The sequence below is a fragment of the Platalea leucorodia genome (genome assembly GCF_965183815.1).
Source record: "Platalea leucorodia genome assembly, chromosome: 3".
In the NCBI taxonomy this organism is placed as follows: Eukaryota; Metazoa; Chordata; class Aves; order Pelecaniformes; family Threskiornithidae; genus Platalea; species Platalea leucorodia.
In genome coordinates, this window is record NC_138825.1 from 117282056 (window position 1) to 117426234 (window position 144179).

The 144179-nt window shown below is 41.7% G+C and overlaps 3 protein-coding genes across 13 annotated transcripts; 1 reads left to right on the forward strand and 2 right to left on the reverse strand.

The window, feature by feature from the left end:
- Positions 1 to 2968: 2968 nt before the first annotated feature.
- Positions 2969 to 29204, reverse strand: SDC1 (syndecan 1). Its single transcript, XM_082306192.1, has 5 exons — positions 28934 to 29204; positions 7555 to 7636; positions 6074 to 6567; positions 5724 to 5853; positions 2969 to 5158 (listed from the first exon to the last, which is right to left on the reverse strand). Exons 1-5 carry the CDS (start codon positions 28988 to 28990, stop codon positions 4992 to 4994), a joined length of 930 nt encoding a protein of 309 aa, XP_082162318.1. The 5' UTR covers positions 28991 to 29204; the 3' UTR covers positions 2969 to 4991.
- Positions 29205 to 42067: 12863 nt separating this feature from the next.
- PUM2 (pumilio RNA binding family member 2) lies at positions 42068 to 113420 on the reverse strand. 11 transcript variants are annotated; one of them, XM_082306779.1, is made up of 21 exons: positions 113157 to 113420; positions 90252 to 90320; positions 84506 to 84611; positions 84012 to 84199; positions 83204 to 83376; positions 79603 to 79873; positions 79219 to 79312; positions 77140 to 77265; positions 75815 to 75954; positions 73966 to 74104; positions 66553 to 66696; positions 65216 to 65497; positions 60043 to 60279; positions 53222 to 53489; positions 52539 to 52668; positions 50418 to 50552; positions 50030 to 50167; positions 48233 to 48358; positions 47173 to 47294; positions 45698 to 45890; positions 42069 to 44978 (listed from the first exon to the last, which is right to left on the reverse strand). In XM_082306779.1, the coding sequence occupies exons 2-21, from the start codon at positions 90300 to 90302 to the stop codon at positions 44847 to 44849; spliced, it is 3195 nt and encodes a 1064-aa protein (XP_082162905.1). In that variant the 5' UTR covers positions 90303 to 90320; positions 113157 to 113420; the 3' UTR covers positions 42069 to 44846. The 11 variants fall into 11 exon arrangements, with proteins under 11 accessions (XP_082162899.1, XP_082162905.1, XP_082162900.1 ...); XM_082306774.1 differs by lacking the exon at positions 113157 to 113420 and adding an exon at positions 103511 to 103590 and having other exon boundaries at positions 77140 to 77262; XM_082306771.1 differs by lacking the exon at positions 113157 to 113420 and adding an exon at positions 103511 to 103589.
- A 12968-nt stretch (positions 113421 to 126388) lies between these two features.
- LOC309587505 (b(0,+)-type amino acid transporter 1-like) lies at positions 126389 to 138340 on the forward strand (the record flags this gene model as incomplete). Its single annotated transcript, XM_082305692.1, has 7 exons — positions 126389 to 126499; positions 127514 to 128266; positions 129850 to 129983; positions 132851 to 132980; positions 135027 to 135151; positions 135585 to 135672; positions 138107 to 138340. Exons 2-7 carry the CDS (start codon positions 127523 to 127525, stop codon positions 138338 to 138340), a joined length of 1455 nt encoding a protein of 484 aa, XP_082161818.1. The 5' UTR covers positions 126389 to 126499; positions 127514 to 127522.
- Between the last annotated feature and the right edge of the window lie 5839 nt (positions 138341 to 144179).

Sequence of the window (144179 nt, forward strand, 5' to 3'; positions counted from 1 at the left end):
TCCTTTCTTACAGCTGCATCACACAGATAATTATTCTAAAACTGACTAATTCACCTAGCCCTTTCTTCCCCTCTCTTATTCCCAGGTCAGAGCAGAAATTCCTGTTGTTACCCCCTCCAATGCCTGACCTTGTCCTATTGAAGTTGATCCTAATTGCAACTTGTCAGAACATTAAAATATTCTACTCTCTATATTCCACACTGTTGAGGCTGCCCAAATTCCTAACAGCAAATATAATTCCATGTATTCCCTTCCATTTCAGCTTAATGACAATATTTAGAAAGATGTCCCCAAAATGAGGTCTTTTCTTCCTACTAACTCCCTGTCTTGCAGAGCCTGCTACAGGCTCCTCCTTAGCCCATTCCTCACCACTTTACAATTCTCCCACTAATCCTCAGCTTCCTCCTTTTGATTATCCATTTTCTGTGTGGCACTGATAAATTGCTTTACTGAAGTTCTATTAGATTAGATCCCCTTTGAAAAAACTGCTGTCAAAAAGCAAGAGATCTGATTAGTCTGGCTCAATCTACTTTTGGCGAACCTATTTTATATTTTACCTCATGTATCAGCATCCTGTCTTTTAATTTTTCTATCATCTGTCAGATCCTTTTGTAAGATCCTGCATACTGCTGAGGCCATACCTTCTGTCCCCACTTTCCTTAGTGCCGACACTGCACTTTATTTTCTGCAGTAAAATTGCTGTCCTCTAATTTGACAAGCTTATTAAAAATGCTGTCCGTCAGACTTCCAGTTTCATGAGCTAAACACCCCCCTCAGAATGCCAAGCAACTATTTGGTTTTGAGCCTTTAGCTCATCTCCTGCATTTTTAAAGTTGTTTTTATTTTTGCTGCTAACTCAAACGGAGGAAATTTCACCCTGTACCTTTATTCCACTACTCATTTTCGTCAATATACATACTAGTCCTGATGAAGACTCAGATAAGGCATTTATGAAATGTCTGAAATAATAGCTTTTCTTCTCGGTACCCCCATAGAGTGGCCCTCTTTTTTCTTCCTGTTCTCTATTTCAATTACAAGATTACACAGCCTTTTAGATTTGCTTTAGCTTCCTTTATAGGGTCTAATGCAACCTGACAAAGTGAGAATTGTGAAAAGTCCTCCTCCTCTCATAGTTTGCCTTCCTTGACAGTCGGTGCATTTACACCCTCCAGCTCATTTTTCCAGAACAAAGAAGGGGTCAGATTTTCTGCCAGCTACATTCTTTGCATCTCACTTGTGAACAGGAGCAAACGTGATAATTGCTCCAGCATGGATGAAAAAGAAAGTCAGGAAGCACAGCGAACAGAAACGTGACTCGGGGAAACCCAGGCTACCTGGGCAGAAATAGAGGCAGGCTATCCCTTCTATAGATTATTCTCCCTTAGTACAACAAAGTTTATCTCAAGTGCACGCTGACGATCAGACACCATGTTTCATTAGTAAGGGTTTTCACATAGAAATTTCCCACTCTTCTCGGCAATTCATTTTTTCCTTCCCTGCCACCTTAACTTCCCACATTACCATTGAGTAGAAAAGTGGAAGCAAAAGTCTTCGGAAGCCCCAAGGAAGAGAATTCATAGCAGATAAGACACCGCTATGCAAAACAGTCAGCTCTGATCTTACACAAGTCTTTTACCCAGTTTAAGGGACTGGCAAAATTAGCGTGCAGTTAGAAAGCACTTTCCACCGTTGTTTAGCTATGGAAGCGAAGTCTTCTGAACTCAATCCTTCAGTCCTTTTGCCTGATCTCAAAATGTTCTGATTGATTACCAAGATTCCTCCAAACATTTTCTGATGGGAAACACACAGCCCACATGGTTCCACTGTAAGCAAGAGGGGATCATAAACTAAAAATACAGTGGCTAGTTTACAGAACAAAAAAAGTAAGTAAAAGTTCCTTACAGCTCAAAGCCTTGTAAAAGAAAATAGTTGTCTAAGCTGCAATGAGACCCACGCAGACAGGCAGCAGCTTTTGACTTCCCTCTTTGGTGAAAGACGTTTTCCTCTGCTTTTGTTTTGCTCCACCTGCAGTCCTCCCTGCTCTCAGACTCCTGGAGGCAGAAGGCAGGGAGCAAGAGGGAGCCGTGTGGAAGATTTACAACTTTTTTCACCTTTTGGGGGAGGTGACATACTGCACAAGCAAGGAGAGCTCCCAAAAATCAGAACCAGCATGAAATGCTGCAGGGCTCTGACAAACAGATTTCATTCGAGTCTCCACTAGAGCCTGTTCATACCCCACACCACTGCCTCTGGGTAGAGCATCTCACCACAACCCAGACATCCAGGGCAGGGTGAGAGGGAAGCGGGCCACACTCATGCCCTTCAAATTCTGAGCTGAACCTCTGTGTGTGTGTGCCTAAAGAAGCTGGTGAAGGGTCTGGAGCACAAGTCTTACACAGAGTGGCTGAGGGAGCTGGGGTTTAGTTTGGACAAAAGGAGGCTGAGGGGAGACCTTATTGCTCTCTACAACTACCTTAAAGGAGGCTGTAGCGAGATGGGGGTCGGTCTCTTCTCCCAAGTAACAAGCGATAGGACAAGAGGGAATGGCCTCAAGCTGCACCAGGGGAGGTTTAGGTTGGATATTAGGAAAAAAACTTCTTCACCGACCGGGCAGTCAGGCACTGGAACAGGCTGCCCAGGGAAGTGGTTGAGTCCCCATTCCCAGAGGTATTTAAAAGACAGGTAGATGTCGTGGTTAGGGACATGGTTTAGTGGTGGACTTGGCAGTGCTAAGTTAACTGATGATCTTAAAGGTCTTTTCCAACCTAAATGATTCTATGATTCTATGTTTAGCACAGAAGTTCACATTTCATACTTTGAATCCAACTTCCTTAAAGACCTGGGCAGTCTTGAAAACCACATCTACTTTGTGAAGTATTATATACAGCAATGTTCACAGATCAGACTCATTCTTGCCAAAATGCCATTTATTGCAGTATACCTTTACATGGCATACAGATAACCAAGTGTTGCATCTTCTGTTAGAACTCGTATTTCATTTGTACCACTTAAATAACACAGAATGTCATGTTTGTTTCACAAACCAAAATATACAGGTTTTTTTCCTTTCCCCCTAGCAAGGTTGTGAGGTACAACTGACTTTTACCACTTTATCTTTCTGTGCTTTACAAGAACCTTTTCATAGATAAACCTATCAAACAACATTTCTACATTCCTATACAAAGCAAAGAATTACAGCTGAAATTAACACCATCTGGTCATTGCATTAACCTATAAAAATTTATTCAGTTAAAAAAAAAAAAAAAGGATAATGGACTTTGCAGCTTTACTTAAAAACAGCCAGCTACACATATGCACAAGTTCTCCTTGTGCATAAAGAAGAGCTTGGAATCAAGAAGTGTTTTGGTTTTTTTTTTCCCTTGGGTTTGCAGAGAAGGCACCAATTTTAGCTGCGTAGCAGCTCAGGAGTGTTTTATACTTCATTTAAATTACACAGGTTTTGAAGTTTTACTGTTAATGTGCAACATTTGTACCAACTGTTGCAATATTCTCCAATCATTCCATCTGGCTCAACAGTACAAATATTTACATCAGTTGCAAACACTCCTCCACCCACCCCATACCTTCTGCACTGAGTGATGAGGAACTGAACTTGCAAGCTAACCAAAGGCAGAGTAGAAGTAAGGCTTGTGCAGAACACCACACTTCTTTTCTCACTCGGTTTGAGATACTCTGGAAAACTCCAGACCCTCAATGAGGCCTCAGTGTCTCGCACCTGACAGCACATTGACCACCAACAGCTTCAGGCATCTGGACTTTCCTCAGGAGGTGCTTTTCGGCCCTTATTAGTCTGACATCCCTGGAGTTGCTTCTCTCCAAAGTGCAGGAACCGCTTCTGAAGGGCCATTCCGGAGTCGTGAGAGTCAAGCATGCCAACTGTTGTATGTATTTAAGGCCATCTACACTTAGCCTTGATCAGGCTTATTTCATATGCTATGCTTCTCTACTCCTCAGCTGTGAAGTCATGATATGCTGCTTTCTACCTTCTGCCCCTGTGTGCCAAGGTATTCTGTGCCACAGACAGCAGACCACGTTCTGAGACAACCACTGTAAACAGCGCACAGAGAGGTAGGTGCTACAACATGCCATCGGTCACCTGGAGACCACCCAGTAGCACAGGTAAGAGTATTTGCAGCATGACAGCCCAGCCTAGATTTGGCACCTAAGAAGAGGGAATGTCCGAGATGAGACTTAGAAAAAAAATCTATTTCTTACCTAAGCCTAGAAGGAGCAAGAGGGTAGCGGGACAGTCCAATGCTATTGGTAAAATCAACTCTCCACTTAGTTTTGGGGTCTTTGGGGTGTGTTTTGTATTAGTGTATGCACCAGTTGCTTAGGAGCTGGTTCTGAGTATGGGATAATGTTTCCAAAATAAAAGTTATTTTAAGCCTCGTGACAGTCATTTGCTTACCCTGGCCCTCACACCTCATTTCACTAGAAATCATGTTCAGCTTGATGTTTCATAGGTATTAAGTGCTCCAAATACGGCAGTTAAAGAGCTAGAGGATTGCAGTGTGCCAAACATCTGCCCAGCGCAGCCATCTGTTACACTTAGAACACATCTATGAGTTAAATAGGAAGGATCCCTGCTATACAGAATTTGAGCACTGATAATTGTTTATTGTTGCTAGCCCTTTCCCTAAATATCAGGAGGTTTATACATACAGTGCTCCCTTATCTTCTCCCCACCGCCTGCCCCAGCAGTCTTTAGATAAACCAAAGTGAGTTTAGGAACTTGCAGTCCCACTTCTGTTTAAAAAAAAAAAAAAAAAGTTGTGCAAGAAAGCAGGGAATGTTCAATGAATCCAGATCTATTTTGTAGTTATAAAATTCCCAATGGCAAAGTGGTAAGGGCAAATAACCCAATGATCATATGGCTTAAGTTTAATGCAAAGCACACTAGGAGGTCCACGTGCAGGGAGAGAAGAGTCCAAGAAAGATGGAATAAGAAGTGTCCTGAAGATCAGTGTTTATGCATAGAATTCTTCTTGTTTGTGTGGTTTTTGGTATCCTCCATTAGACTGCTTTGGTTCATCCAGTGAATAGCTGCCTTCGTCTTTTTTCTTCATTCTGTACAGCATAAATGCAACTAGAAACACTGCAAACACCAAGCCTACTAGTCCTCCAGCAATAACACCTAGAAGGGGGGGAAAAAGCCACAAATTACTCCAGACGCCACACCAGATAATGCTAGCATGATTTTAAGTTCCAGATTGTTCCTTACTGCACGGTCCCCGACTTCATGACTTCCAGAAATTAGTTTGTCCTTTTGCCCCCTCCAAAACCAGTCACCCTGCCATTACCAAAAGCCTGCTCGTCTACATGAGGTAAAACCTAGAGAAACAGATCTCCCACCGTGCCATGCTGCAAAGCATGCAAGGCTACGTTGTTCAACTCTAGTGATTTGACCCAGGCAGCATTAGAGCAGTTTTACTGCTCGAATTTTTGAGAGGAGCAAAGGTTTACACATAAAATTCCAGATAACCAGCAGTGGCTGCTTTGCTATTAGCAGATTAATATTAATAACCCTGTTAGGGTTTTGTCACCACAGAATCATGAATCACCACCCTCATTTCAGAGGTCTAACGTAAAACGTTGGCTTTCACGCTCAGAGATGTACTTGCAGACCTGCAGCTTCTGCTGCCTGGAAGACTCCTACAAGAGTCTGCTTTTACCCACTAGAAATGAAGAATGTCAGGTACCTCCAAGTACTTCTTTTCTGTCCATAATTCCTGAGGCTCCTGCTGCTTTGGCATTCCTCCCAGAGTCAGCCGGTACTTCCGAGTTCCGGGTGGGGACCAAATCATCATCTTTAGTCAAGATGAAGTCTCCCTGTTGGGACACACAAGGCAGGTTATTTGTGTTTCTCATTATGTCTGTTACTGGAGACTTTTCACAGCTTTGTTTTTTCTCATCTAAAACCCTCCACCGATATAACCTATTAAATCAATCACTGTTTTTGACAAATTACCACCCTTTCCTGCAAAACCAGCTTACTACATACTACTAAAGTCATCTCCCTGGAAAGGGTGTCGAAGCTCTTAGTCCTCACCGGGTCTCCAGAGCCGTCTTCAGAAACCTCCTCATGTGTAGGAACAACGTCCTCTGGAGCTGTTGTCGTGGGGGTGGCGGTGACGTCTCCCTCATGATGGATGGTAGAGTGGGGCTCAGGCACATCTTTAGTGTCTGGCACATCAGATATAGGGTTTTTAGGTTCGAGCACATGGACTGTGCCTGAGGCTTCTGAAGGAGTTACATGAACCACTGAAGGAAAGCGAGTAGTGGGGCTTCTCACTGTTGTTGTAACTGCATCATTTGTTGGTTTCTCATCAGGTAAGCCCAGGACGGGTACTTCATCCTTCACAGCTACAACTGGCTCCTCTGTCACTACAGTACTAGTTGCAGAAGGAGATACTACATCCTTTTCAGTTTGGCTCTCAATCCTGGAAAATGGCTGCTCGTTGAAATCCATTGGTGTTGCCAGTAATGAGGAATTAGTCGATTCTCCTGGGGCTCTCCAGGTGCGAGTCTGGTCAGCCAGGGGAGCTGCAAAACAAAATAATATTATCCTTGGCCGGTTTAGAGACCTATTAATAGTATCTTCAGGATGCTGGCCTAAGGAGGATGCCTGACCTGCATAGCCAATTTTTGTAATAACAGCAGTTCAGTTTGTAATTCCTTATCCTTTTCAGTGGAATAAAGAAGGGACAGACCAATGCACTGTTCAGCAATACTTTGTTAGTCATCTGCTTCTCCCCAAGGCACAAGTGCTAGTCTGTTTGCAGACAGGCCAACAAGGGGGACATCTGCTTTCAGTACACTGGTTGCTCAGGATGGTTATCTGACCCTCTTCTCATAAATATCTTTTATGTGATTCAGAGCAGTCACCCATATACTCAACACCTTTAGTCACTGGCACGTTTGGCACTGATTTCAGGGTCTTATTCCTGCAGAATTTAATCTAAAATACAAGCATGTGGCTGGAAGGAAGCAGAAGGATACCATGCTTTAGCTTTCTCTTTCCTCAGTAGCATCTCCTCAACTTCAGCACTGAACACCAAAGGTCTCTCTCATGCAATTTAGTAACCACTCCAATAGACTTTTTTCCCCACGCTAAAACCTCTTTATGCGGCTTTTAAAAAATTATGGCCCATGGGAACTTGCACGTTTGATGACAGATAAAATTTGCACTTGATGTATGTTGGCAGGTTGGGGTTTACACACCCTCAAATGGTATCTCCTACCAGCTCGTAAGAGAGGACAAAGGCCCTTCTTACGGTCTCTCTTCCCCATGAATAAAGAATCACTCCAGTTTCATAACATTCTTCACACAATATTTCATATTAGCGGTGACATGGAGTATACCTGCTTCTGCTCCCTTTCAAGTCTCCTACAACTCATTTTCTGCTAATTGTTAGTATCTGAAGCAATACAAGATAACCAGATTAGGTTCTTTCTCTGTTGCTCATCAAGATCTCGATTGCCACATTCGGGAAGGATCAAGCACTAACAGTACAAGTGCTAATAACTCACCTATACCTGAACCTGAGAACGCGTCGTCATCATCACCAGATGAATCAAGATCTTCAGGAGGAAGGTTCAGATTTGTAGTTTGCTTTAAAGAGGAGGGGAAAAAGTGTGTTAGTGATGAGATTACTTAGTTATCGTGTTGCTTGTGCAGAGTCCTCTAAGGGCTCGTGAAGGTTACACAAACTTTCTTTGTTCATACTGCGTTTTCTCATCTTTCTTCATTTTGCCCCCCTCCCCAAAAGAGTAGTTCTGGTTAGTCTGTTCAGTGTTGGAAAGGTCAGCCTTGCTGCCTCCCTTCTCTGCGCTGCTTCCAGGCTGCACTTGCTTTGGGAAAGAAGAAAGCAAGGAATCCATTCAGAGCTGCATCCTGGTAGCAGCCGATGCTCAGTCCTTACACGACATAACCATTCTGATGCAGGTTATGACTGCTCATGTCTTCGCTATCTACCAACCACTTCATCTGTGAATTACTGCGTTACTTCTAAGGAGCAGAAAGGAAGGGGAGACAAAGTAGTGTGGCTTCTCTGCCTTTTTGAGCCCTTCCAGCACTGTTCACATATCTGAAACTACAGCATCTAACTGGAAGTAGAATGAGATTCCCTTTTTATAAGTGCGGGCACTCAGACTAAATCCTGAGATAGAAGCCAGTCTTCCATGTAGGAGAATACAGCCCTGAGCTTTCTCCTTTTGTGCTGCAAGGAGTACATCAACCAGCACAAAAGTTCAGTTGCTGAAACAAGAGGCCAAACCCCTGTTCTGCTGCGCCTGTTTGTCAGAACACACAACATCCAAAGCTGTTCAGGATAGCCAAAGAAGATAACCCTAAATAAAGCAGAGTGATTACTTCATGCATCTTGTTGCCCTCTGCTGTATATACTTACTGTTCCTATCAGTACAAAATGCTTGACACTCAGCTCACGAGTAGCCCCAGGTTTATTTCTGCAGGGCTACCATTACCTCACCAGTCATTCTCCCTTCTCAGATTTCAAACCAAAGCCCTACAAGTCACTTCTGAATTTCATCTTTCCCCATCCAACTACATTGCCTGTTTTCCAGAATTTTGACTTCTATCCTAGCCCCACGATGCCCTCGTCATCCCTTTCCAGCACTGCCCCATCTGCAAGTTTAGGAGCTATTGCATTGCATCATCCAAGCTGATCATGGTTTTATCAGAGTGTGAAATCTCATTTTACTATGTAAAAAGAACACCACACATTCTTGCCAGCTTTGCACCCAGGCCCATTGCATTTCTCTAGCTTGCATTAACACAGTGTCACTTAAAAATGATTCGTTTCATCCCAAGAAGAAATTAGCCAGCACTAGTATGATCTGTCAAACAAAGCACTTGAGCTCTCTCATTGTCACTTCATTACCTGCGTGGCTGTACTTATTGGCCCTATCTCCTTTTCATTGTTTTAAGATATCAGGTTTATCCAGTTTTCTCTTCCTTAATACCTTATCCATTCCCCACATTCCCATAGAACAACTAGTTTCCAAGGTGGTTAACTAGCCCATTGGATTTGGCCTCTCTGAAGACAAAGTAGTATCTAAGCTGCCACCAACCTAATCGGGCCCAACATCTTACCCCTTCCAGGAGATCATTGTAGTTAGATTTTTTTTTTTTAATAACAAAAAGAACAAACAAAAAACCCTCACATAAACATTACACTTTTTAGCACTTCCCTTCTCTACTGGAAAAAAAAACCAAAACAAAACGAACCACTTCTCCTCAAGCTTCTGCAAGCATATTTCTAGCGTAATTTCTAAGAAATTGCCCTTCAATCTTTTGTTTAGCTGCATGTCATGAGGTAATTTGGATTTTTAGATTTGTCCCTGCCTGTGTGCACTGTGCTTTTGCACTCATCCACGGAAAGCTGGTCAGATGAGTGCTTCCTGTGTGTTTTCCCTCTTGTGTTGCAGGTCCGTGACTCACCCAAGCTGATCTCACTACACTTCAAATATGAAAAGCTATGACCTGTTGGTGCAGAAAGAATATGGGAAGAACTGCCAGGCTTCCCAAACTCTGCTCCATTGAGCGTCCTTTGCAGTACGTTCAGAAGTGAAGTCAGACTTCAGAAATTGCACCATTTTGGTTGATGGGGAGGTCGGGGATAATTTTTCTCCCTCCTTTCTGGCACTAGCAGTGGCAAGCACAATCCTTTGTTCTCCCACTCAGCTTGCTTTTGAGTGCAAAAGGGGGATGCACCGCAAAAGGGGGGGGGAGCATTCTCCTCCCAGTGGGAACACTCTACCTTGAAGCAGTTAGAAAGCAATCTCTCCAGCTTTTTATTGAAGAAAGGGGCTGCCAATACATTTTAAGACATGTCACCATACACCTTTATCTAGGATTGAGACTAACTTCCCCCCAAATCTGAATCTTCAAGGGTAGCTAATACAGGATTTCCAAGAACAGCTGGACAGATTTGATGGTCTGCAGACCTTAACAACACTCCTGGAAGGATCACAGACTGTCAGGAAATGAAATAGCAACTCTTGATCCTGACTACCGAGCCAGCACCCCTTCCCCTTGTGGTTTTAATGGATGAGGCTTGTTCAGTTGTGCCACGCTTCCTTTCTTGTTATCCAGCACGTTCAGCCAGCCTGCCCTTAGATTTCTCCTCACACCTGAGCTTTTAGCCTCTTCCCAGGCTGCTGCATGTTCTGCTTCTCCATGGCCTTTCCCATGTACTTGTTCGAATCCTAGTCTGATTCCTGTATCTTAGCAGGGATAGCTAGGTCCTCCTCAGAGGAGGAAACTCCAGTGCAGCCCAGTCTAAACCAATGGAGACCCATGCTGTTCCAGCGTAGAGTTGCCCAGCTGCTGCTCAGCAGTCACCCTGCAAACATGAAGGCAGGCTCAGACTGATTCCCGTCCCCTGAGGTTGGCTACTGTACTTCAAGAGAACAACAGAAAACATGATTTAGGATTAATAAAGTCTGCTTTCCACACCTTTATATAAGAACGTAGTGAAGTTGCACTAAATGTGTCCTTCTACTAGTTGTCCCAAAGGGTCTTGTCCCAAGTTGCTCCGCTGGGAGTTGCGGTATCTCCCTGTGACCAGGTAGTTTGAGGTCTGGGATCTGAGAGGGACTTTCTGTCCCTCAAATACTCAAGGGATAGTACAGGATTACGCACACGTGGATACCAGTCAGAATATCCACAAAGTGATGTAACTTCATGACATCATCCAATTTCATGACATATGAGCATTAAGGAACATTTGCCTAATTTATGTAACTGCACAGTTATATAAAGACTACACTTCTTGCTCCATAGACTACAGCTTTAGTAGGCATGCAAGGCAGTAACCTTTCCTTATGGCACCACAAAATACAAGTACTGCAGAAAGGTCACGCTGCTATAACGATCTGCTGCTGAAGGATTTCAGACACAGCAAGGTTAACATGAAACACTGACTCAGGACAGCATCAGAAGGGATTGAACTAATTTGGGTTTGCATCAGGAAGACTGACCATGCTGTTCAGAAAACAAACACCTCATGGTCAAGGCTTTTCCATGACCTTTTATTGCAGCTGAGTTACACCAATGAGAAAGGTTTTGATTAGTCAAGAGGATTAGGGGTGCAGAACACAGATTGAATCACCAGGTTGTGCTATCATATGAAAGAGACGAGAATAAATTCTAGCTTAAAGCAAGATTGCTCTACCAACAACTTTGCATTACTTTCATTCAAAATTTTATCATTGTACTGTTAGATATAATCAGCTAATGTGGACATGCTTTTAGAAATCACTTCCATCATCATCCAGTTTATTTTTCAGTCCACTGAGACTATTTGTGGACCACTGACATTGTAATTGATGCCAGAGAGGCTGGATGAACGCATTTAAGTTCAGGTGGTAGATCCTTTGAAGGATCTCTGATGGTATCTCATGTATTCTAGTCAAAAAACTTCCGATTCTTCTACAACACGTTGCTTTTTTACCATTTAACATGCTCATATTTTTTAGTTGGTTTTTTTAGCAGTTCAGACAACTGATTAGAAATACTTGCCTAGCCCTTTTGACTCGGTGTCACTGAATTTGGTTGCACATGAGGGGTAAAATTTTTAACAGCATTTTTGATATGCATTAACCAGTTCCCATTAACCAGTGGAAGACCCCCTTCCCCAAGTATCGAAGCAGCCTGTTTGGGGGAAACCCTGCAGAGACTGCTAGCCTCTGCTCTTGCTGAGCGCTGCATTGTTGCGGAACAATAGTTATTCAGTTCTGCTGGGACAACCAGAAAGCTGCTTAGTGGCATCTTCAGTTTAATCAAGAACAGGCCAGGCTTTCACAACTCATTAGCAGTATTATTGGCTCCAGAAGTCTGACATACTGCAGATTTTTTTTTTTTTTTAAGGAAAAAACATAATTTCTAACTATTCTTCAGTCTTCATCTTGGTTGCAGTCTCAATACATGAATCTTTCTGTGCTTATCCCATCAGCTGCCACAGAGTTCCCTCCCGCTAGAGCACAGATCTGAAGTACTGTCTCATGATGAAGGGGAGATTTGTAGTTTATTAGTTGATCTCACCCCACCCAAACTAGGAACCACATTTCTTTAATTTGGAGCCATGGAAGAAGCTTTTTTCAAATTGCTCTTTGAGGTAAGCAAAAACAGTGGCTTTGCCACAAGCTGCTACAAGCCCTAAACTAGATTAAGGATGATTTGTATCCCACTCATTAATCCTAGTTAGTGATCAGCCTATTACAGCAGTGTCAAAAACACTTCAAATCCTCCCTTATCTGAATAATGCTGTTCAAATGTGCACATTTGTTTCTCCTAATAAATCCTTCTTATTCAGCTGAAAAGGAATGAGCTGTAATGAGCCCTCCCACCTCAAACATCTCCCTAAGCATTCTACAAGATTCTTCCAACTTTATGGGAAGCAAAACCAATGGTTTGCTCTTGTTTAAAAGGGACATATAAAAACAAGACGATCATTTGCTCTCTAGTTTGGCTACCAAATATGACACTGGAGCGCCTAGAAAAAACACTTTCACAAGGATTTGAACAGCTCTGAAATGAACTCAAACAGAAAGGTTTGTCTTTCACCTTTTTCTATATATTGAAGAGCAGAGCTAGTCCCACTAACAGAAATGCTATCTGAGGCAGAGCAGCTTGAAAAGTTTCTAACCTCAAAATACTGATATTAGTGTGTGGGAAGACAAAACTGCCTGCTGAAAGAAATGTTAGCTTTGTTAAACCTTGATATTCTGCAGCTAAATAGCCCACGCGTGATTAACTCCAACCCCAGATGTCCATAGTCTGCAGACAGCTTAAATGGTTAAGGGGAAAAAAAACCCAAACAAAACCCACCAGCATCCTCACCTATCCCCCTTCTGCAGGCATACAGGCTGCTAGCATTAAGTTGACCGTGCACACCTTCAGTTCTAACAGTCAGCTATAAATTCTGGAGTAGCTGAAACAGAACTGATGCTTTTATATGGCAAGTCAGAAGTGAAGCTTGCGTGTAAGGCTGCTACATCAGAAGTCAGTAGCAATGTGGCACCATGTCAGCTAAATGCTCTTCCAGTTGTTTCTCCTGTTGCCCCACTGCTCAAGATAAGCACCAGTGCTGCTTGGTGACCCTGAGGGTTAATAAAGTAGTTATCTTCCTAGAAGAGCCAAAGATGCAGACTAACAGCACAGGCCAAAGAGCAGAAAGACAGCTACAAACCGTCCCACGAACAGCCCATGGACTGGGTAACCTAGATTTAAGCAGTATTTTTATCCCTGGCTACTGTTCCAATCAAGGCTGTTCAAAGCATTACAACTATCTGCCCTCCCTATTCAGATGGTGTCCTTTCCCCACTCCCTCAATGAGCTTTTGCTGCGTACCAACAGGCTTCAGCATCCCCACCACTTCCATCCATCAGTTCATGTCGACTGGCGTAAGGCTGATTCGTGGCTCGCAGGGTGCCCCCTCCAAAGGGAAGCAGTCAGGCAGCTCTCAGGTGGAAAGCAAAGGATGTTCTTCTGCTCAGCAAGGCAAGCACCATTTTAGCAGCAAGAGATAAGTATGACAGTTAATCTGGCTGCTTCTCTATCAGATCATTACTAGTATAAAGAAATCTGGAAAATCTTGGTTAATTGAGTTCTTACTGGCCTCCTATTTTTGGCTGGTGACTTGAGAAGGGGACTATCTTGGAGGGAGAGGTTGTAGCTGCAACAGCAGTTGCTTTTGTTTGAAGCATGAACCACCTGATCATCACACAGTAGCTACCTTGGCACTTGGGTTCTTGAGGCAGCAAAACACTTTCCAACGCCTACTCAAAACAGGATGAGAGCTTTTAGGATCTCTTCCACTATGGGCAGAACAGATCAGACTGTAAACTCTGCCCACTGTCTGCTAGGCTTTGATCCTCCTTTTCTGTCAAGTTTTGTAGCCACAGCTGTAGAAGCATACTCTGATCCTTTGAACAAGATGCAGTGGCCAAGGAAGAAGAGCATCCAGCTACTCCATATGCACAGCAGCTACAGTCCCAACACTTCCAGAGGCTCACCTGATAAGTACCACACTACTGCCCCATCAGCATTACATTTTCTCCTTACTGTGACAGGGCAACTTTTTTAATTAAGCAGGGCTGAAACACAGCAATCAACATGCCAAGAACGAAAACGAACCAGCCTGTCACTATCAGGTTGGGTTTACTATTCTGCAGCAGGGCACTTTAAACTACCACCTCCCACGAGAGCGTGTCACTTCTTGCTTCCTGGACCATCCCCTGCATAGCTGCTCCTGCAGTCTCAGGGTGAACCAGATCAGGGAACTGGTCTGGCTAAGAAGGAAAATTAAAAAAAAAAAAAAAAAAGAGGAGGAGAAAACATCATGCAAAGGATTTTCCAGCAGGACCAGTTCTCCAGTCCTGCTCAGTGCATGAATGCGTAAGTGTTTGTATTGGCACAGGGCAGAGCGCGGCAGCCAGGGCTGCTTAAAGCAATTCATAGAGAATCACAGCCTGGGTTCCCGGGATGCTGACACACATTCACCTACCCTGCGGCAGAGGGGCAGTAAAATACCCTGCCACCGCCATGCATTATGGAAATGCACATCACCACCCTCAGACTGCAGGCAACATGCAAATCAGAGGCTGACTCAAAGGGCCACGCAGGTTTATACAAAAAGGAGCAAGGAGAGGAGTTCTCTTCTGCAGAGTTTGTTTTTCACAATGGGTAAAGTTTGTTCCTAAGTCTGACAACAGTGCTTTTAAGTCCTCCCTGATCTCCTGAACACAGTAGCACAGGCTAGATAGATGCCTTATTCAGAAACGCAGTAGGACTGCTTTTGCCTTGACCCACCTGAACTTTACAGGAGGCCCAGTGCGATTGCAGTTTAGTAGTGGACAAGGAGTACATTGCAGGTCCCTCAGCAGAGAGGGCTGAGCAAAGCCAGGGGCAGCAGGAGCCCAACAGGTTTACGGACACCACAGCCAGGGAAGCTTGCGGCCATGCAACACACACAGCATCAGTGACAACACGGCACTCATGTGCGCTGCTAGGAGTGTAGAGAGCACCACATCAGTTCGGATGCAGAAGAGCTGAGCTGCCTCCTAGGTCTCTCTCAGCCAGCTCTACTAGAAGCCTGGTCAGTCCTTCAGCAATACAGAGAAGCTACTTAAGAGCCTGTGCTCCAGCTTTTTCACCTGGAGGATATATCAAACAAGTAAGTTACTACACACTGCTTTCACTCATGCCAACCTGCTCCTTCCAGCCAAGCGATACAGCCCAGGCCAATGACTGAATCTCACTGGCAGGTCAACACATCCACAGACGTGGCACACAGCAAGCGCTTGACTTCACTCTGTATCAGTGGCAGAGGCAGGTTGTCACAACATGGCCAAAAGACCTTTTGTCTCCCACGTTCAAGGCAGCCTGTGTTTTGGAGACGCAGTCTAATGAGAAAGCTCTTTTCCCTGCAGCTAATCTCATGAGAAGCAGCCAGTTCAGTTTTACGTTATAACTGCTTTTCTTTAAAGAGCCTTCCCTGCAGCTCTTTAACATACTTGATAGTTCAGGCATTCATTTCTTCAGATAGCACAAGAAAGCCACAGTCAGTGTTCAATGTATAACCTCAAGGAGTTGTGCAAAGTAGGTGCAGCTGAGCGAGGCCATGCAGCTCCAGTTCATCCAGGGGAATTAATGTCAATCTATTTCAGCTGGCTTGAGACATGAACAGTGAGCTGCATAAGCTGAGACCAGACAAACCTAACTTGTCTTAAAACCCTCTGACTTGAAGTCACCAGCACTTCTTACTTTCTAGTGTAGCAAAACCAGCAGAGAAGATTCAGTCTTACAGCAACAGCCCATTCATCTGCTTGTTTAGAAAAGCACAGACAGGGAATTGCTTAGTTTCAGCCACAGCCAGTGGTGGGCTGCCCGTCCCAGGAACCCTGACAAAGGAAGGTTAAAAGAGGGGAGTATGCTGCAGGTCAGAAAATCTTTATGAAATGAAAACCCATCCAGCAAAGGACTCCAGTAGCCCAAAACCCACTACCCATGCACACTAGTAACTGCCACACAGATAAACATGACCCTCCTGATGGAAGAAGAAATTAAACGTTACAGGATCTAAGGTCCCTGCTGCCTCTTCCTCCCCCCGCAGTAGCACAGCCACATGCCCCCTGGCTACCATGTATTCGGACACGGCTAGTTCACAACATGTAGGACAACGGCAGCATATACACAGCCCTTGCTGTGGGGTTCAGGCAGGTGAGGTTGAGCAACTCAGCTCAGACAAGTCATCAGCAGTTACAGCCACTTAAATGGAGACCGGACTTTGTAGTTGTGCCCTCCAACACATAAAAACATAGTGACCTTGTGTCTTCAACAGCACTCCCAGCAAAACCAGTCCCTATCCTTAGCCAATTATTCCCATCCATGCGTTGACCTCTATTGCCATGAACAGTCAGTCTCGCTTGCATCTGGGTGCAAATTCCTTTCTTTGCCCCATCTCTTGTCACCCACTCGCTCTGTCTTATGGGACCAGCACTGAGGACTGTCACTGGAGTGAAACTCGCTACAGAACCACTGAGACTTCCTGGCAAGTGCAACAGTGGGCTTTAGACTGCCTGAGTGCTCCTTGACAGCATGCACGGGTTGGAGCAGCCAGTCTCCTCTCCCCATAAAGCTAAGAAACAACCCAGCTCCCAGTAAAGCAGACCAGTTAGCATTACAGCCCTGAGACTGATGAATGTAGTCCAAGACTGGGTTTGAGGGAAAAGCTGCAAAGCAGCTAGTGCCTTCATTTGCCCCATTTAAGACTGTCTTCTTCCAGTAGGCCTGTTAGTTCAAACTGGTCAGCGTGCAGCTGTAGGCCATGTGCCAGGATGCCGAGAGGCTCAACCCTGCATGCTCCTCCTGCTGAGGCCATCACTGCAGAATGGAGCGCAAGCCTGCAGGACACCAATGCCAGGACACAAGAGAGGCAGTTCAAGGACTTTGGTCCCACAGGAGCACAACTTGCTCTTTTCATCTTAGAATCACAGAATCGTTTAGGTTGGAAAGGACCTTTAAGATCATCAAGTCCAACTGTTAACTTCAGCCATTCATAGAATCATAGAATCGTTACGGTTGGAAAAGACCCTTAAGATCATCAAGTCCAACCGTTAACCTAACACTGCCAAGTCCATCTATACCATGTCTTCAAGCACAGTATCTATCCATTCTTTAAATACCTCCAGGGATGGAGACTCAACCACTTCCCTGGGCAGCCTGTTCCAATGCTTGACCACCCTCTCGGTGAAGAAATTTTTCCTAATATCCAACCTAAACCTCCCCTGGCACAACTTGAGGCCATTTCCTCTCGTCCTGTCACTCGTTACTTGGGAGAAGAGGCCAACCCCCACCTCGCTACAGCCTCCTTTCAGGTAGTTGTAGAGAGCAATAAGGTCTCCCCTCAGCCTCCTCTTCTCCAGGCTAAACAACCCCAGCTCCCTCAGCCACTCCTCATAAGACTTGTGCTCCAGACCCTTCACCAGCTTCATTGCCCTCCTCTGGACACGCTCCAGCACCTCGATGTCCTTCTTGTAGTCAGGGGCCCAACACTGAACACAGGACTCGAGGTGCAGCCTCACCAGTGCCGACTACAGGGGCACTATCACCTCCCTGGTCCTGCTGGCCACACTATTCCCGATACAAGCCAGGATGCCATTGGTCCTCTTGGCCACCTGAGCACACTGCTGGCTCATGTTCAGGCAGCGTTCATTCAGCTCAGAAATCAGAGACGTGTCTACAGGAAAGCGTGACATGGTCTATGGCATCTCAGGTCTTCAAATTAGGCTGATGGCACACTATGAATCACCGATGCCTCTCAGCAGCACCAGGAAAACATGTGTGTGCCTCTGGTCCTAGGGAAGCCTGTTTCCTGGAGGCAAATGCCATACAACTTGGCTGGTGGAACTACTACCCATTTCAAATGAGCTCCATGCCAGCTTTTGTGTGATCAGCAAACTACCACAAGCAACACTACAGCTGCACGAGTGCTCCGACCTGAGCAGATATGTTCCCACAAGTCCAAAGCGACCTCATCACCATACTACACAGTACTCTGGAGGGAAGAAGCTGCTCTGCTTCACCCGAGGAAGGGAAGCCAACATGCAGCCAGGAATACCTCCTGCCTCCAGGAATTATTATTAGGCAAGAATAAGTGCAACAGCCTTTGGTATCCAGGGTCATGGCTAGGAGAAGACCCAGGTTCTTATCTCAATCCTGGGACTTTCCCTCTTCTCCTCCTTGAACTCTAGCAATTACCTAGTGCGAGATATGCCAAGGAGCCAAAGCTGTAAGATCATGCCAAGGAGCCAAAGCTGTAAGATCTTCTTGAAGGATCACAGAAGCATTGTCACTCGATTAGTGATACATATATATGTTTCTAATTTGAGCAAACTGCTTCGCGGTTTGCAAACTGCGATGTTAAGTCAGTGAAATCCAAGTTTCACATAAAAATTCCTAGTGTATCATCAAACTAAGAGTTTACTGGCAGTACTTCTGGTTCCTAGCAGCTAGGAAGTTATTTAAACCTCAGCAGAAAGATGAACTCGCAACCCTGGAGTGCTAAAGGTCTCAGCTAAAGCAGGTTATTTGGTAAACTTAATGAGACTACTTAAACCTACAAACAGGTAGCCTTACAACAACAAAAAAGCTGACAAGGTATTCTGATTAGCTACATAAAGTTACAGTGGAACCACCCAGACTTCAGGTTTTCTAGGAGGATATATATATCATATAGGAGGATATATATATATATATCATATATACTATAGTAACTGCCTGTGCACAAGACCACAAAAATTACTTTCTGTTTGCTGACACTTCAGAGGCAGAAACACTTGCCAGCTCTAAGTCCCGCTGCTATCAGACTCTGCTTTAGCTTCCCAGCTGATCTGCTTGTAGTTTACCCTACAGGGCATACATCGAGTCCTTCATATCGTGACAACCGGCCTGAGACTCAACAATCCAAGACAAGACCTTCTTGATTGCATTTGTGAACTCCACATTTTCTCCAGCAGGAGGCACGATGAAGTCTCCAATGCTTGTGAAATTTTTTTTTTTTGCTAACAATCTGTATTTTCCATATACACATCCCAAACATCTGTTACCTTTGAATACTGTATTTCATTATAAATCTCATACCCAGCTTCTTCGTTACGGAAGCACCACCAACAACCCTTTTCAGGCGCACCCCCACATTGAAGAGCTGATTGATCAGGGAACTGGAAGCATCCAGAAAGAGCTGCCTGGCTTGAACAGACACTGTCCCAGTCTCTGTCTCACATGTGCACACCAGATGGCGGGACCGGTCACACCCCACAACCTGACCCCTTGGTGCTGTTATTTGTCAGTCTGCTACAGGACACCTTGACTATTTGCAAGGGAGCTGCAAAAGCAACTTAGACTTGGGCAGCAAAATGAGCCAAGAGTTGGCATTCAGCAGCTCCCTTCTGATTTGGTCACGCTCCCTATAGCTAAGCTCTAACCAGTTCTAAGAAACCCTGTTCTTGCACAGCAGGACTCACACCAGTCAGCCGCCGGTCTGTTCAGAAGGAACTTGCAAGTCTCAATCGGCAGCTAGTTGCTGGACTCACGCAGACCATGCAAGCAGCTTTAAATTTTGGTTTTGATCCAATGCAGAGCAGTTCCTGCGCCTTAGCAGGTCTTACACTAACGCACGCGGTTAAGCGTACTTTTTGCATTTGCTTCTATGCCTCACCGTTTCCAGTTTCAATTAAGCCAGCATGGATGTGAAGAAATCAAGTCTCTCCCTACATTAGGAGGCATGCTATCAGGTCTGTTTTGTCCACAGGATCTTACAGTGTTGACTAAGCCCAGATTGTTTATAATGCAGAAGTCATCCCTGCCAAACAGATGCAGTTACACCAGCATGACTAAGCCATGCACAAAAGGACTGAAACGTCTCCGCCAGATGCAGGAGCCACATCTCAGATCAGGAATACCTTGTTCCCCCATCCCAAGAGTCTTCTCAAAGAGGCACTTTCAGCATCACCCCTTCCTTCCACGTAGTCTTAGCAGGTCCTGAAGTGCAGGTCCTGAAGAAAAGCAGCATGTGTTTCAGGTACTACTAGTCTCCTTGCAATAAACAGCAGTAGGCCAGATGGTCTTTGGGCACAGGCTGGACCACATTTCACTGAATTACTCTACCGTAGAACACCGTTCAGACTGCATGAACTCCCTTTGAGAAATATGCATGCTCATAACCACTGGACCATACAGCAAGTGATCTACCCATACAAAATGGTGCAGAGATCAAGCTCTCTGTGCCTCTTCCTAAAACACTAATGGTCTCTGTGTTCAGGTTTACAAAAGCATTGGTAATCCTGCATGTAAGAGAATCCTGCACGTATGACAGCAGTTGCTTACTACTGCCCCATTCACAGTTAATTTATGCAACACCTCAGTGAGATTACGGAAGCTGGCTGGTGTACGTCCAAGCTGAGTCATGAGGGTGTTGAAGTATCATTTCAAAGCTGAAGCATCAAATGAAATCCTCCCATCAGAAAGTCTTAAAAAAAACCTGCTGCTGCAACTGTGCTCTGGTCACCTACAGTTCTACTCATTTCGGAAATGAACAGTAGGCATTTCTTGACCAAAGTCTGGCCTAGAGTCACTCATTTGCACTCTTAGTACCACATCTGTACAGCAGAGCCCTGAACAAGGGACTGTTACAAAGGCAGGACTAGAGAGCTTCCCTTTGATCCAAGCTGTTATCCAAGTCTCTCTGTAACAGATACTAGCTTCAGCTACCTCGTGCCTTCATTTTTGGGTATACAGCTTGTTCACCTGTTTTCCCCATGCCCTTGTTTCAGAGCAGTCACCTAATCAATTGAGGAGGCTAGAATTGAGGGGGAGATGCTACCACATTTGTGGAGTCTAGATGCTCTCCTGCCTCATATGGGCAACTGTAAAACTTCAGTTGTGATCTGGACATCCCTGCAGTTTACACACCTATACTGTGAAGAGAAAAGAGACATCACTAATGCCACCTCTGATGGACATTAAGGCATTAAGACAAGTCAATAAAACAGTACTAAAAATGGAAAGGCAAGGTGAAGTGCTTTAGTACCAAGTTACTCCTAGCACAATATGTCCCTTAGTTCAGACAAGTTTCTGGCAAGGAGTACCATCAGGATAGCTAGATGCTACGTAATAATAGATCAAACTTGTAAGACACTGTTCAAACATCACTAAGTTAAAGATATTTCATATACAAATAAACTTCTGGGCCTACTCACTGAATACCAACTCTAGTCAGCGCAACAGATCTCTAAAGGAAGCAGAGCACAAAATGCTGAAGGACCACCTTATGGGCCAATTCTAAAAGCACAGGCTGAACCAGTGGCATGTACCAGCACCATCACTACAACACTGAACACTGCTGTTCCAGGTTCGTAGCATTCACCTCGCAAACTTTGGCTCGTTGATTACACAGGATTTCTCACATAACTGTAGTTGCTCATCCTTCTGAAGCATCCAGAAAGGCTTAGTTTTCAATGAAAGACTTGCGATCTCCTATTATGAACTTTCACTTTCTTTTACTGGATACTGCAGTTTTGATGATTTCATAATATTCTGGGCCTGCTGCCAGAGACCCACTGGCTATATCCATACCAGTAAATTAAACAACATCAGGGAACATCCCCAGGCACTGGAACACAATCTATGCCATCAAATTATTAGAATGATCTCTAGCACACTTTCGAGCCTTGCCAACTGGTGTGCCCCCAAATAATGCATGGGAAGGTTCCCCAGCAGGCAATCTGGTGGTGGGGGAGTGTTAAAGGATAGGTCAGAAAATAAGATTTGCTGTGCAATTGGGACTCCAGCATTTAAGTTGGTCACAGGACAACTAGTGCCCTGCTTGGTTTACTTACTAGAATCAGTGTAAGGAGGCTCTTTTTAACCCCTTTTGGCTGCATGCTGAGGAGGTGGGGGCATACTGAGCATTTAGCACTTTTCAGCTACTACGGTAATAACTTCTAATTATTCATAATTGCATCTTCCAGCTTCTGTAGCTGGAAGAAGCTCACCACCATTGCACAGCTCAGTGCTACTACAGATGCAGACTGAGGAACTTCTTGCAGGTTAAACACGCTTCAGAGCGAAGCCGATGCTGCTAGAGGATTAAGCCAGCAGCGTTCCTCTTCGAGGCCATGAGTCAGTTGATGTCAGCGCACGATAGCAGAGCACTCCTATGCCACTGCCCAGACATGCCAGAGTCAGCCTCTTTTGTTAGGTGCTTTGTTCACTGATGGGAAAGTAGTCACGATCTAGATGATTCCTCCATTAGGACAGAATGAGATTCAGAAAGTCAAAGCTGTCTAGCTGCAGGCTGTTAGGCAAGTTTCGGTGCAAGCCTCACTACCACTGTTCCACTGCACGTAGGTGCCACTCACACCCTGTTAGGGCCAGTGAGGTGGACAAATCTCATTTGGCCATCAAATCCGCCGGTGCGAGAGTCTCTATTACAGTTTCATAAGCACAGACCACAGCAGGGGAGTGAAAAATATCACAGTATTAAGTGTTTGTGTTAGATATGAATTCAAGCAAGCTTTGTGGTTCCTCTCGTTTGGGCTTTTACTCCTCTTACCCCTCAACTTCTTGACCAAAGAAAGCCTGGACTCTGTCCGTAAAGAAGATACCTATTAGCTGATCAATGGAATAACAGGTTCTCTCTTCCACAGAGATACTCCTACCTGAGACTGATGTTTTGGTAGGTAGACAGGCTGCTCTGAGCTCCTGTGGTTGTGCAGAGCACAGGCATCAAATCTCCCAGCTCACCATCCTGGGGTCAGGGCATACAGCCTCCAAATCCTGCTGTGAGCTGGTCAACAAATAGCACAGGACAGGGGTAGATACCTCTCTCTATAAATATATACATACTTATATTTCTCCACTCTACTGGTCTCAGGTCAGGGCATACAGCCTCCAAATCCTGCTGTGAGCTGGTCAACAAATAGCACAGGACAGGGGTAGATACCTCTCTCTATAAATATATACATACTTATATTTCTCCACTCTACTGGTCTCAAAGCACACAATAAGCCAGCAATAGGGCCCTGATTTGGCACAGGAAAGAGCCAGGTAGTCTCTTCCTACAGCACTGTAGCTGCCAGCTCTGGTCCCCAAGGAACATACAAAGGCTCCCTACCAAGGCAGCCACAGCAGTACCGCTGCTACGACATGGAGCTTCACAAGAGCTCTCATCTGGAAATCGTTACGTTAATCATTGCTTGCTCTCCAGATGGCAGACTGGCTCCACTCTCCCCTGCCCACCTCTGGCTTCAATATACAGTCTGCTTGTCTAATAATCCCTAGATGCAAGGGGCTGGACTGGAGCTGCTGACTGGCTCTGACCAGGATGTGTACTGCCACCAGCATTAAAAACTAATTAGAAGAGCTTTCCTGTGTTCAGCGCAGGACAGTCATGGCCTGCAGTGCTGGCGTTCCAGTTTCCTTCCATGTGAGAGGCAATAAGCTCCTCCTCACGTGGCGCAGACAAAGAGCAACCCCCATTCTCCAGCTATGGCTTGTGCACGCGCAGGTGACGGAGCCAGGGCACGCAGGGAAGTTGTTGCATGAACTGGCTGTACTTCGCAGAAGGCTGGTTGACAGGAGCGTGTGCCTGGGACTGCCTACAGCCACAAATCGAGACTGTCAGCCTTTGTTTTCATGACTGGCATACAAGACATTGCCATTGCTGCATAAGCAGCGCAGAAAAGTTACAGGGTAGAGTATGACAAGAACACAGAGCCTCCATGAAAGGCAAGATACCCATGAGTATTTTAAGCTGGTTGGCAGGCAGTTACCTATCTTTTATCAGCGCCTCTGATTTAGTCAGGAGTCATTCTGCAAGAGCAATCCTGAAGACTTTTCAGTTATTAGAAAAGCCCTGAACACTAAGAGGCAAAAAGAGTGGACGTTGAAGAGAACCATACCGCAAAAACAAGGGCTATGAAGAAGACACTTCTGCCAGAGAGCGCAGCAGCAAGACGCATGACTGAAGTGGCAAGAGCTCTTCAACTGATCAATACCCAAGGAGTTTCAACCTAGAAGGCTTGCAGGGAAAGCCATGCTTTACACCACCTCCATGACTCAGTTGTAACTGCAGCTCCAGTGACTCAACGGGAAGTTCTATTACCAACTCCATCCAAATCCCACTAACGCACTGGTTCCCATCCAGCAAAGCAAGCCTCACTGGTATGACTGGTCTCAGCGGTGAGATACAAACATTACAGTCAAGCATGGCAAGGAGCCCAAGCTAACAGACTACGTTGGACCCATGCCGGTTCCACAAGACCCAGAACATCGACTGCAGCCAAGCACTGCTTGAGAAACTGAGAGGTTGGGAAACCACCACATTAGCAGATGTTGCTCCACAAGAGTTGCTTGTAGGAGGTCCAAATGTTATCTCACCTTGAGGTAAGGCTTCACAGTGCAGTAACTTTTCCACTAGCATCTCCACAGCAGAAAGTGCACTATCCCAGGTTTCTAGCCAGGCCAGATAAAGCTCATTTCTGCGGTACACCAGCAGCCTAGCAGAGCAGTAGTTCAAATGAAGTACGCTAGTCAACTCTAACAAAATTGACACTCAGCACTGCTAAGGAGACACCACATGCTCTCTGCATTTTAGAGTATCTTCTCAGCTCAGAAGAGAGGTGAGCCTGTATGAAACACCAGAAGTCCTTGCACTGTTGGTCAAAACAACTTCCACTTTGCAAGTTCACTGCCTGTATCGAAGTCTAGGGAGTGACAAAGGTTCCTGACTTCTAATCCACAAATACACAGTGCCTTTAAATACTAAAATGCTCTGACGCCTCCTCAACAGCTCACAATCCGCCCCCCCGCCCCAAAATACATCCACTTATGTTTCTGCTCATATTCCTCACTTCAGAACGCTGCTACAGGACCCAGCTATACTCCCTAATTTCTTCCACAGCCTTTAGCAGAGCAAGAGTACGGTATTGTTTGGAGGCACTGACCCAGCTGCACTAGAACCGGAGAGAGCTGTCGTTCTAGCTGAAAGCTGTTTCCCACTGCTTTGCTAGTTCCCTTGGCACAGAAACAGCACCTGCCCAGTCTGTTTGTTTATGGAGAGAGTTACCATAAAAGTAAAAAGACTATCACTTTGAGCTAAATTGCTCTCAGATAAAGACACTAAAGATGTCTATGCTCCCCTTACAGGCAAAATGAGATCTAGGCAACAAAGCCCCGGCAAAGCAACTCGCCTTGAAGCAGACGTGCAGAGGCTGGTCAGATAATCGCTCTCTTTGGCTCCACTGATTACATCGCCATGACTATAATGAGAGCTTAGGCACCTAATACACACATAGACACCTACATTTAGGTGCCTTAACATCAGCTGAACGTTGTCCTGAGGGACTAGTGCCATTTGAAGTACCCTGTGTCTCAGCGAGCGCATCAATCTCCCACTGTCCTGGAGCTCCGAGTTAATAAAGAGTAGGAGACATCTAAGACGGAAATACTAACACCACAATGCTGAAGCACTGCATTATCATTGACAGCAGCTCCTCAGGACTGGGGTCCTATCTTCTCTCTCTGAAGAAGCTCCCTCCTCGCTGTAGCAGGCCCTACTAAAATCCCAGCTCCCTAGATGCCAGGTGACACAAACAAGTGTGCAATGTCCCTCTTGGAGGCATTAGTATGGTTCTTGGACACAAGAGCCACTTCAAACAAGGTTAGGATGAAGTGCTACTATATAGGCCACCTGGAGACATCTATGCACCAGCAATGCAAAGCACGTACTTAAAATGGACCAATTTTGCTGCTAAAACAGCAGCCTACATTTCAGGTTAGTGCACTAGCTTAATTTTAGAAGGCTTACAGGTTTCTTGCACTTGCTGTAACTTGTCTCGGGTTGTTAGAGAGGATTGTTTGGTTTCCAGAAGTTTCAGAGTGCTGCCATTAAAAATGTTAGCTCTTCTAGCCACTTGAAACAGAGAGAAACCTGGAACAAAAGACTACAAACTTGCACCAGAGCCCCTTGACACAATACAAACCACAGCTAATTTGTCTCTGCTCTGATCAGAGTTGACCAGATACAAGAGTCACCATTTTACCGGGAGGTAGCCACCAGCAAGTGAGTGCTCAGATGGATAAGCGCTGTTTACAGTGCTTGATAAATAATGTGACGCTGCTCTGCACGTACTACAGAAGAAAGTGTTTCCTCCTTATCCACTGCCTACATGTTTAATAAGCAAGCTGGACTACCTAATTTCTTCTAATTAGTTTACATTCAGATAGGAATGATGTCACCCTTGGATAAAGGTTTTGCCTGCTCTGCTAAGCTTGTGTTAACCACCAGCATGCGCCTACACCAGGTGAAACAACCAAAACCCTGTTTTTCCCTCACGATACAGGCTGCATCATCCACTGCTCTCCTGCAGCAGGCTACGCATCCAGGCTCAGTTGGCTCCACGGCAGGGTTATACCATGTAAAAGCTTCCATTTGAGAGAGTAACGAGGTTAATCCATTAAGATGCATCAGCCTTCTTGTTTCAAGGAAATCAATGCCCCTATCATAACAAAGAGGGCAATTACTCTCATACAAGGTGTTTTGAGCACTAAAGTGTCACCTTCAAGAAGAACAGGAACCTCCTCAACCATTCCTGCGGGTAAGAGTACTCAGAAAGAAAACAGCTATCGTTCCGCCACTTTCTTGTTCCTGCTCATTACTTTTACGACAATATGCATGGACGAGTCAAGTCATGCAGCAGGAGCCAGGGGCCAAGTGACGTGCCAGCAGCAGTGGCACGCCTTCCAGTAATCCGACCACCAAGAACCCAACACAGGCGTGCCACTGCCCATAGCACCGTGACCTGGTGTATGCAAAGGAACACGTAAGGTCACTCCGCTTTCTGTGCCCAACACAAGAGGGTTTTTTTGCCACTTGATGCAAAAGCATAATTATTCCAGACGGGTGGGAAAGGCAGCTTAGTCCGTGTCGCTGACATTTCGACATGGGAAAAAGGCCACATGATCTCCAGAAGGGAAAGAGCCTCAGCGCTGAGTCACCACGGAGCGCCCCAAGGACTTCACCCAGGAAAGCCCTCCATCTGCAGCGTCATCCAGGCCTGCGCCTCTTAGGCAGGGGAAAACATCAGACAAGCATTTACTTCATGTCCTTATCACTTCTAGTAAGGAATATCTATCATCGGGGAATTTTATCCAAATGCACTACAGAGGCTGCAAATTAACTGCAGTTTTACCCCTTTATTCAGTACAAAGCTTATTCAGAAGCTATAAGCAGAGCCCTCTCCCCATGAAACACGGCTGATTACGCTCACATGGTTGTCGTTTTTAGCCATCTCATAACTACTCGCTACCACGTGGGCTAGAAGGGTACGTGTCCAGATCTACAGGTAGAGTTCACAGACAGAACGATACAGCAAAACTGGAGGTATTTTCAGCAGCTTAGATCCTGCCGTGCACTTTGTTCTGCCACTCCTTATCCAACTGCTGCTGGAGTTCATCTCCAGACAAGTTTGAAATCAATTACTCCCCTTCAGAAAGAAAAAAACGCCAGGTTTGACTTTGATGATCCTGCCTGCTCACACAAAGCCTCACGTCCCACTTTTTCACTCATCCAAAGGAGAAGCCTCCACGAGCGACACGCACACCGGTCTGGCGCACGTACGTGGGAAGCGGGGAACGAGCGTCCCTCACCACAGGAGAAAGCGATGGCGATTCGGGCTTTGTGCCCCTCGAGAGGCGGCCGCAAGGACTCGCATCCCACGCTCGCTAACCCCGCACAGAGGTGAGGGGAGGACGCAGAGCCCAGGCCCCCAGCACAGACCTGGGGCACCGGGCAAAGCACTTTTAGGAGGCGGCGGTGCCAGGTTTCTGTGGAAAGGCCCTCCGGAGGCAGGGAGCAGTGGGAAAGCCATCCTCTATTCATGGATGACATCTGGCGGCTGCTGCTGCGCGGAAGCAGGGCTTTCCAAGGCTGACGGGCTGCCCGCAGCCCTGGCGCGTCCCCAGGAGAGCTTCTCCCGAAACACCCAAGTTTGAGAGAAGTGCCAGCCTCCCTGTCGCGGCGTTACCCTCCTCCGGCGGGGCGCACGGCACCAGCGAGCCGAGGGGGGCGGCGGGGAGGGGGGCGGCCCCGCAGCCCGGCCCGGGCGGCTCCGGGGGCTGGAGGCAGCGGCGGGGCGGCCGCACGCCGCCGCCCGGGCGGGGAGAGGGGGCCGCTGTCCCAGGGCGAGGACGGGCGCCGGGGGACCGGAGGAGTCCACTCCACCGCCGGGATTTGCGCTTTCAGCGGGCAGAAATAAAAGGCATCCGGGCGTACGCTCTGCTGGCCAAAGGCTCCCCGGGCACAAAGGCGCGCACGGAGCCGGGCGGTGCCGGGGGCACGGCAGGAGCACCCCCCCCTTTTAGAAGTCGCCCGTGACCGCGGGGGAAAGCTCCCCGGCCACGACCGGGCCACAAAGGGCCACATGCGAGCGCTCGCCCAAACTCACCGGGGCTCGCCGGAGGAGGCGAACATCTCCCCCCCCCCCCCCCCCGGGCGCACCGAGGGGTCCCGCGCCCCGGCGGGGGTCACCGGGCAGCGCCGCCCGCCCCGGGGCGGAGCCGCCGGCAGGTCGGGAGCAGCCGCAGCGGGGCTGGTTTGAATTAAGGCTGCCGGGGCAGCCCGGGCTGGAGCCCGCCGCCAGCACAAAAGGCCACCGAAGCCCCGCCGGCCGGGCCGGGCCCCGCTCCCCGCGATAACCTGTCGGAGGGGGGAGCCGGGCGGCTGACGGGGCCCGGCCCGGCCCGGCTCCCGCTCGGGCCCCGCCGCCCCACGTGCGCCGCCCGCCCCCGCCCCGCTCCGCTCCGCTCCGCTCGCCGCGGGCTCACCGGGACGGCAGCCTGGAAGCAAAGGGCCACCAGCCACACGGCCACCACCTTCCTCATCCTTCCTCCGCGCCGGGCCTCGGGAGCGCGCAGCCTGCCCCTTCTTCCCGCGGTCCCCTCCGCCGCTCTCGCCCCGCTCCTCTTAGCGCTCTTTTAAGTAGCTGCGGGTCTTCCCCCTTTTCTATTATTATGTTTTCTTTTCTTTTTCCCCCCTTCGCAAGCCGCCGAACCGGCCTCCCAGCAGCGCTCTGCGGCGGCGAGGAGTTGAACTCTGTCTTTTAATGAACCCACTGCAACAACCTTCACCTCCCGGCCACCCCCCGGCCGGCTCCGGCTCCGCCTCCCTCCCTCCCCTCGCTCCCCGGCCCCGGCCCCCGCCCCGCCGCCCGCCCCCGCTTCCTGCGCCGCGCTACCTGCGCCGCCCCGCCGCCCCCTCCCCGCCCGGGCGGCCGCTTCCCTCCCGGGGCTTGCCCAGGTTTCCTCTGCGGCGGCGGCGTTCCTCCCGCCGAGCTTCCTTCCTTCTCGCTAAAAATAATAATAAATAATAATAATGTTAAAAGCCCTCCCTTCCCTTTCCAGTGTGGGAAAATCGCGGGGTTGCGCTGCCTTCTCCCCTTCCCCTGGCGCCGCTCCCCGGGCGGCCCCGCTCTCCCCGAGCGGGGGTTTCTCCCCGAAAAAACAGGAGTTTGGGAGCGGGGGTCCTCCCTCCTGCCCGCGGATCCGCGCACCCTCTGCCCGCGCCTCCCTTGCAGCCGATTTTCTGCTGCTCGGAGCAGCGTAAAAAGCTGCGAGAGGTTTGAGGCAAAAAGCGCTGCTTTGAAAGAAGCGCCCTCCTGCAAATTATCCCTTCTTCTGGAGTTAAAAGCAACTTCAGCGCTCGGCAGCGCTGCTGTGGGTTGGTCTTTGCACATCTCACCGTAGACAGCAAAAACGAGGCAGGCAACCATCCTGCAAAATATATACCACGGGCTGAATTTATTACCCTGCTTACAGGGTCAGGGCTGGAGTTCCTGTTTGCTTCCACTCAATTCAATTGTCTTTTTTTTTTTCTCGTGTGTGTGTGCCAGCTCATGTTGAAGTGTTGGCTATAAACAATGCAACTGAATGTGTGTGCAAACTTTATTAAAAAAAAAAAAAAAAGGCAGTTATAACAATTAATAGCGCTGCTGGGAGCTGCAGGAGCGCACATAGCTGTGTGGCTGATGGGCACTGGGTGGCCATGGAGCAGCTGGATGGGTGAGGGATGTGGCCAAGCCTGCTGGCATGGGGCCATGCTGCCCCAGGGCTGCTCAGGGAGGGGGGCTACCCAAAAAAGACCCATAACCAGTGCTTTCTGGTCACTCAGGAGGTTTTCAGTGGGTGTTGGCCCATCCCTGCCAGACCCAGGATCCCTTCCCACAGCTGTGGCCCAAAGGCTTAATAGACCTAACTGGATATTCATGTGGCTAAAACTGTTGTGATTTTATCACGTGTCTTTAATTAGCTTGCTTTCTTTCCCTCTCTCTTAAATTACTCATGCAGCCTTCCTAGGAATGACTCCTATCACGCCACCTTTCCCTCAGGTGAGCCATGGCCACCATGTTCTTCTCCCCCCGATGAGGCTGATAGGGAGAAGATGGCACCCATGGGGCCCCACAGCCAAGATGGCTGCTGGCGCCTGAGGCGGCCGGGCGGAACGGTGAGGTGGGGTGGGGAGGGGAAAGGATGCAAAATAAAAGCCATGGCGGCACGAGGGTGTGTGGTGGGTGGCTATGCCAGAGCAGCAGCTACCGGGTGGAAGGGCAGGCTGCCGCTGAGCGATGGGGGCAGAGTGGCCTTTCCGAGCCACGTCTGGAACCTGATGCAACCAGGGCATTGGAGATGAGACTTTTGGGATGGGGCTTGGGACAGAGATGCTTAGTGCTAGGGCCTGCAGAGTGTGAGGCCAAAAATGTCACCTGGGCTTGGCGGGCAGCTTCTGACACCCAGCTGCCATGGCGTCACTGGGAATCGGGAAACGCACGCCGGGCACAGTGACCCTTCTCGGCCGATTTCAGTATCGCAGAGGCTGGCTTGGCCAGGGCTGCGCCTGGTGCCGGACCCTTGCAGCCATGGAGGAGGGAGGAAACATTTCCACGAGGGCTGCTCCTGGGAGCAGCGGCGAGGCACCGGTGGGGTTGCGCGATGTATGGGTTTCATGCGAGTGCGGGCACGTGTGCGTTCAGGGAGATGGTAGATCAAATCGTGCTGTGGTACTTCTCGCTGGATTTGCTAGAAAACATTTAGAGCTTGATCGGGATGTTCTGGTCAGGATCTGTGAATGGGGTAAGGGAAGAACAATGCTGCGTTTGGAAGCCAAGTGTTTTCAGTGACATTCCCGTGCTCTCTGCTTGATCACTGAAGCATGCTAAGCATTGTGGTTTCAGTCAAAAGAGCTCCATGCTGAAAAGCCAGATGAGACTTGTATGGAAAGGAGTTTCTTGGCAGCCCTGAGCTCAGGGGATGATAGGAGTTGGTTGCCTCTGCCCAGTACAGTGGAGCTGTGGGGATTTCCCAGAACTGGATCAAGGGCTTCCAGCAGTGTAGCCCAATTGAACTCAGCCTCCCGGGGGATAAGGGGCTGGTTTGAACTGTGTCCTGCCATGGCAAGAGGGGAAACGCAGCCGGGGGAGGAATCCAGCCCGCTGCTTCCGCCACCACCAGAGGCAAGGGGGGAGCAGGGATGGCAACCGTGGCTTTTGGGCAACCGCCACCATTCTTCACGGCGTTCTGCAGCAGAAGCCATCGTTCCTTATCCCCTAGTGAATGTGACCATCACGCAGCAGCGGGAGCTGCCTGCCTGGCTTTCCAGGTGTGGGACCTACCTACAGTAGTGTGTGAGGATGCGGCCGCTGTCACCATGTGTTGTCACTGTGTGTCCTCACCTCGTATTTGCCCGCCAGCAGTGGCGGAGCCTGCGGAGCAGATGACTGCCTCTTCTTCTGAGGTCTGGTGCCATGTGTCCTGAGATGGTTTATGGATGGGCTGTGACCAGATGGGGTGGGGTTAGAAAAAGCTGGTTCTGTTCCGAGGTCCTTCACAAGGTCTGGATCGTACCTGCGGCATCAGGCTGGATAGGTTCACACCTCACATCTCGGTGACTTCACCTGTAGGCAAACTTGTTTGAGGATGTTACAGCCTGACACCTTGGGCTGGAGAAGGGGAGTATATTCCCAAATACACGGTGGGAGGTTAGAGTATATGCAAATATTGAGATTGCTTGAAGTGTACAGGCAGTTGCCTGCCTGCTGGGGTCGTGGAGTTGACAGCTCACTGCTAATTGCTGCTATCTTTGGTTGGTTTCAAATAGTTGGCTTCCCTGCTGATGATTGCCTGTTTCTCAGTTGTTGCTTTTGTGCCAGAGAGAAAGCTCTTTTCTTCTCCTATTTGGTAGTTCAGTTAACTAAAGGGGGATTATAAGAATGGGAAACCCATAGCTCCTCATGAGTTCTACTTCTTTCAGCTGTAACGTGTAGAGGAGGCTTTGAGTGAAAGCCCTGAATCTGTGTGGTGATCGCTGAACAAGGCAGAGAGGAAAGAAGGTCCCTTCAGATGCATGGGACAGTTACAGGATGATAAACACACTCAGTTAAATGCGTTCAGATTGAGTCTGCCCCGGAACCTGGTTGGAGTGAGGTAGGAGATGCACCCGAAACCGGTGATGGTGCCTGGTCAGGGCTTGAAGTACGGTCACTGACGTTCCCTTCGGCGCCTGGGTTTTTCCAGAGGGTGGTGCCTCAGAACGGTGAGCTGGCAACGAGAGGTCTTCAGCAGCAGCCTAAAACCTGGGGATGGAAGAGGAAGGATTGTTTGCCCTGAGAGACCCAGGACGAGGTTGGGGCAGTGTGGCTGGTGGTCTGTTTGGAGACTGCAGAGACCAGGAAGGTTTGCAAAGTTTCATTCCCTGCTAGCCTGGAACTTCCCTACTCCTTCCCCTTTAAAGTCTCTCTGGCCAGTGTTTCTATTACCCATGGCTCACACCACATCCTCCTCTTTCTAACTCCGTGCAGTAACAAAAGAGCAATCCACCCATTCCTTAAATTAATACCGAGTGTAAGAACAAGTCTGCAGAGGAAGCAGCCTGGACCTTCAACCTTGTGTTACCAAAACTTGTCTGCCAGTGTGCAACATTTGGTATCCAGTCGCCGTGCTGGCTCATCTTCTGGGAGCCCAGACACTGCGGTCCCCGATTCCCAAGACCGTCACTCTTTGTTCAGGGTGGTGGCACAGAATACGCTTAACTCTTTTCCCGCCTCCTCCCATGCCGTGGCGAATCCTGTGCAGTTTGTTTTGGATGTCGTTTTGCACTGATGTAGAAATAATTGATTCTGACCCTTTCAAATGCCGACTGTGATTTATAGCAGGATCACCTGAACCCACCCAGTATGCTTGCACAGTGATATCTGATTTTGCTTGTTCTGTCCGGCCGCCTTTGCAGTGAGTCAGACATCTCTGAGCAACTCCATCTGCCTCCTGGCTTTTACTCCCAGGAAGCGAGAGACCAAAGGAGGCTGCCCTCCGGCCCACCCCAAGGGCGGAGGGTGAAGTTAGCCTGAGGGGATGTCTGCTCTGATCTCCTTTCTCCCCCCCCCCCCCCCATGTAATGCTCTGATGGAAGGGATGACCTTGCGTATTTGGACAAGAATAAGCCTTCTTGCAAAAACTTTGAGGGTTTTTTTCAGCTTAAACAATGCAATATTTAATGGTCCAAGTGTCAGTGTAGCTGCAGTGTTGGCTTTATAGATACCAACTGAATCAACTTGGCTGCCTCTCCCAAGAATTTGGTGGCTTTTTTTCTTCTCCTCCACCCCCTTTCCCTGTGTCCTGCTAATGAGAACTTCTGGGCCGACACCGAAAACTATATATAAATGTGTCTGTGCTACTAACCAAATATTTCTCAACCTAGTTTAGCACAGCTTCCTTTGGCAAAAGCCCAGCTGGCAGTGGCATGCCGCTTTTGTGACAGTTTTCATAAACAGCTGTAATAAAAACAGTGCATTTCTTTGATTGCTGCATGTGAGGGCCTTGTAGGATCCTGCACGCTCATTACAGGGAGCCTCAGAAGTGGATTTTGGGGGCTGGTGCATCAAAATCTACAGAGGGGTTTCTTGTTAGCCTCCATGGGGTTTGGTTGAAGTTACATGGATGTTGCCCACAAGAAAGGACTGACTCGCTCTCTCCTAATCAGGTCTTTTGCTGTAATACTGGCTGGTGCTTTCACTGTTCAACAATTTTGGCCCACCAGTCTCAGGGCTTGTGGACTACGCAGGTATTTCTCAAAGCACTCACCTGAATAACCGCTTTTTATTTTGTTTTTTCCTTGCCCAAGGAGAGACTCCGCTGCATTTCTGTGATTCACTTACCCATGTGGTTAACTCAAGACAGCTCACTTGCAGTGACTAGCACTGGTTTGCAGTGCGTGATCCCTCAACTTCTGTGACCCTAAATAATTTGAGCACAGAATGGGATTTGCCCTGTTGTGAAAATGAGCACAGAGGGAAGGGTATCACGATTCCCAGGAGCATACAGACAGGCGGCTGCTGCTGCTGGGAGCTTTGGAGAAGAGGGAAGAGGCACAAGGAGGACAGAACCCACCTATTTCCACGGCATCCCCTGCTTGGTACCTGCTGACTTTCCCTCTGGCAGCCAGCCTGGCTCTTCCAGGGAGGTTTCCATTGATCCTGTGGTCCCACGAGGGACGGGAGCTTTCTTCACACTAAGATTCGCAGATTGGATGCCTGAGCTGCAAACCCTCTGACTGTGGAAGAGAAGTTGGACCCTTCATAGCTGCCTGCCATTCTGCAAAATAGGGGCTGTGATACTTAGCACCTCTTTAGTGCCTCAGTGGCTGCCGTGAGAATAAAAATATGTATAGTTTTAATCCTACAGCTGTTTCTGGCAATGCCACAGAGACCCATTATTTGCCTGGGAGAGGTGGGGACTCCAGGTCAAATGAGGTATAATCTCTTATCAAAGGGCTCCTGTATTTTTTCTGTGTATTCCTTTACTGTCCTCGTTTGTGACAGAGGCTCCTGAATGCTTGGATAACTCGCATAAAACTTTAATAAAAGTTCTCCTTGTGGGATGTAGTGCCTGTTTCTCTCTGACTGTACCAAATATACAATGTACTCTTGAGGTTAGCTATCGGTTTTTGCATAAACCAGTGCTGTACTGCTGGTTAAAAAGTTCCAAATGAAGGAGAAAACTAAAGAGTTTTAACCAAAATATAGAAGTATTCAGTCCACATGAAACATGTTCACAGTATGCTTCAACACTGTCACTTGTAAACAGCCAAGTGACTTGGGTTAGGTGTTTCTGCTACACGGAGAATTTGAGTAAGCGCATATAGCTCCAGGAATTCTGCCAGATCAGGTTTAATACTCCTACGTATGCAAAAAAGCTGTGGTCTTGGAAGAAGCAGATGCTGTAGCAGAGCAGTCATGAGAGCAGGGTTAGGCTGCATCAGAGGTTTTAGTTCCATTTTAGTAACTGTTAGAACAGACAACATTTGCAGCATCGGGAAAAATACTGTTGGGTTTTGGTTTTTTTTTTCATCAAGCTGATGTGGTCTGGACCCCATGCTTGCTGGGAGTCTCTGAGGAATGCTGCTCTTGGGCTAACTTCAGGTTTTATCGTTTACTCTTGCTATCAATTGTGACTATGCCACGAATTTGATATGATATAATATACAGGTTTTCTTCCTGATTAACCAAAAGGATGCATCTTGCTGTAATTATCATCCTTCATTTAGCGTTTCGGGGTCACTTACCCATTTCCGCAGATACTGGCTGGCTCAGGGCTGTGTGCAGTCACTCCACTGCCGTATCGCTCCAGGCGGTACAAGTGTCTCTCAGCCCTTGCTGTCATAGTGTTGAGTCACCCATTGATTCCCCACCCATCCTGTCTCATCCTTCATCCTGGACCTTCTCACGCGTTCATTAGGAGAACGCCTTTGCCCAGCTCCTGTTGTCACCCCACCTGGGAGCAGGGTTGGTGTAACCCCTACCCCAGGTATGTTCGTGCTCCTGTGCCACAAGGATGGAGCTGGTGCAAGGCTGGAGCAGAGACCAAGGTGTGCTTGAGCCATCTGCCCGTCAGCAGGCATGACTGGTGACTAACCACCACCATGGGAACATCTGCCCAGGTGGGAGGCAGGGAGCACGGCCAGAGGGAGGAGAGCAGGGGGGCACAGGAGGGGACATACACGGGTGAGGAACTGGAAGAAAGGAGGCAAGCAAGGGCTGGAACCCCGTTGGGCCGTGGGGTGGGTTTCTGCAGTGCTGACCTACGTGTCTATGGAGGAGAGCGAGCTGGGGTTTTACCATGGGTATAAGCTTTGTTTGGCATGTGTGCATGCTGCCTGCCCCACTCTGAGCAGCACTAATTCTGGCATGTTGAACGCAGATATTCTAGTTGCTTATTTTTTTCCTTTTTTTTGTTTCCTTTCTGAAGTTTGATTTCTTTTTAGGTGATTGTGAAGTTAGGTATACTTCACAGGGAAGTCTGGAATGAAGGTTTTGCTGTGCATAATGGTGTCTTTTTATTATTACTATTTTTTAAAGATACCATGGGGTTCCCAAGGTGCTCCTTCCCCCTTTCCCCTCCCCTTTTCCCAGTATTTATAATCAAAAAAATCATTATGGGTGTTTATTACCTGTTGGTTACAGTAGCTTTAAGCGTGTGTGGGGGGATGTGTATGCTTCGTTTCTCCATCTCTCATCCCATTCTATTCTGCGATATAAAGCTGTTCTCACTCCCACCCCCAACAAACCCTTTGGGCCTGTTCCTGCCTTCTATTCCTTCCCGCCCCCTTTTAATCACGGATTTATAAAAAGTCGCTTATTGGTTTCTGGTACCTTCTAGGTGAAGAGACACATGGTCTATATGAAGGTGTCCAGTGCCGCCTTAGATGTCCTTCTGGAGTGGAAGCTAGAGGCTAGGCTGAGGCAAGCTCCTAGGGATGGTCACCTGCCCTGTCCAGGTGTCTTGGATGCTCAAGGGTCTCTCAAATGGCAGCAGATACCCAGGTAAGCAACAGGATCTGTTCCCAGGGTATGTGTCTGCATGGAAGGGTCTACACCTAAACAGAAGTGGTTTCAGACTGGGATGGTGTCTCCCCCATAGCCTTGCTGATGGAGTGTAGCTGCGTGACCCTTGTGTGAGTATCCCTTCTCGAAGCGGATCGTGAGAGCCGTGCAGCACTTCGCAGAAGGGCAGAGCGGGTGACCTTTAATGCCCTGATCGGATCTCTGGGCTTTTGGTTCCCCACGTGTGGAGGGGGTGGCTGGCACACAGGATAGGGTTGGATGAGAGCCCCTTTCCCAGCAGGATGCGAGCTCGTATGACTCCAAAACTGGGATGAATAATCAAACCCTTGGTTCTCATGAGACACATGACATTTCAAGGAAATAGGAGACATCATGTGAATTTTGGAGCACTTAAGATAGTCAGTTTTCAAACAAAAAGGCTTTTTAAGAGCCAAATGACACAGTTGAATGCGATCAGTGTATAGCCCGGAGCTCTGACAGGGGTAAACTCTGCTCCTTTCAAACCATCCCTCCATGCAGGGGGTTGGAATTGGCGCTGTGGCTTGCACGGAGTTTGTCCATCCACAGCTCTTCGGCCCAGCTTCAGCCCTCTGTAATCCTTGCTTAACGGGCGAACGCTCTGATTGCTTTAGCAGCCTCTGGAAGGCAGTTCATACAGAAAGGTGCGGAGCGGGGAACAGCCCTGAGGCAGACCCACCAGACCTGAGCCCAGTGGAGAAGCAACTGAGCTGAATCCTTCCCCAAGATCCTAGTTTGTATGAGCAGATGGTCTCCTGAAACCTCTCCTCCTGGATTGATCCTGGGAGCGGGGAGGATTGCAAATACTTTCCGATGCTGTGTTTCAGCTCTCTTAGAGAAAGGGAGAGAAGGATTATATAGGGGAGGAAAGAGAGGTCTTCATTCCCACCAGGGAACCTCTAACTTCTGGTTCTCCTGAGGCAGACAAGGAATAGGGTGCCTATATTTGCACTCATGGGAGAAGAGAATATAGCTGTGAATGTGCTTTCTGCCATCACCCCCCTCGCTGGCCAGGCCGGCTGGTGCTTTCTGCCACCGCCTTCCTGTGCGTTGCCCTTGCCATAACACTCCCCCTTCTTGCAGTTTCCACTGGCCCTCAGTAAGCAGTTGTACATCTTTGGGGATCTTACTTTATTTTGGGACCTACTTTAAGCAACACCTGAAACGGCTCTGCTTCCCTAACACTGTGAAAAGCCCTTTGACAGGAGCAGATGGTGGTCTTGCAGCCTGAGAGGGCACAGCGAACTTGACCTGTAAGGACAGGGACCTCAACAGGCTGGGCCAATTCCTCACTCGTCCCCACCGGTGACATTCCTCTGCAGTGGCCGAGGACCACGGCAGCCCCGTGGTATACAATCTGTAGCCGGCAACCGAAGCCAGCATTTGTGAAACCGTAGCGTGTGAACCTGCCTCGTGACCAGCAGCCAAGCAGGCTGCGTTCCCTGAACGGCCCCCACCACCTGCGCACCGCTGTGCCGGGGAAGGGCCGTCTCCCTCCCTGCCTCCCTGTCCCCCCTTAGGCTTGGCTGGGAAAAGATCCGGCAGCCGAGCCGGGGAAGGGCTGCGGTGCTGCGCGGCTGCCAGGAAATCTGAACCCTCCAGGCAGGTCTTAAGCTCAAATGAAGCTCGTTAGGGCTGCTCAGCTCAGCTTAGTAAGGGGTTTCTCCCTGTCCTGTGGTCTAGTACATCACCTGCAACGTGCCCCTGACTTGTTTGCAGATCTAGACACTTTAGGGCTGGGTAGGTCCTGTGCGAGCAGAGGAGGAGGAGGCAGGTGGCCTCTTGTGCCCAGAGTACTAAGTGAGAGAGTGAACATTTTACTCCTATGTTCGTTCTTACTAATGAAACTAAGAGGGTCTTTAAAATAGGTCTTCCCACATTTCAGCTGCTACATAAAAAGCCTCTGGAGCGTTTCCAGTTTGTTAACGATGGGGGAAGGCTGCTCCCAAGATATATTTTGCATTAAGTGAGTCTGGGAGAATCGAGGTGGAGACAAGGACCTGGAGAGGAGAACCTACCCACTCCCACCTGCGTGCTTTAGGAATCATGCTCCATCTTGTGCCGCCTGTGATGCAACGAATGGTTCAAGCTGTGCTAAACGCCCAGCCCAAATTCAGGAGTAGAAAGTGAACCCGCCCAGCTCCTTGTGGTTAGGACATACTCCTGTGAAGCAAGGGAGGTGGGTTCAAAACCCTGAGGCTGATAAAGGAAACTAATTCAAGCATCTCTTTTGCTGGGCAAGTTCCCTAACCACAGGGCTAGTGGGCAAAAGGAGCAGGCTCCATCCAAAGGGCTAATGGAGGAAACTCCTGCACCGCCTCCCCGAGGAACACCAGCAGTTCGGTCAAACCCGTAAGCTTGGTCTTCCCTGCTGGCTGTCTGCCCCCGGTGCAGGGCGGTAGCTTCCCGATAGCCTCTGGGTTCTGAAACTTAACACGTGAAGTTGGGTTTTGGTTCGGTCTGTTGGATAAAGCAGTTGCCTCCTTTCCTTACCACGGGCACTGCACTAGCCGGGCAAAGCCCAGGTGCTGTACTGGCTCTGCAGTGCTACCAACACTCGATGGACACCCTTCCATCCGTTCCCTGTGGGAGGAGGTGACCTGTGACTGGTCTTTCCCTGATAACGGTGCTGGTTTCTAACCCCTTCTGATGATGGGGCTGGGGATCCTGGGCTGCTCTGCCGACACCCCAGGCTGGTTCTGCAGCATCACTCAAATTGTCTCTCCCTGGGTGGTAGGATCTACATTTGCCAAGTTCTCCCAAACCCCACCAGCCCTTGAGGAACCAAGCAGAGCCCTGAGAGGGATATGCTGTCCCTGACAGGAACCAAATTTCCCCATCCCCAAGCTGAGAGATGCCCGAATCAGAGAATCTTTGGGCGCAGATAGCGCCTGCCGGTGTTTCTGACGTTGTTTCCCATCACAGGAACTATTTCAAATGGAAACTCTTCAGGCAGAGCACAGCACTGCTGGTAGCACACGCTCATGGAAACATCAGTGTTGCCCATAGACTGATGAGACCCTGGGATCGCTTCAAGCGCTGCCAGTAGCTCGGTAAGATGTGAACCTGACATCGCAGGTGTTAAACGGGCAGACGTGTTAAACTGACAGACGCCCCTACCCTGCGGCAGGCTGGGGACGAGGGCTGGGACAGCTGAGATCAGATACAGCATGGGGTTTTTCCCTTTCCTTCCTCAAGCAGCAGCACAGAACGACGTCATCACGGAACAAAGCTACAAACCGACCTGCCGCGCTCGGGGTACGCGGTGACCAGCCACCACCCTCCGTATAAAATTCAGCACTGGAGCACTGCGGCTGCCTGACTGCAACCCTTGAGCAGCAAGTCGCTTGTCTGTAGTTAGCATTGGGTTTTCTCCCCAGGCACATGACTTACGTGCAATCTGCAATTTTAACGACCAATTACTAGATCTTAAAATGCTTTTGCAATTGTTCCCTCAGCTTCACTTCCCTGAATGACATGGTGGGAGGTGTTGTCACCTCGCTGTTTACCCATTTGCCTAGTTACTAGTGTGTTGAACATCAAACACTCTCACAGGACAAAACTGACAGATCAACCTAATTACCATGCTACTACGCAGTGAGTCACAGAATCACAGAACGCTTTGGGATGGAAGGGACCTTTAAAGGTCACCTAGTCCATCCCCCTGCCATGGGCAGGGACATCTACAACCAGATCAGGTTGCTCAGAGCCCCATCCAGCCTGGCCTTGGCTGTTCCCAAGGATGGGGCATCTACCACCTCTCTGGGCAACCCGTTCCAGTGCTTCACCACCCGCAGTGTAAAAAATGTCTTCCTTATATCCAGTCTGAATCTCCCCTCCTTTAGTTTAAAACCATTCCCCCTTGTCCTATCGCTATTGGCCCTGCTAAAAAGTCTGTCCCCATCTTTCTTATAAGCCCCCTTTAAGTACTGAAAGGCTGCAATAAGGTCACCCCGCAGCCTTCTCTTCCCCAGGCTGAACAACCCCAACTCTCTCAGCCTCCCCTCATAGCAGAGGTGTTGCAGCCCTCTGATCATTGTTGTGGCCCTCCTCTGGACCCTCTCCAACAGGTCTACGTCCTTCCTGTGCTGAGGACCCCAGAGCTGCATGCAGCACTCCAGGTGGGGTCTCACCAGGGCAGAGTAGAGGGGCAGAATCACCTCCCTCGACCTGCTGGCCACGCTTCTTTGGATGCAGCCCAGGATACGGTTGGCTCTCTGGGCCACGAGAGCACGTTGCCGGCTCATGTCCAGCTTTTCATCTACTGGTACCCCCAAGTCCTTCTTCGCAGGGCTGCACTCAATCCCTTCATCCCCCAGCCGGTACTGATACCGAGCATCTCTTCAAATGCCCGTTCCTTAGAGCAGAGGGAAGGAGAATGACTAAATTGATTTCTGAATCTCCGTCAGCACTCTAAAACATCTAGCATTATGCCCCTAGAAACCTCAGTCTTCCCCATACTCTGATGAAAAAGTATCAGTGGATCTAGCAGTCAGCAATGGAGGTAATACTATTATGGCTGTTCTGCCCATAAGGGGCCACTTAGGCAAGTTATTTTAACACCAAAAAGCAGACCCACGCCCCTGCAGTTAGCCAGACCACTTCAGTTAAGCCAAAAATGGTCCCTTAAAAAAAACCTGGGCAGTAACAGAAACGAGTGTGGATCCAGTGATGCCACAGCTGGCTGACAGTCCGAGCCCTCTCAAGCGATCATCCTGGATCCAGCGGTGTACAAAGGAACTGTCATCAGGCTGTAGCCTTAACTATACATCGGTAAAGATTTTTTGTAAGACAATATAGAGGTTTAGCTGCTCAGAACTGGCCTCTGGAAACTTAATGATCTAATCCAGGGTTCTTCAATAACTGACTGATTCCCATCAGATCACCCGAAGTGAGTGCCTTCTCACAGCTGAGCTCCACAGATAGCAGACAAGTCACGTAACTGAGAATATAAAGAATGGCTGGTTTCCTACAGGAAAAACACAAGACCAGACGTATTTCACACAGTGTTATTCACACATTTTCATTTTGATTTTTACAGTATATACATGTGAACATTACATTATTCAATATGAGCCACCTGGAGTCAAACCTAATCAAACTGGTCCATAAACAATCTATATCAAAAAGCGATACTTGAGCGAAAAGTCTAGTGGTTCTACCCAAAGCCTAAAATAGTTGAAAGGAAAAACCAGTGATTTTCATGTTCCTGGATAGAATTTGTGCAAAATGATTTTAGGAGAGCAAGTGGAAGATTACGTTCAAGATACTGAAAGCGCTAAGGATGACAGTTACGGGACTGTTTAAATTCAACCATGGCATGAGTGCTACAGGGACAAAGTACTGGGACATTATCAGTTTCTGCCTGGACATCGCCAAAAGCCTACCTTACTGTCTTACATGTTGGCGAGAATGTCGGCTGTATGGGTTATAACACACAGCGTTTGTACACAGGGTAAAAATAGTCACTGAGGAGAATTAACGTGTCCAAGGAGTGGCTCAAAAGTCATCCTTTGTGTGACTACAGGAAAGCTCTGGCTCCCGTGACAGGGCTTGCACCTCTCGAGAGGAATTTTGTGAACTGCCACGCAAAAACTACTTGGCAATTAGAACTGTGCTTACTAAAAGTAATTAGGCCTACTACATCACTTAATGCAGGCACTAAATGACAGATTCAGAAACTGGAAGTAGGCCAGAACAAACTTTCCCATTTGCCTATTAATGAGTTAACGCTACCATTAAAAGAAGTAGCGCCTCAGATGTATGCTTTAATAAGATTTATGTAAACCTGATATAAACAGTAATACAACAGAATTCCTTACACAAGTTTATACCACTACCATTTACTTTCCTCACGATCAGACCCCTACCGTAACAACCTTTTATTTGATCAATGCTCAAGACATTGCTTCCAAACTATCCTGTTGATCAAAACTTTAGGTTAAGCCATTCAAACCAATGTTTTACACAAAATACTTACTTCAACAACATACAAAGCACTTTCTTTATCTTTCAGAAACTGAATATACAAAGTAAGCTTTTTCCAAAATATTTCCATAGGCAAAGGATTAAAAAGGATTTTAATTATACATATATGGTCACAATTCTGCCTTAAAAAGATCATTGGGAAATGTACATAAGGCCGCTTGTAAATGTACATCATCTTTATGTTACTGTTACAATGTCATATGTCCAGAGAAAAAAATTGACAGTATCATACATATTTGCTTTATGCTGGGAGAAGGCTATTCAAAAATACAGTACTCTTCTGTACAAAAAAAATCATGCCACATTTATTAAGATGGAAGAAGCATTGGTTTCTGTGATAACCAAATATTTCAGTCCATTTCTTACTATGCTTATTATCCCGACTTAAAATTTGAACAGATTGATTTCCCAAAGTGTCCATATTAACAGAATCAACAGCTATGTTATAAACAAAACATAATGTTTCTCACAATAGATAAAAAGAAAGCCTGTTCATATTTCTGAAAACATATAAAGATAGAATTTAAAAAAATCACTCTTGATTTGCTGAAATAAATTTACATTATACAACACTATATGCCAGGGGGAGAAAAGGGAATGGGGATATGAATATACACTAAAATGCAAATTTTTGTCCCAAAAAGGGGTAAAACAAATTACATTTACAGCATGAAGGTTTACAAATGTACATCTGTACAACCAAGGTAAGCATCACTACTAAATTAGCAAGGCTTGTAATAAACATCAAAACGAGAGATTTGTTTTCAAACTGTAAACTTACACCTATTAACTACACGTATACAATGCATATATTTATAGGAAGCAAAAAAGCTATCTGAATATTTAATCAATCATGCTTAAATGTTGAGCTATCAAGTTTACTTTTCAGTGGCCCCTTTTCTCTTCATCAATACCTATTTTTTTGCATCTACAGTGAGAAAGCAAAATAAATGCTCAACACTTTCAAATCCTTACAAGTCTATATGCAAAATAAAAAAATACAAATCTCTACTCTTCCTGCGTTGTAAAACTGACTGTAAAGTTAATACAGGGTTCACTCCTTTTCCAACAGTGTACTTTACTGAGTGGAAGTACCACCATCATTTTAATCCCTCTACCTTGTACAACAATTAAATATATAAGTATATACAGCACTTTCATTTTTAATACATCGCTAGAGGAAACCTTAGGGCACCATTTTAAAAAAAACTGTATCCACAGCAAGTGATGAAAGCTAGTCTTTTGAAGTTTCCATTGTTTTGTTATTCCCTACTTTAATTTGCTGTGCCCTGTTTATTATTTGGATAGTATGTTGTGAACCACCAAAATACAACTTAACTTTTCAACGTGTTAAATAATGTTTATGCAGCTGATCAATTTTAATCTGGTATAAAAGACTTCACACAAAAGGGAAAAATAAGGGTTAATTCTATATACAACTCTATAAACCTGTTGTGCTATGATGCTGGGTAGACCTACCAGATTGCAAGCCAGTGTATTAAAAGAATACTGTACTTTTTCCCTTTAAAAACTATTTCAGTGACTTTACAAGGTAAAAATTTACAAAATATGTGACAGCTATTTTGATACAATTACATCATATACAGGCATTCTGTGCTTTGCCAGCCATCCAATCTGATAGGTCTCCGGATCAGGGCTGGAGATATTTTTTCTTTTTTTTTTTTTTTTTTTCATAGTTCACTCCCCAAAAATATACACAAGAATAAAAATTTTACAAATGGATGAACAAAGTCAATAAATAGATTTAAAAAAATCAGAACATTTATAGTTAAGTTGTATGTTTTGATCATTCACAATTCAATTTTTCTTCCATTTTTTGTCTTTTACAGCATCCCATTTGGCGGTCCACCAATTGGCCCCAGATCAGCACTGTTCTTCAGGTAATACTTTTCCAACTTGGCCAGAATGTGTTTGCCATAGGTATATTTACGCAGAGTTGTGATGTGGGGTCGAATCTGTAAGAAGAAACCCGTTATTTTTTTTCCCCCTCCTCAAAAATTTTAAGTAGAGGTTACTACACTCTAAAAATACTATGTAAAAGAAAAAAGTCAGAAGCCTGTATTTCAAAATTTTGGAAGTTTCTGGAAAGATGGAGAATCGGGGATTTTGACTCACCAAACAACTGACATACCTGTCACAGGAAAAGGGAGGTAGCCCTTTTGTGGGAATGCCCTGTTGGTGACTGGGGGAAGCAGAGCTCCTGCAGGAATATACCGGGCCCTGTGTTAAACAGTCTAGGGCAATTACGGCAACAGCACTTTTCTCCATGTCTGGATATTCTTAAGTAGAAAATGTGCCCGTAACGTTAGAAAGCGTGGGAATTTCTTTTGGGGTAACTGCAGAATGGATTTATACCAGCAATCAGCAAACACAGAGAGAAACCTGTATTTCTTCTGTTATATTAATAAAGATGACAGATACTACATTTTTACACAGAAAAGCTGGCACGAAGAGAGGATATGAAATCCAACTTTTGAAACTTTTCTGTAGATTTACATTTTTAGCTCAGTGCTGAATATATTCTGCTTTATCAAGCTCCACTGAATCTAATGTTTATACACCAAGTTCTAGATTACAGAACTAGTGAGTTCTACATCTAGAGGGAAAGGTATTCTAGCAGAAAAATTAGTATAGATAATATTTTCTGAACCAGTGAAACTATATACAAATATACCTTGTGCATTATTATCTTCCGCTGAGCAGGTTCAGCCATATCAATCATCTTCTGAACAACATAGTTGGCATACTGGTCCTTCATCATGGTGTATAAGGCACTGTGAGGACCATCATTCTGGCAACAGACCTCATCGATAAGTAAAGCTCTTTCAGCACGAGAAGCATGAGTTACACATTTTTCTACCACATTGCTGAAAAATAAGACAAACGCATTCTGTGACTTAAGATGTAACATTCTTTTAAGTAGCAATTTTAAATTTATCGGAACAGTTCAAGTGTCTTAACGCCACTAAAGAGCGCGCTGTAAACGCATTGAGTCCTGATTTCCAAATCTTTAGTCTGTAATGATTGAGGAAGTTAAAGAATTATACACTCCTACTCATGTAAAAAAAAAAAAAGAAATTGTGATACTTATTAGCTTGTTTTCCACTGGACCTACAGTAGATATACTGGACCTCAGGTTGCAGATGTATTCTAGTACATCTATTTTGGTTGTGGGCCCTTTTAAGACACAACAGAGAGAGCCAGATATGAGGCTTCCTGCTTTTTGAATAAAGGCACTTTTTAGGAGCATGCCTAGATCAGAGATACTGTCAAATATTTCTTTTTGTAGAAGAAGTCTCTGACCTTCCAGATATCTCAGAAGCTGGAAAGGTCATCAATGCTTATAAGACAGCAAAGTGATTCTGGTCCTAAGTTTGTGCTTTAGAAATTAAGCAAGTTCCAAGAAGAGGATTATGAACAGTTCTATTTAGGTAAAGAAAAACAAAATCCAGATAAACTTGCTAGTTTGCATACAATCAATTTTTACAACAAATGCCGCCATAATGTTACAGTGCTACTTAATGTTGACAACAAGATTAGTCTCACTAAATCATCCAGGATGAATTCTGAGGTGTGTTTTCCTTAACAAAAGGCACATAATCTATAATTCAGCAAAAAGCACTGAAAGGTGAGTTTTAGGTTCTAATTTTAGAGCAGTTCAGGACTCCTGCAATAGTCTTTGAGACTTCCTAATGCATAAAATCCTCATCAGGCTGAACGACCACTTTTTAAGGCTAGCCTTTTTATACTTGTAAATTGCTCGGCTGGACTGGTGGACAGCCAGGAAGTCCCAGCTTATCACCATCAGCGTATCAAGCAAATTCTAAGAGAGTTTTCCACCTGGCTCGGGCGATCCTCACATGGAGACTTGGAACCCATTCCCTGCACTTGTACAAGGTGAACAAAAAACATCCCATAAACCTGTGGGATCTTCCTTGTTTTGCTACAGAACAGCATTTCCCCTTTCCCTTCCCCAAATCTTGTATAAAATACCGCTGCCATTCATCTCTATAAAAATATGAAATTTCAGGAGCCAGGTTACGCAACAGAAAAACCCCTATCCTATCCTTTTTGTAACACAAAAAATAAATCCCATATTACAACTTTGAAAGGTTAGTGAACCTTTAATATAAGAAGGCTGTGCAATACCTGGCAAATTTGTGCTGACTCAGAGCTAGAACTTTTCCTCTTATTTCTGAAACTATTTTACTCTTGTCTTCAGGACGACCGTGCTCCAGTACATGTTGAATAACGTAATTTCCATATTGATCCTGAAAATAAGATGACTTCAATTTTCTTTTGTGTTCATACCAAGTAATCCATACAGCTTTTATACATTTGTTTAAACTTTCAAATTACTATTTGCACAGATATAAGGAAAAATACAATAATGTCAACATTAGAGAAACAAAGTGGTGCAAGAAATACTTAATGGACCACAAAGTTACATGCAAGATGGAAATAATATGTAAAAACAGCATTTTGCTAGAGTACCTTTTATCCTCTTAAAGAAGGAAGTCCTCAAATTTAAGATAATCATTCTTTAACAGCCGTTAACTTTGGTTCCCTGAGACAGTTTATGTTTTAACTAGAGACTTGTATATACAAGAAAGCACTGAGAAATAAACTAGACTGTGAATATGTAGCAAAAGGCAATTCTTGCCTTTTTATGTGTGGAAATTCCTACTGAACACTGAGTCCCTTCCAGTATTTTAAACTGCTTCAATTTCAAAGCCATTTTGTTCATCTGAGACCAACAGAGGAAATCATGTTGTATAAGGTCTTTTGCCTTCTTTTAGAAAAGATGCCCTTTTTGTGTAAGAATATGCAACATGTATATTTTTGACAATATATTTGTGTTTAGACATTATTAGAAGTTATCTGAAGGACACCTGAGTGAATCAAGACAAACCACAAAAAGGCAATCTTTGCAACGTAAAAAAAAATATACTAATTCTGTGCATTTACAATGTATAGTCAAAGCTACAGTCAAAAATGCAAGAAAAAGGCTTTTTATCTCTTCTTTGCCTCCCAACTTCCAAATTCATTTTCATTAAAACTATAGAAGGAAAGAAAAACAAAAAAATCAATGTCTACAAAACTAAAAAGAGGCAAATGCATTTAAGCTATTTCTTAAACTAAGAAATAGGAATAAATTATGAAAACAAAAGCAGCTCTAAAGCACATTAAAACGAATATACTCACTAACCTGCACTAGCTGTTCTGTGTGTTGATGCAGTTCTTCTAAGATTGGCAAAGTCTGCTCAGCAGTACAGTGTTCCAGAATACGCTGAATTACTCTACAACCATAGGGATGAGTTGAAAGTACAAATACCTTAAAAAAGGATTGCAAACTGAAGTTAAACCAACTTAAGTTTACAGATATAGCAATATTACTACGTTTGAAATGGAATTGAACATGCCAACTGCTTCTATTAAAAAAAAAAAGTTTTGCCTGCCAATATCAGAATTCCACCTCCAGCAGAAGTCAGGAAAAGATGAAAATGCAGGTTTTTGTGTGTCAAGGACTCCAGTAATTATACAGCTAAGAACCCATGCTTTCATTACAATGTTTCTAGCCTACTTAGCTGCAAAGGAAAGCCTGGAAGTATGACCCTTAGTTAAGCACTGCTCACCTTCCAAGCTTTCCTTTTAACTTCGTATTTCATTCTCAAATTTTAAGACTTTGACATTTATAAAAAGGAGTTCAATTATTGTGGCTGATTTCAACAAATTTCACATTCCAGCATATACAACAGGCTCCCCGTTACAGATAAAAAGTTTGTAAGTAAGTATCCAAAACATACAGTCAAAATCTTGCTTGTTCCTTTTGCTTGCTTCTCCAGAAGCCAGATTTGTTTTTCAGGGACTAATTCAGAAGATTTAAGAGTCAGTGTTGGTCAGAACTGAACACAGAATCTTGTCTGATTAGACATAGATCCAAACGAAGCAGGCAGATGAAAAAGATACGTATTGTTACATGACATGACTAAAGTGTGGTATTTTTCATTTGCCACTTCAGATTAGCTAATATTTTTTATATGTAATTACTTGGAGCTGAGGACAGATGTCCAGTAAATAAACAGAGACACATTTTAGTCGAGGGGCTCTATTTACAGTTTAGAAACTGCATCTCATCTACCCCATACACACTTTTTGATGTAAAAAGACCCGACTCTAGAAGCATTGGTATGCCGTTTACTACTTACGTACAACAATAATTCAGGTATTGCTGTTGTGTAAAATGTGAGAGAAGGATATTGTAGATTTTGTTAGGAAATACATTTGGCCATCCATTAAAGTAAAATTTAGTAACACAGCCAAGTTTGTAAGATCTTTACAATTCTTCTCAAGACTACAAAAGTACACGTTTGTCTCAGAGTATTAAAATCTTATTTAGCTGCAGCATATTCTCTAGCCTGCAGCACAATATCAATCTTATATTAATAACTTTTTTGGAAATAAACCAAAAACCCCAACCTTAAATAAACAAATACCACCCCCCTTCACTTAACACTAGCCCATATATAAGGAACAGATTAGTGTATTTCTTCAAAGTATTTCCTTAATGATAGACATTAATTGGGAAACACTGAAAGACAGACTTGCAACATAAGCAACAGAAGAAAACCAAAATTTTAATGAAAAATATATGCTAGAAATCAGATACTTTATTATTACATCAAAAATGGCAATGTTAAAAGTTATAAAGGAAATTTGAAATGGCATATCTCAACAGAAAGCCTGGCCTTAAGCCAAATACCTCTATTGGTATTTATAATACATCCAAACAGGTCTTTCTAGAGCCTCATCTCCAACAGGTACATCTTTTTACAGCACGTTAACTGTCTCTTCAACAGCTTTTCCATTTTATCATCCCTTTTTTATCCTACTTAAAACAAGCTGACTGCAAAGCATCAAACACTATCTTGTATACGCAAATGATGGAAAAAGATCTGCAAATCAAAGCAACCCTACAGAAGAGGAAATGAACTGTTGACACTACCTGTCCTTTGAACGCGTCAATGATGAACTGGAGCGACTGGGGTTGAACACACTCAATACATTTTTGTACAACATGGTTTCCATTTTGATCTTTCACACATTTCAGAACATGACCATCCAACTCTTTCACCATTTCATTCTGGAAAAAAAAGATTATTCTTGTCTTTACAATGATTTTTTTCCCCCCTGAAAGGAGTATTCCATTTCATCCTAACTGTCCAATCTTCATATTCACTGGTGGTTTACTTGTGTACCTCAGCAATTTAATTTAAACAACTATTTTAGTCCCCAGGGCATTTCATAATGAAAGGAACGATCAACAATTGAAGCAAGTAAAAACATGGATGCAATAAAAAGAAATAAAATAAAAAAGTATTGCTCTAACTTACAATTACCTGCTGGTCAGGTGAGATCGACTCAAGTGCTTTCTGAATAACACGACAACCATACATCTGTAGGGCTAATGGCAGAACATGACCACGTATGCGTGTTGCTAGGGCTAACTTTTGATCCAGGCTTCCAAACTAGAAGAAAATAAATACGCTGTTAAGAAATGAAGACCTATTACAGCATGCTGGAAATTACATGTCCGAGTAAGTACTTTCATGGTGTATTACAGGTTTACTGCGCGCCTTGAATGATTTTTGCCTTTTTATTTTTGGTGGGTATATTTACCAGAAGCTTTTATACTCTAAATGCAACATTTTGTAATATTCCACATTCCAGTCGCATACCTGCCATCAAACACATGACCTTGAAAGACAACAGAAGAGATCGAAGTAGTTTATACTTGACCGTCTGTAGGGATATTTAAGTGTAACAACCCACTTAGACAAATTATACCACGCAAATTAATTACAGATTACTGCAACATGTTAATTAAAATCAGATTTTCTCCGATATCTCAAATTTGCATGGGTCAGTGTATCTTACATCTCGTATACAGTAAGCAATCTGTAACAGGAGGGGCGGGGGGGAAAGATCTCAACCTCTGAAGTAGCCTCTTGGTAACTTCATGTGGCTTGAAGGATCATTCTTACCATGGGCACTTTGGAAAATCTAGAAATATCTGGGCTTTGCAGAGCAAAATCAAAATGGTATTTTACACTGACTGTATTAGAGTGTAATTCAACCAACATTTTTCAGCAGTAGCTAATTCCTGCCCATATTATTGCCTCCATGGTGCTACTACAACCTTCTGTACTGCTCCACATTGAGCAGAGTAGAAGCCAGTCAAGCTTCATAATAATACAAATAACCTTATTCCCAGATCCCCACACAAGCTCCTGAGTTGGCACAGTACAAGACATCACACAGAAGTGATCACCTGGACAATCAGCTGGGTGGCACCAGCAATATTCATGCAGCACTGCTGAGAACTGTCAAGCCCCACACCTGTAGTCACCTAAGACTCTGAAAAAAGCTCAAACAACTTTGCCTTTCTACTTAAATAACGAACTAAGTCCCTTACTACACCTAAGGCCTAGTGCACTTTTTTCTTGAGAACTCTTCCGCAGAATTAAGATGAAAACACTCAGTTGACAATGATTATCTGTGTATCCATCCAACCTAACATTATGGAAAAAAACAGCAACTGATGACCCTTAAGCAAGATCAAGATCTTACATACCACGTCAGCCACGCCTTTCAGAAGGTATTTTCATTTGTAAAAAAAGAATATCAAGTAAAAAAAAAAAATGTGAGCACATTGTTTCGTAGATTACTCATTAAAAACTACATTCCTGTTTACAGCAATTATCTTATTTCTTATTGGACATTTTCCAGCTTCACCTTCTATCCACCCAGATACTTTGATAAGGTCCTTGATTTAAAGTACACTATGCTAGATACCTTTCCTACATATAACTTTGAGTACAAAAGTATTGCCTTTACTTTTCTCTGTAAGTCAAATCTTGTAACTCTTTGATAAGGCGCTTTTTTTTTTTACCCCATAGTTTTTAACAAAAACAAAAGCTGTTTTTTAAAAGATTTTTTTTTTTTAAGAAAGCTGTTTTAGCAATATTGGATGTATCTTATGACATCCCTTCCTCAAAATTCCTCTGCCTCAATACGTTTTATATGAGTTTCTTCATATACAGTACTGGATGAAGTTCACACAGCTATTTATTTGGGTACAAGAGCATTTTCCAGACCCACTCTTTACCAAAATGCACTAACCAATAAAAAGTATCCTTCAAATCTTTATGTTCCCCATCATCTGCTGAAAGTCTCCGGTAAATTATGCTAAAAGGCTTGCAAAGCCCGAGTGTGCAGCCTGTACATTCACCAATGTTCACCAACATATGCACCACCAGTGTAAAGAGAAACTGTGGCTGTTACAGAAAAAAAAAAGCAGGGGATACAGAACAGAAAACACGTGTGAAGTGTTATACGCTTTGGTTCTGTGGTAGAATTCTGCTACGATATTAAGAAAAAACACAGTTAAATTTAATCAGATTTTACAGCATTTCTTTCGCATTTCTGTTCATACACTTAAGTGTTACGCTTACCTCAAAGAACTTCTGTATTACATAGTTTCCAAACACATCAGTCATCAATTGATACGCTGCTTGCAGGATCTCATTAAATACCATCTGGCGCTCAGCTGGAGTAGCTCGCTCCAGCTTTTGCTGTATAAATCTAAGCGCAAAAAAAGGTACATTATGCTTTACATAAACAACAGGAAAACCTCTCAAATGCTGTTTCAATGAGACACCTCAAAATTCTCAAGCAAGTATTCAACATTTATAAAACTTATTAAAATGAAAGTAGTGCCTTTGCATATAAAAGGATACATTTTAGGAAAATGATACTTAAAAGCTTTCATTTGAAAAGGATTAAAGATGAAAAGAATAACAATAACTAAGTACCTGATGATGTATTGCTGAAAAATGGTTTTACATTCCAGATGCCAGATATTTTGTTTTCTTAATCAACACCTTTTTGATACCTAGAGTTTACAAGTCTAGTTATAAGGCTATTTCTACACTGCAAACTTCTACAAGCAGCTAAATTTATACTATTTTTATAATGAAATTTCCTAGAGAAGAAAAAGGTCAGTGTAAGAGCATGTGCTCCAATTAATGCCATGAGTTGTATTAAGACGACTAGCAGCTCATTCAAATATTTGATGTTAATATAACAATACCAAAGCAGTAAAATATTAAGTTATTAACTTTACTATAGTAATTACCTAGAACCATGCTGGTCTTGGGAAAATTCAACAATATGTCCAACAAGGTCTCTTAGTTGAAGATTAGGGAAACGATTGTTTCTGAAATCTTCCAGCAATCGACTACGTCCAGAAGGCATAATATCAGACCTACTGTAACGAAGGCGCGAAGGAGGGAAGAGCTGACTGGTGGAGCTAAAAAGACTGGAGGTACTTGCCGCACTGCGATACTTTGCTTCAGCTCCAGGTGCTGCAGAAATATAGCGACCACTACCATTTGTCAGTCCTCCTACAAGGAAGCAGTTCTGTCAGTAAGAGCCATAAGGAAAATAAGCAACAGCAAAACAGTAGGTGTACTAGAACTATGGATACACCCTGGAGCCAAAGAAAACAACAGTGTTGTCTTGTTATTTATATTGACCTCATTATGGTTGGAGGAGTTAGATAGCTTTATCATCCAATAAATAAAACCATTCTCCTCCTCATTTTTATTTTATATGAAGGGTACCAGGAAAAGAAATGTCATTAGAAGAATATAACGAAGCAAGTAAAGTGAACACCCACTCAGACTTATAGAAACTTTAGAATTGGGTGGGCCTTGGCTTAGTGGGCAGATTTCCACTTCACAAGTAATACTGACTTATACCCTTGTTAGTAGTCTTGAAGTTAGCCAATTGTTTCAAAATAGACCATGAAATCTGAACTACCCTTCAGTCCCTACTGAGGTACCTTTCCAACTTGTAGTGTGAAAGGGCATTTTTGGGAAGGCACACATGGTACCTCTTGTCATGCTGTACCTGTTCTGCAGGATACTTGATGACTTCAGCATCCCAGGCTTTCAATCTGGTACCTCTTGTAAGCACTAAATACGTCAAATTTCAAACCAAGTAACTAAGAATGCTCTACTCAATTGTAAAACAACCAAAGATATACCAAACTGAAGTTCCTTTTAGAAACATGAAGACCTTTCCTTGCTGTGAAAACATTCATCGCTCTCACTACACTTTGTCTTTCCTTACTTTCTAAGAACTGAATTGCCTTCTTATGTTTAGGTCCTACTCCTTTTTGCTAGTGATTCTACCTGCAACTGTCATCATCTCACAGTCCTGTGAATTTTTCCTTACATATTGCTCTCTAATCAGTTTATGTCACTCTGAACTCCTCCATAGGCCTCTCCCCTCCACAACAGGCAGCAATTATCATAATAAGCATGCAAACAACACGTGTTTCCCAACTACAGTATGATTTTAAAAGGGATACTGCTACTATACTACAAGCAGAAAAATTCAGACAATTTCCACCTAGAAACCTCAACTCTACTACTTAAAAAACAACCCACAATCTAAAATTATAGAGTATGAATCAGAAACGGAAAGCATTTTCATTCTCCCTACAAATTACCTAGAAAGTGACATGGTAACTAAAAGCCCTTTCAAAGTCAATAGAATAAATATCTACATTTGAATTTAAAACAAATTGCAGTATGTGCTGTTTGAATGGTGCTCTATTACAAAATTAATTAAAAAAAAAAAACAAAAAAAACACAGCTGACAGTGCCCCAGCCAAGCCTTCTTTTGATTCCAAGTATTTATAAGGCCAGGCAACAACAGTGTTACAGTGGGCTGGTAATGTATTAATGGTAAAGTATCTCTTTCGAAAGGTCAAACTGCAATACCAGAATCTGAGATGTTAGTGCTCTGCAAGACATATCAAGCATCACATTTATTGCACTGTATAGGATTACGCCCTAAAATAGAAATAATTAGTACTTATTTTACAATTAGTTTTCAAAATTCAGTGGTAAGAATCAGTAAGGAATCAGTAAATACTTTATGCCCCACAATACCTTTTAAAAACCACTAGGTTTTCTTTTAAATTAAAGCCTCTTAATTCTTTACAGCCAGAAAAATCAAGTTTAACTATCACTTTTAGTTTCCATTGACAATCACTATTTCCAGAAAAGAGCCAACACCGACGTGATACTAACAGACAACAAGAAAAACAGAAACCCAACATTCTGCAGGTGAAGCAGTATGCGGAATGATACTCCACAGTCATTTCTCTTCTAGGAACAGCGTTCTAAAGAACACAAAGTTATGCGCCTGAAATCATGGTATTCCTCATCTAGATTATTTAATATATGAATGAAATCCTAGCTTCCCTGTAAAAGCTGTGCAGTAACACTATATAACGTCACCAGAGGGCAGCAAAGCCCGTTTAAAAGGAAGTCTACTTTCCTGTTGTAGCATCTCTACTGCTCCACTGATCCCATGCTCAATTTTGTGCCAGACACTAATAGGGTAGTTTTGATTACATGCCCACAAACTGCATGGCTCTAATTTGCGTACACATTCACGGAATTGCACACCTGAATCAGCAATTGTTTCAGCTTTTTTTTAACTGAGCCTTCACTTAAGTATAAATGAAATGTGACAATTTATCCAGCAATTAAGACCGATATTAAGAAACTTCGTAGCTTTTAACTAATATCCTATGCATGTGGAGTAGAGCTGCACATATACAATACATTTCACACTCAGAATTATCAAGCCTTTCTTCAGTCTAATTTGGGAACCATCCCTTTTTAAGACTCGTAAGACAACTACGCTGCACTAGGAAACTCCTGTCTAGCCTGTGAAACTACTTAAGACAATCACGTTAAGCAGGATCATAATGCAGCAAGGCTGAAAACATATCCATTGTGCCTAGAAGAACCTGTCATACTTCAAAAGCACACAGAAAGCTTAACCTTGTAAAACCCTGGACGCTATTATAAAAAAACCCAGTAATTTAATAGGTAATTAGCTTTTTCTTCTCATGTAACCTTTTATTACAGCAACAGTGTTATAGCTTAGTGGCAACTTTGCAGATTTGAAAAATAGTAAAACCCCCAAAATAAAAGCATATTGTCATAGGTACTTGTTATTTGCAGATATACTCTTGTATACAACGGACAATTTTCTTACATATTGTACTCATTACTTTCTCAGTAATGAGAAACCACCAAAGCATTAGCGTGGACACTGACACATGGTCTCCTTCCTGAAAACTTTGAGTGTCAACAGCTTAGAAATGGAAACCCGAAATCTGAATTCTAGTTACCCAAATCCTCCTGGTTAGCCTACTGCACCCCCATGCCCTTCAAGAACTCAGGACACTTGTTTTACAGACTCTGATTCCAAACTAGAAAGGTAACAGCCTAGGTCTTATAAATTATTTGGGGAACATACCCTATTGGACAAAGCACCTCGTCTAAACGTTTCTGCAAACACTGGAATTTTAGAAGACTGTTATCAGGCATCAGTATTACAAACCATTGGGGAGTAAGGCGTGCAGTTAATTCTTCAGATCATCACTTAGCTATCACCTCTGATCTCGTAAAACAAAGATCTCCAATGCAATGAATAATATTAAGTTGTTTTACAATTTAATTGAATCTAAATCCCTGTGGCTAGCCCATAGGGAAAAAGAGGCGCAGAGGTATAAAGGGGATATAGACCATCTAAATCAGAGCCTTACTAAGCTTCAAAGACACAAAGCGTGTTAAATTACTAGCTCCTTAACATGGATAGCATATCTAATGTAAAGGAGAACATGAAAAAATGTTAAAACCTAGATCTAGCACATTTATTTTGATAGCATTAGTCTGTTAGTACTTATTACCAAAGTATTTCTTCAATTGTTTCAAGCCAAGACATGAAACAGATTTACTGGACAGTAACTGTTGCTTAAATCAGTCAGCAATATTATTTTCTAATAAAATACATGCAAGTGTATAAACACTTTAAACTTTATTTCTACAAAGTATTTGTTCATCTCTAACAAAGTAGCTTCATGTCATCCTCAGCTAAAAATTTCATCTTCATATGGAAAACAGAATTACACATACATATGTACACGTATATGCATATATATGTATGTATGTTTTATGAATGAATGCAAGTGCTTATTATGCCTGGTTTATCGAAGCCCTACAGAGTAAGTACACAACAGAGGCAATGCGAAGTTCCCCATACTGTCTTGCCAAGGGGCCTTTACTCTTACTCAGAATGACCACGTCTGAAGATAAACCAACATCAGTCTAAACTACTAACAAGCCTGGCTTGCAACACGCAGAAAATAATTACCTCCAAAAGCTCAAATTTTAAAAATCCAATCTACACCAAACCCTTAAAATGCTGCAATGTACCATCAAACAGAGTAGGCACTACCAAACTACAAGGAGTTTTTAGTAACACAGGAAAAAGACTTCCTCTTGCAGTTTTTTTGTCCCTGGGAGTGAAAGGGTAGTTCAAATTCATGACCTTACTGCTCCAACTGATTACAGTAAAGAAGCAATTACAGACAACTTACAAATCTCTTCAAATACAGGAAAACTGACACTAGAACAAAGTATTTAACACATTCCTATTTTAGGATGTTGGATAAGAGTTGGTGAGAAGAGAAAAACAGTAAAATATCACAAATTTCTTGTAAAAGGGTAATTGGTCTTTTACGCTACAAATTGCAGCAGTGTCTGACAAAGGGGTTATAAAACCATGCACCCTTTCCCAGTATTGTGCTCTAGTATTCTGGTGGCTGAAACAGGAGCAACCGAGTTTGATGCACATTTTAAAACAGGAGTTAAACTTAGCTGAACCTGTTGATATAAGCAGGCAGGACAACAAGTTTTGAAGGTGGAGGGAGAGCTGCATTTGACAGGCATTATCAAAATACCAATGGAAACGGCATGCAGACATGAACTTACAATGTTGTTCTACTCTGAAAAGTGACTACACGGTATCACACCCTTCTTAAAACATACTCCCTGTCTGATTTCAGGTATAACTTCTCATTTGGTGAGAAAGCTTTGCCTTTTTATTTTTTATATGTGAGAACAAAACAAATGCTTCCAAGAGTGGCTGATGAACACACCAGAATAAATTTAACAGGACAGACAATTAACTGCAGAAATAGTCTTCAATGTTTTGCGATGGTGCACCTTGGATGTAACTGCACAAAGATAAGACACAAGGCAGAGTGCAGGGAACGCTAAAAATATTATTGCATTTTTGTGAAAGCAAACATCCAGAAGACCTCAATTTCCAAATTTCAGATTGATTTGGTAAGGTAGCAAAACGTTTACCCGTAATCAAGGTCCACTTCATTTGGAAGATGAAGAGGCAGTACACATGGAAGCCAACAAGGTTGTGTCAATTTTCAGAGTACAACTGTACATTCTGGCCTTTACACGCTGATCTAGTATGTGATTTTAATAAACTATTATGCTCAGTTCACACTGCCAAAAAGTCCGAAATGGATTAAAATCAGTATTTAACAATTTCTGCTGATAGAGGTATTCCTCTATACTGATCACAGCTTATCTTCTCAGAACTGAAAAAAGGTCTTCTAACATTTATCAAATGTGAAACAACACAAAACTTTAAACGTTTTGAATTTTAGATAATGCCTTCCAAAATTTGGTTTAAAGTATAGTTTTCAGTAATATGAAAACTATTGTGAGAGTACTTTGAAAAGAAAGAAAGAAAAAGATTTCCATCATAACCCCATTGTCAGATGTTCAGAACTTTCTCAAAAGCCTCCATTTGGGCTGAAACTTTCCATGCTTGGTCTCAGCCCAAAGGTGCACTTTGTAGACCTGAAAAAGGAAAAAAGGTAAGTAAAAAAAAATAAAACGTGCTGAAACATCCCCTTGCCCAGTTTTACTTCGGGTATTCAGCACTTAACCGTGAAGGGGATACTGAACTGTAAATGTAATATATTTAAATTACTTTTAACCTTGTTACACAAATCACTCACACATTTCTCACTTAAAGTGTATTTTGGTAGGCACTTTTAAATTTTTTCCTGTTTTATTTGCACTAACAGAAGTACAGGGGATTAGGTTGCCTATTACATGCACAAAACTCTGCACTGAGTAGTTACTGGAGCAACAGGCAACTCAATCTTGAAATTACATCCAGTTTCGTTGTATGATTTTAGCATCCAAATTAAATGATCAGAAATATCTGCAGCGAAAAAAGGGCAAGTTTATCAAATAACCTCAGGTTAGAGGCATTCTCTTCTAAATATACTGTAGGCTGTGGTGGGGTTTCTTTAGATTTTTTTAATCTTATTTTATTTTTCAATTTTTTTTTAAAAAGGTTGAGCTCCTGTGACATCTAACTAGCTTAAAAATTTTCTAGAAGATTACTATCATCATTCCTTAAAAAATACATCCAATAACAGAGAGCCACCACTGACAAAGCCTTTGCTACTTCTTTCACAAATACATTTTCTTTTTTTTCCACCAGCCTGGTGATAAACTATTGTCTTCCTGGCAAAGCATCTGGGCCATGAGGTACTAGGCTCACCAATTCAAAAATCACCTTTCAATACATCTCACATTGAGAGCTTTGCTCACTTTTCTACTTTATCACAGTAAGGGGCGGTAGTGAAAGTCATTTCACTGTTAAACACAGTATCACCTTAAAATGTCCTTAAAGTGGTAATACACTGAAGGAGAAACAAAAATAATGCACCTTTGCTTGTCATACTGTAGAAACATAAAACAAATAGGACAAATAAGTCTTACTGGGCTCTCTATCGGGCTTCTGCAAGGGAAGAAAAATCAGTTGTTGGCCCGATACTGCAAAAAGCTGAGTGCCCTCCACTGTCAAATCAATGAGCATTTGAGCGTGCTCTTCACCTTTCAGAAATGGCCCCTCTTCTTTACAAAACTGTTTAACAGCAAAGGTAACGTGACATCTCTTATGCAACATATATTTTACACATAGAAATACATACACACATACAAACAAAAAGTTGTTTTTTGTTTTTTTTTGTTTTTGTTTTTTTTTTACCTAAATGCAAACTGGATGAGGATCCATGTGATGAAAGTGATGGCGGTGGCGTAAGTGAATGTCCTGGCGTTTGGCTTGGCAGAGGCATGCCTATTGGACTTGGAGAGGAGGAAAATCCCAGACTATTGTAAAATGGCTGCCCTATGGGTGCTAGGCTGCTACTAGATCTTTTGTACAAGTCAGAGCTAGTAGATAGAGAATCTCTCCTTGTGGCACTACTACTTGCAGAACTGCCAACTGAAGAAGAAATAAAAAGACCCTAATTACACAGTGTCAACTGAATAAAACCTGTCCCCAACTACAGCTGGGCAATAACAGATGTGATCACAATAATTACAGCAATCGTTATGACAAAGACAATTACTGTGATAACCACACATGCTTTTAAGTAAATCTAAGTGGGTATAAACATACCACTGATAAGTAATTTCACCAATGCCCATGTCTTTCAACATTTCATTCTAGACTTCTCACAGTAATATTGCAGTACTCTGTTCTAACAGCCTGGCTTCAGGCTTTGGGACAAATATGGAATTTATGAGATTAGATTACACTGTCACATTACAGAATAAATTATTCTAAAAATATTTCCTCTAAACTCTTTGATAAAATTTTTTCCACCATAAATTCTTAGTCAGACAGTGATACTTGATTTTAGGAAAAAGGCTAGAGACAATCGGTTGTTGTTGCTTAAGGGTTCGGAAAATAATTTATGTTGCTGTTCAGCTGTTTCTGAACTTCCTCTTGTTTGTGAACCCCTCACCTGTAGGAAAAAAATGACTAAAATTCCCTATGAGAATTACAGTTCTCAAAGAAGGGTTTTGAAAAGATATTATAAAGGAGGAACAGGCTAAGAAGAAGATGAGAAGCAGAGCAGAGCTAGGAAAATTAAGGTGAGAAACTAAAAATGTAATTTTACTGCTACCAATATTTCTGAAAGTCAAATCAGACTAGAAGCTTTGGATAATAGTGTATTAGTGAAGGACTGGTTATCCTGCACAGCATCATTCAGCAGGGCGATGAACAGTCTAGGATAAATTAGGAGAACAAGTTTTTAGAAATGTTAAATTCTAGTATCTGTTGCATACTAGTGAAATATTAAACTAGAGCACCTATTTTAAACACTGGAACGTTATTATACTCATGAACAAAACCAAGATTATGGATATTTTGATAACAAAGATGCTTCTTAGGCTGAATTTGGAAAATTGATTTCTACTTCAACTTAAAAAGGAAAAGGTCAGAATTTATACTTCCATAATCTTTATTTACCCTTGTCAGGCACCTTCCTACTAAAGCTGGCAGCATGTCCCAATATAAAGGTCGCCTGATACTTCTCATCTTAAGGCACTAGTTTGTTTTCTCCTAACATTAGCAACTTGGCTAATACTTTTCATGGCAGGTACCTGCTCGGACCAAATTTTTCAAAGAGAAGTTCTGCCCAAACAACACTGCCATTTCAGAAAAACAGGCAAGGAAAGATGCTTTATCCTTAGCAAAATAATCCAGCTACCTATTATTTGAGAAGCTGATGCTTTCATGTACTCAGACCAATGTGCTAGCAACAGGAGACCTTTATTTTCATGCTCTCTTTGATTGAGCTAAAAATCTTAGCAAAATCACAGTTCATACAAGTTCAGCACAGATCTGCTACAGACTCATAGCTGAAAACTTAAACTCCTGTCCATACGTGGCACATCTGAGATGGCTGATAAAGGTTTTCCCTGCAATTGAACTTCTAGGCTTCTGTGTGCCATGCCAAAAATGGACTCTGTAACTGCTGTCCAAGTTCCCACCTTGTGTTGGGAAGGCCCATCAGGCAGTGGGGAAAGGCAGTTTTCTACTTCAAATGCAGAGGAGACAAAAGCCAAACACAAGAAATAGACTAGGGAAAAAGAGAAAAAAAAAAGAAACAAAAAGAAAAAAGAAACCAGGAGGAGAGAAAAGTCAGACAAAGGAGCCAACAAGGAGACTGCAAGAAAACCGGCAAGCACTTTCAAAACCAGTGGGACTGAGGATGAGAAGAAAGCAGATCTGAAGAAAAGTTAGGCTGTAGAAGGTATATGTGACTGTGGGGCAAAAAGACTGGAATAGTAAGCTAATGATGGGAACATCACACAGTACAAGCAGGAACAGAAACATATTTGGGATGGGGAGGGGAAGCAGGAGATAACAGTTGCCTGGAAACTGGGAAGGAAGACATACTAGAGGAGAAGCCAGAAGGAAAAGATACTGGACTAACTAAGCAAGGAGATTCAGAATAAGAAATCAGAAGAGCAAATTAAGGTAACAGTTGAGAGAAAACTCAAGATTTGAGACTAGCTCTACAGGTTCTGGCTCAGCTGGTGAACCACGTCAATGTTAATACAGTGCTACATGATGGATTGTTATTTTTCCAACTATGAAAAAAACTAAGCAAACTATAGCTTTCTTTCAGGGTTTCTTACTCAGCTAAATTACTGCAGCTTAACAAGTTACCGTGAACCAGCTGAGCTGCATTTTCACACACACACACACACACACACACACAAGCAAAGCTCACAAAAACCAGAAGAGAATTTGAATTAGCTTACCTCTCTTCACCACTGTCTAAGCTAATGCAATTACTTTACAGTTGTCACAAGCCAGAAGTAGGCATCTGGAAAGCTGCCGTAGTTGATCTAATTCTCAGCTACCTGTTAAGCTGCAGTAACTTATCATGTACCTAAACCTTTAAAATGGAGTATGAATAACTTTATAATAAATGAGCAGAGACTGTAAAATACATACAGCCATTTATATGGTATGCTTGGCTCTTCCTGTTTTTTACTTTACTGTTCACAGTCATTCAGCTAGAACATGCTCATCTTTGCATTTTTTTGCAGAGCTTTTTTTTCCCCTGCAACAACTGAAAACGTAAGGGCAAATCTGTATTGCCATCTGTCAGTCTTCATGGATATATTTTAACTTGAATTCAACCTTCGCAATACACTGAGGGGAGGTACAAAGAAGCTGAAACTTTAGCAAATAAAAAGTTTTGTTTTTAATTTGCCTCAACATGCATTAACACCATTTGTTTAAGTACTCATCTGTGTAATTCAAGTCATATGTACATACAGCTCAAGAACTCTTTAAAAAAAGTGATCATCAGCAAGCATTTTTTAAGTGGCTATTATGGCAAGCACAATTTATACTTGGCAGACGGGCACTTTCAAAATACTTTTATTCCAATAATACTACTAAAAATATTTCAGGTTTAGATAGCACCTTTCATCAGCACTTCTCAAACTGCAAAAGCATAGGCTTCCTGCTTCCCTGCGGAAACTACCATGCTAATTAAATCACCTAGGATACTGCTGCAAAATTTCAGCATATGCTGTCTATGCTGAAGGCTTTGGACAAAGCTCTGGAACTGACCTTTGCTACGAAAGGGGAAAAAAAAAAAAAGGCTTAATCTCCTGTGCCAGAAAGAACTATGCTGATTCTTAAGTAGATACACAACTAAAATTTGTATTCTATGGAGGTCCTTGTGACAAGGCAGGATAAAGACTTTTATGACTTAAAACTGTTTTATCTAGAGACTTAAAATGGGTGCACTGCATTAAATACGCAGATATGATCACTTATCTATTAATGAAATAAAACTGTACCTAGAGCAAAACACAGCTGCTAAGAATTCACTGAAATCCTACAAGTAGCTCATGACAAATTATATTACAAAATACAGCACTTGGATAGCACAATTACTTTGTAAATAAGATTCACCTGCTGTGGTATTATGGAAAATTAAACTCTACATGACTGAGTAGCCTCTACGTTTTTGTTTTGTTTTGTGTGGTTTTTTTGTTTGTTTGGGTTTTTGTTTTGTTTTGCTTTTTTGTTTTGGTTTTTTTTTTTAATAAAAATTAGAGATGATGTTTAGAGTCTCCTATTCCACTCTTTAAAATCAGGTATTAGAGAGGATCAGCATAAAACTTGATTCTGGATTTCCTAGCAGTAGTTTTGTTAAAGTAAATAAATTTTTAGATTATTTTATGAAAAACAACACTGAAAATCTCTGTCTTGGTAGACATATTTGATGTCACTATTCACCTCTACTTAGTTACCAATAACAGGTATCATGTTTTAACACTGAAGGACGTTTTTCCTTTTGTTTCTCCTTATATTAGGCTATCTTGTAGTAATCTTTCTTTCAACATTTATTTTTTTTTTTTTTTTCATTATTTCCCTTGGGGCATTTAACTTTGAAAAGAATACTGTTAGACTACATAAATTTCCCCCAATTTCTACCCATCTGCAAGATACGTAAGATTATAATAATGCTCCACTGATTTCATTAAAATAATAATAAATACTAAGCAATTCAGTGCTGAGCTTACATATTAATAGCCAAAGGATATATTCTTTAGAAAAGATACTTCACTTGCCTTACTAATACTGAATCTGAAATAAGAAAACCTACCTTGCATGTTTAAAAACTGTGAGAATAAGAAATTTCTGCTATAGAGCAGAAACATGATGGCAACTGATTTTTTCTTTAATTTTTTTGCTTTAAATATGAACAGGTTGATACTATTCAGGAATATCTGTTGAAATAATTTAAGGCCCCAAACTTGCACAGAACTATTTATGCTTAACTGTATCTAAGATTAAACCTACTGAAGTTAACAAGGACTATTATTGGGTATTAAGTCATTCGGGTTTATAAATCCTATAAAAAAAATGTTATAGAAACAAACACTTCAGTATTAGATCAAATTCAGAAAGTCATATGCTATTTACTTTTTAAAAAAACTAGGAATTTTCCTGACATGACAATTACACCAAAAGAATGCATACCTCAAAAGTAATCAGTTGTTATTTTAAACACAGAATGAAGACTTCTTTGAAAATAAAAAAGCTTACCAAAAACAAACTTCTGGGGAAGAGTACAGTGCTCAGTATGGAAAAGTATTTTGGAGATATCTGTGACTACAGGATACTCTTCAAAAATGCATCTTGTATACAGAGCCCAAGTGAATTTAAAAAAAAAAACAAACCCTTTTTCTTCCCCTATAATTTGTTTTAAACTTGAATAACCTATTTTTCCATTGTTTTTAGATATGTATGTGTATATAATATGTCTGGATACAGATACATTTTTTTGCTTAACACAAAAGTCTCACAGAATTTCCTCACTATATTAATAACCTACCTGATGAGCCAAATCCACCAAGTGCAGAGCCGATAGCTGCTCCTAAAGAGCTGCTACTTCCAAAGCCAAGAGATGTGCTTCCTGGTTGGCCAGGACCATGTGAAAAAAGGGAACTGCTCTGGGAGTTATTGGTCAAAGAGTTACTGCCATAAAATGAATTGGACTGTAGGCTACTATTTGTTTGCTGTTGCTGTTGTTGTGGCTGGGCACCAAGTGGCCGAAATAGACCGTTCGTGGCTCCCGCGAGATTGTTTGCTGTTCCTCCAGCTGAAGCAGCTGCAGCTGTAAAACACATGTTTTCAATCATAATTACTCTCTCAGACATTTCTGACTGAAAATGGACTATTCAGATCTAAATTGTATTTTCTTGAAGCGCTCTTAAACAAGCAGAAATTCACATATTAAAGGACTAAAAGAGACTTTATAGTATTACACAGTCTTAATTACCCGAGGAAAAAAATGAAGACAGCATATGTTGTAGGCTATTCAAGGCTGTAGAATTGTTAATGTAATTGAGGGAATTTTCAGTGTAAACATACAAGACATTACTGAACTGTACTTTTACATCCAAAGTCACAATAGCAGAGTTGCAGCTACGAGTCATTCAAAAGACATCTTCAGCTACTAATGTCAGAAGTGAGTTCTGTATAGATAAAGCAGCTTATAGGTTAATTTAAAATCTAATTTTCTGAACAGATTAATTAATCTGGTGTTAGTATTTCAGATTTTAATTTAACAAATGCAATAAATACAATGGTTCAGTCAAGTAGTACCAGACCCTATCACTCATAAAAAAACAAAAAGAAAACTAGAGACTTTTGATATAACTAATTCTCCTCTTCTGCTGTCCATTCTATATTTTTTTTCCTTGCCACACTTTCCAGGAGAAAATACTTTCAGGAGAAAAAGCACAGCAAGGCCTCAGAGCACTCCATCATCTTCTGCCAGGCCGAAGCAATGAAATGATGCTTCCTAGAGGACACCATTTAGGAGATTGATGAGAAGTGCATGTTATATGCATGGGGAGAGGAAAGGGGAAAATGTTCATATCTGACAAGCAACAACATTTGCAGAAACATGCCTGTATATGTAGGGGGAGAGGACTGTAAATTTGAACTAAAAAAAAGGGAAAACTAAATCTCTGAGAAACAGCAGTGTCTCTCAGAGAAAGGGAGGCAACAGAGTAAGAAAGAGAGCATGTATGGTATATTCTTCACAACTAGAAAACTTCACAGATGCATACAAAACACATCAACAACACCAAATACTAAATCAACATTACTGTTAAGAGTCAATACAAAAGCAGAAGAAACCTCCATGCAGGATCAAATACTTACCTGCTTGTGCTGCTGCAGAACTGATGATAACGGGAGTTGAGGCCACCAATCTGACTGGTGCTCCAAGGCCAGTTCTTGCTCCAGGGCCTACTACCAAGGCACCAGTCTGATCGTAATAGGCAGTGGGAGCTAGTACTTGATAGCCTACACAACACAGAATACAGGAATAAGTAGTACAGATAGTCCCATATAGTCAGCATTTCTTCTCTCCTTGAAATATTCTGACAACAAACTACAAGGGGGAAACCAGCATTTCTGCCATATTGCCTTAGAACAAACTGGACATCAAACGAAAAAACAGTGAACATTGTAAAACAGTGTGACAAAATCTTATTTAGGAATGCTCTACATGATTTTTAGAACTAGAATAACAGCTACATTTAGTAGTCTAAAGCTGAATTTTATTTTCAAGGTTAAAGTTTCTAACACCATAGTTGAAAAAGTACAGGAACACAACTGGCCATATTGGGATCATTACCAAAACAACTTCTTTTAGTAATTTAAAATAGTCTACATTTCTCTTGTACTCCTTTGTACATGGAAAGGGTACTGAAATCTGTACAATTAAAGGGCTGAACTAAATGCAAGTTTGGCGATTCCATACATTACCTAGCCATACTTAAAAGTCCATCCTCAAAAACACATTAGGAAAGGAACGCTTTATGTGTGGCAATACCTTGGACCAGAACAAAAATTATCTAGTCCCAGTCAGGTTCACAGAGAACAGACTGTAATCCAAGTATAATTTCATTCAGTTGACAGTTAAGAATTAAAACTAGGGGAGAAAAAGGAGGAGGAATTGAAAAAGGAGAAAAGCAAGCAGTAGGAAGGAAAACGGGATACAAGATATGAATGAAGAAAAGCAAAAGAGACAAAAAGGAGCAAAACAAAAACCCTTTATTTAGGACAAGAGGAAGAGAATTAATTTTAAAGCTCTGACACTTTATAATGAAGTAGAATAACTGGAATAAGAATCCCTAAAAAAACAGAAGACAAGAGTTAGGATAATCTAAGAAAGGGTGCTGACAATGAAAAGATAACACCATCTAATTTTCAGGTTTACTATTCTTATAAAGCAATACAACAAAACTCAAGAAAATTTCAATATTCCTCCCATATTCAAATACATACTAATGCTATATATACTAATGCTATTAAGAAAAAAGTCAAGATTGCAAAAATCACAGATCTATTTTTGTATGTGTAAGAAGCAAGACTTTGCATACTATTTTAAGTCAGTTTCCATGTATGTTCAGAACTAGGTCTAACAGTTCTCACTGAAATACATATGGACCTGAACATAAAGACCTGGGCCTCTAATTCCAGGTGAGTATCTCAATCACCAGGCTTCCAAGTCATATTGTCTCCTCTTCAATGTCTAAAACATCTGTGTGATCTCTTCTGCCTAGATGCCTCGCTCCAAAAACAGAGCTGGAAACACCATCTGCCTACTGGCCCGGTAGTTACGGTACTCTGCAGGGAAGCTGGAGGCACAGGTCCAAATTCCCTCACACTAAGAAAATCTGAAGATATGGAGACTCAGATAGTAACTGAACAGGACAGGAGTGATGAAAATCCAGATCTTTGGGTTCAATTCATGGTTCTGGAGATGAATGCACCATACTGGTTATGAAAACTTGTCATTACTATCATTCCAAACCTGTTTGTTCTCACTGCTCGCTACTTGTTTTGCATTCCAAGTGCATCTACCTTCTCTTTCCCACCAACAGCACAGGAAGACAGTTGTCCTCCACAGAGTTTGTCTGAAACTCTGGCTAGTTAAAAACAACCAAGACAGGTTCTTACGATTGAATTGGTTAGGCAACCTTTGCTATAGGTGCCACTGCCTCTTCCACGTACAAAACTGTGCTGTGCTGCTCTACCACCTTCACCACTAAGAAAGGCTGCTACATTCCCAAGGTAGGGAAAGGTGAGAGTGACTGCTGTCTGTTTTACTGTAGTTCTGTAGAGAACACAGCATTATAATGCCCCACATGTTCCTGCATACATCAGCAATGTTTAATTACTAGTACCTACATCATTTCTACTTTTACTCATAGCACATTCAATTGATAGTACCATGTTGGTCCTGCCATTTGTTACTGCTGTATCATATAAAACCACTTTTTCAGAACTCAAATTGGCTAATACTCACCAGTATTTACTCTGTCCACCTACCCTCTTCAAATGTTCAAACCCATGGATAATGCTACAGCTGTATAAAAAAGGACTGATCATATATTTACACCCTTGTGCTCATATGAAACTAACAGACAGCATTTTATATTACTTCAGGCCTGCAATGTAAACAAGCCTATTTTCCACTGCAAAATACTTGGGGGGGCGGGGGGGATAACTTACACAGTATTGCATAAATTAAATTTACTGGGATTAATACTAGTGCAGTTTAATACATTAATTGTAGATTTTCTAAAATAATTGACTACTATGACCGCTGAATTAAAAAAATGAAAGTAACTTGCACTTGCTCTTTGCATTACAAAATGCCCAATTTCTCTTGATACTTCCTTGCCACTATCTTATCTGTGATGCCACCCACAAACAGGTCATTTAAAATTAGTAATAATAAGCTAGGTCATTAGCATCAAGATACCATCCATCACAGAAGGTTCAAGATATGCATGAGAACTGATGTGTGCTTCTATGTTCCTAATCTTTGAAATGAATTCATTCTGACCTGGAATAGGCCTCTCAGCTTTCTACTCAAATCTATTAAAACAAAGCAATGTAGGACTATTTGTGAAATTGCTGGGAACTTGCTAAGTGCATCTGCAGCCTCAAAGGTATGAAATTATTTGCTTTGGCATCAAAAATATGATTTCGGAGAGACCATCTCAGATCAGATTAAGCAACTGAAGAACAGCTCTCAGAGCGAAACTTAAGTCTTCTGCTTTCCCTCCTTTCACAGTACTCTACAAACTTTGCACCCCACCCCAGAAAGGTGAACACAAAGACAAAAACTATTTCCCAGCCTCCTCTCTTATCAAAGATAAGATGGTGACTTGCCAGATCTTCTCCTCTAATTCCCTCTCTCCTCCTGTATCAGTTTTTATTACCTCTCCACCACATCATCATCTCCCTGTGGCTGTGCAATTTCCCCTCCAAATTAACAGCTATCAAAGTTCATTTCAGTGCCTTCACATTCAAGCTTACTGTGCTCTTCCACTGCAACCAAAAAACTAAAACATAGTCTTCGTTTCCTAATCAGTTCCTAATCACACCTTTTATTTTAGAATTCAACTGCTCTATCTACACTTACTGCGGGGAATATGAAAGTAAACAATCTGGTTTACCAGTACTGTGCTTTGCTGAAATGATTTCTAAATGTCTCCAAAACCACATACTCTGAAAACTTTCTGGATTCTTTTCACACAAACCTTAAATGTTCTTAAAGAACGAGAGGAAATCTGCTCTCTTGGCTCGTGCAGCCCATTTTTAGTGTTGCTCTTATCCACCCAGTAATTTCTTCAGTGTCTTTCACTGGATACTTCACACTATCTTCTCATATTTTTGTATGTAATATCACAAAGCTCTGCCCAGATCTCCTACTCCCTTCCCTCTATGCAACCTCCATCGCTGATGATACCCAAATGGATGTTAGAGCATGTCAATTCTCTCTACTCAATTTAACAGATGTGACACTTCTTACTGCCAACTCAATTATCTGCCCCTTTTAACACTACCATCCTGACACCTCTCCCCCCCCCCCCCCGGAGCATAACCTGCAAGTCACCGTAGGGTCCTCTCTATGTAGAAAATTTACAGCTTCTTCCTTCTCAACATTCCCAAGATCCAATTATTTTCCTCTGCATACAGATTTGAAAATTTATTCAGCTCTTAATCCTCCCTCTTTCCTTAAATGCTGCAGTCTTCACTTCAGTCTCCCAAGTTCACCGAAACCTGAGCCACTATAACCTTTCGTTTGTTCTGATGAAGATATGCACAGCCTTATCTCTGCACTTGTCCTCTCACAAATCAAATTCAGAACTTACTATCCTACCAGTAAATGATTTATACTTTCTATAGCCATCGTAACTTTGCCAATACTGTAACTCCCTGTATGTCTGCCACAATTAAATCTGACTTCTGTTTCATACTACCTGGAGGCACAGAATGCATGACCCACTGCAATGTCACTCTTCAAATTCCTCCAGGTAATAAAAAAATGCAATGCCAATATACAGAAATTGTTGATTTTAATGTTTTATACATGTTTTTCAGACAACTCAATTTACATGCCCATTGGCATGCTAGATGCACCATTACAGTCAGTGCTAACAGCTTCACTTGCATGAATTCAATGATGCACCTGATCTAGCCAAAGCAGGCAGTGAAGCCTCCGGAGGGATTCAGCTGACCCACCGCTGGAGATCTATTTTAGGGTAAGCTGAGCAGCTCTGCAGCCTCTGTACAGCAACTGCACTGGGGAGATCTCCACTGAGCACAATGGCTCCTTAGACAACTCAGGTCACATGCAGATTCCTGAATTTGGATGACTAAGCCGAGTCCAGCAGTTGTCTGTGAGGAAGACTGGTTTTATTCCTAGAAAAGAATGTATACTGATCATATAATGATGAAACCGGGAGTACCCTCTGACTTTGTCTTGCACATTTATTCAGTCAGAAACGGTCTGGTTTTTAAGAATCCTTGTTACTGAAAGACTTGCTAAATTAGGACTGGAAGAATTTAAAATGTAATTGCACAACTCCAACGCAAAATGTATTTCGCTTTTGATCGTTTTAAAAAAGAACCCTAATTTTTCTGGAAAGAGACTTAAGAAAAACATTAGATGAAAAGTAACCTGGATTTCAGACACTTTCTCTTGGCGCTTAGGATATGTGCCTTAAGTGCTACATGAATACACCTCCCTAAATAATTAATACAGAAATACTTGAAATATCAAATTTGAAAAATAAAACAATCCCATAGTTGGGATAGCTCATAAATTTCATCCAACATGAAGGCTGTGGGAAAGAGAAAGCAGCTGGAATGGTTTAAAGACAGCAGTACGGATGAGCTGAATAATATATTCTCACTAAATAGCTCGCAGTGAAGCCAAACTACAAATATTCCCCCTGTAAAGAACATTCGAGAGCTTGAAACTCAATTTGGACCTACACTTTCTTGGAAAACATCTAAGTCCACTGAAACAAGAATTCCACACATTTTCGGCTTGTTTATTACATTATATGTGTTGTTCAGTAGTTACTACCTGGGATTCGCTTAATCACATTTTGGTATCTAGATGTAATTTAGTGATCTTGACTCAATTTTGTAGTAAGTGAATAGAAAAAGGCACCTCTAGAGCAAAACCCACTTTATCCTAAATCAGGTAACTAAAATAGAGGCAGATAACACAAGACTAAAAGTTCCATTTCTCTTCACTACCTATAAAAGGAGCCTTAAGTATCTAGCTCAAATACAGACATCATTTAGATGATTCCCATCTAAAATGGCTTGTGTTCATCATCCTAAATCCTTCTCCTTCACCTGAAAAGAGGAATCACCAGCACTCCCTAGGACTCACTATGAAACCAGCTTATGACAATTGAGAAAATAAACATCCTTTTTGTTTATATTTTGAGCCCCAGTGGGGTCAGTAAGGTTGAAGGCCAGTTGCACACAATTCCTACTATAGAACAGTCTGAATATACGGTCGCATGAATAAAATTTTTCTCTGGCCATTCAGGCATGCAGCAGATGCGACAAAGAAGCAACCTACAATGGAAACTGAATAAAAAGGTTCCTGCCCTCACACAAAAGCTCTTGGGGCTTGTGGAGGAAGAAAATAAGTCTTCAAGTCCAAGTTTCACAGGACAGGATCTTGCATTACCGAGTTCATGATCTGAAAGTAATACTGAGTGGTCAATCATCCGTTTGGAGAGGGGGCCCTTTTGTGGGTTTTAAGAACTACCCTTGAATTATTTGAGAGAGATACCTTTCTTTTTGAAAATAACGCTCTTTTTACATCTTCCTATAATGAAGTCACAAATTTAGGCTGGGTCAAGATCTCAGATGTTGACCTGACTCAAGCTAAATGTCACAGGCTTTTTACAAGGCATGGACCGCTCCACAGTCTTAGAGCTCCACATCCAAAGCAAGAACTAATAAGTAACTATAAACAAACACACACACTCCCCAAAAGCACACAAAAAAGGTATAGCTAAGCCTTTGAGGCTTTTGCAAAGATGCTCATAGCATCTCTGATACGCCTCCCTGTTTGCAGGCCTTCTCCACTGCTTTGGTGAGGCGCAGACATACCACTTGACAGGTGCTGTGACAGCACACTTTGCTGATTCCTCATTTTAGGTGAAAGGGAAAGATGCTAAAAGCTGAAGATACTACTGCATGAGAAGAAATAAAAATGGCAGTTATAAAACAAAACAGACAAGAAAAACACAAGAACCAGTCTGTTCTGCAGCTAGAGGTGTAAAATCTGACCGTGAGGCAAAGTGCACAATGCAGTCCTGGAACATCCAGCAACAAACTAACTCTGACTTCTATAGGTTGTGAGGCATTTCAAAGTACCGCTGCAGAGGAGAGAACCTGTACAAGTCAAATGCATTTGCAGCTACCATCAACGTTATCTAACTTAACTATGTAAAATCTTAATTTTCATACTGAAGAATGGCCAAATACACTTAAATTGTTCTTGCTCAGGTACTGTACCAGACACTTAAAAGCGATGCTGAACTTCAAGCTAACACATTGTGCATTTATGACACACATACTGAGACTCAAAATAGCCATTCCCCAAAGAGGACAGAAGCCCTGCACGCTAAAAGGATCTGAGGCTCCAAGCTTTGCAGTGCTTCTACTTCAAGCATGTTGTGATCTTCAGAGATGATTAAGCAGTAATTTTCTTTTAAATTTCCTAATTTTGGATTCTGAATTTTACATTTTATTATTATATGCCACAAGTAAAAAATTACTTCAGAAAGACAAGTTAATACTTCCTGTTGCATCAGAGTAACCATTCGGACAACTCATGACCTTTTAAGACAGTATGTAGTTGCTTCGTTGCAAAAATCTACAATACTCCTTGTGCATACATTTGTAACAACAAATACAGAGAAAATGCTCCAAATCAAAAACACTAGAGGAATTTCTTGTGCTTTAAGAATCCCGTGCCAGTATTTTAATCCAACTGAGCAATGTAAAACTATATAAAACTCAATTCTAAGCAGCTTATCATAAACACAGCAGGACTTTAATAGTTAAACTGGTATCTAATAACACCAATATTTTAACTTTCAGTGATTCTCTTAATCCACTCATAGGAACCTGATCTAGTTGTAGATGTCCCTGGCAATTGCAGGGGGATGGCCTAGATGACCTTTAAAGGCCCCTTCCATCCCAAAGCGTTCTATGATTCTATGATAACATACATACCTGGCATGCCTGTAGCAAGACCCTGACCAAAAGCCAAAGCTGGATTTGCTGCTGCAGCTGCTGCAAGCGACTCTGCCTGCTGCCCTTGCTGACCCTGATTGGGAGTAAGTGGGCGCTGAGTTGCTCCAGCACGCAGAACCTGGAAAAGACCAATTTGACATCCTTTCCTTAAAAGGTAAGAAAGAAAGCCCAATATATGCTAAAAAGGTCTAAAAAAGTTCTAGACCAGTTGCTTTACATATTTGATGCCACTCAGATCTGAATTTCATTTTGGGAATACTCCACCTTATTGGTTTCAAGGATATATACATACAAAGAATAAAAGGCATAAACTATTTTGCTGACAAATGTGACAATGAATATCTGCCCTGCTCTGGACAGCAGGACTCATGTATGTTCCATCAATGGTAACGACTATAAAGCGAAGCAGAAAATCTGTGAGAATGATATATTTATGATCTGCCTTATCTATTAACTGAACACCTGCCTGTCCCTGATAAATGCATTTGTTCATTATTTTCAGGCAATTGAATGATGTAAGTCTGAATACTTCAGAGCTTGTAGTAACTTGTCTAAATAATTAACAACACACTGCCAACAGTGCTGTAAAAAATGCACCCACTAAGTTTTAAGAATTCACATAACACTCCATCACTGTGCAACACAGGCTTATTTTATTATGCTCTGACAGCGTATCTCAATTTTTGCAACTGCTCTACTCCTCTTAGTTAAAATAATCTTTTCCAGGTCCCAAATAAGAAGGAAATACTATTTACAATATAACCCCACAAAATATCTTACATGTGATTTGCATAAATTGGATATTAATTTTATAGAAAAAGCAAAAAAACACTGGAGAGATGATACACTCAGTTATCAATGCGGTTCACTAATAACAATGATCAGTATGAGGAAAGATCCATTTGAATATTAAAACAGTGATGAAGCTACTCCGAAACTTCATGGTAACTCAAAGTCACTTATCATTAGATTTATAAAAATGGCATTGAAATTAACCATATTGCTAGCAAAAAAAAAAAAAAATTTACATTTGTTCAAGCATAAGATCATTATAAGATCTGTGTTTTTCCTTTGTGGGAAAAGGCCATTTGTTTATCCTGAAAGACCATATAATGGTTTTAAAAACGCATCCAGAGTAACAATAGAAAATTAGCATTTTTTAAAAAGTTACTTAAAGACATGGAAATTTCAACAAGTTCTTGTAACAATTGCTTACTCTTGATTTACTAAGGCAAAAATAACATATGGCACATGGCGATGTTGTAATACAATTATTCTGTCACAGAAAAATACGCAGGGCAATCCTTCCCCATGAAGCAACAAAACTACTGATAAAACCTTTATTTCCCTACTTTTTAAAAAGACAAAGAAAAATGTGTAACATTCCATTTTCCAGCTAATTAATAAAACTGCAGATCAATTTTTTCCCAAGCTTAAAAAAAAAAATATCCTCCTGAAATTACTAAAACATCGCTTTTCCTCCCCTTATGTAAGCTTTCTAGATTAGTTTTTAATTTTACATTAATTTTTTAATAACTGTACAGGCAGCATTATCTAGACATGAACACAACAGAACAGTAAACTGGATTAAAGGAACTATTTTTAATGTTTTTTACTTTGAAAATTGGGACTGCAAAGTAAGCCAAATATTTAGTATGCAGTAAATGAACTTTTAAAGACAATGATAATCAGTAAAGAAATTGAGAATTTTTAATATTCATTTAGTATTTGATACAACACAACATCTGAATTATGTAAAATTTTCTAGAAGCCGTAAATGTTACGGTAAGGCATTAAAAGCTCATCTCTTTTTTTATGAACAACATACCGGTTGCTGTCCCTGTTGTGCCTGTGAAGCTGCTTGCTGATTTGCTGTGGTATTTGCTGCTGCAGCTTGCTGCTGAAATAAATTGGCTGGATACACCCCCCATGGAACACCATAATACTGAGGCGGAACCACAGCAGGACCTAGAAACAGAAAACATTATTATTCCATCTATTGCAGCTAGTTAAAATTAATTGTTTATATTGTTTGTAGCATCCCTCATTGATCTGTCTTCTAAATGTCAAAACAGAAATCAGTTTTCAGGAGACTAAATTCCCATATTAGCCAAAATGATGCATGAACATAAATGGGTTAATTTAAAAGATTCACATCAAACCATACCGTCTCTATGAAAAAAATAAATACCCTTGTGAGACTCAAGTGACAAAGAAAAAAAAACTTGAAGTAATCAAAGCTTGTATACCAAAGAACACTCAAAATCAGTTTCCATGGTTGGAAAAAAGATCATTTCAGAACATCACAGAATGAACCAAATTCATCCTCCTGATAGTGATATACTGAGACTGTGATCATCTATTATTCCTCCTTCCTTCCTTTGCTTATAAACACAACTATTGCCTCTGCCTCCTCTGCCTACTACATCACACTCTTCCGAGTAGGCACACTTACCTCCACCACTCTATTGATAAAGAATCTATAGAAGAATGAGGTCTCTATATCATTGTATTGTACACATAATGCATTATGCATACATATATTCTAGTTCTGTCTACTGCCTTCCCTGTGAAACCACCAACTGGAGATACAGGGTTTTTTTCAAAATGTTATGCTCAGGTCTCGGCACTAGCTGGGACTTGAATACTCAGTAGTGTTGTTTCACAGCAGTATCTATTAACTTTTTAAGAGATTTTCCTGAGCTTGGGGGTTTATCTGTTGTCTGGGCCTTTCAGCACACTGGAGACCATCTTTATTCTCATGCCCACTGGGAATGGGAAAACCTGGAATTAGAAAATTAACGCACCAAGTAAAAACATACAAGGAAAGACTAGCTGTCTTGTCTTTTGAAAATAATACATACTACTAATGTCAGATGAAACTTTATTAAGGATGAACATTTTTAGAACAGAAGAAACCTAACTGTTTGAAAATAAAAGTTCAGTGGGAAGAAATACTCAGAATCTATATATAACAGAAATTGAATCCCTTTACACTTTAGTGAAAATTTTCAAACCTGCAATATTAATTTTCCTACAAGTCTCTCCTTCCTCGAAATGTATTTACAGAGAATAAACAGGATGGATTTCAGCTTTTTTTCTGATTTCATTCAGTAAAATTATCAAGACAGACACTAGAAAGTGTTCAGTTACCTGCTAGGGTAGCTGCTGCAGCTAATCCAGCTGCAGTGTATGGGTCAGTACCTGGAGGAGCAGCACTGATAATGTATGGGTTTGGCACAAAAGCAGCTGGAGCCAAGCCTGCTGAGAATACGCCTGCTACAGTAATAAACAGAGTTTAATTATAGCTAACATACTTAGCAAGCATCATCATATTCAAACCAATCAAATCACAAAGCATATCTGCTAAAATCAGAACTGCTTGTACTTTGGAAGTTTCTAAGAGCAGGTACACCATTACAGAAATCAACACTTTATCCCTTCTCACGAGTTCGTTCTTACTAATCTCAAGGCCTAACAGCTTTGTTTTGCTGGATCTACAGACTCCAAGGAAATTTATGTCATATATATCTACCTACCCTTATATAGAAGGGATTATTCAAAATGGAATTTACCTTGCCCAACTTCAACTATCTAAAAGTTACATTAATCTTACAACTAAATCTGTATCAGACAAACCATCTAGTCTCCTAAGTGAACCAGCCAGATAGAATGAATCACCTGCTAGAAATACAAATCTCTTTTCACTGACAATAGGAAAAAATAAAACCAGATCATTTAAAACAGATATCTGGCTTTTAAACAGCCAGTTATGAGATGCTAATCTTACTTTGAAGAATCCAAATTTGATAAAGGATTGTAATGCAAGAAGACAACTGAAGAAACTCAGAGTCATCAAACAAAGCATCGCTACCCAGAGTTTCCCCTGCCAGTCAGGTTCATGTACTTTCTCCAACTCTGAGGCAGCAACTAGTCCAGCAAGCACGGCACATCAAACTATGTCTCTCCTTCCAAATAGGAGGCTTCTTGCTAAGTTTCAATTAACATGCATATCAGACGATGCTGCATTTCAAAGGGGCAAGACACAGCTGACTGCTCAGTCTACAGCAGTCTACAGCTGACTGCCCACTTTATACAAAGCAGGGGCTTCTCTGCAGTTTAGAGGTCACAGACGGGCAGAAGGCACGACTTGTGGACTCGCACAGCATCTCAATCTGCCACGCTCCCAGATCTAAGACCATATCGGTCAGCTACATAACACTAAAGAGCTGCCACTTTTAAAGCCCAGCTATAGGCTGCTGATCCCTGTCTGAACAGACCTCACAATCCAGCTACACAAGCCGGTGGAAAAACTTCACTGTCCCCGTATCGCAGGGGAACATGGACACATCCCTTTGGAGATGCTGCTTCCTATTTCTGTCTGCCCTTCTGATCCTGAGAACTCTTGTTCCCCTTGCAGAGGAAGGAGAGAGGTGCACACACCTCAACAGCTAGCAGTGGAGAGTGGGAAGGGCAGGAATCTTTAAACCTGCCCTACAGTGTCAAAATTTGAGGAATTCCCTTAAATAAGGAATTGCTTCCATGTGTGTTCCAACCTCCCTCACCCCAAACACACAGCTTCCCCACAGCAGCAGATAAAACTGTTGTCACTGAAATACAGCCTCCTTGTCGAGCTGCCCGCACACTAAGAACTTTATGCATTTAATTAATTCACTGAATTACTTTAGAGGGACAGAAAAAAAACGCTTGCTAAAGAATAACTCCATCACAAAGGTACCGGCAAGAATAAAGAGCTATCTAAAAGGTGCCATTAACAATGAAGAATGAATTAACACAGAAGTTTGATTTCAAAATCCTACTATACAATGGTTTTTAACTGGATTATCAAAAATACCTAACTGCAATAGAATTGCGTATTTTTGTTATTTCAGTAAATAAAACTAGTGTTTCTGTCACTACTTATAGCTGAAAAGCTTTTTTACTTTTTCTCCAATCAAAATTCAACTATTGGGCTACACAGCAAAAATAATTTTTACTTCTTTGTACACAACAGTTCAAAGTAGGCAAAAATTTACACAACAGAAAACTTTCTCTAAGGACAGGACAGTCTTACGCAGTCATTCTAAGCAGTTTGCAGGAGAACCACTAAAATAGGCCAATTGATCGGTATCTATTTGAACTAGAATACTGTGGGTAAAACTGAAAGGATTATACCAAAGCCACACCCCCACTTTTGCCAGGGATGCTAGCTGTACTTTACAAAAACCTCACCTATGTGTGGCTGCTGAGCTGCAGCCAGTGCGTATTGCTGCTGCTGGGCTGCTGTTAACTGTTGGACAGTCAGAGCATTAGTCCTCTGGAAAAGCTAGCGGAAAAGAAATAAAGATACGTTTCAGTTTTCAGAAGTCAGGGCTATAATATACTGGGATTTACTTACAAAAAAAGATTTTGAACCAAGCTTCTATCCTAATAAGTTACTAAACTAGAAAATTATGCACAAATATTCTTCTAGATTAAATATACATTTGTTTGCCTGTGACTAAGTCACAGACAAAACAAAATTAAATGCATTATATGTTTAAATGGCTGATTATCAAAGAGGATAATACACAACTTGAAGGACCAATTTGGCATGTTTTCAAGTCCAGTACTAACCTGCTGCTGAGAATTGTAGTCAAAAAGTCCTACAGTAGCTCCGGAAGAGTCCATTTGTACCTGATTGCCAGGATAGTCAAACTGTAGAGAATCAAGACCAACTTGTTCCATGGCATCTAGATTCTGATTTTCTGGATTTGAAAATTCTTCTACCAGAGGCTTATGGGCTGTAGGATTGGGAAGTGGACCTAATCCTTCTGTGGTGCTGGGATTGGGGCCCAAGCGTTCAGCTACTTCTGTTGGGGAGGCTTGTCGACTTCCAGGGGTACGACTGTTTAGAAGAAATTCAAGATAGACTCTTCAGTCTTAAATACAGCTGTCCACGGACAGACAACAGCATTTCTATTTTAAAAGGATCTCTGAACTCCGAGACTTTACAAAGGGAAGCGACAGACTGATTTTAATCAGCATGCATTGATGGCTCAAGATAAAGGACACATTTCATTTCAAAGCTTTTTTTTTTTTTTTTTTTTTTAAGTTTAAGACTATACAGCTCTTCAAATCACTGTGAGAAAAACAAACTAATCTTTGAGGCTGTTTTGAGTGAAATGGAGTGAACTGTGGTCACCTGCAACTTTTGCAATGACTCTTTATTGCATTTTGGATGCGACAGGAATTATTAGAAAACGTATTGAAGAGAAATTTAAAAAAAAAAAAAAGGAAATGGCTAAGTGCATCTCATGCCAAAGGGGGGAGAGAGAGAGAGAGAGAGACAATAAAACTTCAACTAGAAAAGACAAACACACATTATAGCAAGTATCTTTCACATCTCAAAAGCAAATACATTTTTTACCTTAAGTAAAATGGACTAATAACTACCTCATTTAGGATTTGACTAAAACATTTCATTTCCTACACAAGTCATTTAACAGACTACACTACACCAGATGATTGGTCAGTGGTAAAAAAAGCATTCCTAATATAATCCCATTGATTCCATCTCAGTTTACCTAAGAATAAATATAGCCTGTTGTTCCAAAAGAAATCTTCAGGGTGGAGCAAAACGCAGGTGTTTGATTTCTGTTGACACTAAGACAGAGATACAGAGCTGGAAATCGTTTACTATGCCAAACCCCTGAAAGTTTAGTTTCCAAATATGAAGGGCTAGTGACAAGCGAGATGTAGATACCTACACTTACGCACCTCTAGGTGCACTAGTGTTTAAATTCCCATCAGAGGGGATGAAAATCTAGTCAATACCATTGACAGAGCCTAGACAGCAACTCAACTCACCAGTCGCTAGGTGTTTACTTTAGAGTAAAAGCTGAATTGTTCTCTCATCTCTCCCGGGATGTGTTGACTACATCCCCACTGACTACAGGGGGATCTCTGTGCACCTATAAACACCTACAGGCAAACAGCTGAAGTGAGATGTCAACAGATTCACATCCTAAACAGAATCCCAACCCTGTATTTGGTTAGATTTAGGGTACCTTAATTTGGAGTGGTACCCCACCTTCTGTGTCAGGCCACATTGTTTAGACTACAAATTTTTGCCAGTAAAAATAAGTCAACTACTAGGAAGGAGTTGTGTGAGAGAACCTATGATCCCTTAACAGGACTGTGTTGGCAGAACTCAGTAACTATATGTTGTTTCTCAGGAAACACAACTTCCAGTTAAGTTTGCTTTATTTGTGGAAATTGGGCTCAAGTACAAAATGCCATCTTGCAGGATGAAACGACATTTATTCCAGCAGTACTCTGCCAGACCAGTATGGTATACTGCTAATTCTAGGATAGAGACAGTCTTAGTACTACCTGTTCTCCTCACTCTTCAGGGCTCCAAAGTTGAAGCATCTGTTCCTCACTGAAGCACAAGATTAATGCAAAGAAAACTGCTAGTACTTATGTATTTGCTGATAGCAACTCTATAAAGACTGTATAGCTAGAAAGCAGTCTTTCAGCAAGTTTATTCAACAATACTGTATGATCTACTACTATGGACAAAATACTTCAAAGATAAAGCAGTTACACTAGGGTTTTTTGAATTAACAACCATCCTCATGATGACCATCTATAACATATTGGCTACCATCTAAGTATCCTAGCTAGCAACCATGTCCTCATGGCTCAACATACAAAACTTGAGATTGAAGACATTTAATATACCTTATTCTTCTCAAGTGACATACAGTATCAACAAAGTGAAGAACAAAAGGCAAAGAGGCAGTTATTTCAGTACATATTTTAGTTTAAAAAAGCTGTAAGTACAATAAAAATACAAGGAGGAGGACAGGACAAAGATTCTTTGTTAATACTTATGTTTACCTAATAAGGTTGCTCCTTATATTGGTGCTGTTCTGTTGCTATAGTTAAAGTTGTGTCAATACTTCAATTATAAACCTCTGTTTGGAGGGCTTTATACCACCACTTTATACAGCCCATTTAAATTAGATGGCCTTATTTTTTTGAGAGGTTTACTGGCTTTGGATGCTTTTTTGCACTTGTGTATTTTTTAATAATTTCTCTCTTTAAATAATACAAAAGGTACTTTGCAAGCAACTATTTCAAAATTGAAATAGATATTGGTAAAGAAAAGCAGGACAAAATTTATTCTGCATTGTCTACATATAATATTGAAGGTAACTTTGTTTATTGTGCATATTGCAGCATGCATCCGAAAGGAGCTAATCTGAGCTCTCTAATGTGCTTAGTATCATATTCTTTTCAATAATACATCTTGAAAGATAGACTTGAATCCCTCCTTAGCCTCAGGTAAATACATTTTTTTAAAGGGTATGAAATACTTACGTATGGGATTCAAACATGCATTTTAATATACTTGCTCAATTATGAACTAATGAAACCACAGCTATTCGGTCACATTCGCCACATTAATACAAATTTATGAGCAGCACTCTAGTTTTCTGATCTTGTTAATTCTTCTGTATGACAGTTACAAATGCACCACAGTCATTTAAAAGCAAAGATTATTCCTTTAAAAATACTCAATTTAAAATGCAGTTTAGTATTAGGAAAAAACAAGCTGGCTGTGCTGTCATATAGGAGTTCACTGTTCAAAAGCTTGAGCTTGGTCCAATTTTTTTTTCTCCTGAGAAAACAACCAAACCACAACACCATTCTATACTGTAATAGGTGACATTTAACTATGTGAATAGGGAAATACATTGTTTTTCCTTAGTCAAGTAAAGGGTTTCTAGAAAGACTTTTGTGGGGAAATAATTGTGTTAGGCTGTGGTATCCACTAGCAAAATTAGAAGGAAAATTAAAAGTCTGTAGGGCTTACTCTCTACAACAACAATCAGATGCAAAAGTCAGAGTATTAAAAAGAAGCAGAGAGAGAAAGGAATTTAGTTTGAAATTAAAAGGGTTAAGTTTTCATCCCTCTTTAATTCACCACATTTTGAAGGTACCCATTTACTTTCAATAATTACTATATTAAGATGAATTTGTCTCATGAGAAGTGACACACACATTAATGACATCCTAAGAAACATGTGGCACAGTGGGAAAGGGAGGACGTGAGGTAGGAAGAATCAGTCTGCAGCTGGGTAATGTTTAAAGCTGACACACAAACCAGAACTGTAATAATGCCCTTAAGAGACATGCTCGTCTTCTTGAGAAACAGTTAAAAGCTTACTTAAAATCTTTGCAATCGGCATCCATTCCATTTGGCAAACCTCTGCCATTTATTTTAGTAACATCCTCATCATCTCCTTGTTTAAGATCTCTGTTTTTGTCCTCCTCAAATGGAGAAGCCTTGCCTTTCTGATCTCCTTTCTCAGGTCCATCTGTTTCAGCATCTCTAGTGCCCTGAGGAAAAAGAATCTGTTTGATTCTGAATATTGAACAGAACACAATAGGAGCACCACAAGGTGACCTAATTCTACACTACAGTGCACGTAAACAATACAAACAGTTTGTTTTCAATGAAATTGCATTTGGTGGGTAACTTGGTCATCAAGTTTCAACCACATGCAATTAATAACTGCCAAAATGTGAAAAGGAATGCCAAGATTTATAATGGAAGAGCTAACTCAACCTTAACTATAGCGGTGCTGTTAAAGCAGTAACACTTTGAATTAAATAAAGTTTATTTTATACAGTTAAAACATTTAGTACAAAACAAACCCATATGGAAACAGAGTAGGAAGATCTAGAATAAATCCCATCACACATTTTAAATTAAGCTATTTGCAATCTTTTTCCTACCTTTATTTAAAGGTGTTAGGAAAGTACTTTAAGACAGCTATTTAGTCAAGATTCCCAAACCACTTCCCTCTTCTGCCCCCTCCAACCAAGGAAGACAGATAGATAGCTACTACACACTTCCTTCTAAAGAGAAGGGTTAAAAAAGGAAAACGGACAAATAGAGTAGAAAATATAACTATACAAGACAGTAAGACCATAGTAGGGAATGAGGCAAGCTTACACACTGCATTACTTACAAAAGCTCCTTTCCTAAACCGGGAATCCAATTTATCAGCTGGAGAGGAACTTAACACATATTCTACCATGCTCACTCCAAGGCCACCACTTTCTGATCGTGGAGACAATACAGCATTTACTTCACTGTTTCCATGAAAACCCTGTCCAGGCTTTCTCTGTACCATAATAGGCTGGGACATAGAATGGTCTGTTAAAAACAAATAAATAAAAAAACCTATTATATTTTTTAAATACAACTTGTAATGTTTTTCATTTCATTACAGAGGCAATATTAAACAAAACCAAAATTAACTTAAACAAAAAATTTTTTAAATAAAAAATTCCAAATCCCAGTTTCAAAAAGTGTTATTGGCACACAACCACCAGTGCAGTATGCATTTTCACAATTAAAATCAAATCTAATACACAATTAAAATTTATAATATTAATTTACTTCGAAATAACATTTAGTAAACACGACTGATTTTTCAATACATAGACATCAATCACTTACGAGGAGTTCCCCATGCAGTCTCTCTCCACTCATCACCAAGGAATATCCCTTTTTGTCCATCTTTTGCTGAATCATCAGGTTCCCAAAACTTTTTGGCAGGTAAAAGCTGTTCCAAAAGAGAAAATGGTTTTATTTAAAGTATGCTTATAAATGGGCAAAAAAATAGCAAACCTATTAAGAGGATGTGCAAGTAATTCACTTCAGATACTAAAGTCATCTTTACAAAGCACACATTTCCAAGGAATAATTATAAAACACTTAAACGTTTCTGTTCGGTTACTGAAGGTGATGCTGTGTAACGAAATTGCTCAAGTGACCCCAACAAGAGTGAGATTCTGAAGTTATGAGGGAGAGATACAGAATACAGAAGCAGCTGTGAAGAAAGCTAGTCAAATTAATCCCTGTGTTAAACCGAGTCAGTCCTCTCAGAAACTTTAACTAACGCTGCCTTCTTTCCATGTTGGCTCAAAAGTTGGCCTTTAATACTATCATGATAACCAGAAACAGCAGCAGTTCATTGTAAAGTTCTGTTCACTCAGAAACGCATCATGTTCCAAATTTCAGAAAGCGACTAACACACATGGTGACAAGTCAGCTCCTTTCGACCATAGGGATCTGCTGGTTACAAATCTGTGACATTCAAATTTGAAGTTCCACACGCCAATGATTTCATTTAGCCGTATGATTTTTTTTCCATTACTACTTCTAAAGCAGAAAGTTTTGAGTTAGATCAGTATCACTTCTTGTACTGTCTTCGAGGACAGGAGACTTAGTGTGACATAACAGAAGCACCGCAGAAACAAAAATACCTCAAATGTCCGCATTCTTTTTACTTCAATTTTACTACTTTTACTTTATTCCTCTAACTTTTCCCATCAGTAGCAGTACAACTGCCAAACTCCGCACACCACATTTTCTCTTGAATATGTATATTATGTACTTCACAAGGTCCGTCAACTGAAACTACAATGAAAGCAACTTGCAATAAAAATAGGGAAGAGCTCTGAAGACAGAATTGTAATCCATGAAATTTTGCAAAATGTAATGTGCAGTTTAAAATTTTAAATTTTGTGATTTTAGAAAAAAAACCAAATGTATTCTGATAAAGCTTTGTTTGCAATAAACAAGTACATTCTGGAGTTTTGAATCTCCTGTTACTTAAGTGACTAAAACTTCTGAACTTCACAGTTGCTCAGTATGGGCCTTGATGAAATTACTAACAAAAAAGTATTTTTTTAGGTATTTCTTCATGTAGCATTGAAAGAGCTCGTGAAAAAGGCTTTAAGAAGAGGATAAGATTGCTATTAACAGGCCACAATATTAACACCGAAACAGAGGTGACAAGAGCTCCTCTGGAGTAACTTAAGGATTGCTGGTTTTGTTTGCTGCCTGGAGTTCTTACCAGAAACAAAAGTATTTAGACTAGCTAACCTACTGAAATCCCTGGGTACCTTACATAAATTCATTAACACAGAAGGACTCGGGGTGGGGGATGATAAACAGCCAAAGCTCAACAAAACTCTAGGAAAGTATTACGCTTGCCAGAGCGTCACACTGTTATGACCTGCCCTGACAGAGAAGCCCACTTTCTCAATGCATGGGAGAATCATCACCAGGTGTCAACCAAACATACTTTGGGAGCACCAGGATATTAGGTTTACCCCAAATTTAAATGCAGTTAGCCATCAGAGGACAGAGAAAGAGATTAATGGAATCTTGCAACTGTGGCTCAACTAAAAGCAAAAGATTACACATTTCAGATCAGCCTATGCAATGTAGTCATTATTTTTAGCTTTATATTGTGAAAGGTTTGCAATACGAATTATTTTTCATTTTGTAGGATAGTTGGAGAACAGAAAGCAAGCATTTCATGGTATCTATGAAATCTTCGTTTTGAGAAAGAAAATAAATTTTAATAAATTTTTAGATTTTAAATGCAGTCTAAGACAAGTTCAAATATGTGTCCAGCTGAGATAAGAACTATGAGAATACAAAAGTTCAGGTGTCACCACCTAACACAAGCTTGTTGGAATAAAACAGATCAAGTAATATCTTGGGTGTCATAAAATGAGCATCACCTTAAAGTATGCTGACCCTGAAATTAGTAAATTCCACTATCACACAGGTGTTCAGAGAACACAACGTTAAGAACAATAAGTGAATCTAGAGCAGAATGCACTGCAATACTGGTTTTGATTTCAAAACTCATCCGCAGGATTCCTATCAGAGGAAAAAACCTGTCTACTGGTAAAAACCAGCAGTAATCCTCACTGCAAAAGTACAGGTTGGTATGGGGGGATTTGGTGGTGGTGGTGGGTTTTTTTGTTGTTGTTTGGGGATTTTTGTAGGTTTGCTTTTGTTTGGTTTTTTGTTTGTTTGTTTGTTTTACTGCGTACTCTCAAATTCCAAACAGATATATTCAACCGGTTGCGGTCTTCATGTACTCTGGTACACAAAGAATACAGAATATCTTTAACACAAAACATAATGCATCATCTGTACCTCAAGAGGGTAAATTTAAGCTGTATCCTATTGAAGATCAAACAGTTTTACAGAAATTTTTTTTTGTTAAAATTTCTAGACAGCAAAGTCATCCCTCAAATATTTAAATAAATGGAAATTTTTAAAGTTCACAATTTTGTACCTCCCTGAGGGCCAGTGATTTAGATTTATCATTTACTTATTTTTGACAGATGATGGATATGACATACACTATGCTCTTTTTAAAGCGATGTATTAGCTTTTGGATTGCCATATAAATGAGCAATCCTAGCAGCTGACAAGTATTTCATTGTGGAACTCAAAAAAAAAAAAAAAGTACTTTTCAGAAAAACAACACCAAGTGTGTTTCTCTTTAACAGACAAGAAAAAAACCCACTTGATTAGTCCTAGTGAAAAAGACTTAATCAAGAAGTCATCACAAATTAATCCAAGTAGCTAAAATCATCATGCTTTACCCTTTGATAACATGAGTTTTGCTCAATATTTCCTGCATTTAATCCAATAAAAAAGAAACTTTACAAAGATACATCCAATCCTGATTCAAAATAATAGAAAAGATTGTTGTATTTCTTACTAAGCTCTTCCAACAGTACACTAAAAAGTGTCTTTTTTAGTATCAGCACTGATCCCTGTTGTGTCTCTGCCAGATGAACAAAGCCCTTTTCTACGCATAGATAATAACCAATTATGCTAAAGCTGCCTCTTAACCAGCTCTCTGATAAGTAACTGCACAGTCTCGATTACTGGCTCTTGAATTAAGGATTTTTATTTTTCTTTTTAAGATCAGAAGTTATGCCTACCAAGCCTTCTACAATTTCCCTGAATGAAGTTTTGACACCAGAAATGGATACATTGTCCCTAGCATGAAATTTGTGTGCATTCTCACCCTGTAAGTTTCTATAAGAATAAACGTTATCAAAAAAAGATCTAGTTTTATATTCTGTTTGGCAATTAATTTTATGTATGCCTGTATTAAGTCACACTAAAGGTCCTGAAGCCCACTATGCTGGCCCTGAAATAGCAAACAACAGATGCCTAGAGAAGAGGAATAGCACCATGTGTCAGTATTTCTTCAGAATATTATCATGACCTTAAGGGTCATGATAGCTTTTGGGAGCTGGAGCCAGAAGCATCATCTGTGCTTAACCAATCTAGTAGCTAAAATTTTAGGAGACATTTATAGAAAGATGCCTGCAATACAGCAGATCTCTTGCTAATAAAACTTGTAGTCTGTTTCTTTACAGAATAAATTAACAAAGAATTGCAAGACAGAAAGAGATCAAGGAAACCATACATCTGGCTCATGTTATGCTGTCCTATTCCCAATACTGACTGATACCAGGCTCCATCTGAATACAGCTCTGATGGATAGCTTGACAGAAGGATTTCCAGCACGTATTATTTCCAAAATGTGTTATGGTACAATGAAAACAGATTTCATACTATATTGCTTTACATTAGCACATGGAAGACATACTTGCTTAAGGATTCACAGACAGTCTTGATTTTAGTAATGATGTGAAAAGTAAGACTTAACAGCCTCCTAATGTCAAGCACTGATTCCCAGTCGGGGGAAAAAAAGATCAAGAAGGATTAGAATTATGAACAAAAAATTAATTTCAGTTCAGAGAAAAATCTATTCAGACAGAGAAAATGAGGAAGAGAACAACCTCCCAATAGCTAGAAGCAGATCGCTTGACATGACCTCCCTTTCACACCTCTCAAAGTAGACAGAGGGCAGCACATACAACTACCAATTCTAGCTTACAAGGGTATTTATGAGGACATTTCCTTTAATATTTTGGAAGGTTATAATCAAAAAGAAGGCTAAACCAGCCATGGAATCTATTCCAGAACTACTTTATTGTTGTGCAACACATTAAGAAAATTACTGAGTAAGTCAACCTAACTACGTGATCCTGTATTACCTCAAGATACCTGAAAGACACCGTTGAAATGAAATTCCCAAGCGTTTGTGTCATCCTTTACCTACACTGCTTTCAACCTTTCAGAGTACTTCGTGGGTGGCAAAAGAATAAACACCAATACAAATTATACCCATCAACTCTACCATGGATACCTTACTAACACTTTTACTTTTCAAAATGAGTTTTAAGGGCGAGGGGGAAGCAAGCATATCCAATGTGGCTACTTAGACTTCTAAAGAACAGGGCTTCATCTATTACTGTTTTTTCAAATGGGAGATGGTTCAAGAAAGTCAACGTGGAACCCTGGATGAAGCAAAAATTGCTGAAAAGCCAACTGATTGGTTAAATGCTTCATTAAAGTAAAAACAAAAAAATCAAGTAAGAATAGCCTTGTGTCAGCCCAGAAATGTTCAGCAACTAGAACACAGCATTTGTTTTTCATCAATAAGTTATGGTTTCTGTAGAGATCACAGTCCTATCACCATTTTAAGAAAGTTAAGCTGAAATATTGTCACTGGTTCAATTATCAACTGAATTAGGTAAATATCCAGCAAGACAAAAGGATCAGTATTTGAAATCCTAGTCCAGCTTGAACTTTATTTCATTACCATGTCCTGTCAGGGCAAGTAACCCTAATCCATGTTGATTACTTTCTAAACAGTTCAAGGAACAGCTTTTGAAGGAGCTAAGTCATCCTCCATGATCTTTATTCCACCCCACCCCCAAAAAAGTACAGACTTAAAAAAAAACCAAAAACCAAAAACACCAAAACCCCCAAACCAATCAAAAAAAGTCCTTCCCTCTAGCTAAATTATACAATAGCACTCTTCACCCTGGATAAAATTTTCTTTTAAGGAGTAATTGCCAGCAAAAAAAATAGTAAGTTACCACACATTTCTGCCAGTGTATGCCTGTTTCATTTTTTCTGGAGCCAAACCTTTTTCAGATCCCAGTCTCCATGGCTTCTCAGAGGTAGTAAGCAATTTTTTCACTAGCTTAGGTACAGTGACACTGAAAACGTGCCTCATTTCATAGAATTGCACAAACTTTCAAACAAATTACCCTGCTACTTCCCCAAGAGTATCAGTCATCTAAGAAGACTGACACAGTAACACAGTAGATCCAGTCAATAACCATCCCAGTGTTATTGCAAAGTACTTAGTTTATCTTCACCTTAGAACAGAAATCTTCAGTTGCCTGAAAAATCAATTTGGTCTTAAGAGAAGCTCTTTGCTTCATGTCGTATTATTTCAGACTTCTTAAATTGTATTAACATTTCTAAACCACCAACTGGATTTTCAGTCCTCAATAATTACCTCTCCCATTCCCCGAGATTCTAGGGCAAGAGCTTGAAACTCATGATTCATCTCATCCACAGATCGAACCTGTAGGAGGAGGAAAAAAAAAAAAAGCGAACCATTAGCCAAATTTATTTTCAAAAGTTGCGTTTGTAATACTCCACAAGATTTTTGATAATTGAAAGCACACACAAAATTTGCTACTCAGTCTAGGCTGAATATGAGTTTAGATTTTGTGAACAGATACAGATAGTGACCAATTTAATGAACCATGCTAATATATAATAACATGCAAGAAATTCCAAGAGACTTAAAAATTTTAAACTTCATATATCCTGATGGTTATCACTCACTATGAAAACAATGACCAATACTACATTTGCAATAAATGCAAAAAAAAGTGAAATTAAAGATTTGGACATACAATATCCTTTGGAAAGGAGATGAGCCATTGTACACAACGTTACCAACTACACTTAGCAGCAAACAAAGAAAAGCTCACAAGATGGGTGACAAAAGCTACCAGCAATGTGTTGCTTTTAAAAATCTAGTAACTGACTGCATTATCACAATTTCTTGTGCCTTCTTCCACGAAATAGCACTCTTCCTTCTCTGTGTGCTTTTTTTTTTTTGTTGTTGTAAACATGAAAGGTGTATTACTAAAGCAAGAGTTGCTGCTGCAACAAACCATCTCCTTTTCCACAGCACACAGACACAATGCACTGGGTGCATTCTTTCCTGAGAAAATGGCTTCCACAAGGAATTTTCAAAGCCATGACAAGCTTAGAAAAACAAATTAAAAAGGGAAATTCAGAGTTGTTTCTCCCCTTCCCTTCTTTCTCAACAGTGAGATGCAGCAGGGTAAAACGGTAAAGTTATTCAAGTTCAAAGTAAAATTAAAGTTTTCCTCCCAATACCAGTCTCTCCTGAGGAGCTAATTTCACCTAGTAAATCCATCTGTTTCCATTAACAAATAAAACAAAATGAAGTTATTCCATGCAGCTGATAACACCTTAAGATCTCTTTTCAAAAAATACTCAAAGGCTAGGCAAAGAAACTATCTTGTGCTTTTAATATTCTGGCGCAAGCAAATGTTCCAATTCTTTCTTAGCATTGGAAAGGTGTTAATTACCTGGCAATAGATGCTCTATTCTCAAAATTCTACTCTCAAAATATTCTTATTGCCCCATAATCATTACAAGCCATTAACTTCTGAGGTTGAGTGTCTCTGTACTTTTGAGGAAGAAATTTCACAGCTCAAAGAAATATTCCCTCAGAAAGAACAATATTTTAGTTAAGACGGATTCTGAAACCAACTCCCAACAATTTCAGTGAGCTACTGAAGAGCAAATTTAGTTTCACAGTGAATTACAGGGGGGGGGGAAATCAACACCTTGATCTTTTTCCAGTGATGCTGACATTTAAGTCCATTAGGTTGATTTTATTCTTTTAAAAACTGAAAGCAGATTTTCATGTATCCTTAAAAAAAGCTAAAGACATTTTTTCAAATGAATTAAAGATTATTTATAATTTATGTGAAAAGCTCTTTTTTTATTTGCTCTGAGCGATAATCAAATCTTTGTGCATGCACATAGAAAAATTAACTGTAGAAAAGGAATTATTTAGAAAGAAAAAAATCAGAAATTTAAATTTTGAAGACTGCTAAACTTGGATATTACAGTCTCTGGAAACAGCCACTCCCCGTGCTAAAGTCATGCACTTTAGCTCCAATTACAATCAAACAGTAAATTAGATACTTCTGTCTCAAAAGGTAGTTTTGTTCTAACAGTACCTCTAAACAAAATTTGTAGCTAATGCTTGCCAAACTATTTTTACCATAAACACCACCCAAATCACTGTTAGATAAAAAACAAACAAGCTTGAAAGATGTTTTCAGTTTTTTGGTTGTGGTTTTTTTTGGGGGTGGTAGTGGTTTTGTTTGGGTTTTTTTTGGTGCTGCAAGACCTGATACTAAATGCTTATTTTTCACAATTCAGCAGAGTTCCAAAACACGGCCACACACACTTCCAAGTCTCTAAGAAAAAGACAATCCAAGAATCAGGGTAATAGTACAGCTAACTCCTTTTTTTCCTGAGCAGTTCAGAGTCAACTCTAAGATTAAACTGAAGTTTTCTGAAACTGTAAATAAACTTCAGTACATTGAACATTGATTTTGCTCACTGCCCCCCTTCTTACAAACATGAAATTTAAGTTAGTGTTATCTGTTGCTATCAGCAGCGAGAGCAATAATACAGTCCTTTTACTGTAGCAAAGAGAGTCTCCATTTCTGTTTCCATTAAAAAGAGCAGCCTGCAAAATCCTGCCCATATCATGAATACATGTTTCACAGATCAGTTTACAGACTGGAGAAAACACAGGCAGCACTAATATCTTCCAAAGATCTGCCTTCTTCAGTGCTAGCCTTATCACTACAAAAACATCCAGAATAATGACAACCAAGCTAGATCTACTACATACAAAGACATGTCCTCCGCCTGAAGGAGAAACTTTGGTTAGGATCATCTGTATTACCAGGAAGTTTTATTTTCTCTAATTGAATGCCAACATTCACCTAATTCATATGCTCCAGAAAGAAACATTTTTAATATATACTTTTCTTACCTCAAATCCAGAACATTCAAAAAAGCAAAAAAGAATGTCTCTATTTTTTTTTTTTCTTTCCCTGTCATCTGGAATAATTCATAAATAAAAAAAGAGGCCTATGAAACATACTGCTCAACATTTACATTTTTTTCCTGTTTTGGTTGATTTTTCTTGGGTTTTTTTTTTTTTTTTTTTTTTTTTCTCCCCCACAATCACTCTGAAGACTCCTCTTTCTCTTTCTCCATTTACCACCTACCTGCTTTTGGGATTAGTTGCTAGATCCAATCTTAGTTTTCAGGAGTTGAATGCTAATAAACCTTTCCAACTAAGAGAAGCTGGCAATGGTTCCACACTTCTGATACACATCATATCATCTCACAGGGCCCCTGAATTATGCACAAATGGATACTACACACCAATGCAGTCTTTAGGTATAACAATTCCTCACACACTGCTGTTAAATAGGTAGAATGGCTTAAGCATATCCATGAACTTTTCCCCTTTGACATACCGATAGAAAATTCTGATCTTTTTCTCCTTGCACAGAAACTGGATGCAACATACCAGCATGTATTAGTCCCTCTTTCAACACAGCATTAGGAACGGGTTTTTTAACACAAAGTAAAACCAAAATTATATTTTTTTCAGTCGACTCTTTCTTCCCAAAGTTTACACTCTTTCTCTCTCCCCCTGAAATTTGCAAAATAATTTATTTTAAATCTAGACGCCTACACAAAAACCTTCCTTAACTCTGTCAAAACTCCTACTAAGAGTAGTTATCTCATTTCTACTGTATTTTACTACTACCTCATGCTATGTCCACAAGACAATCCTCAGTCCTGAATGCTGCAACGTTAAACCAATAAATGGAGTTCATGACAGAGCCAAGCACACCTAGCCAGCTATTGACCAACAGGACAGTCCATCCATCCTTCCCCCAACAGCTTTTACTGCTCCCCTGGGAATGAACTTGGTAATCATCAGGTAAAAGGTTTGATTCAGAAGGGTTTTTCCCTTCTTTTTTCACGCATGAGAATTTCACCAGATCAGCCAGCTGAACTGGCTAGAACACCACAGCAGCGAGACCACTAGATTTGACACGGGGAAAGCAACAAGGAGAAAGTGGTCTGGAGCAAGGTGAAGTAGGAGTACCTGCTTAGTGGCAGCTAGATGATAAACCAGTAACATGAAACTGTATCCTGACATAACTCAGGACAAAATTCAGGCAGCAGACTCTTGACTGGATAGTCATCTAGGATTACCACAAGAAACACTGCTTAAAATAATACCATTTTCTGGAATCCAGGCACCCAGATCCAGATCTAGGGACAAGTACTCTCTCCAATAACCCTGAATCCTGCCAGAAATAAGCTTCTAACCATTTTCTTGCAAAAGTAAAGATCAGACGCTGCTTTGAAAAAAGAGTTGGAGAAAAATAATAACAAAATGAAAACTATAACATAAAAGAGAAAGATATGACTTCATTTTATACATCAAAAGTGGTTAAACCAGCTGACCAGAAAGTAGGAAAAACACTTCTTCTGTATTAAGAAATTCCAAATCTTATCCCTCCCCTCCCAGGTGAATACCCTAACCATCATGACAAAGAAATGAAGGACGCATTTTGCAGTTGGAGCTGTGGTACTAGGCCAGAAATGCAACACAAAACACCTGGTAATTACTGGAAAGAAAGGGAAGCTGCTGTTCACATTGCAAATGTTTCAGTCTTTTTCTTTATTTTGCTGAATGACTTTAATGAAAAATACCTTTCTAGTAGTTCTCTACAGGGGTGGCTCTTCTGCAGCATTTATCTTATGTATGATATGCTTATGGCAGAGACTTAGCATTATTAGCAAGTTACACTAATTCAAGAACACAAAAATGGCTGTATTTTAAAACACAATACATAGCAATTCTGCCAGCCCTCCATTAAGTTAAAGTCTTGTAAAGTCATGTCAGACACTTGACTAGATATTAAAAAAAAAACAACACAGCAAAAACCCAAAAACATTTCAAATGGACAGCCAGCTTGAAATTACTAAATAAAAATAATATTTTAACACGAATTAAAACATTAGACACAAATCTAGTAAAGATTTGTAACAAAGGACAAGGGAAAACCATACAATAAGCCTAAGCTGCAAACCCCCAAACCTCTATTATGAAGTATTGCAGTTCAGGGCTGTATATAGAGATTTCTACTCTAGAATATTTTGCCAAATTACCTAAAATGTCCTTATTTTAGTCTAGAGGCCAGCCAATAGTGCATCCAGGTAACAAAAGCTGTTGAGCAGCTGAACAAGCAACTACTAGAATTACAACTGAACTGTTTTGTACACTAGTTACAAAATGCTAAATATTTTGTGTAACATTTTAGGAAAACAAGGCATTTGCTTGATTAAAGCTGCCTTTGGCTAGATGCATCTTCTCATACCTCTCTGAAGCATCAAGGAACCAAAGGTTCGCTTACTACCAAACCAGTTAATAAAAGTTGCTGCTTCCAAGCAATTCAAACTCTACAGGTATGCTGTGTTTTGAAAAGAGGTAACATTTTCTGAGGACCATATGGAACAGTAATACAACTGCAGACTTAACCAAACACTCCAAAATGTCCGAGCTCCTTAAGCAATCCGAATAAACAAGGTGTTAGGCATTTCTGAGAAAACACTTCGGCAACCAATTTTAAGTTCTAACACATATTTCCATGGTTATAATCTCAAAAGCATAACATCTTCCCCCAGTAAGTATTTAACAATTTTCATTGCATTAAAATACAGTGTTCTAAAACCAACTCAAGCTTTTTGCAGGCAAGTGAATAATTTTTCAACCGCTGTACTTCAGGCTTCTTAACTCATATCCTCAGATTGAGCTATACTTTTGCACTATATGACCCTTCATGCATTCAAATACTCTAACAAAAACAAATTTAGTTTGCCAATTTAGTTGGGCTGGCTCAGCAATCACTCTGGATCTTAATGTTCTTGTGTTTTATTTCCTTGTGAACTTTGTATTTTAAGTTTGAGAAGCAATCCTACCAGTGCTGAGGACACCAACAATGAAAAAAATGAAACCAGGATATTTCAAGATAGGGTTTCTGCAGCTTGTAGCAAGGGCAAAAAAAAAAAAATATACTCAGCAAAGTGACAAAGGGGCAAGGTGATCATAAGAGCTGACAACTGTATACACAACACTGACTAAATGCTTTGCTTGCTTTCTTTTCGGTAGAAATATCAATACTCTGGAAGCATGCACAGAGGAGAAAGGAATTTCCTAGGTTTTGATCAACAGCACACATATAGAGAGATATATATGTATAAATACATATAAAATTATGCTGGATAGCATCTCACAAGTCACTACCAAGTTTGGAAATTACAGATCTACTTGCAACAGACCATATAGAGCAAGCATTAACAGGACACCGCCTCCCATGAAGAAAAGCAGAGGAAAATGAAGCATATCTTGCCATCTGTTTCAGAGCTACGTGATGGTTCGTTGGCCTAACGAGACTCAGGAACCTTGGGTTCTGTTCCCAGCTATGGAATGAAACATGCCCTAAGAAACAGGTAATTGCAGTCGTTCCCCCCAAACATGAACTCTTCCGTCACGTAAGAAACTTATCTCTTCCTTGCACGGGCTTTCGTGCCTGTCTTCCCACCCGAGTCCAAGCTTTGCTCCAAGAGTGGCAGAACTGTTTAACACAAGTTTTTCTACACTACTGTCAGATGTCCTCAAGCTCAGAATTTTAATCCCTACAGTTAAATACTGGTAGAACTACCAGCCTCACATAAATTAATAACAATGTGTCTGTACTGAAACAATTTTATAACAGTTACACAGTTTGCTCCATTTGAAGAGCTAAAGTGATATATTCCAACATAAGTAGGGCATACAGTTTATACTAAATAACTTGCAGGTTTCTCAACAAAATCTTTTAATCGTGTAAGAAATTATCCACTGAAAAGAGTTTCTAAGAAATGTACAGAACAGGAAGTCAGGGTGACAGATGTTGCAGAAGTTTGTAAAATAAAAGTCTAGAGAAGAGACAGCAGATAAAAAGTTTATATATAATTTTACAAAATAGAAGAAAAATACCTTAAAAACTTGTCCACTGAGAGTCTACATAAACAGGAAGTTATTTTTAAAAACTTAATTAAAACAATGAAAATAGTATTTATCCATACATTTTTTTAGCTTATTATTTAAATGAGCTGAAAGAAAAGGTAGTTCTTCAAAAAGGGGCTGACTGGTCCTTTACTGCTTGTGAATCAAACTGAGGAACTGTCTTTTGTAGAAGAAAATGTACACATTTAATCTCCAATGTGACATAGCTTAGGTGTAATCCCATCTAGTTTGGTGAGACTCTTGACCTTCCCCCTACTGCACTCTTAGACATGCATATATTATTCTGCGTCTCTCACTTCAATGTTCCTGCATAAATATACCACAAACAAAAAAAGGAAGACACTAAATATATTCAGAAGTTTGAAAACAAAGCTGTGAAATGAAATCTGAACTGCAGTTCTTGTCTAAACACGCTTATTATTTAATTGGCGCCGACTACTTGGCACATGCACATGACAAATCTCTTTTTTCTAATTTTTAAAATCTATACTTTTCTTGTTAAGCTAGTTGGTTAGCCTCACCTTCCTGTAACAGCGTAACAAGTGCAACCGGTGATGTAACAGAAGTTTAGGGGAATTCATGAGACAAATTTCTAACCATTATTGTTCCATTCTACACTGAAAGACTCTGCGAGTAATAACACTGTACAGCTACTTCGATAAGGAAGCATGACATTAATTTGCTGCATCACTGTTTTGAGACAGCCGCCTTCATTACTTCATCATTAGCTCTTATTCAGAAGATTTAGGAAGTTAAAAAACTTTAAAAAACCTTGAGTGCTCTCTAAGCAGTATGCTATTAAAAAAAAAAAAAAGACTTAAAAGTTTGTCTTTTCTGAAGATGAAAACTCTATATAAACCCAAAATTTATCTACACACAAACAGGAACTAGGGATAATTTATCCCAATATGTATTGTAATGATTAATGAAACATAACTTTCATTCTAATAGAGTCAACAAGCTTTTCTTAAATGTGTTAACAAGAACCAGAACAATTAGAATGTACAAGCCTAGAATCAAGTAAAAATTTCCATAAATTAACTTTCTACATTGCAATCAAGACTTTTTTTTGCTGGTGTTTTCTTTATATGTCTAAATTATTTTCACTTTCCTGTCTGCTACCAGAGAATCTGAAACAGAACATCTCCTCCCCTTGCCCCCCCAAAAAAGTAAAAAACAAGTTCTATTTTTTTTTAATTATGTATTTTTAATACCACCTTAAAAAGAATGCGATTTTAAGGAATCCCTTGGAACTTAACTGATTTATAAACAATATAATTTATACCAAGAGTAAGATTTTGTACATATGTATATACACACCCACCCGTCCATTAAAAGTGAGGCTGAGGAAATGACAAAAGTCACTCGGACAGAATTTCCAGGAAACAGTTTTATTTTATGTTATTGTAGCACTGATATCAGAGAAGTTCCTCCCACCCCTAGCAATTCTGGATATATAGCAATCCCCTTCCTCAGAGCATTTACTTTCATTTTCTTTACCCCTGAATATGGCAGATGTGTTTACAATAACATTCATTTTTCAAGAACACTAGACAAAACCTGAAGTTCTGCCAGTAATTCTCTTGCCCAGAAGTTTCTAGCATCATGACTTCTTCCTCACAGTCCAGTACCCTTTGAACAAGCGCTGGGTTTTTTTTGTTTGGTTTTTTTTGGGTATTTTTGGTTCCGCCCCCCCCCCCCCCCCCCCCCCAGCAGGCAAGAGGAAACCAGGGAATACCAACACAGTCTGATCTTCTCAAAGAGGGTACTAAAACCAGAGATGAAGAAATGGAACTACCTAGTCTTTAGGAAATGAATTGAATCACAGGTAGTACAAAAAAGAAATTCAGAATTTTTAGACTTCTCACTCCATTATGAATACCTAGCTGTTCGAAAGAAAGCTGCTGATAAAGCACACAACTTCTCTATATCACCAGCATAAAATGGCAGTGAAAAAACCAAAACTTTCAAATATATGCCTGTCTGCTTCAAAATCTACCTTGATTCTTCAAGCCTTTAAACTCTGCATAAACTCAAGGACAGCCAGAGAACACTAAAGCATGTTTCTTTTAACATATTTTAAAATAATTATTGTAGGGAAGCATATGTGTTTTCTACTTTATCTGTCTACAGCAGAGGAATGGACACTTAAAGAAACTGCTGTTATCAATTCTTTCAGCTGTTTTCTAAGGATGTTCTCTTTGGACAATATGTGTATTTAAACTAACCACAGATTGCCTAAAAGCTGAAAAAAAACAGCCAATTGTGAAAAAAAAAAAACCTTCAAAGAGACGACTTCTAATTCAATAAGCCTCATTTTTAATTCAGTAAGAGCAGCAGCTTAGCCTTGGACATTAATATCTCATTAAATGTTGGCCAGCATAGCCCTTCAAAGGAAGTAAAAAAAAGTCTAAAATAACACCGAAGACTTTATACTGATGACAATTAAGCTACTGGAAATAAAGTAGGCTATTTACAATTCAAATTAAAGTAATAAAAGCTTTGTAACAAAAAATAGTTCAAAGACTGGCATTAACACATCTGTGTTACAATGGATTTAAAGCCAAATTCTTCAACCTTTTCACTTAAGCCAAAAATTTAAGAGCACTTATATGTAAAAGCAGCTATCAGCACATCAACAGGAGAACTCAGGGTAGGCAGAAGCAATAACTGTGGACACACGGACACAAAAAAAAAAGACAGATTTTTGAATTACCGTCTAACAAAATACAGAAAGTGATCTTACAAGCAAAACTTCTGGTTAGATATCTAAATTCCAGGTTATTCATTCTCAAACTAAAATCTTCCCTCTAACCGTTTACCTGCTTACGTGTTGCCCCCCTGCTTCCTTTCACATACTTACCCACCGCTTTGCTTTGCTCCCTGTGAATTCCATTGTCTTCACTAAGAGAAAAAGCTTTCACAAAGATACCCAAGGGCCCTCAGCACCCTGACTTTAATGTAAGCTGTACCCAACCAAAGTAGTTCAGAAAACTAAATGTAGCTCCTCCATTCAATAAAGCAGTCACACACTTTCATAAGCCCCAATTTTAATCACATGAAAAAAAGAAAACTATGTTCTAAACCTGCAGATAAGAACTTAGATTAAGCAAGATAACACTGACCCAAATTTAAAATAGTTTTTATTTACTTGATATTTTGAATAATAGAATAAAGTGAATTAAAAAATATGAAGAAATACACTGCAAATGCAAAATGCCTGAATGAATACATGCAGCCTTTTTTCCCCTGAGCTTACTGGCTCCCACCACCTTATCCTGGATGTCTATGCAAAACTCTTTAGAATGCCTAAAACAAGTTTTAGCTTTGGGACAAAACCTCACAACCACATAATAATCATGTTTGGAATGAGGCCTCACTCGTAATCCCACCTAGAACCTGGAGCACATGGGAATAAAATGCAAAGAAACTTTAAGTGGCTCTGTAAGCAGCCAGCTCAGGTCTCTGGTTCCCATTATGTCAGGCTCCAAGGTGCATCAGCTGCTTCCAGCCCATGTTACTTCCAGAAGCAGTGCTACCATTCAGATTTAGGCTACTGTCAATAACTCCTCACAGACCTGAGCCAATTCTGCACAGAGCTACGGCTGCACAAATATACAGGATAATTCATCTATATGTAAATCAGAGATAATGCACAGTTGACCACATGCTATTTGTTTTGCTATACTATCAAATCAGAGGCTCCCTATGCTAATTACTGAATAAGCACTAAAGTATGAAGGACTCTGCTTCAAAGAGCTCTCAGTCTAAGCATAAGACAAATGACAAAGACTGATACAACGAGAAACTGAAATGGTAAAGTAAGAATAAAGTAGTTGTTCTCATTAAGGCACTCAACAATGCATGAGTACCAGGTATTTGGAGACATCAAGGCACGTGAAAATGTGAAGACTAACTCAAGGAGTGTGTCAGAAAGGGTGAAAATTTAAAAACTCAAGTAGTATGTCAGCACAAAAAAATCTGAAGAAAACACAAGCACACTTGTGAATATACTTAATAAAGACACAACTAATACTGCAATCCACAAAGAGAGGTCAGCAGTTCCCAGCTTGATAGCATATGAGCCAATATGCAGTGGGTGGGAACTGGTCAAGTATCTCACGAGCCGAAACTATTAGCTGCAGTTGAAAACGTTGGTGAAAAGGTCAGAAACTATGCAGATGCATCAAAAGAGCAAATGTAATTGGAAGGGGCGATTCAGGGAGAAGAACAGAAGTTACATGGAATAAACTTGTTTGCACAAGTCAGGTGACTGCAATTACTCTCCCTGTCCTGAGGACAGTTAACATTAAGAGGTCTATTCCACGCACTACATGCTTAAAACTACTAAAAATACAAATCAAGTATCTGCAAAATTCAACACTGCAATTTTCTTCTCTCTAGCTAGGGAAGTGATTTAAAATATATCACAGAAAAGTTCTCAATGCTTTTCTTTCAGTTGAATGACATGATAACCCCTTGCAGTATGTCACAAAATATTCCTTTTTAGCTCTTTCAAATCAAGGAGAGGGTAAAGACACACAAGCTACCTCTTTCCAGCTATGTCTGCTGCCAGAAAGGTGAGAGTCACAAGCGGGTAATAAGGTGATGTCTCAAGTACAAAGGTTGCAAGACATTCAGATTTCTTAAACACACAACCTTAAAATTCACCTGAAAAACTTACGATACTTACTCCAAATTATACAGCACTAGTATGATGGAGAACTCCCACCAAGAACTTACTAAACAGGGTTGTTCTAACAGGGCATACAACATTTTCCAGAACAGGAATCAAATGCCCTCCCCCCAGCTCTCCCCTAACCACAATGGAAAATCCTTCCAGTCTAAGATTTCTTTTCCTAGTTTGTGACGCTTGAAAAGTTTAACTAATTTGCAAGTTTCAGAAGCTGCTTAAATCATACATTTGACATTCATAATCTGGGTTTCTAGTGAAGTGGAGCTAAATGCTACTGTAATTAATTGAAGAAAAAAGCAAAATAAAAAATTAAAACCACTGCAAACTTAAACACAGAAAGACAACACTTATAACAAAGTTATAGAACCTGTTGATTGCAGAAACAGAAATAAATGATCTTCAGAACAGCTTCAGATGGACATTAACTCTACAGGGAGAAGGAGCCATCAATCAGCTAAGATAAAACTTGAGCTTTGACTATGATAGACTGGCAATAAAAGGGAAGTATTTATGTGCTGCATAGTGGCTCAGCACTTGAAAAAGTCTTAAAGTATCTGTTTATGAAAGTTACTTTGAAAGCACTTTAAAATAGTTATATTTCTCAATAATACTTTATTTTTAAATTTTAGTGAAAGTTGCAAAGTTAGGAAATCAAAAAACACGGACTGCAAGTTCGCTTAGATTTCTAGGGACATTTTTAAGTAGAATCTATAAAAGGAAGAACTAATGATTCAGGAAATGCGACTCCCACTGTAAGGTCAGGAAACAGATTATGTTGTTCCCAATTTGAATGATGAGATTATGTTCATTGTTCCAAGGAATGGCTACATGACTGTGAGGTCTCATATGGGAAAATTATTTCCCAATTTCCATTGCACAAACATATTAGCATATCTTATTTGAACAACAAACAAAACAATCTTATTGTTTAAAATCAAGGCAAAATTTTCCCTAGAAATTGTCCATTTTATCCTGGAGGCAACAATGTTAAACATCTGCACATTTTATTGGTTTAATAACATCCACGCATTTTCTCATGGCTATATTAATTCTAATAGATTCCCATGGAAGTCGTGTTGAATACTTGCAAAAACTGACATATAGAGCTTCTCCTCCATGCCACAGAAGTGCTAAAAAGCTCTTGAACCCAGTAAGGCTCTTTCTTTTGTTCCTCCACCCCCCCCCCCCAAAAAAGATTTTTCCTTTGTTTCAGCAGCTATTCACAAAACTTCTCCAGAAGTTTGTAAATTCTTACACAAACGAGTTACAGCAACTGCAGCTCAACTCAAGCTTTGTGCAAAGACACAATTTATATCCTTTTGTTTACAGCACCACTATCCTTCGGATGCTTTGAAAAGGCTGCTACAATCAGAGCCTTTCTCTGGCATTCTTTCGCCTATCAACTTCTTCAGGATCTGACAAAGGCTCTGGTAGACCCAGCTGCAGGACTCTAAAGTTTTCACCATCAGTTCCTACCCTCTTCCCTCTACTGGAGGCAGGGAGAGCAGAAGGAAACATGTTAAAATTCATAACCCGATGTATTTATCTTAAACTGCTGAAGTGCTTAAGTACCATTGCCATGAGGGAGGGAAGTAGATTGGGCGGACAGGGGAAAAGACAGGACAAACAGCTTGGGCCATATCACACTGCTGTAGCTCTTTGTTTCAGAACGTGGGAAGAACATTTGCAAGTACTCTGACATCCAAGAAGATACATCCTGAGCTTCCCAAAAACCTCATCTCCGTAACTCCAAATATTACGGACTGCCTGCTGATCACTAAGCCTTTGTATCCTAGACAATTCTTCATTACAGAAGTGATGTGAATTAACGACAAACAGATCACTAACCTACCTGCAGCCCCATGGGGCTGTTAACAAAAGGATGATGCCACAGTGGATAGTGGTCTTCTTCAGATGCTGCGCTATCAAAGAGCCTGAAGTGGTTTTTTGGTCTTCAGGGGGAGGGGAAAAAAAAAAAAAAAAAATCAAAAACCCAAGTGAGATAGTTTTTATGCTTAGTTCATTATCCTTTATAACTCTTTCCAATATTAGATAATTTAAATGAAGACGAATGAGACCCAGGGATGGTTATTTCTAGATTAAGAAGTTTATACTTAATCCTGTCAGTCAGTGACTAGGTGCTCACTGCTATTTTAATAGGAAGGGTGACAATGGCCGTCTCCTGACTCAGACGGCACTTTTGGCTTTGACATCTTGTATCGAAGAGTTGCTCATGCATTACCTTTGAGGGTCCACAGATTTTTGGTTATCATCTCTCATGCAAATGAGTGCTCCTCTAGCCTGCTGCCAATTATTCTGTATAGCCTTCCTCTCTGCCAGAAGAGTAGTTCAACTTTCCAAAGTTTTTGCCATACAAGTAACTGCTGTCCATCACTGTAATCTTCTGTTGCTACAGCTGAAGCAATCTTAGAAGAACACAGACAGAATGTGAATGTTAACAATATCACACATTTCTGTGCCTCTTATTCTGAAATGTTCTAAGAGCCAATGATATTAGTTTTGAGTGAGTGGCTAGTTAGACACCAATGTGTCAAGTTTACACTTATCAAAAAGATTTTTCCATCTCAACTAAGTGTTGAATTCCATTCAACTGTGGTGTGTTTGAACTTCCTGCTCTTTTCTTAAATGTGTGGCACCTGAAATTTCTCCATCGCAGTCTTGATAATTTCCAAATCAGCATACAGTAAGCCTCAGTATTACCATGGAACTCCAGGATAACCCACTTGATCTTTCCCTGTGCTATCAATGGCCTCTAATGCTACTATGTATTAATATAGAATAGAATATTTCAGTTGGAAGGAACCTTCTAGTCCAACTGCCTGACCACATCAGAGCTGACCAAAAGTTAAAGCATGTTATTAACGGCATGAACTGCCTTCCAACTATTGACACTTCACTGATCGTTCCCACAGTTCATTTCTCAGTAATCCTTTATGAGGGACACTGACGAACAATTCTCCAGTGTTTTAACCAGAGTAAAAATTAAATAATTATCTTTACTAAAGATGTTGTCTTGCCTAATAGGATGTTCAATTCCTTTGAAGACATTTCAGATGGCTTTCAGAAGACCAAGATAATGTTTCCCTAGTCTTTCCAGGAATTCGTTTCTTGGAATTAATCAAGTATATTTATCAACTTCTTATTCTGACTGTTACCCAACTTCTTTAGCACTTCAACTGATTTGGATTCTTCAAAATCCATCAGTGATTCCAGCTAAGTTGATCTGTTCCTCTTAAAAAACAAATTGCTCACAACTCCTCTTTCAACTCACTTCTATGTACCACTCAGAGAGTCAGTCAGAAGTATCAGGTATCTTCCGGTATGGAAGAGAATATAAGGTTTTTCCACGTTCTGTATTCACTTGAATCCACCTGTTAAGGCCTTAGGCTTATGCAAGTTACTTGCCAGAAGACTAGTAGGGTTTCACAAGACACTTTAAGCAATCCTTATTTTCAGTATATGAAAATTCCTTATTTTTTGTGATTATTTTCGCTTGACAAATCCCTGCTGAATTTACAACTTTCCATTTTTGTACTTCACTTTCTATAGATTTTAAGTTCCTATTGAATGAGTGGGGCTAGAGCTCCACTGCCTTCACAAAAAAATAGCTCAGTCTTGCTATATTTATCTAAAATGCCTTTTTATTATTTCGGCATTGTCTTACATACTTTGACTGCACTACAATATGATAAAGTTTATGTAAAATCCAGTTTAAGATATGCTTAGATAATGTATGTTGAAACAAAGATTTCAGTATCTTCATTTCTACTTCATTTATATATATCTATATAACAATCTGGGTAACCTGCTCTAGGTGGTCCTGCTTGAGTAGGGGGGTTGGACCAAATGACCTCCAGAAGACCCCTCCAACCTCAACTAGTCTGTGATATTTATCTACTATACTTGCTTCTATTGATTTTCTTTCCAATTTTTCTCTAAATGCATAAAAAATTTCTATCTTTCATAGATTCATCTACACAGAGATTCTGTCTACCCAATAGTCACAGAATACAATTACAAGTAAACTCCTTCCACAGTGTGCATAAATTTAGATTTCAGAAAACCCATTTCCTTAGTACTCGTATCTCAAGAGTTGTCTGTTCTTAAAGAAAAAAAAAAAACACAAACCCACGGTAACTTCTGTCTTAACGAACTCCCCAAAAACGCTGGTACACAGAGAACACTCAAATCTAAGAACTGAAATGGAGAAGTCTCCTGATCTGTACTTGATTTCCGTTAGTTCATATTGCTACGGAAGAACGGGAGCAGTGAAAAATGGCAGAACATAAAGGCAGTACTAATTACAGAAGGTTGGAAAACACTATTATCACACAGGTAACAATGGCCAGCAGAGTAAGAGTAGTTTCCCCTTCACTAAATCCTCATAATGCATAAAACCACTGAAGCACTTTAAAAAAAATGAGTACTTCCCCCAAGTTACCAGAAAACAGACCTGAGGTTCATGACATTTACCTGCTGGAAGAATGCAGAAATATTTTGATGGACCCAACTGATTATTAAACAAAGCTGCTGATTGAGCCATGGTTCTGATTCCCACTGGGGATGGAACGCAGGTGGCAGAAGAGAGGTGCAACTGTTACTCAGCATTTACTTATCAGAGAATGGTTTTATCTACACAACGTATCAGCCTTGTGAAATTCTAGTGAAAATTGGCACAGTTGCCTGTACAACAGACTGAACACTGGCAAGGAAAAAACCAACATTTTCATACTCAAGAAGCTTGTTCAAGTGGACAAGCAGAATATTGTAGAATTTTGTATTTACAGAACTGCTTTACAGTTTCTATACAAGTGTAATAAAGAATGTGATATAGCATGAGGCAGGATGTCAGGGGAAAAGATTTTTTATTTTGTTATGTAGACCAATGTAAGAGGAAGAAAAAAGTAAGAGAGTAAAACCAGAAAAAATGCCAGAAGAAATTAAAGAATGAGAAAAAACAGATGAAGAAAAAAAAAAAACAGACACAATAGATATTCCTGCTTTTAAGGTCAGCAAACTTTGTTTATTCACATTTGCTCCTATATTTACTACAAAAAAAACCTACTAGGTGCAAAAAGTTCCTCATGGACCTAAGTGTGGCACATTACCAGAGTCATTGGGAAAAAAGTCATTCCTATCTGAAATTCAGAATGGAGTTTTTAAAGAAAAATTAAGAAGCTGTATCAATTAAACATTTGGGGGTAAAAGCTTAAAACTGGATTTTTTTTTCTTCTAGGTTACTATCTACAAAAGGAGAAAGTTAAGTTTTGATCTACGCTTAATTCTACTACTTCTATTTTACCTGAAATTTTTTTTTTACCTGCAAGTGTAACAAGTAAGATTGCATGCAAAAGCCATATTACTTCTCATAAAGCCTACCAGAAGCTAGTCCCCTTTCAAACTAAACCGTTTTGCATAAATTCAAACCTAACGATCTGACGGTATTCTGATAAAAAATAGGTACTCACAGAAACAAGAAATTCTTATGTAAGTTAAATGAATGGTTGAAACTGAACATTTCAAAATTATTTTATGCAGTTTAATTTATAACTGCTTTAACAAAATTAACCGTAAGCTGTAGAGTTTAGGTTACTACAGGCTTTGAAAATCTAGCTTAACTCACATGTATCTTTCTTAAAGATGTGGATGCAACACAAAACAGAGGAACTGCTTCAATGAAAACCAAATAAACTACCTACCGGACCAACTATATGAATGCTATCTCCTGTGGGCCAGTGTTGTTTGCTGGAGTAGCCATGCCACCACTCACCAACCTGCCTCTGGAAGAAATACCCAACTGCGGCATCATCCCGAGAACATCCGCTGAGGGGTACCTGGACATTGGAAGCACCTGACACCGCGCTTGCAGGGATGGTGTGAGGAGTGTTTCCACCTGAATTGGGCCCTGATGTTGCTCCAACTACTGTTCCAGCTGGGGCACCCCTACTCCAACCCCACTGGCTTCCTGACCAATGTTTGCATGCATCATTTCTCTGGTCTCCTGCCAGGCCACTTCATTCATGCCTAGGAGAACACATGGAATGCTCATTCCACGTAGAAACCTAAAAAGAAAAAGTCTTGGTAACATAAAAGGCTTTCCCACGTATCTTTAAATATGTAGTTCTCATAATTAGGATTAAAAAAGTCCAAGCTGTATAAGAACAATATTCACTGTCAAAATGTTTATTGATTTAAACTTTAAATTTTAAATACCATTACCAAACTAGGCCTCTAAGACAAACAAGGTACCAGACTTTTTTACAAGAAAAAATATTAATATGGTAGAGTTCCATATATTATAAATGCCTGCCCACATACTTCCCTGCTAAAAACAATGAAAATATGATTTTCAATCATAATGGCAGCAGTTTCTTTTACATTATTACTCAGCATGATGTGTAAAACCACCAATTCTGTCATACCGCTATGTCTGATTTTATACATTTGTAGACTATGTAATGAAGTAGCACAGAAAACTAACTTCTCTATCTGAACTACAGCTCATTCTTACACGTCGGCCTCAGTTTTTCTTTCAAATTTGTCAAGCTATGGAAGATTCTAACACAGTAACCGACATTAAACTTCTCTAACCCACACAATAGCACATTTTGGGGTTTTCACAAAACAAAGATTTCAGGCTCAGATTAAAATGAAGTTTGCCAACTCATTTTTGAAGCATTTAAGTCTTGGCTTGAAAAAAGTATAGACAACAGCAAAAATCTCTCTCTGATATTGACAAAATCCTCTGCAGTAAAAAATACCTGCCCCTGAACACATACACTCAACGATCTCCACACATATTCTTAATCTACCATAACTGCTGTATTATCAATCTTTTAGTATGCAAATGTACTTTTTAAGGCAAGACAAATACATATATAAAACCCCAAATATCCCCTGCAATCTTAACTAAGTACTTTGGGGGTGCGCGGATTTTCAAATCCAAGAAAAGTCTCGCTTTTCATGCTAAACAAGAGTGTTAAGTCCAAACAATAAAAACTGACATATATGGAAAGATATTAAATCAGAATAGAACACTTAGGTCTGAAGATGTAGACAAAAGAAACCACAGTCCTCTAATCCCTCTACACAATTCTACACTTCTAATCTAGCCTTGTTGACTACTGAATGTCCAATCTTTAGGGAGATATACAATATAGATATATGGTAGGAGGATTTTTTAAATAATCTTGAACAATCTTGGTTTTTTGAGTAACACAAGATTTACGGCTACTTTGTCTTCTTATTACTGTAAGAGTAGATATTTACTTATTGTCAAAATACCCTACTAACATCAGTTCTGCAACTTCTTCAGACTACATGACTAACTCATCATTGTAGTATGCCCAGAACTAAAGTTTATCATAATGGAGATAAACAGCAAGATACTTGAAAAATATGAGTCAAAACAGACAGACATGTTATTTTTAGCTCAACTACACAGAGTCATCTCCAGCAAGTCTAGCTTTCTATTTAATCAATACGCACATGTAAAGACTTACGGAACTAAACACACCAACCCAGCTCTTAAAAATTCACTTCCCCTTTGAAGAGATTTGTGAACAAATTCTATATGAAACTTCAGACCAGCCACACAAAGAAAAAAAACGTATACAACTAGTTCAATACATCACTCAAAAGTCTTCCTCAAAATAACATGGATGAAATTTAAAAGCAAAGTTATGAACATAGGTCTGACACAACCCCTATTTCCATTAGGATTTACATGCTGAGAGCTTTATAATGGAAAGACAGACAACCAGACCTATTACCTGTAACTGAGAGTTTTGCCAATACCTCAATAGCACTGATGAAGCAAGCGGTAACCTATCTTAGAATTGTATGAAAAATTAAAAATTGAAAATAATCAAAATTACAAAACGTACACCAGATTACTCAGTCTAATGTACATAAATATACGTTGTAAAAATCTGCCTATTAGAAAGGCTGCAGATGTGATATTTAGCACAGCCAGCAGAGGCCAGAGGATCACATCAGTGCTCTAAAGTTTAGTGGAAATAGATGCATATACAGAACAGCTAGCAAAAAAGTCAAATGAGGATTATTACAGAGATGCTTTTGCTACATTCAGAGTTTTACATTTCCTTCTCAACTCCTAAGATGGTCGTCATAACCTCTTCATATTTCTTCTACATGTCTACAACTGTTCTTAAATAGCCATGTTCAGGGGGAAAAAAAAAAAAAAAAATCTGTTAACCAATAATGAAATATGATCTTTAAAGATATTGCTAGAGATGACATCTGGTCTTTATTTGTAAGCTAAACATTTCACATACCAGCTTGAAAAACTCTTGCCTACTATTCTAAAAGCCACAGCAGGTATTCTGAGTGGGATTCAAACTAAACGTTGCTATAAAGTTTCAGTACGCAAGCCATTACTATAAAATAAGTTTCAGACAACTTCTTTGAAATTACACCCAAGCAGCTAGAACTGAATACGTTTGCATGTCCTGTTATTTAAAACTCTTTTTCACTATATGATGTGCCTCCAACTTCATTATTAGAAGCACTACGTAACTGGTTGTTATAGGAGGAGAAAATGAGCTTTTCAACGAAAGACTTCTTGTCCCGTTTCTGAGACAAGAGCCTGGGCACGGACTTTGTGACAACGCTGGAATGGTTGCATTGGGTGGAATAATCAAGACAACAGCTATGTTATGGGTGGGGAAAATTCACATTAAATGAGGTAAGCATTTTCAACTAAATTTATTGAACATAAGGGAAAGAAGATTGATAACTTTCTCACATACCTATACATATAATACTCACAATGAGAATTATTTATAAAGCATGTCTAGTCTACAGGTTTATGTTGTTTCCTTTGTAAAGTTTCTATCAGAAACTTTTTTAAAAGAAAATACATTGTATTAATGCCTGTTGCACAGGAGATTCCCAACACAATAAGAATTTAACGTTCAAGAGAATTTAGGTTTCTTTTTACTGCAATGGACAATGAATTTTTATATAATTCCACATTCAAAAAGAAGCATGAAGACATGCAAGCAGGAATTCAAACCATCTACTGGATTACTTGCCTCTGTGTATAAAAACTTGGTCTAATCATTTTGGGGTTTTACAAACCACTGTACAAAGAAAAAAAAAAAAGATGAAGTTATCAAGGAGAACGCTTTCAGAAAATTCTACATATGCTGATTATCCAATGCACACTCATATATCATTAAATCAAGGGGGAAAAAAACCCAAAACATGCACTAGAAAGTGCTGTCGAAAATCAGATCTAGTTCACAGCATTCAACAAGCTGATGTCTTGTTAATATACTTGCCCCAAACATCTGCAACATCTGGCCCAATGACAACACTGCAAAGAAACACTTCAGAACGCAAATCTTGAAGAAAACGTGTACATAAAGCTTTCAGTGTGCACTACAATCCTACATAAGATTTAATATATACTGTCATAAGAGCTATCTTCTCATCAAAAGACAGGCGAGTCCAACTTTTTCAGCCAACTGCTTCTTGCACCATTAGCTCAATCATGATACCAGATACGACTGTAATTGCCTCAGCACTGTGCCAATATCCCTAACACAGAAGAAAAATCTTAAGTACTATAGAGTGATACTATAGAAAAAAAGTACCATCCCCTATTAATGCAGAAAAAATACTATTGAAATAACACGGACTTTCCTGTGTGCAATATCCCCATAATAAACTGCAGAATCTGCATTATCAAGCAGTTTCTCACATGCATTTGCCTACTAACCATTCTGCTGGGACAAATTCCAAATTTTCAACTCTCTGAACACTTCAGAAAACCGTCAGGTGATTTAGTGTCATTTCTACACATATAACCCAAACTACACCACCACTAAATTACCATTTCCCTTTTTATTCGAGTTTCCTTCTCCCACCTACCTAACATATTTATATTCGCATTGACACAAATTGAGTTGTAGACCAGAGAAAGGCAGACAATAATTCTCTCAGCTTCTCAACAGAACTACGACTGTTGTTAACATTTGGTTTTAAACCTAGACATGACTAAATGTAACAAAATAGTATGTTTTATACGTAAAAATGGTAACACGGGGTAGTAATTGTATTTCAAATGCATTCATATCCCACATACCTGAAGAGCTACACCATCAACTCACGGTAACTAAAAAGGCCTGATCTCTCAGTTGAGATGCAACAAAGACTTCAGTAAAAGAGAAACTAAAATAAATCTGAAAGTATTTTGTTAATATGTAGCATGTAAGTGACAAACAATTAGGCGATATAAGAAGTTTTACCGATTCTCATTTGCAATGACCTATATAGCTCATACACGGCTACATTACTCAGAAAAAAGCATCCCAAAAATCAGCTGATATAACCTCTTTATCACATCACGTATAAAGCATGCTACACGTTTTGGTGTTAAGCCATCTTGCTTCAAACAGTAAGCCAGAAGAACATAAAGCGTCCCGAGTATATTAATTTTCTCTCAAGGAATTAGAGTCTGAGGTTATGAAATACACGAAAGAGAACAATGCCAAAAAAAAAAAAAAAAAAAATCTTTACACATTGACTGCCAAGGAGATTAAAAACCAAACTGTTAGTTGTAAGCACGATCCACTCAGGGCAGCTGGCATTTTTCTCAACTTTTTGTGATTGCTGTCTGCGCAGACACGTTTGAAGAAAAATTAAAACCTAACACTTTATTGTGTGGTATCAGCTACCAGCAGCATTTGGCCTTCTCGCTCCACCCTCGGAAAGCAGTCATTATCCTTAAGAGCACTGAAGAAGAATAACGCAAGTTTTCACGCTTTCGGCACACTCAAACAAAGCCCGTTTTACCCGAAGGCCGCCGGCAGGGGCCGGCCCGCGGGGCCGCCGGCAGCCCGCCCGCACGACCCCGGCCCCCTCGGCGCCTCGGGGCGCTTCGTACCGGAGCCCATCGTAACGCCCGGCGCCGTCCGTCCGCCCCCGGCCTGCCCCCAGCTCCTGCCCCCAGCTCCCGGCACCCGCCCCGGCGCCTCTCCCCGCCTCAGCCCCCGACCGCCTCCGAGGGTGCCCGGCCCCCGGACTTCTCTCCGGCAACAACTTCGCCCCCCCAGGCCCCGCGGGGAGGGAAGCCGCTCCCCAAGTCCCCGTCCCCCCCCGGCTCGCCGAGCGCACAATGCCCGTCCCCCACTCCCAGCATCGCCGCCGCCCGCCCCCCTCACGCCGCCGCCGCCCCCCCCACGGCTCCCTCCCCACCTCGGCGCCGCTCCCCGGCGAGCCGGGAGGACACAAAGGCGGCGAGGCGCGGGCGGCCGCCGAGCAGGCCCCGCGCCGCCCGGTGACCTGCCACAACATGGCCCCCTCCCGCCCTCCTCCTCCTCCTCCCCTCCCCTCCCTCGGCGCGCAGCCGAGGCCGGAGACAAAAGGGGGCTGGAGGAAGGGGGGCCCGTCCGCCCGCTCCGCCCGCCCGCGGCCTAGCCAGCGCGGCCCCGCTCCCCGAGGGTACTCACGGGCTGGCTGGCGGCGCTGCTCGCTGCGATGGAGCCGGAGCGGGCCCTGGGACACCCCTGCCGGCCCGCCGCCCCCCGCCTCCTCCGCCTCCTCTCGGCGCCTCTCCTTCCTGCCTCCCCTCCCGCCCTTCGGCAGCGAGGGGCTCACACCAACATGGCGGGAGGGCGAGCCCGGCGCGCACGGAGGGAGAGGGACAGCGAGAGCGCGGCAAACCTCCCCCCGCGCCGCCGCCGCCGCCGCCGCTCGCCCCTGCCGCCGCCACAGCGCATGCGCGCCCCAGCCCGGGAGGGAGGTGGCGAGGGAGCGGGAGGCGGCGGCCCCCGGCCCCTTCCGCCCCGCAGCGCGCATGCGGGCCTGCCTCTCCCCGCCGCCCGCCCTCAGCGCGGCCGCGCCGGGCGGGCACCCAGAGCGGGGCCCGGCCCCTTCCCTCCCGCCAAACGAACCGGTCAAAACACGGCTCTTGCGGTTTTGCTTTTTTCTTCTCTTTTTCGTGTTTCGGGGGGGGAGGGGGCGGCGGCAGGCGGTGCCCGCCCGACGGCCTGGGGTTAGGAGACAAAAGGGAAGGCGAGGCCCGCGTTGAGGGGCAGCCGGTGGCTCCTGAGGGCCTCGCTGCCGGCGCCGCCCGCGGGGAGGTTCCCCGCCTTCACGGCAGGCAGAAGGGCATGGCCGGCCTCGCTGCCGAGCCGCCGTGCCCGTAGTGGCCGCGGGATGAGTCTGGGAAAGGCGTCGCTGACTGCCTCCCCTCCAGAGAGTCACGCAGGGGGTCTCTGCGGCAGCGGGGTGGTTGCTGTTGGTAAATACGGCGCTGGATGCTAGCAAACACTGCCCGTGATGGTTTTTAATAGCCTCACTCGATACCAGCATAAATCCCACTTATTTAGCAGCCCCTGAAAAAGGGAGGGAGCTCTGCCTGCCGGTGACGTTTTAAAATACGGATTTCACAAGAAAATCCACTATTTCACCTTCTTACCAGTTCTTAAAGGAGTCTGGGTAGAGAGTACTCCATTTCAGGAAATGGCACACGGATGCCGCCCGCAGATGAAGCCTTCGGACGAAACGCGGGTACCCGTCCTGCGGCGGCTGTCGGGAAGGCGGCTGCCGGCTGGCTTTTCCCCGTGGGCAGAAGGCAGGCAGGCTCTGCCAGCCCCGGCGGCTCGGCCTGGGCACGGCAGGGCGAGAGCCGGCGGGCTGGGGTGCAGGAATACCGCGCGTACTGGTGCTACCGCCGGCGGCAGCGGTGGTGGGGACGAGGTGTTCGTGACGACCAACTGCGTTCTTGAGATTGCATCTAGAGATGTCTCGAAGGAAAAAGCCCTCGCTGTTTTCAGTATTTATAGACATGGTTAAAAACATGAAAGTTCCCAGCTCCTGATAAAGACAGAGGTGTTTTCCCAAGAAATGAAAATGATTTCTTCGGCTTAATACTGGTCAGCTACCCAGACGCCTGCAGTCTGGTGCTGTTGGCGCGGCTAATCCCTGTGATCCCCAGTATCCTGTCCCACTGCCACCTTTGGGCTGCCTCCAGGGAGGCTGCCGGGCTGAAAAGCTGATTCTTTTGCTTACTTGAGGAGAGAAGGCCTCTAAGTCATAGCCTCCAAGTCAGCCCTTCCCTTCACACAGACCGGCCGGCACTGAAGAAAACCCTGTTACGCTCTTGGCATCCCGAACACTTATAGCAGCTGGTGTACATTACACCGGCTCTCCAGCTCAGAGCCTTTTGGGGGTCCTGTTTGTCCTGGATAATTCTGATCCGTGTCTGTGTAAAGCACTGAATGTTCAGGAAGAACCCAACATGCATTTGATAAGCATAAGCTGGAATGACTTCTACATCAGTCTGCTTCCCAGTACTGAAAAACCCAACCTGATCATGAACCAGAAAGATGTTTAAATGCCGTCAGTTTGGGATTTGATATGAGAAATAAAATCACTTGGTTATTTTCTAAAGTATTTTTCTGAAAAAAGAAAAAACAGCAAACACCACCACACACCTCACAATTTAGTAATGGCATTAAAGTTTTTGGCTTATGTTAAAACAGTTCAAGAAAAGTCTCTGTCTTACTTCTGTTCTGAGTGGAAACTCTAAAAATACTTAATGCTTTAGATAGTTTAACTTGGTATCACTCCATTACAAAATGCTTTTCCTAGCTATTCCTGTTTTTAAGGAGGTGTTAACAGCTGACTGGACTCTGCTTACACTCCAAACGTTTCAGATAACTCCATTAACACAGTTATGCTTTGGTTTTTTTTCTGTGAATAAGCATCCTCAATGAAAAATACTAAACAAATATACAGTCTACAGTTTAGAAAAGTAGCTAAGGATATGGAAAACCTGGATGCTGTTGCCTTCCTTCACAGTCTTCCTGTGAGACCTTGGGCAAGTTACTAATTGAAGAGCACTCACAGAAATTGAAAGCTGCAGTCCTACCCACTCCCACTCAGCTAGCGTCTAATCCTGAAGATGTCTACATTTTCTAAAGCCACAAACTTTGGGACCTAAAACACTCTACATGAACGAAATTTGTCCTGCTGTGCCACAACATCCACGTCCCCCAGCAGTTTTGACAGACAGTGCTGTTAGATCTAGCAGGGTAGCAAATAATTAACCTCTATTAATTAAAACCAAGGTATTGCTCCATGGAAATGAAAAAAACCTAGATGTGCTAGACCTTCTCCAGGCATCTCCAGAAAAGACACAGGTACCTACAAGAGGTTGCACTCTCTTTAAAAAGCGTGCAACACCCTTTACTCCCAGGACTAGGGAGCACCCAGATTTGATTCCTTTGCTCAAGATTCACGGGTCCGACTTCCTTGGAGAGAGTCCCAAAAATCAGCAGACTACTTTGGCTGCCCTCTGCTGCAGCTGGGCTGTTCTGCAGGGAAGAACTCAAGATCTTTGTCTCAGATCTTCTACTTAATGGCCTTGCTGGCCTTGCAGCCATCGAATCATAGAATGGTTTGGGTTGGAAGGGACCTTCAATGATCCTCTAGTCCAGCCCCCAAGTCTAACTACCCCCAGTCTAATCCCCAGCCTAACTGTCATCTTACTGCTTAAGAGGAGGTGAGCCTCGCTCGGTTCTCTGAAATAACAGCCGCAGTTAACTACCTGCCACCTTCACAGAAGCGCAGCACTGCAGCTCGAAAGCAATTAGAGCTATCTGTCCGCATTCCAGAGAAGGGCCCTGGCGTGGTGGTTTATATCCTTAGCGTGTCCCTTGTTACCTACATCTCTGTAAGATATGCTGACCTGGATGCACGTTTCGTGCATTTACAGGAGCAGATCCCATTCTGAAGTTATTAATTTTCCCATATACTGCGTAGAAAATCTAGGCACCCAGTGCACAATTCTGGATTCCCCTTTGTCAACAGACATACAATTAATTAATTAAAAAATCAATGAGTCTGAAACACTACATTCACAAGACTTGCTGCTAAATGCATTGCTATAGGAATCGGTCGGTATTTCATGGTTTAGGCCAGCAGTGACCGTAATACAGTGGGAGGGTTTATTGAGATAAGAGCTGTGATAAGAGCTGTGGCCCAGCATCCCCTTTGGCTAGCCTCTCCCCCGGGCCTCAGAGAAGTGTGCTTATAAGCCACAGACTCTTCACACAGAGTTCCCATCCGCACATGCTTTTGCCCCACCATTGCTTCACGAACACAGCCTTTCCCTGCCGTAACCATTCACCATGCTAACTCCGCCTTGACTCTTCCGTTCTATTGCTTTTGACCATGTAACCTGTTCATTAACTCAGCTCCTGCTACATCTCGTTGTACCAATACTGGTGCCTTAATTCCTAGAAGCTTCACAGCCGATTCCTGTCTCAACCCTCTCTTCTGATACAGAAACATTCGGCTCACTATATGCAACTGCATCCATTGTCCAATTTTAATGTTTAAACTCACACATCTTTAAACTTTTTTCCCACGTGTGGGAAGAACTCTTCTGAGTTACCTTTAGCATCCTTCAAATCTCCCATTTAACACAAAAACTGGTACAAAAAGGCCTTCCTTTAGCATGACTCCTGTAAACCCATTTGACAACAGCCAGGCTCTCAGTGCGCTGAAAAGCTCAGTCTGCTCTATTGCTCAAAACTGTGATAGTATTTCCATTTATTTCCCTTACCTGTCTGTGCAACTGTAAGTTTCTTCAAGGAAGACCATCTATTCTGGCTTGTTTTTTTTTTTTTTTTTTGGACTAGCTAGCAACTAGCATAACATACTGAGCTAATGCAAGTGAGAACATTTCAGTTTAGGTCCAACAGAAAATTCACAGCTGAATTATAATCAATTTTGTCACTATTCCCATTTGTGGACTTACTCATTACTATACTACTGTTGTAAAATGTGGGGATGCTGACTTGCCATTCAGTTACATGGTCATTGCTCCTGCAGACATGATCAGCTTTTCCGAAGAAGCTGTTCTGCACGAGGTCTAAAGGAAATGCACGAGAGGAGCTGTCAGCGAATGGAGCATGCAGCCTGGCAGCACGTATCTTCATGAACTTGTCCCGAGAAAGAAGTGTCTCTCATGGAAGTGCTTTGCTGAGTAAGTCTGTGCTAGAACGGCCAAGAACGTGTCAGCTGAAGACTTATTTCACTGGCAAGACGGCTTTTGTCCCTGAGTCATTCACCCCCCATAATTGGCTGAGGTATAAACAAGCTTCATAAACATACCTCAGAGTCACAACCACCAGAGACAGTCATTGTAACACAACACGAGTAACTAATGGCATCGCTTCGTGTACATGAATGTGAATAGCTTTGGAGTGGCAAAGCCAGAGATAACGCCAGCTGTTTTTTAGATTCGCATTCACTTTGTTCACAACAGAGTGGCTATCAATGCTTATCTTAAGAAAAAAGCCTGCGTGTCTCAATAGAAGTATATTTTTCTTTCCAGTGAAGAATTAAGTTCCAGGAACTCTTCACGCTGAACGAAGACTGTGGCTCTTAGAACCGAAGATCGCGTATTATACTCAGTACAAAGAACGAAACCTCAAAGCTGAGCATCAAATTGATTCTAACTCATTTCATATATTAAGCAGTAATGAATAAACACTCTAATTTCTAAAAAGGGAAAAAAGTTCAAAGAAATATCCCAGGCAATGGAAGCGATCACAAGAGCTCTGAGTAAGAGGCAGTATTTTTTTGCACACTTAGAATAAGATAGTTCAGCCATAGCAGAACAAGGAAGAGTGGGAAGAATGCATTTTTTTTTCTCCTAAGGAAAAACATTCTAAGAATCTTAAAAAATTTCCTTGAGTTTTAATTTTGTTGCAAAAGTCTCACCAAATTAACTTTCATGAACTAGAAATGCTCCGTATCTTCAAAAATGAGAAGCCATAGTACAGAGGACAAACTAGAAGAAAGATCTGCAACAGTACTTTGGCTTATATAATTTCTCTCATCTTAGGTTCATCAACACCCTTCTGCCTATTGCCGTATCAAATACTGATCCTCGCAGCTGCAGTAGGTTCTCCTGATAGGGCTCTGAAGAAGCAGTCCAACATCAAGTGGACTTTGCTTAGGGTAACACTGGACATCTGTGGTCATGTCTGCTCTTGTGGTGTAACCACTAGACTATATATTTTTCTTCTATCTTAATCATACCTTAAGCTGCCCAGAATTTCCTGTTCTCACACAGTGTAAGGGGGCTGACCACAAGCAACAAGATATGTCTATATGACAGGACACATCATTTGAATACCAAAACGCAGCACAGCTGTATTAGCTCAGAGCTAGTCGAAACCCCCGTTCTGACTCACCGTTACAGCATGAAGACATACCCGCTGGCCCCCCTTTCCATGCAGAGAACCCAAACCTTATTCTATGCCAAACATGCCTTCAGAGCAACAAGGCATAGCGCAGTGAATATACGATGCCAGAGATACATTCAGGAAGGGAAATCCTAGTTTGCTTCCTGAGCATAAACAAAATGGTTGAGCACTGTAATAGTGAAAAGTAGGTGTCAATGTTATGCATGTATTGCATAAAGTATTATATAAATAGCAATGGTGTATTCATACATATGTGGGTTTACCTTTAATTATGTCTGCAGGTTTTACAGATTCTAAAGTACCTCTTCTGTTTCCAGTGCATCCCTCTTCCTAGGCAGTTAGTCAAACACAGAAAAAAACCAAAAAATTCATCGAGCTTGAATAATGTATTTTTTAATACTGCAAAATTCAAGTTCTGTTTCTGAGTACAGGACCCCTGTCTTCAGCTGATCTCCTATCAGGGCCCAACAGCCGTTCGTGCATCCGCACCCCCCAGTGCTGGGGTGGGGGCCCGAGGGTGAGCCTGCGTCTGTAGCAGAAAATAGAAAAGGCAGGGCAAGAAGGAAGAGCGGCACTTTGTTTTTCTGCAGAAGCTGCTGGGGGAGGAACCCACCACCCACCCAGCTATACCTTTGCTGTTCCTGTAACACGGAGCAAAAAGAGCCTGGCACGTGGGAAGTAGATATTAGCTGTTCAAATGGGAATAATCAATTCCCATTTCACTAGCAGAGGAAAAGTAGGCACCAGGCCACATCCCGCAGCCTGCGGCTTGCTTTGCCTATGGGCTTGCGCTGGCTCCAGACGGAAATCCAGTTCAGCTGGAAAACTTCTTCCCTCGTAATACATCCTGTCAGTGGACTGCAAAACAGGAAGTTTATATGTGTAAATATGAGTGTCTTTCCACTCATTTTGGCTAAGGGCTAAGAATTAGAAGACAACATCTGTTGATTCATCCCATTTGCATTCAAGAGAACAATACTACTTCAGAGCGATTCTTGGATACCATCATTACGTCATGAATTTATCATCTGACTGCATCACTGACAAGGGCAATTAGGAAGCTATGATCTGGGACCAGAAAGGGTCCTCCAAGCCTTTAAGCACAGTTCTTCATACAATCTCAAATGAAAATTTACCAAATGGAGTTAGAACCTGGTCCCCGTCTCCCACACGTACTTCCCCTGGAAGGCCAAGAAAAGATGTGTAATCCAGTTCATCCTTCCTTTTATTCATATCTATTTATAGCTTTAACCAAAGCATACAGATGGGAGTAATTACAATCTCAACACATCACTATCTTCCCAAGATCATTAGTTTTTCTACAAAACTACAAGATGAAGCATTAGCTGCAAAGTACATCTTCGTTACAACTTCATAGAGCTCCAGCCAGAGATATAAAAGAGTGCCATAACCTATGTGGCTTTTCCAGGCAAACGTTTTTTATTTTCCCCCGTGATATTTGGCGGAGTCAAAGTGAGGTTATAATTAAACAGAGTGTTAAAATTAATCCCTTGTCCTAGCTTTTTGAGAAGCTAGGTAGTAACTGGCATGGAGACAGGCTGAGCCCCCTTGTCCCTGACTGAGCTTATCCCTGGAGATCAACTTCATAGTGCTGTAAGTATGGCCCAGAGCCCATTGTACACCCTATACCTACTCCACAAATGAAATGTTTTGGGCAGGCAGGGACAAAGCCTGGCCTCACGCTGGCCCTGACTGCGTGTTGAAGCACATCCCACCCCAGCGTGGGGGAAGAGCAGTGGAAGGGCGATCTGCCCCACACACGTTGACAGCAGTCGGTGTGATGCAGGGATAAGCCTACCCAGCCCCACCCTGCACTTCATACGCTCACCCAGAGAAAGCAAACAGGCAGAGGCAGCCCAGAAAACTTTCAGAAGCTGCTGCTTCTGAAAGCAATGATGTTACCCTATTTTTCTTACTGACTACAGTTCTCTGGGTGTCTTTCCTAGTCCCCCCCACAGGTCCTCTGCTCTGCTATGCTACCAAAGCTGGATTCTCCATCCCTTCTGCCCCGGTGATGAAGAAGAAAAGAGGCAGGAGGGAAAACAGCCCTCCAGTCGTTTGGGTTGCTGGGAGGAAGGTGCTGTCACGGCAGCAGTGGGGTGGGCTGGGAAAGGGAGCTGCCTTCCGTGGGCTTTAAATGTCACCTCTGGTCCAGGGTTTCAATAAAAAATAGGTATCAGTTTTGGTGGAATCTTTAATGCACTAAGTTAAGTACCTTCAGTTACTATGTCTCCTTTTCATCCAAGAAAAACTGGAATAATTTGGGCCAGTATTATTGTGATGTTTTTGACAAGAGTCATACAGAGGACACTATTTTATTACACAATGACTCCTAACACGGTGAGTCTAAAGTTATAGGTTCAGCTCTAAGCATGTGTTGTAAAAGTTTCTTTTAAAAATAATAAAACTATTTAGTGTTAGTGAAAGTATTATTATACAGCTGCTCATAAATGTAGGAATGCATTTCACTGATTAAACAATTTCAGAGCTGAAAATATAGCCATGTTTTAATTCTATTCTTCATCTTGCTTGGTAGAAAGTTTTAATGAAAATGTTTATTTGTATTCTGGTATTTAAATGACAGCATTCATTTGATAATGATTCTGCAAAACAGACTTCATACAGGACAAGATAATCTAATCTTGAATTAAACCTAATAAATAAATTAAAAATTAATCCCAAAGTTTAGAAGGAGTTCTTAAGAGTACAAACAAATGCAAAGAAATTGTTGAGGCTAAATTAAAGCACTGCTAGGAAAAGAAAAAGAGAACAGGACAGGTTTGGAATGCTGTGTATATATACACATTTATACACTCTGTATATATATAGCCATAAAATCAGGAACTATGGATGTAAACAGGAATGAAGGAAAAAATTTGTATAATATTCCCTCAGTGAGTGAAAGAAAATGTAGCAATGGCATTTGATGTAGTAACTGCCTGCAGTGCCAAAATGTGGAATCCTGGAGCCAGCATCAGTCTAAGACTGTTGATTTTTTGTAGTTTTGGTTTGTTTTTTTCGTTTGTTTGTTTGTTTTTTTTTGGTTTGTTTTTGTTTTTTAGTGAAGTCGCTGCTCCACCAGCCTGAGGAATAAACACTTACACAGATACTCTTCTGTTGCTCTCAATCTTAGGATTGAGATCTTTACTTGGGATCTTCTCTTGTTGTATTGGTTTCTAACGTTTGCAGCGTCTAGTGGTAAAAACGCAATCCTTATTTGCTTGTTTAGCTTCAGAATGCTATTCTAATCATATCAGACGTGGCATTATCTTTTCTAGTTTTATTGTAAACCTTTCTAATAATTATTTTATATTTCTAATAAAAATAAAATGTTTGTAAACTGAACTTTAAGTCACAACTCTTGACCTTTCCAAGCAGCGGTTGGGACCAGTACTCATGAAAGTTGCAATTATTTTATTTTCAGCTGTGGTTCTTACTTTGTGTTATTCCATCACTGTTTTCTGTAACAGTTCTTTTATTTAAGAGCACACCCATGCAGCGTGTAAGGCTGGGACTGTTATTGCCCTATGCCCAGCTCCATAGAGCAGCACAGAGAACATGCAGTACAACATCAGTAGCTTCCTCCTCAATGCAGTAAGATAACTAAGCAAAATGTTCGGTATCTAATGGGCAACATGTGGGATACCAAATATGTTTTCCTGCAGAACATCTGTAAAAGAAAAGCAAATCTTTCAAAGTTTAATAGTTGCAGAACCAGAATCCGCTGAGCCCTGGCTGAAGGGGCGCGGGAGGCTGGAGCTCACCTCCCGGCGGCCCCGCTGCCGGCTGCCTGCAGACCCAGGCAGGAAGCACTAACTCAGCTTATGGTAAGTTCTTGTTTGTTAGATTCCCTCTTAATCCCCTGGGCTCAGATCTGCTATTGTAACGTGACAGGGAAAGGCAGTTACTGTCCAAACTTAAACAAGCTCCGTTTTAGTGATTATTCTTGCTGTGAAGCCTAGGGCTGTCATGCATCCTAAGAAATGCCTTTTTTTTCCCGCATCCTGCTCCCAGTAGCTCAAGCTGTTTTTTTGTTTTTGGTTTTGTTTTTTTTTTTTGCTAGCTGCAGCTCATGTTGGCATTTTTAGAGTCCCAGCCAGAGCTTCTTTGCTGCAAGGCATGCCAGGGGCCCTGGTCCCTCGGGGGCAGCCGAGCGGTGCTGGCCCCTGGGTGCGCCGGGGCTGACAGCACCACAAAAGGATGCAGTGAGTCCAGGTCATCTCCAGCAGGGTGGAGGCCCAAAGCTGCGCTGTTTCGGGGCTCAGATGTGAGAAGAGCCAGGACGCACTGTGGGGGTAGAGGCTTAGAGCCAAAAACTACAGGGCAGACACCCCTTCCCCAGGCAGACACCTCTAAATGAGTCCTCTTTCCTTCTGTTTTCACACAGGGCACCTGGGACATGTTTTCTCCTGCCTCATTTTTTCTTCTGAGCTCAAGACCTCTCTCAGAGCTCCACTTTCTTAGCATTTATTTCCTCCTTTTCAAGCAAGCATCTCTACTTATGTCGCAAGTGCAGGTACCAAGATCTGCCTGCAATTGCAGCTCAAGGCCTGCATTTTGGAGGTGAGGGTATTCAATCTGGATTTGTGGGTTTCCATGTTCTCAAGTAGAGAAGGCCATTGAACCCACATCTCGTGTCCTGGATGAATTCTCTAACCCTTAGTTCATCTCATACAACTTGTTTGGGTTTTTTGTTTTGTTTTGTTTTGTTTTTATTTAAAAAAATAAAATCTCGATCCCTGCACAATTTTGTAAATATAATATTGGTGTCTACCTCTGAAGAAAGTTACCGGCAATGGCTTTGGCCACTCCATCCTCAGATTGTGGGTTATTTTTAATTCTCATTCTGAGATTTGTAACTCTTTCCCAAGCATGGGACAGGGAAGCCAAGCCCATAACTGTGTTCCAAATACCATTCCTGGGACCTGAAATTAAATATTGCAAAATATTTGCCCACATGTTTGGTCTAGTTCTTACCACTGACATTGGCCTTTACCTTAGCTTTCTCTAGTCCTTGTAGCTATTGCTGGGATAAAAGTAGCCCTAAACACATTAAGGAGAATTTTCATTCACGACTCAAGTATACTCTCTATTTGTGTTACCTTAGTATTGAAGAACTAATGCTTATTGTAGGGTTTCTTTTTCATCAGTAATGCAAAATGTCAAAACCAAACGTAGAGTGAGCCATGTTTCACTGGACAAAGCTGCCTTATTGTTTTGAGACCAGTAGGTGGCAACCACCCATTGCAATGTCAAAGGTAAATGAAAAGTGAGAGCTGTTTAGGTAGGGCGTTTATTATGTGACAGCTTGAGCAACAAAGGTTTGCTACTCCACATAAGAAGAAAGCGGTACTTTATATTTACTCCTGCTCACACACATCTTTTGAAGGGGAGGAGTGAGATACCCTTTGATGTAGCCAGTTTTGACAAATGATAATTGTGACAATCCATTTGACTAAAATATCTTATGGCTGCTCCTTACTGATGATACCAGTCAAAAAAAGAACAAATCAATGGAAAAAAAAATCTAAAGCAATCAGACTGTCTTAGCTTCCACAGGAATAACCTCAAGTTTTTATCATTATTAATTAGATTCATTATTACTTTAGGTAGAAGCAGTTAGAACTGAGCAACAATGATCCTGGGATTGGAAATAGACTTCCCTTTAGGAACTGACTGAAGCTATTGGGGTACCAGTTAATTAATCCTTGTTATCTGAGTGGTCTTATAGAAATTTTTTTGACATGATCAAATTTGAAGTTATTCTGATTCTTTCTACAACATTAGATTAAAAGTTCTTAATTTCTAGGAGCAGGAACTGTAAAGGTTTGAAAAGATCATCTCAGGCCCTCCAAGAACCTTGCATTTACACTTTAGAAAAGAAGCTCTTTCATTGAAACAGGAAAACAATTATGGAAATGCATCTGTAACCTTACTAGAAGGATACTTAACTACCTGTAGTCATATTAAGTTTTCCTTTAGCATTGATTTAACCATATTTTGTGAATACATTTTCAATTAGGATTGGTATACATAATACATGTAGGGATGCACACAGAAGTAGAGTGTCTATAGTGCAGAAAAACCCAGACCTTTAGACCTCTGAAAGATTCCAGCATCACCTAACACTGTGATTAGCAATTTTACAAATAGCTAAACCAGCTAACAAGAGCGCCGTCACTTAGTAGAAGTAAAACAAAATACTCTGCATTACTGGGATGCCTCCCTCCAAGTTCTCAAGCACTTTGCAAACCATTAACTTGAAATGCATTAACTTGAAATGCATTAACTTGCATCCTTGCAGTACAAGGTGTGTATGTTTATTCTCAGAACTCACATCTTTTCTAGGAAGACTTAAAAAACCTACCTGATACAGATAAAGTAACCTTTCACTCTTGTTAAACCTACAGCTTGAACAGCTGTGAATTTTTATAAGTGACTTTGAAATTAGGAGAAATCCAGCTGAGATCCATTTCCTAGTGAATACTAGTGAGTTGGTATTAGGAATAGCTTCTAGTGTCCCTTACAACCCCCCCAAACTTTTCTCATTATTTCCTTCATCTAATAATAAGATTTATACTGTAAAAAAACCCTGCTCTTTAATGAGTGTCATCTTTTAACCCCAGCCAGCAGCTAAGCCCCACACAGCCACTTGCTTGCTCCCCCCCGGTGGGATGGAGGAAAGAATCGGAAAAGTGAGAAAACTCGTGGGTTGAGATAAAGACAGTTTAATAGGTAAAACAAAAGCCACACATGCAAGCAAAGAAAAGGAAGGAATTCATTCACTCCTTCCCACCAGCAGGCAGGTGTTCAGCCATCTCCAGGAAAGCAGGGCTCCATCATTACTTGGGAAGACAAAACACCATAACTCTGAATGTCCCCCCTTCCTCCATCTTCCCCCAGCTTTATATGCTGAGCATGATGTCATATGGTATGGAATAGCCCTTTGATCAGTTGGGGTCAGCTGTCCCAGTTGTGTCCCCTCTCAACTCCTTGTGCACCCCCAGCCTCCTCGCTGGTGGGGTGGGGTGAGAAGCAGAAAAGGCCTTGACTCTATGTGAGCACTGCTCAGCCGTAACTAAAACATCCCTGTATTATCAACACTGTTTGACTTCTTTTTTCTCTTCTTTGAAGAAATTAAAGGCCCTCAACCCAATGCTAAAATTTGTAAAACTTTATTTGCTTCAGCATGAGAAATTATGTGACTTGTATATGTTGTTTTTCTTACAGGCCCATGAGTTTTGCTCAGAGTCCAAGAGTTATCTTGAACTCTTCTTGCAGAAAACTGCAAAGCTAGTGAGATGATTTAAAAAAAAAAAAAAAGGTGAGCAAAGAGAAATCTAAATGATTTAGAAGAGAAGGAATTTTTAGACAAACAATAAAAATACTTTTCTGTTTATATTCATGCTTTTTTTAGCTCCAATGGTTGAGGAGGACAGATAGTTTTAAAGATTCAAGGTCTGCTCTTTCCATGAAGGGATGAGGAAGGTCTCACTCCTGTTTTCTGGTACTTATCACACCAGAAGTCTGCAAGAGACCACCAAGGACAGGAACTCTCCTTCTTTACAGTTGCAGTCAGTAAAGTTTATTTTAAGTTCAAAGGAATCCATAATGACATTCCCTTCTGCTCAATACTTTGAAGATATCACAGATCACAAAATGCACCCTCATGCACTGTAACAATATTCAGATTTATAGCAGAACCGTCCCCAAAGTCTGAAATTTTATGTGTTAGATATCTAAGTAGGGGTCAGTGGCATTTTCAAAAGCTTGTACTTCTAACGTTTCTCTTGGGTGTGCACTGGAATGTATATATGATTAGCAGTGACAAAGTACTCTGAAGATCATGGTCTGGTAAGAATGTGCATACCTCATGTCCATTGGCCAAAAGGGCCCATAAAAATGTAATTACAGCCTTTTCACTCTTCTCCTCCTGCACTTTCTAAAATTTGAAAAAAAACAGAATTGCCCCCTACTACTGTGCAGAAAAACAGTCTCTGGACTGTTTTTAGCAGAACATTTCAGTGTCTTTGATTAAGACACTGGAAATGTTCCTCACTGAGCAAAGCCATAGCATGTTGGGCAACAGGCTTGTTTGTTTGATCGCTTTATAGTGGGGAATGGAAATATGACTGAGCACTAAAGCAGGTGCTTGAGCATTGACTTTTATTCAAAGAATAAAGTACAGATTTGCATGGAGATTTTGCTTACCTGTTCCTTATTTCGGATATCATTTGAAGCATAATTTAAAGGAGAGGTAATCAGGGACACAGTCCAGTAAGGTGCTGAGTGACTCTGAGGCGGTGCTGAATGCTATCCATTACCATTGCTTGCAATGAGATTCGAAGGTGATCAATCCTGGCAGGATCTGAACCAGGATAAATTACCAAGATAAGATAGGTAATGAAAGAATGCAAAACGCGGAAGGTAAGTTTGTATTTCTCAACAGTGTTCAGTGTGACTTTTGTAATTATTAACTTAACCCTAAAAGCCCGAGAGAGTCCTTATTCAAATACCTCAGTCTTGTTCCATATTATCTCCTAACAACAATATCTCCTAACATTTCCACAATGAGGAAAAGGAAGACAACAGATTCACCTCATTCATCCTCAGATCTGAGTGAAGGGAAGGAGAAATTAAGACTGAAGCGAGAGGTCGGCCTGATTAGTGGAGTGTCACTAATTGCAGGCACTATGATAGGCTCAGGGATCTTTATGTCCCCTGAGTGGGTGCTACATCATATGGGGAGCCCTGCCAGCAGCCTGCTTATCTGGGCAGCATGTGGTCTCCTGGCCATGTTTGGAGCCTTGTCGTACGCTGAGCTTGGAACCATAATTAAAGAGTCTGGAGGAGATTATATTTACATCTTGAGGATTTTTGGTTCATTTCCTGCTTTCCTTTTCGCCTACACTTCTGTTATCCTGGTGAGACCAGCTGGTTTGGCAGCTGTCTGTCTGAGCTTTGCCGAATACGCCGTTGCGCCGTTCTATCCAGGATGCTCAGCTCCACAGGTTGTTGTCAAATGTACAGCTGCTGCCTGCATCCTGCTTTTAACTATCATCAACTGTCTCAACGTGAGGCTGGCGACGTCTATTATGAACATTTTTACAGCTGCCAAACTCTTGGCTTTGCTGGTGATCGTGGTGGGTGGATTGGTGCTGCTTGCCAAGGGACAAACTCAGAGTTTTCAAAATGCTTTTCAAAACACGACTGCAGGTATCGGGACAGTTGGAGTGGCCTTTTACCAGGGACTGTGGTCCTACGATGGCTGGAACAACCTGAACTATGTAACTGAGGAACTGAAGAACCCTGAGGTGAGTGAGTGAGCTGGGTTTTACTTACTTAATCCTGCTGCTAATATGTTTGATTCTATCTATGATTGTGTTAAGAGGGGTAATCAGGAGATTAGAGCATCATGGAAAGACTACTGAGCTTTCCTCCTGGTTTGTTCTGTCTTCTGGGGCAAGACACCTATGGATGTGTCCAGAAAGGATAAAAATGAATCCCTAAGCAAAATAACAGCCTACCCACAAGAAAGCGCTAAAATACCCCATTGACTGGAAAAAAGCTATTAGGCAGCACCTGGATGCTTTGGGGATGAAGTTTTTTCTACGTGTTTAGAGGATCTCACTGTAGACACCTGGATTTATGCAGAAAAGCACTCACTGCTATAATCCATAAAGGTTTCTTAACACCCTATATTCCCTAAAAGACTTGGTCCCTAATGTATGCATCAAAAACCCACTTATCTCTCCTCATTGCATGGAGGGGGAACTTCAGAGCAAGCCAAGCCTCACTGGAGAGGGAATCTAACTCTCTGAATACCCCTTGTCTTTAAATGTCTGCTTTTTAGGCATTGTTCTGTCCATGCTATAGGCACTGAAGTAGCTCACTTGCATCTCACATCAGCCCTCTCTATGCCATATTACTTCTTTTCACAGATCAGGCACTACAGCAGTGAACAACTCTTCTTTAGAAAGAGCTGTGTGAGTGCAGAGTGTATAGAGTATGCCTTCTACCAGTGCAGCAAACAAGATTTTACAGATTAAATGAAAGTACACAGCTAAATATTAATCTAAATGGCAGCAAAGATCCTAGGGTCATGTGGGACTCTCCCTCACGGGACCGTGAGCACTGATATGACAGACCTTTGCAGAGGCAACAGCATAAGGAATTGCTGTATCTCGTCCTACGGTGGGAATGGGGAATGCAAAAAATTGATATTTCAGGTTTTTAGATGTATACAGTTGCTCTATGATTACCCTACTATTTTCTTTTTTCCAGTGCTTTCAGATGCATAAGGTAGTGTTTGCTGATTTTACTGAGCCTTAAAATGCTCCATGAAGTTCCAAGACAGCATCCTGTCACTAGGAAGAAAAAATGAATTCCTTCCAAGAGCAAATTTCCCTTGTGCTGCCCAGCTTTGACTTAGCCCTTAGAGCAGTTAAATGTGATGCAACACACACTGGTACTTAATCCATGTCAGTGGGATGTTCATGGGAAGATGCAGCACACCAGGAGACATAACAGACTAGTAACGAATAAATCAATATTAAAGTAATCAAGAAGTATGCAACAGACATCTTGGGCAGCTCTGAACCAAAGTCTTTTTGAATAAGATTTGTGGGGTTTGTTGTTGTTTGTTTTTTGGGTTTTGTTTGTTTTTTTTAAGAACTAGCTTTTGAAATTTACAGCCTTACTATTTGCCTGACATCTTTGGGAGACTGGTGTAAAAATTGCCATGTGAATCTGGATCTAAGTCTTATTCTGTGGAAAACTTACTGAGCAAAGGAGTTTGAATGAGAGACGTGGGTGGTGGAAAAGACAAAACAAACCTAAAAAACCCAGTGCAGGCAAAAATGTGCTGCACCCAACACTCTTGTCATCCCTTTTCCAGGTCACCCTTCCCAGAGCTGTGATGATTGCCATTCCCTTGGTTACATGCCTCTATTTGCTGGTAAACGTGAGCTACTTAGCAGCCATGACTCCATCTGAACTGCTGTCTTCAGGAGCTGTGGCCGTCACTTGGGGGTGAGCTCTGCTTGTGGCAACACAGCCAATGCAGTCCTGTAAAATACGGGTTGTGTCCTGAGTTTCAGGACGTTTAGGTGCTATTCCCAGTGGGAATAACAGCACTGCTGTGGTCAGGCCAGGAAAACCTGTCAGGCCATGTTACAGGGAAGCATGCTGCCGGTCCCCGCTCTGTCACCTTCAGGGTGACCTTTTTGGTGGCCATCCCCTACCAAAGGCCAAGGCTGACCAGCCCCGTCTGGCCCATGGTCTCCAAGGTGCACCTAGGCTGCTGAGATGGGGTGCTCTGCAGCACACGCCTTACTCACCATTCCCATTCATTCCCACTGGGAACCTGTGGCTCCCCTCCAGCTCATGTTTTTCCCCATGGAAAGTGGCCATAAAGAGGGGATGAAGTGCACACCAGGAGCATCTCCCACAGACAGTGAGGATGCAGCGAGGGTGCATATACAGGCCTGGGGACTGGGAGGTGCCCCACATTTTAGATATTTCCAGAAAAGTGGAGAGGACAATGTGCTGCCCCACTAGTGCAGAGGCAGTGGTTTGGGAGTGAGACAGGAGCAAACTGGGTGAATCCTGTCTGGTCGGCACCTGGAAATTAGATGAGACCAGAGTCTTTTGGTTCAGTTTCTCCATCTGTGGGGAAATGGAAAATGAGAATGAGAAGTGTTATACATGGATTCGGTAGCCTTTGTAATTGTATCTTTAAGGTGGCTTCTGCTTTTCCAGACTTGCACAGAAACTATTTGTACTTTCCATCAACCTGAAGTGTTTGGTGATATTAAACAGGCTCTGTGCAAGACAAGGATTTTAGGAAGAGAAGGAAGGGACCGTGATGAGAGATGTAGGCACCATCAACTTCTAGCCAGATGATCTTCCACCAGAACATCCAGCCTTAGTCTAAATATTTCCAAAGACACAGAATCCATGATAGCCCTAAATGAGTCGTCTGACAGAAACGATGCCACAGTATATCCAGACATTATGTTGCTGCTCATCCTCTTCCTAAAAGTCAGCAGCGGCTTTGCTGCTGTGTGCGTTTCACAAGATCTCCAGTTTGAAGAACTGACTGAGCTCTTGCTAGATGTGTTCCCTAATAGCCTTTCATGTCATTATAAGCCGGAGCTTTTAAAGGTCTAGTGCTTTGTTTGAACAGGTTACAAAGCCTCACTAAGCTGCAGTGTCATGAACTTTCTCTGCACTTCCTTTCCCATCATTCCAGATTAACAAGTTATTTGTGAGCTTCCTCCTTTTTAACACATCTCCTTTTCCTGGCTGATTAACCTTTTCACCCCGAGAGTGCAATTTAGGAAGAAACATTGAACTAGCAACCAGAAAGCTGGGCGCTCAAAAGCCTGGAGGACAAGTAGATAGCCACAGGCTGAGCAGGGTGTAATGGCTGTGGTTCATGAGCAAGAAAAGCAGCTATTCAGGCCATTAAGGAAGGATGGGAGGCTTATAAAGAAGCCAGACGAGGACACATCATATTTAAATGCATTTATTCCCCATATAAGAAGAAAACTGCTAGGGAGAAACATTGTTCAGTGATGAGAGGTGCAGCCACAAAAGGAGCTCGTGAAACTCTCCCCAGCATTTCTTTGGTGCCAGTGATTTAACAGCACCTGCAGATCTCAGTTTGCTTGTAAGAACTTACTCTCAGTAGCCCCTGTAGTTCATTTTCAGGGTCCAAACAGCAAAGCACTGATCTCATAAATGCAAAATACACAATTGCTAAGGATTTTATTATTAATTTTGTGATATATGTTGTTTTCCCTTGAGGTCTTGAGGTTATGGAGTCACATGATCATAGGAGATGCCCAGATTCCACCATTTTGAAAAAGGGAAAAAATTTAGTTCTGGTTATTGTAAGTAGCTTAACAACTTGAAGCCTGAAGGACCATAACCCAGATATTAAGCTTCTAAACTACATTTTTGAAATTATTGTGGTAGATAAGCTCCTGCCACGATTTTGGAAAGCCCAACTCTTGGTTTTTTGAACATTTGGGATAGGTGATACTAAAAAAAGAGTATGTATGGCTCAAAGCCATACAATTCAGATGGAAATATCAAGTATTTTAAAAAACTTTTGAATTTTGGATTTTTGCCAATTAGATGAACAGTGTGTTTGTGTGTGTGTGTGTGTATGTATGTGATAATTACCCCAAACACCAGCGTTTATTACTCAGTTAATATTCTTCATGCTGCTTCATTGCAGAAGACAAGCTTCACTTTTAAGTGAGAAGATTATCATATCTTCCAAAGATTTGCCTCAAACTCTATTTGTAACCAACCTTGCTACTTATTCTGTTATGAACAAAGCAAAACATAAATGTCTGAACATGTTGTAGAACCAAACTTCTGAAATTCAAACGATTGCTTTGGCTTAAGCCTGATTGAGAGAGTAGCAGAAATACGTGCATATGGAATTAAAGGGTTAAATTCTTATGCATATTGGGGAAGAGGTTATAATGCAAGATATTTCTTCAGGTCTGGTGGGAACAGTTTTTCTGCGATTTCCAAGCTAATATTGTTGGCTGTAATAGCAATATCTCCAGGATTTGTGCCACAAATTTCCTGTACACAAAAAAGGGGATTTTGGCTGTTGTGACAGCTTTGTACACCATTACAATGTAGACATATGTAGATATATATACACCAGGCAGGAAGGAAAGCTGCCTTTTCTGCACAAGATGAAGTTACCAGCGACTAAATGTTATGGGAACTGGAAGAAGGCTTTAAATCATTAGAAAAGCGTTGGAAAAAATTTCAGTGAGAATAATGGAGGGAAGAAACCTGTCTGGTTCTACGATGAGAATTTGACACACCTATGAGCTGGATGTTATGCTGTGAACTCTTTCCCACCTCAGGGACAAAGTCCTGGGCAGTTGGGCATGGCTTATCTCCCTGTCGGTGGCACTGTCTACGTTTGGTTCATCGAATGGCACGTTCTTTAGCGGAGGCCGCGTGTGCTACATTGCTGCAAGGGAAGGCCATATGGTAAGGACAAAAAAAAGGGGGTCTGGCTTGCTTTGAGCAACTTTACCCTGTTGTGACACTAAAGCAGAGAAGAAAACACCATGTATGTTCAACTGGTAGAGGGATAGAACTTCAGTGGTTTGTTTCTTGCTCAAAGACTTTCTTCCCCATCGTTTTCAAATGTAACGTATATATTGTCTCCTGACTTTCTTCTTCAGCCACGTAATTTCAGAAAGATACCTAATTACATCTAGCCTGTATTTTAAGAACAGGTTTGAAATGAACAACGGAAATACTGCTGTATTGGAGCACCTGGCACAGGCTCTGGGGTGACCTAGCCAATATACCTGCCAGGGAGGGGAAACCTGGCCGTGCTTGTGTGTTGTAAGGCACCCTTGCTCGCACTTGGGAAGGCAGCCCAGCACTGGCAAGCTGCCTTTGCAGGCAATACTGACTACTCAAGCTGGTCTCAGGGGTGTTCCAGCCTTCCCATGGGGTAGTCCAGTTCAGATACAGAGTAGGATACCTCTGCTCTTCAAGCTTCATAGCAATTACAAGGTGACACCAAGCCTTACATCTACCCTAGCTGGAGTTGTAATTGGTTTCGTTAGGTGGGGCCAAATCTGGTAGCCCAACAGAGGTCAGGCTGCTGGAGCTCCACGCTCCCTGGTCCAACTGGTAAGTTGAGCATGTGTTTCCAATAGGCACACACACACAAACACAAGTATACAACACATATATACACACATACGTAAGTATATATACGTGTATATATATATGCAGACAGCAGGCCACACAGATCTACACATACAGACACTCTCAGCACTCACACAAACACTAGCACAAACAGCAGCAAGGGTCTCATCTTGTTGCCCTCTCTGGCTGATCAGGGATCTGTTAGTGGGAAATATATATATATATAAAGATATGTACAATGTGGGTGCCTCCAGCAGCTGGGTTCAGACATTCAGTCTGCCCAGTAGCTGCCCCTGGATCCCAGTATCCCACCAGTTGCTAGTACCAGGGCATACAAGCCCCTGAGGCCGCTGCCCGACTCCAGCTGCTGGTATGGATCCCCTCACTCACAGGAACACCCCCCAAACCTACCCACGCTTCTCCCTCTCAGTCCTTCAGCTGAGCTGCATTTGTCCTCCGTTTTGAGCAGGCACGTTGTGTTCCTCATGGACCTGTCTGCTTCTTTGGTCCTCCCTCCCCACGCCATCTGGCATTTCTGCTCTCAGGTGCGAAGGATACCGCTCTGCACCAGCTCCACTCCTTGTACACAGGAGGGAATCTTTTATGTAGATGAATGCCCAGGTTGGTGGAGATGACTGGGTTGGTGGTTACTGGTCTTGGTGGTTACTGGTTCCACAGCTTCTCTTACTGATGACAGCGTCTGCTCTGTTGTGGCAAGCTCTGTGCTGAGCAGTTCACAGATGTTCTGAATTTGACCATACCAGACTAAGAGCTGAATGCTTATGCCATTTCTCAGACACTCAGCTCTAGCAGAAGTACTTGTATTTATTTTGGTTGGAAAGAAGAAAAAAGAAGTCTTTCTCATTAAACTTTCCCAATGAACCAAGCAATAAAGAGGCTAATAATTTTCTCCGTGTTCTGGAAAAAATCCTGGTTTGCTTTGTGGTTAGTTGCATAAATGTTTCAGGAGTAGTCCTTGTCTCATTTTCCAGTCAGCCCAAGAGAAGTCACGTCCCAGAGAGACGTGACAGAGGGCAGAAGAGTGGGACCATGCACAAGGTCCTGGTGGTGATCAGGAAAGCTCTGATTTGACTCAGCCTTAGTCTGTCACACTGGTAGGTTGAAAACCTCACTTGGCTGCCTAAACTGAGCACATATGATATGAAATCAGTGAGACACAATAAAAATAGCCTTGAGGGGGGTTTCCATGTTTACACTCCTCGGAGTTGAATTGCTTTTATATTATGATGCTTATTTGATGATTAAGAGTGGCTCTGGCTGCAGGCAGAGCTCCCACCATCAGCTGAGGGGGATGAGTAAGGACCTCCGAGTACGTGATATGACGGTATATTGTTTTGCTTTGGCTTTCAGCCAGACATTCTGTCTATGGCTCATGTGCGATGCCTCACGCCCTCCCCTGCTCTGCTGTTTACATCTGCCATGTCTTTAGTAATGATAATACCAGGAAGCTTCACCAGTATCGTGAACTTTTTCAGGTACGTATGTGTAGCATTTCTGTTTGCACTCCCTGTCGTCCTGGGTTTTGACATTGCTTTAGAAGTATTTTATTTTAATATTTTTTTGAGCCTAGGCTATTGCTTTCTAACTCATATTGTGGAGGGGAGGGGGTAAAGAAAGAAAAGAAAGAGCTTAGGAACCAGCATCTTTGCAACGCATGAATGCTTCTGTCACTATATACTTAACTGGATGTGATTCATTCTCATATTGAAATGAATCTGTAATATTCAGATCATTCTAAAGTTCTCATTGTTTGTGCTGGAAAGGAAATGAATGTAAGAACTTCTAAATTTATATCAATATTCTCCTTTTTAATTGGAGATATGAACATCTGGGATCTGGAAGGCACGACTAACATTCCTGGATGACCTCATCCCAAATTTCATACTGTCTTTTTTTTTTTTCTTCCAGTTTTATAGCATGGGTTTTCTATGGCATGACTATTTCTGGTCTCCTGTATTTAAAAATCAAGAAACCGGAATTGCCAAGATCTTACAAGGTGAAGTAATAGCATAAAAGCCTCAAACCCTTTTCCTTTATTGCCTAAATGACTAAAAGAGCATTATGAGAAAACAAAGAGCGCTGGGGTTGGTTGCTTATGGATTTAGTGTGGTTCTCCTTCCTTTTTTAATTTCACATTTTGTCTCAGCAAAGTCAACAAGGGGCAAGATAGTGTGAATATACAGGCATAATTCAAGGTTGAATTCTCTGTCTTGATAAGTTAATAATGCACTGCCCCCTCACTGTAGAAAATATATCTACCATATCCTCTTTTTTCTTAGAAATTTAGGAAAATGAAGGATGATTCTGATCAACAATGCATTTGCCTGTTCATGCTCTCAGAGCTCAGTTGCACTCCTCAGAGAGCAGCCCAGGTGTAAGAGCCTTGCAGAGGACAGAAACCCAGCCAGAATGCCTCAAGTCCTTTGAGATGGCCAGGGGACACGTTCGATCCCCAAAAAACAGCTAAGTGGAAGGAAATCAGGAGTTACCTGTTCTTCCCCCTGGATCTGTGAGCAAGCAGGACCAGGGAGGTGACAGTGCCCCTGTACTCGGCACTGGTGAGGCTGCACCTCGAGTCCTGTGTTCAGTGTTGGGCCCCTCGCTACAAGAAGGACATGGAGGTGCTGGAGCGTGTCCAGAGGAGGGCAACGAAGCTGGTGAAGGGTCTGGAGCACAAGTCTTACGAGGAGCGGCTGAGGGAGCTGGGGTTGTTTAGCCTGGAGAAGAGGAGACTGAGGGGAGACCTTATTGCTCTCTACAACTACCTGAAAGGAGGTTGTAGCGAGGTGGGGGTCGGTCTCTTCTCCCAAGTAACAAGCGATAGGATGAGAGGAAATGGCCTCAAGTTGTGCCAGGGGAGGTTTAGATTAGATATTAGGAAAAATTTCTTCACAGAGTGGTTAGGCATTGGAACAGGCTGCCCAGGGAAGTGGTGCAATCACAGTCCCTGGAAGTATTCAAAAAACGTGTGGATGTTGTGCTTAGTGACATGGTTTAGAGGTGGATCTGGCAGTTAGGTTAACAGGTTGGACTCGATGATCTCAGAGGTCCTTTCCTACCTTAACGATTCTATGATTCTGTAAGTTGAGCTGCAGTGCTTCCTCAGTGACTGAGGAAAATAAATACTTTTACAGAAAAGAATCCTAGGAGCAGGGGAGTCATAAGACCGTGAATGCAGAACAGTGACTTTTCCCTGAGACAAGCTGAATGAACATGCTGGTTTTCATGGAGTTCCTCCAGGAGATAGATGACAGGCTGACACTGCCAGGCTGTGTGGAGCAATATCGAGTGTACTGTGGGGCTTAGCATGAAGGAGAAGAGCAGTGCTCTATTAAGTGTTCCAGTCACTGGCTTCTGTGGCTCTGTCCTGAAGTTAGGATGCTGAATGAGGACCTTCATCCAACTTGTTGGCTGAATGGGCTTTAAGGAAAAGAAGTTTTGTTTCTGCAGTAGTGTTTCATACACTGTATAAAACTCCCGCAGTCCTCCAGGTCAGTCCCCTGAGGATGTCAGCCTGCTGCAGCCTTTGGCTTGATGGCCTAACTCTTTCCTTAACTAGAAGCAGCTCATGTCTGAAGGTTCCAGGTCCAATGACAATGTATGGCTGATGTCCTGCAGAATCTGTATACGTTTTGCAGGTTTATATTTAAGGGTAAGATTTCCCTTGGTTTGAAAACAATCATTTTTATTAGCATTGTGCCAAATGTATTAGAACATGGTACGGAGGGAGCAGAGTGGAGCACCCCACTAAGGCAGATGAAGCCAATGGTAGGTCTTCTCCATGCTCTCACAGGTAACCGTGAACAACATTTCCTTTGGTCTGTATCAGTGCCCTTGTGTTGGACAAAAGGCGCAAAAGTAAAAACTGGAAAATCCCAGCTAGAACATTTAGTTTTTCACCTTGTTGTGAAATCGTTCTGTCTTGTGCATTCACTAGGCTTTGAAGGAGGTTGGCTTCAAATTTAAATGCTTTATGACCAGGCTTATAGAAATAGCCTCTGAGGTTGCCTGTCCACCTATCTGTCAACACATGAATAAAACCTTTTTGCCCGAGCGTGTTAAGGTTCAGTTATGTGATTTGTGCACATTGCTGTGTGGTTTGTGTACAGCTTGGCTTTTGGATGCAAGGTAGTAGGGAGAGGAAGAACAGACCTGGCACTAAAACCAGCAGTTTGCATCTTTAGGTCTGTGAGGGCAGGGAAGACGAAGGGTTAGGGTGTGTGGCACTGATGTAGCTTGCAGGGATGTTCAACCTTGGAGTCGGGGTGGGCTGGGAAACAGGATGTCTGGATTAATTTGGATTTCTGGCTAATACTTCAGGCTGCAGCAGGGATTAATCTAAAAAGCCTTCTGCACAAATTTCAGGGTTGTCCAGACCCGCAGTGGCCCAGGATTACGTGAATCTTTATGGTGATGTTTTATTTTCGCAGGTCCCAATTATCATCCCTGTAATCGTGCTGATAGCAGCTGTTTACCTGGTGTTAGCTCCCATCATTGATCAACCCCAAATTGAGATCCTCTACATCGTCCTGTTCATTTTCAGTGGCATCATTCTTTATTTCCCACTGGTTCGCTTCAAGTGCCACCCTCCCTTTTTACAGAGAGTCACTGTACATCTCCAGTTGTTCCTGGAAGTTGCTCCGACCACCAGGGATGCAAACTGAGATAACGTCCTCCTGGTGTATGGCTGCCTGCCCCTCATGGTTTATCCCAGCACCTTGGTTTTCAAGGCTCAGAAAATATTTTTTCTGTAAGGGAGAATGAGTAGAATAAAAGTGTCACTAAAACATCTAGCTGAGAGAGACTAGAGCCATGACTCCTCACATTTCCTTAAGATTTGGGGGACATGTTTTTCTCATTTTCAGCTCTGCCTTGGCAGATTACATACAAATTCCAAAGGAATATGTTCTTTTGATTTTTCCATCCCAAGAAGAGCTGTTCATCAAAACTTAGCTGTTATATTTCAAGGCAACAGACAACAAAAGACTGTCAGTGAAATATTATTTCTATAGCAGGCTGTGACCCTAAGCCATTCTTGGCAATGCCTTTAATTATTTCCGCCTAATTCTGCCCACTGTGACCACAGAGCTTCTCAAATAAATAAAGCGTGGGCATACCGTGTTCACAACAAAAAAACATTTTCCACTCAGGTATTCACTCTAGGAGTGTGTTTTTCCCTTGCTACTTCCAATCCCAGGTGCACAGTCACAACAGTCCTTGCTCTGTCTCAATATATGGTTCCACCACATTTCAGCCCAAATCATCCTACATCTCCCATAGAACAACCTCTGACGTGAGATGAGCAGTGCTTTAAAGCTCTGTTAGTTTACTCAGTTGAGAATGCACTTGTCATCTGGGATCCATCCATTCGTGGTGAGGACACCAGCAACATCACTTAAGTACCGACAGTCACCCAATACCCTTCCCGTAATTCCCCCAAAGAGAAATAATTTCTCTTGTGACAAAGTGAGCAAAAAAAAAAAAAAAATCTACAGTATACGTGCTAGCAAGATACTCTCATTGTGAATTAAAGAAACCACACACTGGGCTACATTAGAGAAGTGTGGCCAGCAGATCAAGGGAATACTCTGTCCCATTGGAGTCAACACTGGTGAGGACAGACCTGAAATACTGCATCCAGTATTGAACCCTGCTTGAGATGTTCAGGCTGGACTTCAGGAAAATTTCTTCACCATGAGGGCACTGCAGCCTTGGAGCAGTGTGCAGGAAGGTGGTGACATCTCAGTTCTCGTACATTTGCCACCACTGCCTTTTCCACCAATTTCCATGGTTCTAAAGGCACAGCACAAAAAAAGTCATGGGCTGTGCTCTCACCCACACCTAACGCACCACAGTGGCTGTTGTTTCCCATTACCCTGAGGCTCAACCCTTTTTCTCTTGTTCCAGGGGCAAGAGAGACATTATATGCTATTTTCTTTCCATTTGTCCAGATTGTTCCTGGATGGGACCTGTTCTGTCATAGGCTAAAAAGGTTGAGGTGTTAGTCCCTAGAATGTCTTGTTGTGTCTCAAAGTACCAACTGTTACTCAGGTCAACTTTCTGTCAGCATTTCTTCTGCAGATCCGTACCTAACACTGCATTCCTGGAACAGGGTCACTTGATCTTCCGGGCCTCTTCCAGCCCATCTCAGAGCTGTGTATCTGATTACAATCTCATTCTGCAATGCCACCCCTTCTGTTCCTTGGAGTGGTGATACCGGCAGGTACAGAGACGCAACAACGGTCTTTTTTTTCCAAGTGTTAGGTATGATAATGGGATCGGCCAGTTGCTGCTTATCTTCTAAATCCTTAGCTTAAACAGTGTTTAGGAGGATTCTCTTCCACTGCTTTTTACTGGAGTTGTCAACAAAGGCCAATGAAGGAACAGTTTTCCCTCCTGAATCCTATGACAATGCAAAATTCTTGGGATGCCACCTTGTCTTCCCTCCCTGTATACCCTGATGGAGAGTGTGTACTTAAAGGACTGATGAGCTCAGGAGCTCTAGGTTAACATCCCACCACTGCCCTAGGCTCTTCATCTGATGTCAGGCAAGCTTCTTAAAGGAGCTACATCTCAGCTACTTATCTAAAAATGAGGATAATATTATTTCTCTGATTATAATTTTTTGGAAACAATCTCTGTTGCCTATACATATTTATGGAGCCTACTACATGGGATTGTGCTCTTTTGAAGATCTGCAGTCCATACCCAAAAAGTGGGAATTTAGAGGCTTATTTAAAGGTTAGACATGCACAATATTTGTGGCTTTAGCCACCTATCCTTGCGTACCTAAGTACAATCAAGGTTGGTATTGTCTGCACATAATTTTTGTGGAACAGGAGTTATTGCCGCTGTTTGATACTATGGGTGTAGCATACTACAGATGATGATAAGATAAAAGAATTAAGTGGTTTGCTCAAAGTCACACAGGAAATGTGTGGAAAATGTGACTGTTTCTCCCAAGGTCCAGTCAAGCATCTTACCACATAGCCCATCCTTTCTCTCTGTGCACCTGTAACATATGAACAATAATAATGACCACAAAAAGACTTAACACTTTGGATAAGTAGCCTTTATATGTTATTGGTTTGTGTATGGCTATAGGGCAGCTGAAAAGCTGCAAGCACCATATTTTGCACCAATCTTATTTTCTAGAGATATTACTGTAACAAGATGTTCTTTTTTATTTATGTTGCCTATGGTTTGCAGGCGCAGGTGTTTATAATGCCAAAATGAGATGCTGAAAGCTCAGAGAATGGCAAGATAATTACAATAAAATGGACATTAAAATGAAGTGAGTTGACGTGGTTGTTTCTGTTTTTCATCCAAGAAAAACAATTCCATAGAAATTTTACTGCATGAACATAAACAATCAGCATCAGGCTCATCTCTTCTTGGATGGAAGGTTTAACTACATGCGTGGGTGCTTATATGTGCGTACACTCATTTTTCAAAATGATTGCTTATCTATTTCAACGCCAGCATATGCAAATCAGAATCTCTCTTTCCTTCATCAGACATTTGCAATAGAAGTGTCAGGAAGAGGCAGCGTGTCCTTGCCGTTCACTACTACAGCACAGTAACAAACGTGATGGTGGGCAGAGCTCTATAGCTGCTGTTGCGTGTACAGGTCATGCTGTAAGATCATGTTGGTTCTGTCTGTCTCTGAAGCTCCAGATCCCTGTGAGCTGTGCTTAGCCCCTTCCTTCGTGGGCTCTGAGGAAAACTGGACTATCAGCATTGCCCTCAAGGTAATCATAAGATCTATACTTCACCTCAAGACCCTGAGTGTAATTGAATCCCACGCTTCAGCTGGCAACCTGCAACCACCAGTTGGGAGTTCTACCTTGGTGCACAAAGCTGAATGTATTCTGGGTCTTTTCCTGACTTCCTCAGAAGCATCAGAGATGGGCTACACCTGGGGACAGTCAAGGATGGTCCAGTGTGTGAGAGGGTACAGAAAATCCTCCTTTGGTGATTTTCTGATAAGCCTTGCTCATATGCCCAAGTTCAAGTGATCATTTGTGGTCGAGGAGAAGTTTCCCCTTGGGTGAGACAGAACAGAATCCGTAATGATTTTAATTTTCCTCTGTTGCAGAAACACAGTTCACCCACTTGGATTGGCTGGGTTTATCTTATCAGTTCACTGCCAGTGCAGAGGGTTTGGTGTTAAGTCTCTCCTGCTCTTTCCTGGGACACAGGGAGTAATCAAGGCCTCACTGGAGCCTCTCAGCAGTGCTAACTTGCTCTCCAGGTCATCATGCTGAGGGGATTGTGGAGCTTCTGTTTTCAGAGATGAAATAAATACAGCCAACTCTGGGAATCATAGACCATTAAAGTGTGGGTTGGAACTGACCTCTGGATGTCTTCAGTCCAACTCCCTGCTTGGAGCAGGACTAGTCCCCACACCGGATTAGGTAACCTGTGACTGTCTCGACACGTCTTGCAAAACACTGAGGATGGAGACCCCACCATCTCTCTGTGCCGCCCTCCTGATAAAGAAATTCTCCCGAAGTCCAGCCTGAATGCCTCAAGCCACAGCTTGTGGCTGTTGCCCTTCACTGTATCATCTGCTACTGCCAAAGAGGTTGGCTCTGTAATTTTTGTAACTCTCCTTCATGGACTTGTAGGTTGCTCTTAGATTGCCTCTTATCCCTCTTTTTGCCAGAGTCAACAAGCCCAACTCCCTCAGCTTCTTCATGTAGGTGATGTGCTCCAGGCCTCTAACCATTTTGGGAGCTCTGTGCTGGACCCTCCCCAGTTCCTCCGCTTCCCTTTTGAACTTGGGAGGGGTCAGAAAATTGGATGCAACATTCCAAGTGTGCCCCTCATAGCTGTTGAGTCTACAGGGACACTGATGTCCCCTGATCTTCTGACTGTACTTCTGATGTAGGCCACTATGTGTAACCCCAGCTCCTTTCAGGCAGTCAGTTCCCAGCCTGTATGACCATGGGGTTATTCCACCCCAGATGCAGGACTCATACTTCTCATTGCTGAACTGCAGGATGCATCTGCTGGCCTAATCCTCAAGTTTCTCCAGGTGCCTCTGGATCGAAGCTCCACCATTTGGCATGTCAGCCACTCCCCCTAATTTAGTACCACCTGCAAATTTGCTGAGAGCACATTTTGTCACGTTGTTCAGGTGGCCCATGAAGATACTGAACAACATTGGCCCCAGGTTCAACTCTTGTGGTACTTACCACCAGCTGCTGACCAGATGTCAAGTCACTGATGTAGCCTTAGCTTGCTATGTAAGGTACACGCTTCTAAGAGCTTCAGCTAACTCAGTGGAAGGCAATGGCAAACCCTTATTTTATACAGTTGGTGCTAGTATTAGAAACTTTGGATAGGCTGTGATAAATCTACCTGTCAGGATGAATCAGCCTGGCAGTTCAGAGGGATCTATACCTTGCTGTTTATCATGTATTGACTAGTTAGTTGAATATCATCGGGGGCTTTGTGTATGTGACTCATTCCTTGTGAATGAATGATTTTTGCTAAAAAAGGATGCAAACCCAGGGTCATACAATAAATGGGTGGTCTTAGGTTTGTGAACTAGCAGTGAGACTAACGGGTAGTGAAATAGCCCATCTGTTTTTAGAATCAGGCTACCATGTCAAATTTGTCCTCAGAGACGGTGAACCCTATGGCTTGAGTGTCTGGTAGATAAATGACCATATTTTTCTTCTAAAGGTTGGTCATTAATTCTTATCGTTTAATTTCATGGACTATGCCCTGTTTTTCATACAGCGAGGTGACAAGCAATGGGGGAGCTGAGAAAAGGGAAAATGAGAAGCAGATTGTAAGAGAATTCCTATATGTGCAAGTTTTGGCTTGTATGTCTGAATTACATATGTAAAATCCAGACATGGACAACACCTAAGCAGCAAAGAAACATGCCAGAAGTTCAGAAATGCCAGAATAAGGCTGTTGGTTCTGCAGTGATTCCTTTCCTTTCTGTTTGTGCGTTCTGGGCGTATCTTTTAGTGCATAATCTATTTTTTCCATGGCACATCTGTGTCATTAACTGAAAAAGTAGAGCAACAGTTCAGTATTTTGCTTTTTCTCGTTGCTAAGTCTGTGGATGCCAGACTTCATCATCAGGTCACAATTCCTCTGAAGAGATGGCTCCAGAATGAACCCAAAATTTCAGCAGAAAGTATGAGCCCTGGCACAAGGGGCATCACCACAGCCCCATTGCTCCTGGTCCCTGAATTAGGGATTTGGGTGTGCCCTGGGGATCTCTCAGAGTATTGGTCCTGCTGTCCACCCTTTGCTGAGCCTTACTCCAGGGCTCTGCATGCTCAGCTTTCCACTTGCATCCCACCTTGTTTAAAAGGAGGCTAATGAGACTTAAGCCTTGCTGGGCTGTTGTGGAGCTTAGTTCATTCACGTTTGTAAAGTAAAAGGAAATCATCTTACTAAAGAGGAAGCAGGAGGGTCAAATGATGCCAATAATGCTTCTGTCTCCCTAGGCCAAGCAGCCCCTTTTACCTGTACTCC

What these genes read in the sequence shown, in the direction of transcription:
- SDC1 (XM_082306192.1), bottom strand. Translation starts at nt 28,990, where the DNA reads ATGAGGAAGGTGGTGGCCGTGTGGCTGGTGGCCCTTTGCTTCCAGGCT. An exon ending in GTTCTCAGGTTCAGGTATAG is followed by an intron (nt 6,568 to 7,554) that starts GTGAGTTATTAG and finishes TTTGTTTTGCAG; the next exon opens with CTCCCCTGGCTGACCAGACT. An exon ending in AAGACGGCTCTGGAGACCCG is followed by an intron (nt 5,854 to 6,073) that starts GTGAGGACTAAG and finishes GTGTCCCAACAG; the next exon opens with GGAGACTTCATCTTGACTAA.
- PUM2 (XM_082306771.1), bottom strand. An exon ending in GGTTTAGGAAAGGAGCTTTT is followed by an intron (nt 83,377 to 84,011) that starts GTAAGTAATGCA and finishes CTTTTTCCTCAG; the next exon opens with GGCACTAGAGATGCTGAAAC. An exon ending in CACCTGACCAGCAGGTAATT is followed by an intron (nt 50,168 to 50,417) that starts GTAAGTTAGAGC and finishes TTTTTTTTCCAG; the next exon opens with AATGAAATGGTGAAAGAGTT.